The sequence below is a fragment of the Podarcis pityusensis genome, assembly GCF_964106645.2.
Source record: "Podarcis pityusensis genome assembly, chromosome: 1".
Classification (NCBI taxonomy): domain Eukaryota; kingdom Metazoa; phylum Chordata; class Lepidosauria; order Squamata; family Lacertidae; genus Podarcis; species Podarcis pityusensis.
The window spans coordinates 114639243-114783421 of record NC_138028.1 but is presented as its reverse complement, the minus strand read 5'-3'; the positions used below and the strand labels follow the sequence as shown (position 1 = coordinate 114783421).

The window sequence follows — 144179 nt, the reverse complement described above, 5'->3', positions numbered from 1 at the left end:
GGTTGTTGATTCTTTACTTCAGTGTCCCTCACTTCACTTCGGTGTCATTCACACCTGTACGATAGGGATCACATTTCATTCGAAAACTGATTTATGAGGAACATTTTTCAGGAATTTTATTCCAAGGCCTAAGGATTGCTTCAGAGGGGGAAGACTCTTGTTTGCTCAAGTTTCAGTTCTAACCTCCGTGGGATGATGAGACTCAAAGCTGGTGTGGAGAAGGTTTGTTCCTGGGGGTACTGCTTTGCCAGCAAGCTCCCTGTGGGAAATGCAGTGTTGAAACTGACCCCTCCCCCACACCCTCACAAGCCCACTTTGGCTGGAGGACGGGGCTGCCCACCAATCAGTCACCTGATGTCACTGTGATGTCAGATAATTGATGAGCGGTTTGGTCTGCCCACTTGTCAGAGTTGGCCCATGGGTGAGGGGAGATAAAGACCTGCCCAAAACGGTTCCCCACCCCTACGATAGGTTGACAAAGTGTTTTAATTCAATTCAATTGTGCGGGCCTGAATTTCTGGTGTGCACAGGAATCCCTCCCACAAAATAGTGACAGTTTGGAGGTTCCCCATGTCAGTTCCGGATTCCAGGGTCATCACGGAGGTAGCACCTATTTTGTGCGCTGCAAATATGCCTCAGAGAAGTTTCAGTGTTGTTGTTTCTTGGAGAAGACCAATACATACAGTTGCACTCCAACATTAGCAATGCAAATCTCCCTTGTATTCATCTGCTTCATGAGAATTACATGTCCAGCATGCAGATGATCCAGCAGATTAGGCAACCCTGCTTGAAGATTGAAGCCAAACTTTTAATAATCTTATGCAAGAGAAAGCAGTCTGATAAGACAAGTAGGGAAAGTTGCGTAAGGTGAGCAAGCGAAAATCTGAGTAAAACACCTTCAGATGATGTTATCTCTTGTCTATGAATGGACAGATACAGGCTTTCAAAAAGAATGTCTCTCAAGTCTGGGATCCACATCTCTGTCCTGTGAAATCAGTGAAGTGAAGACAGAAGGAAAAATATACTCATCTCTATTTGTCATCTGCCCCGTGTGTTTGTGCATGTGTGCGTGAGAGTGCGAGTGAAAAACTGTTGCCTTCACCCTCCTTCCCTTTCCCAGAAACATCTGCATGCGTTTACTGACCCCAATTTCCATAACTACATTTTGTACCAGAATGATCTGTCCAAAAGCATAAAAATATACAAACACGCAAGTGCAATAGTTATTTAAGACACTGTGTTGCAAACCGCAAAGCATGTTATGAGCAGGAAGCGTAATGGCAATAAGATCTACTTTATTTTCTTTCATTCTCAGTTTAGGAATTAGTTATCAGAACAAAAAGAAATGCTAGATTTGGCCCGGGGTGCCAAAATGTCACCAAACATGAAGTAGGTGAAATATCGAAAGTGGGTGTCATATAGTATATAGGAGATGTGGAGCTCGTGTAAAAAATAAAATAAATCTTGTTACTTGAGATATAGTGGAATTTCCTACAATAGTACTTGGCAAAGCTCCATCACTGCTATACTGGAGGAACTCATTGGACTACAACTCCCATCAGCCCCTGCCAGTGTGGTCAGTGGTCAGGGATGATGGGAGCCGGAGTCTAGCAACGTCTGGAAGGTCAAAGGTTCCCCAACCCTGCTTAAGGGGACGTAATAAAAAGACTGGGCTTTTTGTTGTTAATGTCTACAGCCTGAGAAAATGAGAAGCTGTCACCACAGGAAGACACGGCTGACATACAATGCATGAGGGAATCCCAGAGGGATTTCTCAAGTTTTGGCAGAGAGCTTTATTAAACGGGGGCCATGCCAGGGAACACCAGCTATGTCAGAAAGCAAGCCAGAATTCCATGGGAAAGGGAGCTGACAGGAAACCACAAAGTCTATGCATTTCACTCACTGCCACTGCTAGACTTTGTCAGTCATTGCTGCACTTGCCACCTCTGCCTCTGTTGCCTCAGGTTGACAATGTTTGTTCCTCCCTCCCTCCCTCCCTCCCTCCCTCCCTCCCTCCATCTCTCTCTCTCTCTGTTTCACTTGCTGCTGTAATGGAACATGATCCATAAACACATCAGAGCTCAGTCATCTTCAAGTCAGCTGCCAGTGTTTGTGTGCAGCTAAGGGATTTAGCTATAAAAGTAGGAAGTCCTCAGTTAAAATCTCCCCTCTGCTATAAACTCACCTTAGGCAAGTCCTCTCCTCTCTCTCTCTTTCTCTCTCTCTCTCTCTGTGTCTGTCTCAGTACCCCATCTATAAAACAAGAGGCAATACTCTTGATTTACTTTACAAGGGTGTAGTAAGCAGAGCCTGCCCAAGAGATTTTGGCACCTGAGGCGAGCCACAAAATGGCCAGGGAACAAGGAGTGAGTGAAGGTCAACATCAGGAACCAGGTGGGGAATAAAGACCTACACTGGGAACGAAGGTGGAAGGAGACCAGCAATGCCTCTTATTTGCCAAGAAGCCGCTGTAAAGGTGGAAGTGAGCGGGGGGCCAGGATCCACAGGGGCAGCAGATCAGGCTTCCAAGAAATGCATAGCCCTCTGCTGCTGCTTCAGTGGCAGGAACAACTGAGGCACACTCCTTGGCGGCTGGATCTGCTGCTTCCTTGGATCCTGCCGCCTGAGGCAGTCACCTCACCTTGCTTCACGTTTAGGCTCTGGCAGTAAGGAGGATAGCGTGTGTGAAGTGCTCTGAGCAATTCAAAGTGCTATCCAAGTGGTGATGATGATGATGATGATGATTTGATTTATTAAATTTGTATACCACCCTATAAATGTATATCTCAAGGAGGTTTGCAACATAAAATCACAATATAAAAAACACAAAACAAAAATAAAAACAAATACAACCCAATAGTCCCCCATGCCACAATTCATTTTAAAAGGGCTTTGGATGTTTTCGCCTGGCACTTAAAGATGTACAGTGGTACCTCGGGTTACAGACGCTTCAGGTTACAGACTCCGCTAACCCAGAAATAGTACCTCGGGTTAAGAACTTTGCTTCAGGATGAGAACAGAAATCGTGCTCCGGCGGCAGCGGGAAGCCCCATTAGCTAAAGTGGTGCTTCAGGTTAAGAATAGTTTCAGGTTAAGAACGGAACTCTGGAATGAATTAAGTACTTAACCTGAGGTACCACTGTATAATGAAGGCGCCAGCTGAATCTCCTTGGGGGGAGTGTTCCACAAACAGGGAACCACCTCAGAAAAAGCCCGTTCTCATGTTGCCACCCTTCGGACCTCTCGTGGAGGAGGCACATGAAAAAGGACCTCAGAGGATGATTCTGTAGTGGCCTTTGTTGAGTATTATTATTAATGCCAGTGTTTTAATGCTGCCATATTATCTTTGCCTGATGTTGATATTCTCACTCGTTTCTTGTCTCTGTTGCATGATACGGTGGTCAGGGCCAGACTATGGGAAGTCTCTGTTTACTGAAGACAATTTATGACTTTAGCTGGCCAAACCTTAGCAAACCGAGTCAACACTGAGACAGGTTTAGGGTGCTAGTCTGCAACCTGGGAGACCAGGGTTCAAATCTCCACTCAGCCATAAAGCTGAGCCAACCTCTCAGGGTTGTTATAAGAATAAGAATGTGAAGAAGGGGAATCACATACACAACAGAAAAAGGAAAGGAAGGGTAAAAATTTCACAAAAGAAAAAGCTATTATTATTATTATTATTATTATTATTATTATTATTATTATTATATTAATATATCTGCAGGTTTCAGGGTGGTTTACACTGGTCATCACACTGTTGCTTTGTGGTTCCCTCACCTGACTGACTGAGTGGGCTCCTTTAATTCTTACTTCAGGGTCATCAAAAGTTAGTTTCGTCTGGTAGAAAATTATTTCTCACCCTCAGATAAGGGCATCATTTCAGAGAAATCCACAAAATGCAAAAGCTGACCCTCGTAGGTGTTCATTAGAATACACCTGAAATGAGCCACGCTCCCATCAAACCCTTGTGGGATTTGTTCTTTGGTTGCAGGCAGTTTGCTGGCAGACAGTGATTATTTTTTCCTAAATCGATGGCCTGAGGAATGACTTGTGCATCACGACATAATCAAATATGAATTGGGGAGAAATCTTTTCGAGAGTTTAATGAGATTCTCTCTTATAGATGCGTCATTGACGTCCTTGGCAATAGATAAAGGCAGCCAGCGTTTCAGCTACAGAACACTCCACTCCAAAGTTCTTAACAACACAGATTTACAACTTATTTTGTGCAAAAATGTGTCAGAAACCTTCCTTAATTAAATCTGAGAAACTGAATTCTAGGAAGCAAGCAAGGAAGGAAGGTTAGATCTTGGTTGATGTTTGCACGACGATTAAAATGATTTCATTGTTACCATTAATTAGAGTTGCCATACATCTAGAATTTCCCAGATATATCCAGAATACTGCAGTTGGAAGCAGTGTGCGGGTAGAAAATGTCCGAGAAAATCCAGTCGCATGGCAACCTATGTCAGCCGTGTCGGTTTTGGCGATTTCCCTTAAAAAGCGCTCAAAAACTTCTTCTTCAACAACAACAACTTTGCCAAAAGAAGTTCAACAACTTTTCTGTTTGGATTTTCACTGTTTGAAATATGGCAAGACCCTGCCCATTAATGTTCAAAATCTGAAATGATATTCATGGAAATTATAAATAAAACTGTTGCATGCCTTTAAGACAACAACAACACATCCCCCCCCCCCACATTGATATACTATGAGAGGGGCAGTTCTGGTTTTCCTTGCTTCAATAATCCATAGACTAGAAAAGATTTATACACAAAAACAAGAGGACACCATGGGATTTCTGAAATAATGAGCAACTGCAAAATGATGCTCTGTTCCCACACATATACTTACCTATCAGGGTTGGTCCAACCCCCCCCCCCCCCGCATCACTAAAACATAGTGTTGCGAGTTAGTCTGCGAGGGTTAAAAATCTAATGGAGGATTCCATGGTTGAATTAACCAGTCAAGGGTCCTCATTACTTGTTTGTCAGATAGGATCTAACTGCAGCAGGTACCTGTTCCAGCAGCCTGGATCCTCTAAGCCAGGGGTCAGTAACCTTTTTCAGCAGGGGGCCGGTCCACTGTCCCTCAGACCTCGTGGGGAGCCGGATTATATTTTGAAAACAAACAAACAAGAATGAATTCCTATGCCCCACAAATAACCTAGAGATGCATTTTAAATAAAAGCACACATTCTACTCATGTAAAAACATGCTGATTCCCAGACCATTCGCGGGCTGGATTGAGAAGGCGATTGGGCCGGATCTGGCCCCTGGGCCTTAGTTTGCCTACCCATGCTCTACCAGCCTTTCTCAACCTGTGGGTCCCAGATGTTGTTGAACTACAACTCCCATCACCCCTAGCTAGCAAGGCCAGAGCTCAGGGATGATGGGAGTTGTAGTCCAACAACATCTGGGGACCCACAGGTTGAGAACCACTGCCTGATGTTGGTAAATGCATTTCTGATAGAAATGGGAACTGTGGGAGTTTTGCAACAGAAGTTGAAATGGGAATCTGGACTAAAATGCCTGTCTAGGTCAAGCTGCAACTATCAGCCTTCCCAGCTTAGTCTACTTATTAATGCTGACTCTGCAGTTGCAAAGGTTTGACGTCAGCTTGAAATACGTCTCATTAGCAATCCGAAACAAAGTCAGAGTTTCAGAGTTAGGGTGCCTGACTCATAACAAGGGCCAGTTTTATGAGCTGTGAAAAGTTGTATTCTCTCCAGTCCTCTAATTTGCAAACTTCATCAGCATCACTAGTGAGCTGTGGTGGCTGGAATGACTTATGAGATAGGAAGTCCCTGGGGCAAATCCTCACCATGAATATTCTAAGTGGCCTTAGGCAAACTATAAGACACAGGCTGCAGATGCACCAAACATTTTAAGCACATTCTTCCCACCCGTCCCTGTATCTTGGGAACTGTGGTTTACCCATCACAGAGTTACAATTCCCAGCACCCCTAAAAAAAACCCACAGTTTGTTCCACAGTTCTGAGGATTCTTGGGGGTGCACTTTAAATGTGTGGTGTGTGCACGACTTCTGTCTCAGCTCACAACCAAATGCAAAGCGGTGGGTGATAATAGCTTGCTTTACATTACAGAATTGCTATAAGGTTTGCCGAGATAATGGGAAGTTCTTTGAACATATGAAAGTGCTGTGCAAATGTTAAACATTACTATTATTTAAAAGGTGGCTGTCATCATTTCACAGACCTATGATACTCTGGTAGTTGAGTGTAATGTGTCTGTGGCTTCCACCGGTTTTAAGAGATCGGGATCACTCCTAAAATGGGAATTGGCTGTTGTCAAGAGTATGCTCTTTTATTACTGTCCCTCAAAGGCTGGATAACTCAGTTGGTAGAGCATGAGATTCTTAATCCCAGAATCATGGGTTCAAGCTCCACGTTGGGTGAGAGATTTCTGCACTGCAGGGGGTTGGACTAGATGACCCCTTTCCAACTCTGCTATTTGCCCTTTGGTGGCACAATGGGTCAGTGTGTCTGGCTGTTAAGCAGAAGGCTAGTGGTTCAAGCCCACCCAGAGACGGCTGTGGGCAAGGTTCCTGCAGTACAGGGAGTTGGACTAGATGACCATGGGAGTGTGAGGAGCTCATCCTACACTCGAGTAGGACCCTGGCAGAGACACATGCCTGACTGGCATGTTCTCTCCTTTCTGGTTGATCGTTCGGGAGCTTCAAAAGCTTTCTTCAGCCCAAACATCACAGCGACCAATGCCAACAGACATCGGCACACTTAGGGATCCGCAGAGTGTTCACAGTATGCATGACAGACCTCAGCAACTCAGCATTTTGGCTAATCTACTTTATTTACATATAAACACACACGGAGCATGCAACATGGCTCCATCTCTCTCTAGCATCAGACAGCAAAGAGAAAGAACAAAGGACAATAGTCCCACTTCACGGAACACAGTAACACAAACATCCTGTCTCCGTCCCTTCCCACTCTGTGGAGTCAAAACATATACTGTCATGTGATAGACAATAATCCCATGACTGCAATCAAGGAGCAGGAATTCTAACAGGGAGGTCCCTTCCAGCTTACAATTCTGTGATTCTGTGACTAATTCCAGAGTGGTGACCTTGTTCTCCTGTTGCCGCAAAAACAACAAAGAAGCTTTGAGCACCTTGAAAGACTAGCAAACATACTGTGGCAGAAGCTTTTTGCAAACCACATCATCAGATTCACTGGATATTTTTTTCCTGAATGTGGCTGAGAAATAGTGGATTTTAAAAGGTTGGAGGAAAACAGAATATGGAAGGTATTGACAGTAACAATTTCACAGGGACCATTCAAGAAGAGTGTAGATGACAACACAAACATCCTGGCATTGGTAAGTGAATTAACACATGCGATCAAAACCACCATCCCCACCCTGTATTCAAGCCACAGGTGGTAATTGCCACTCTTCTTGAGGTGCCTATACTTGAACAAAGGAAGTTCAAAGGGAGACTTCATTGTGAAACTGCTGAATTACAACTGATCGGGAGGTTCACTCAGGTTGAGTGGTTTGAATTGGCGTGTGTATATCTCCCATGACACATGTTCATTATCAGTGTCAGGGTGTTTGTGTATTCAATGCCAGCATGTTCTTTCTATGCAAATGGTCCCTCTTAAGAATGCCGTTGTTCGTACTCCCTGTATTCCATTTCCCCCTAATCTTCTGGTATTTATAGCTGCGACTCGGGAAAACACTTAAAGCAACTGACGAAGAGGACTCTCGCCCGTGAACGCTTCTGCCATAATAAATGTATTAGTCTTTCAGGTGCCAAAAGACTCGCTTGTTTTTCCTTGTTGACACTGGGCAGACTTCTGTGGTTCGTTTTGGGCTTGCATTCCCAAGTTCAACAAGAGAGAATGAAATGTCTCTGTGACCACATTACCTCCTCCACAAACACCAGGACCTGTGCACCAGGAAAAAAGTGGGAACTCCTGCATTATTTCAGCAGGCCTCCTGGCCAATGCTGTGTCCACTAAAGCTTTAGCCTGGGAATAGGGTACTTGTGGGTCCCCAAACATTGCTGGACTACAGCTTCCCTAACCTTTGGCCATGCTGGCCATGGCAGATGGGAGCAGGCGTCCAACATCATCTGAGAATTATGGCTGTGGATGTTTGTGTTGTGTTAGGCTTTGAATAATGTGTTATCTGCACTGATGTACACACTGCCCTGTAATATTGATTGGGGGTAGCATAGAGTGTTTTATAATAATGAATAAATGAACAAATCAAGACATTATCACCCCCACCTCAAGGTGGCATGCATGGTTTGCCCCTAATTCTTTTTATCCCCATAACAAGCTTCATAGGTAGTCAAAGCACTCTAGCCACTGGTCTTATATAATAAATAAGTATCTATCTATGGAAAACAGGGCCGGCCCAAGACATTTTGCTGCCTGAAGCAATAGAGACAACAATGCCCCTCTATCCTATTCCACATACAGAACAGTACTGGAATGGCAGTGATGGGTCAAGAGGCTCCACTGCACCTGAAAGCAGCAGCCTAGTTTAGGAAGTACGAAGCAAGCCTCTTGGCAACACTGCTACACAAATAGAGAGAAACACACACACACAAACACACACACACACACACACACACAGAGCCTCATTTTGCCCCATGGTAGGTCCGGTTCTCTTCAAAACCTTCAAAGGAAGACAGCTTTAGAATCTGTTCTGGCAGCTTGTTCTATTGCTGAGTTGCTTTCCAAAGAAGTTTGAAATGTTTCCAAGAAGCTCGTGCTTATATCTCCCCTACGGAAGTCATTCCGGGTTTTAAAAAGTGCTTGATTTTGGGCTGGATCGCATATAATGCTTCTTCCCCTTATTCCCGGTGGGCCTGTTAAAACGAAACGCTTCCCTTCCCTCTCTTGTCCTTTTTAAATATCACAAAGTGTCGACGCAACTCGAGCCATCTTCTTTTGTCTAGACTCAAATGCACAAAGTTGAACGCTAAAACAAAGCAGTCATGCATTTACGTTTCTCCCCCCCCCCCCCAAAGCTTTATCAGCTGAGCTAATGGAGCAATTCACTGCAGCTCGCAGAGCAAAGAAGAGCCTCAATTGTTCTCTGTTCTAAGAGCTGGTGGTGATGTAAAGTCAACATCCAGGGGTTACTTTCTGGAATTGTGCATGGCTGTAGATCCATGAAGGGGGAAACGGGACATGGGGTTGTCTTAAAGCAAGGCAAGCAATTAGGATGAAATGGTTCCACACCTGGGAGAACGATGCCCAAAATCAACCCTCAGAATGCAAAAGGTAAAACTGCTATTAAAAAAAAATGTGTGTCTCAGATTCAATATATGTTGTTGCTAACAGTATTGTGAAACCTTTGGTTCAGTTCATTAGTAATCTGTTTACTAAGCTGTAGCACAGTGTGATCTCACGCATGGGTTGCATTTCCTTATCTAGATGCCTGTGAAACTTTTATTTGTGGTTGCTTAATCAAGAGGCTGTGCTTCTCCAGGAATTGTGCGCTCCAAGCTTCTTCAGCCTAATACACGGGATTGTGTTATTTATTCATTATTTCTTTATTGCATTTTTAGCCCATATTTTTCTCCATGGAGCTCAAGGTGGTTCAGTACTTGGTTCTCCCTCACCTTCCTTTTCTCTTCATAACAAGCTTTCGAGGTAGGTTGGGCTGAGAGTGAGTGACGTACCCTAGGCCATTCTCATGGCCAAGTGGGGATTTTAACCCTGGTCTTCCAGGTCCCAGCGTGACACTCTAACCCAGGGGTAGGCACCCTAAGGCCCGTGGGCCGGATGTAGCCCAACTGCCTTCTCAATCCGGTCCATGGACGGTCCGGGAATCAGCGTGTTTTTACATGAGTAGAATGCGTCCTTTTATTTAAAATGCATCTCTGAGGTTATTTGTGGGGCATAGGAATTCATTCATCCCACCCACCCCCCATATAGTCCAGCCCACCACATGGTCTGAGGGATGGTGGACTGGCCAATGGCTGAAAAAGGTTGCTGACCCCTGCTCTAACCACTGTGCCACACTGGTCTTGCAAGCAAGTTGCTGTGTGCGTCACATATTATTTCTAGTGGCCATATGGACCTGACAGCCACCCGTTGTGGTGATTCCTTGGCTAGAAAATGAAGAGTGCTGTTTGATCAACAATTGGATCCAAAAAAGATCCTCTGGAGTGGACTGTACATGGCCACAGTAGTTTACCCCTTGCAGAGCTTCGATTCACAGCACCCTTACAAACTCTCCTGCTGAAAAAAAGAGAGAGAAAAGGTAATCTTTGATTATTCCTCCTTTCTGTAGACTCATGAAAAGTTGGTCCAGAGAGCTGGACCTTTCACTCACGGAAGCAACATTTGTTTTGCTGTTTGGGTACATCGGACGTATTCTTACTATCTATTGACTCATGTATTCTTACTATTTATTGAGTGATGACATGTATTCATGCATGCTCATCCTCTGTAAGAGGCCTTTAATACCCCACCCCGGTCAAGCTTCTGAGTATGAACTTGGTGGGTTGGATTGTATCCAACAAAGTCATCCTATGAGTGCAAGGATTCCCCCCTGTGTCGTGGCACTACCTCTCTCCACATCCTTGCCCCAATCTGATCCAAGTCCTATACCTCTGGAGCAGATCTGAGGTGGCAGGCGTTGTATAGAGAGAGGAGAAGAAGTCCCGTATTGCAGGCGGAAGTCATGGCACTTGATACGGAAGGGGGGGGCATGTCTTCTTCACCTTCTTCTTCACTACAATATATCCATTTATTTCCAATTGTCAATGTCAAAAGGGACTAAAATCTATAAAATTCATAGAAAATCAACGTGCCAATTTGCTCAATTTCTCTAGGACTCCATGACACCTCCCCTGTCCTCCATAATCCCTCAAGCAAGGTGTCAAGACCCTAATCCTGTCAAATCACTCTGCCAAGCCTTTCCTCCGGGCAATGCCAGGTGGCAGACTATGCATACATGGACCATTGTCTTCGCATCACCGGTAGTCAGGATGTGCTTATCTGCGCATATCTCCAGCTCTGCATATTCCCCCTCTCTCCTCCATATGTTAATCCTGTGTAACCCAACCTCTTCTTAATGTATTCATGATGTAACTGGGATGTATTTTGCACTGTATTCTGGGACATGGAGGGAAGTTTCAAAAGTTCATGTCACCCCTTTCTCGCTGTTCAATCTCGCCTTGAACCTGTTGCGCAATAAACTTGGATCTTCTGCAGCTTGCTCCTGTCTCCGGCTGAGCTCATTTTCCTCCGCAGGGACTTAGTCCGACGAGCAGGGTGGCAGAGCAGCCTCGCACCCAGATTTTACCGTAACACACTGAACAGAATGCCTTATTGGAATGGATGTTTAGCTTTGGAAAGAACACTCTGCTACCAGGAGAGACGCAACAGGCTTTGTCGCAGAGCTTGCTTATTTCAACACCACAAAACAAAGCTAGCCAAAGACACATGCTCAAGCCCAAGATCCCTCATTGCATCGGAGCGACAGCACCCGTCCAACCTAGAAATTAAACACATACCCAGCCTGTGGTGTGACAGGTCTAATGTTCCTCTGACTGTCTGCTGACAGCCTGTGGTCAAGAGAGTAAAGAATGTGAGAGGAGGTTTGAGGAACTGAGATCCCCACCCCCCAGAGCTGGGGCGGGGCAATACAAGAGCTTGGAGAGAAGATAGCATTTTGGGGAAAATGCAGTGGTGGTGAAGAGCTCTGCATCCACATGGAGCAACAGGATGCAGCTGATGCCAACAGGCCCGCTCCTTCCATTGCTCTGTCCTTACTAAATTAGCCATCTACCTATTCAGAACACCTGTTCTCAGTCACTGCATCCCTACAGAGTGTGTGCATGCCTGAGAGCTCTCTGATTTCCTAAACCGTATCCAATAAATATGGTGTTCCCACCATTTCCCCTACAGTGGTACCTTGGGTTACATACTTAATTCGTTCTGGAGGTCCGTTCTTAACCTGAAACTGTTCTTAACCTGAAGCACCACTTTAGCTAATGGGGCCTCCTGCTGCCGCCGCACCGCCGGAGCACGATTTCTGTTCTCATCCTGAAGCAAAGTTCTTAACCCGAGGTACTATTTCTGGGTTAGAAAAGTCTGTAACCTGGGGGCTTCCGGGGGCGGCGCGAACGGCAATGGCGGTCCTCTTCTGAACGGGAGAGGAGGCTCCACAGACAACGGGTCGTCCGCTACGGCGAAGCGGAGACCCACTTCGGAAAACCACAGGCAGCAAGAGCCTGTGGTCTTGAGGCTCGGTGGGCGCCTTAAGTGACCCTCCAAACGCTAAAGGAACCCCGTAAGGGGCTCCGGAGCGTGGAGGGGGGTTGCGGCGCTGAGAGCTGTTTCACAGTCTGCGGAGCGAAGCCGCGCTGCTGCTGCCGGTGAGCGCTGATCCCTTTTCCTGTCAAAATTCGGATTCGGACAAAAAGCAACTTATTCGTGAGTAAAGACTGAATCACTTGAAATTAGAGACTTTAAATCAAAAAATCTGAATTTGCTTGAACTAGGCTGAAAACGGAGAGACGTGGAAACAGGAAGTCCGTCTTCCGCTGCCATTGAACTTGAAAAAAGCAACTAGTTGGAGGAGTGGAGGCTGAAAGAAAGAGATTTTAAACTTTACAGATCTAAGCACCCACTGAACTTGCAACCTAAAGTAAAGATTCTAAGTTAAAGATTTGGAATTATTACTCGCACTTGACTTTCCTCCTTTTATTGGATTACAATTAAAAGGTGAAACCCAGGGTCCGGAGCTGCCTGAGCATTGAGAGATTGAGCTGTCAGTACTGCAGATTTGGATATTGTATATTGGAACTTGCAACAATCTGAGGGTATTGAGACCTTCTAATTTGAAACATTCTTTTTGGAGACAAATAAGCACTGTCTGTAACAAAGTGATTATTTATCAACTCTGCTAAATATTTGTATCTGAAGGTTCTTGGATACTAAACTAGACTCTGAAAGACATTTTAAGCTCCCTCTAGAGGATTGGATTAAAACAGTGACTTTACATTTACATTTACTTTCGATTCCCTTGTTGTTTGCTTGCTCTGGGCCTTTCTATTCCCATGGGAATAACTCAGTGTGACCTTGACTGATAGATAACGTTGGAATGAGTGGCACAAGAAAAAGAGGGAGAGTTAGACAAACAACTTTAACAACTCTAACCTCAGCCTCGCAGACACGCAGATCATCTGTACCTACTTTGCCCTCAGAAGTAGAACTTGAAGAAGTTGCCTCGTCACAGGCAAAAGAGGGAGAGGGTGAAGTAGAGCAGTTACAATTGGAAGATATGGCCTCAGGAGCATCTGTTTCTGTTCTAGACAAAATCTTTGAAAAATTGGAAGCTTTGGACAAGAAAGTAGATGTGCAATCAGCAAAGATTGACAAAAATACAGAATGTCTAAATAAATTAACTATACAAGTGGTACAGAATACACAAGCAATTGGACAGCTAACGGAGGCCTCAGCAGAAAATCGGAAATTGGCTGAGGATACCAGACAAAAATTGGAAAATTTAGAACAAGAGGTAAGACCACTCACCAAACAAGTTGGGGAACATCAGATCTATCTTTCTATGATAGAACTGCAAAATCGTGAGAATAATTTGAGGATTAGATCACTACAAGAGGCAGAAGAAGGAAATCTAACTGAGTTTTTGACCAAAGAATTCTCCAAGTTCTGGAATTTGGAAGAAAAGGACTTTAAAATTGTGTCAGCTTTCAGACTTGGAAGATTCACAAAGAAGGAGAGGCCCAGAGACTGTTTGATAACATTGAGATCAAAGGAGGAAAGGGACAAGATTTTGGGCCTACACTACGGAAAGTCACTGGAGGTTTTGGACAGAAGAATTGAAATTTACAAAGATATTCCAAGACAACTGTTGGATCTTAGAGCCGCCTACTCTGAACTTGCCAAACTACTAAGGAGCAACGCAATTCCATTTAGGTGGGAATTTCCCCAAGGAATATCTTTTACCTTTAGAGGGAGAAAGGTCAAAATTAGAACATTGGAAGAGAGAGACAAATTTTTGGCTACACACGGAGAGGACCTTCAAAAAGGAATTGAACTACCTTCTGGGCCTGGGGCAACGCCAGCATCAACACCAGCACCTGGGGAACCTGAAGATCCAGAGAAGATACCACCCCTGGAGAAATAACCAGATCAATTCAGGATGTCTCTGCAATTGCTGAGTTGGAATATTAATGGTTGTAACATTCTGGAAAAAAGGAAGAAAATATTTCATATATTAAAAAAAGAACAATTGGACATTATCTGTCTACAAGAAACACATGTGACGAGGCTCCACAGAAAAGTGTTAATAAATAAAAGATTGGGCCAGGAATTTGTATCGTCGGATAAAGTCAAGAAGAGAGGCGTGGTGATATATGCAAAAGAGAGCCTGTCACCCAAATTCTTATTTAAAGATGAACATGGAAGAATTTTGGCTATTGAGATACAATATCAAGGAGAGAAACTGTTGATATTAGGAATCTATGCACCTAATGAAGGGAAATCGGAATTTTACAAGAAGCTGCAGGAGACAATGCTGGATTATCTGGACTACAACAACATCATAATGATGGGAGATATGAATGGGGTCGTATCAACTAACATGGACAAGTCACAAAGTCAAAATGTTACAAAAGATGGCAGACTACCTAAAACCTTTTTTGAAATGACAGACAATATGGATTTGATTGATGTTTGGAGGACAAAGAACCCACTAGGAAGAGAGGGAACATTCTTTTCTGAAGCCCAACTGACCTGGACAAGAATCGACCAAATATGGATTTCTAGAGGCCTGGCACCTAAGGTCAGAAAAGTGGAAATCTGCCCAAAGACCTGTTCCGACCATAATGCAGTAAAGATGGATATGACACTACTACCAACTGGATCCTTTAGATGGAAGATGAATGACAATTTGTTCAGAGATCAGGAAATTACTAAGAAGGCCCAAAAAGTTTTGAAAGATTATTTTGAGATAAATATGAATACTACGGTGGAAAAAAGAATCGTCTGGGACGCAAGCAAAGCTGTAATGAGGGGATTCTTGATACAACAGAATGCAGTAAAGAAAAGAACATAAAATGAGAAAAAAGATAAGATCTTGGATAGAATAAAAGAATTAGAGAAGAAATTAAGAGTGAACCCGAAGTCACAGCCAACTCTGAGAGAAATTAAACTTTATCAAACACAATATTCTAAACGGATAAATCAGGAAATCGAATGGAAGGTTAAACTAATGAAACAAAAAACGTTTGAGTCGGCGAATAAATGTGGAAAACTGCTAGCTTGGCAGTTGAAGAGAAGACAAAGATTAAATACGGTTACAAACTTAGAGGTTGAAGGAAAAAACATTCAGAATCCAGTGGACATTAGAAAGTGTTTCCAGAGATACTTCAAAAAACTATACACCCAAGGGCCGCAAGACGAAGTTGAGATTAAACAATTTTTGGCAAAAAATGGACTATCCAAATTGTCACAAGAAAATAGGACAATCCTGAATTCTAAAATAACACGACAGGAGATTGAACAAGCCATTCAGAACATGCAACTCGGCAAATCTCCAGGGCCAGATGGGCTGACCTCCAAGTACTATAAGACATTAAAAGACTATTTGATACAACCTTTGATGGAGGTCAGCAATGAAATTATGGAGGGGAAGAGGGCACCGGAGTCGTGGAAGGAAGCGTTTATCACATTAATACCAAAGTCGGAAGCTGAAAAGACACAACTTAAGAACTACCGTCCCATCTCCCTTCTAAATGTGGATTACAAAATATTTGCAGACATTTTGGCAAGTAGATTTAAAAAAGTTTTAAATGAAGTAATTCATAAGGACCAGGCCGGCTTTCTCCCAGGTAGACATTTGTTTGCTAATACAAGGAACATTATTGACATTTTGGAACTTTTGCAAACAGATATAAATACAAAAGCAGTTTTAATTTTTATAGATGCGGAGAAGGCCTTTGACAATATCTCCTGGAAATTTATGATGGGAAATTTAAAAGAGATGGGAGTGGGACGGGGTTTTGAGAATGGGATTGAGGCGATATATTCAGAACAGAAAGCTAAATTGATAGTTAATAATGTGGTTACAGAAGAGTTCAAAATTGAAAAAGGGACACGACAAGGTTGCCCTATCTCCCCTTTGTTATTCATTTCGGTTCTGGAAGTGCTATTGAACATGATTAGAGGGGATCGGTTGGTGGAAGGAATTCAGGTCGGACAGAAACAATACAAATTAAAAGCTTTTGCAGATGACCTGGTTTTGACCCTGCAGAAGCCAGAGCCTAGTACGAAAAGAGTATTACAACTGATTAATGACTTTGGTCGGGTGGCCGGATTTAAATTAAATAAACAGAAAACTAAGGTCTTGGGAAAAAATTTGACTGATACAGAGTCAGAACGGTTTCAGAATGAGACGGAACTTAATGTGGTTAAAAAAGTTAAATACCTAGGGGTAAACATAACAGCAAAAAATCTAAGTCTATTTAAGGACAACTATGAAAAATGCTGGACAGAAATTAAGAGAGACTTAGATAGTTGGTCAAAATTGAAACTTTCTTTGTTAGGCCGAATTGCTGCTATCAAGATGAATGTATTGCCAAGGATGTTGTTTTTATTTCAAACACTTCAGGTTTTGGACAAAACGGAGTGCTTTCAGAAGTGGCAGAGAGATATTTCTAAGTTTGTCTGGCAGGGCAAAAAGCCCAGAATTAAGTTTAAGATATTAACTGATGCAAAACAAAGAGGGGGCTTTGCCCTGCCAGACTTAAAGTTGTATTATGAAGCCGCAGCGTTCTGCTGGCTAAAAGACTGGCTACTTCTTGAAGACACTGATGTGTTAGATTTGGAAGGGTTTAACAATGCTTTTGGATGGCATGCATATTTATGGTATGACAAGGTTAAAGCAAATAAGGCCTTTAAGAACCATATTGTCAGAAAATCACTGTTTAATGTCTGGACAAAATATAAAGACTTGCTGGAAAATAAAACACCAAGGTGGCTTTCACCTTTGGAAGCTAAGGCCCGAAAAAGACCCAATATGGAGGCTAAATGGCCAAAATATTGGGAAATACTAGAAAAGGATGGAGATAACTGGAAATTGCAGAGTTTGGAGAAAATGAAAGACAAAGTGCGAGACTGGTTACATTACGCTCAGATTAAAGAAGTTTTTAAAAATGACAAGAAACTAGGGTTCCAGGTGGAGAAATCGAAACTAGAAACAGAATTGTTAGAACCAAAGACTAAGGTACTTTCAAGGATGTATAACTTGCTGTTAAAATGGAATACACAAGATGAAACGGTTAAATCGGCTATGATAAGGTGGGCACAGGACATTGGGTATAATATCATGTTTGAGGACTGGGAAAGGTTGTGGAGTAATGGATTGAAATTTACTGCATGTAACGCTTTGAAAGAAAATGTAATGAAAATGATTTATAGATGGTATATGACCCCAGTCAAACTTGCCAAAATTTACCACCTGACTGACAATAAGTGTTGGAAATGTAAAGAGTGTGAGGGAACGTTCTTCCACCTCTGGTGGACTTGCCCTAAAGTGAAGGCGTTCTGGGAAATGATTTATAATGAATTGAAAAAGGTATTTAAATATACCTTCACTAAGAAACCAGAGGCTTTCCTTTTGGGTATTGTCGGCCAAGGGGTGGTAAAGAAGGACCAGACATTTTTTATGTATGCAACAACAGCAGCAAGGATACTTCTCGCAAAACACTGGAAAACTCAAGATCTACCCACACTGGAAGAATGGCAGATGCAACTGATAGACTACATGGAACTGGCTGAGATGACCGGCAGAATTCGTGACCTGGGAGAAGAGAGGATTGAGGAGGACTGGAAGAAATTTAAGAATTATTTACAAAAATATTGTAATTTGAGTGAATGCTAAACAGGATGCTAGATCAAAATAACTGAGCACCACTAAATTTAGAGGATTTTAAGAAAATAAGTAAGATTGTGAAAATTTAACTCCTTTCGAGAACTAGAAGATTATGAAACACAGAAGGGATATAAGAATGTAAATAAGATAATAAATTGCTGACAAAATGTTATAACGATGAAAGTGGGAGCGGGAGATGTGAGGAAGTCCAAAGAAAATGTGAAATTATGTTAAGATAAATGTTATATTGTTTACTATGTTTATTTCTATTGTAAAACCCAATAAATTGTTTAAAAAAAATAAATAGAAAAGTCTGTAACCTGAAGCCTATGTAACCTGAAGCATATGTAACCCGAGGTACCACTGTATTTATGAGTCCCTCTGGTTCTTTGAGGTTGAGTTATTACTGGAACATATGAAAATACAAGCGTTAATAATAATAAAATAAGTGAGAGGTGTATGCTTTCAGATCTGGGACCCCCCAAGATTGGGGAATCAATCATCTATTTGTTCCAGCTCTGCAAGTGATTTTTCACTTCCTATGCAGCGATAGCAAACATCGACTCTAGCTTGCACCAATGTTCTTGGATAGCACTCCTAAAGCAGGACAGTTTTTGTTGCAGGAAGAAGGGGCAGTCAAAATTCCATATCCCTAGCTTGCTTTCCGCATCTAGAATGCAGTTTTGTGACCTATTAGTTGATGCTTTGGCTAGGACTGCCCCTGCATACACACTATACATTTAAAACACATGGCTTCCCCTAAAAGAATCCTGGTAACTGTAGTTTACCCCTTGCAGAGCTTCGATTCTCAGCACTCTTAACAAACTACAGTTGCCAGGATTCAGTAGGGAGAGTCAAAAGCTTGAAATGTGCTTTCAGCGTATGGTGCGCATGTACACAGCCTGGCACATAGGTGACATCACTCGTTATGTCCTTTAAAGAGGATTGCTATTCATGTATTGTTAGACAACAAGGGAAAAACTTTTATCTTCAATTCATCAGTAAAATCTTTCCAGATTTTAATGGAAAAATAAAATGGATAAGTATTAATTGATACAAATAAGCATCTGTTGAATCAGCTGGGCATTTCATAAATGTGTGACATTAAGTATCGGGAAATCACATCAAGGCCGGCCTTTTCAATTGACCTCTGCTCAATAGTCTTTTGAAAGGTGACATCAAAAACGCTAGAATTAAGCTTAGCGTGTATCAGGTTACTTAACAGATACAGAAAGATACCATTGGCTTATCTCTTTAACTACCCCACTTAGCTCTGTTTCATAAACATTTTGGTACACTTAAAGGTTGCATATCTACAGCTGAAATGAATCTTCACAGCAGACTTTGATCTTTCTCGATTTCATGAATCTACAGAAAGAGAATTGGAGTACTTGACGACGGAAACGTATACAGCAAACTCTCTTTTAGGCCTAGGCAGACAACCCATTTATATTCAAACACGCTGATTTTTCCTACCAACCCAGACTGAATTTGCACACGGTAAAGTGGTCCTGAGTGCTTCCTAAAAGATGGGGTAGGATGGCATAAGAAATTGAGACCCAGGCACAACATGGAGGGCTCAGATGATTGCGTTGCCGTGCACAAATTCAGGGCTGTTGCAGAAGAAACAGATACTTGAAACTGCAGAAATTGTCATTAGTCATGATGTGTACTGACTGCACATGGAGCTATTTCAACATGTACAGGAAGCCATGATTGACAGTGGATCCCCACTGCATGTGCAGAAGGTAAAACAAATGCATGGATTTGTGCCACATGTCAGACTACAAACAGAATCTACATAATTCCACACAAGGAAGCAACTCCTGCTTCGGATAAAGCCGCTGTCAGTTTGAACTGCCGAAACAACTCAGCGCAGAACAAATGTAAAGTCACAAATGGGTTGTCTGAACTGGCCTTTCTTTACACCACTAGGAGGCTGTGCATCACGATCAAAACAATCTACTTTTTATAGAATTCCATACTGCCAACATATCTTAGAAAAGATACTTGGTGTGGTTTTTCTGTCCCTGGAGTAAGCCTGATTTTCTTCTGAACTGTGTTTGGAAAGGACAGCAATCCTTGCTACCAATCCGAGCACTAATTCAGGCTTATTCCTCCCGTCTAATGGAAAATAGGTTGCTTACTTTTTGTTAACTGTGAAAGTGTCTTGTTCGTTTACATGTACACTCGCTTCTCCTTTAAACAAACCAAATAAGCTACATAATGTAGGGCCAGAAGAACCATTGGTCCTCCCAGCTCAGAATTCTAGGGATTGAACCTGGCACTTTCTGCATGATTTATAAAGTGTGTGTGTGTGTGTGTGTGTGTGGTGGGATTATTATGGAGAGGGTGGGGGAAATTGGGTTAGTGACATCACTGGTTCCAGCCAGTCCGTGCTGCACACGGTTAGCTTCATTCTGGTGCGATGCAAAATCATGATGATGTTACGACACTGAACTAAGCTCCGTGCTTGTGCTTCCACAGTGGGCTCACTGTTCAAATTATAGACATTTGTATGCACTCTTAGTTACCTCTGCAGAGGTTATTTCTATGATTTGGATAGGTGTGGTGCCATAATGCTGTGCTGCTATATGAATCAAGTCAAGTGTGGGCAGAAAGGAGATCAGAATCTACTGGTAGATTTCCAGGTTGCTTGCAGCAGATCGGCAAGCATGTTTGTCTCCGACAGTTAAAACCAAGGAACAGCGCCTGAGTTTGCTTTCCCCCTCCTTCCTCCCATCCATTCTTTTTCTTCTTCTCCCTTTTGTGTTGTGTCTTTTAGACTGTGAGCCTGAGGACAAGGACTCCCTTATCACTGACATTTGTAAGCCACTCTGGGAGCTGCTTTTTGGCTGAAGAGTGGGATAACTCTTTAAATAACGCTTTAAATAAACAACCAAGCAAATAACTATATATACATTGGCAATGATGGAATGACTCTCTCCCCTGCCAATAAATAAATGAATTAAACTGCTGAAATGAAGAAAACTTTGTGTAACCTGGAATGGATTTTCATGTGGAAGGATTGTGAACTCCGCTCAGCTCTGCTGCACAAGACACAAATCCCTGTCGTCAGCTTCTGCTCAAAGGCACCATGGTCTTTAACTCTATATCTTTTACACCTGGCCCCAGCTGGTGGAGCTCAGGGATCTAGTAAAACACAAAGCAGATCCTGCAAGCCTGAAGTCTGCCCCTGAAGTAAGTACAGTGGTACCTCAGGTTACATACGCTTCAGATTACAAATGCTTCAGGTTACAGACTCCGCTAACCCAGAAATAGTACCTTGGGCTAAGAACTTTGCTTCAGGATGAGAAGGCGCGGTGGCAGCGGGAGGCCCCATTAGCTAAAGTGGTGCTTCAGGTTAAGAACAGTTTCAGGTTAAGAACGGACCTCCGGAACAAATTTAGTACGTAACCAGAGGTACCACTGTACAGTCATACCTCGGATTGAAGTAGCTTCAGGTTGAGTGTTTTCAGGTTACGCTCCATGGCAACCCGGAAGTACTGGAACACGTTACTTCCGGGTTTCGCCGCTCACGCATGCGCAGATACTCAAAATGACATCACACGCATGTGCGGAAGTGGCGAATCACTGCAGTTAAGCTGCAGTAACAGTTTATGGGGAAATTGCCCAATAAGGATCCTCTCTATTCTGGGATCTACATAATAACCCCCCAGTAATTATCTTAATTCATAAATGCTTTTGTGTTTCTCAGCTACCTTTCCCCCCTATTTTGGGCACCCTATAATTACAGATAAATGTCATGTGGGATCCTTCCTAGGGTCTGGTGGGAGAAGGGGCTGCTGCGCCGCGTTTGATTTGCTGCACAGAAAAAGCAGCGCGAGAGTTTTGAGCCTAGCTGCATCATTAATTCTCACCTTTGATCAAATACATTTCCAAATGCTTAATCCTGACATTCAGGGTTTCCTCCTAATCTCCCAAGTCTCATTTGGCACCATCAGCAGCAGGCAGCTGAACGAAAGGCTCTCACACTGCTGACTGATAGACTTCTGATATTGTCCTGCGTCTCGCTTACTAATTATGCCCAAGCTGCTCATCATCCAAGATACTGTTTATGCTAGGAATTCTTCGACTGTGCGTCTCAGGGGCAATTTGCTTGTAGTGGGGAGCTAGGAATTCTCTGAAGCCTACTTTTTAACAAACAAACAAGCAAATATACATACATACAAGCCTTTGCTGTTCTTCCACGCTGCAGTCGAACACCAAATTCTGCCTTATAAACCAGGTCAGCTTGCTTGTTCATTTAGTCCAGGTATGAGGACTTTGACTGGCAGTTGCTCCCTGGGGTCTCTCAGGAAGAGAGTAGGGCTCTTCACATCACCTGCTGCCAGGTTCTTTCTAACTACAGGTACCCGAGACTGAACGTAGGAATCTAGAGTATACAAAGCACAGGCTCTGCTGCATGGTCGTACTGTGTTTACATTAACCCCACCCCCCACCCCATTCTTTGACTGCAACAACTTATGCTCCAAAAAGCCGTCGTAAAGAAAAACCATTAGGGTCACATTCTGAGTGCTCTCACATAACTGTAAACATTCATAAAAGGTAAAGGGACCCCTGACCATTAGGTCTAGTCGTGGCTGACTCTGGGGTTGCGGCGCTCATCTCGCTTTATTGGCTGAGGGAGCCGGCGTACAGCTTCCGGGTCATGTGGCCAGCATGACTAAACTGCTTCTGGCGAACTAGAGCAGTGCAGGGAAACGCCGTTTACCTTCCCGCCAGAGCAGTACCTATTTATCTACTTGCACTTTGACGTGCTTTCGAACTGCTAGGTTGGCAGGAGCAGGGACCAAGCAACGGGAGCTCACCCCGTCGCGGGGATTCAAACCGCCGACCTTCTAATTGGCAATTCCTAGGCTCTGTGGTTTAACCCACAGCGCCACCCGCGTCCCTTTTGTAAACAGTCATGGCTTCCCTCAAAGGATCCTGGGAAATGTGCTTGGTTAAGGGCGCTGATGACCTCGCCTAGCTGCAACTTCCAGCCCCCTGAACAAACCACAGTTCCCAGGATTCCCCATGACTTTGAAAGTGGTATAATAAGAGTGCCTTAAATGTACATCTTGCGGGTGAGCTAAGTCTGGGGAGAAAGGGGGCCTGGGAATTCTGGGATAGCTTCATCGGTAGAGCATGAGACTCTCAATCACAGGGTCTTGGGTTTGAGCCTCATGTTAGGCAAAAGACGACCACCACCCAAAGACCACCGTTTACACGGCAGCACTTTGGAGTGTTTAAGAAGCATCGCACACATTATCACTCAGTAACAGTGGCCACTGTTATTGAAGCATTGGAGGCAAGACACCTGGGTCGGCCGCTGCTTCTCTCTCTATAATGGGGGCACATGCTTAGTTTCATAGGCACAGCTGATGATGGCTCCCGAGCGTCAAGTCCATACTTGAAATGCGCAGCAGAGGAGAAGCCCATTCCCTCTCTCCAGGCTGAATTACTTTTCTTGCTGCAAAGATAAGTGCACTTGCTTGAGACTCTCACGTATATGTGCTGGATTCAGGGCCGGATTAAGACCTTTAGAGGCCCTAAGCACTTAAAAGATTTTGGTGGCGCCTCCCCCCATATATATCTAATTCAAAATGTAAACAATAATAAACCTAAAATAACATAATAAGACTATTATGTCCATGACAGTTACTTTTTACATGGTGCCTTAGAATCGGTCATAAATAGAATGAAACTCTAAGGTGATTCCCTTATCGGTTATCACAAACAACATAGCGTTTGGTATCCAAATGAAAGACGTTACGAGTTCATAGTGATGCACATATGATTTCAACACAAGTTGACACATTGATTGCCTCCAAAATCTATGCGGTCAACATTTCGCTTCCCCTAAATGCCCCCAAAAGAAAAGTTCTCTCCAAAATTCTTGCCAAGGTCTTTTTAAAAAACCCAAATCTGAAGAAACACCCCCCCTCCAGCAACACTGTATGGAGAACTGCTTCACTTTCTCTCAGTGGACAACTGAATGGGATAGCTGATATGATAAATATTAGAACAATCATGTGAGTGGTAACTCAGTGGACCAAGTTACCAGATTCTAACTTGGCTGTATTCACAAGGTTAATGTAGATCATAAATCTCTATTTTACCTATTTCACATTATATTATTATTATTAATTTTGTGTGTGTGTGTGTGTGTGTGTGTAATTTTTTCATTTATTGTAGGAGCCTTTTTTATAGAACCTGGTTCAGCTGCACCATATGGTCCATGGTAAATCCAGCAATGGGAATTTTCTGTGCCACCCCCTTCCCTTGATTCCCTAAGCGTGTGCTCATTTGGCTTAATGGTTAATCCCGCCCCGATTCAGGACTCTCTGTGGTGGAGAGATGTGATATTGCTTTTCTTGGCCCCCACCCAGTGTTTAGTGAGAAGGTTTCTGCCTGCATAGATCAGATAGTCCTGTCTGGCTGAAACTCTAGGAGCACAGGTATATTCATGTGCAAAGGGAAAAGCTTTTGCAATAGCACTTAGAAACGTGGGTACTGCAGCAAAGGGTTGCAGCACTGAGTGTTCCTGTGCTTGCTTTTAGCAGGCCAGCCTCACCTTTCTCCAGGAGGGTCCATCCCATTCCCCAGCCCTCAACAGGCATTCAGGGGTTAGTGTTCAGTCTTTATTAGGTCATTTTTGGGTGCCCACCCCTCAAGGCCTTCTGCAAAAGTGTCTTTTGTACGTCTTTAAAACTTGGGGTTCTCCCAAGCCCGCCTCTTGCGCTATCATTTTGCCTACATAAAAATGGCACTTGGATAATGAGTTTGCTATTAGAACAAGATATTTGCTTTGCACAGATCATGAAAGGAGCCAACCCTTTGTTTAATTCATGAAATGAACAATACGTTGTTAAAACAGCATGCCCCTTTGCGAAGTAGGCATTTAATCACGACTGCAAGTCTCTTTCTTAAATTTAGGCTAGGGTGGTGTTGCCAATTTGATAAACTAGGCAGAGTTTGCCGAAATGCTACAGGTAGAGGCAATTCATGAACCAATGTTCTTGTTTCATGAATAATGTAAAGAATGTATTTAATTCAGACATCAGTGTCTTTAATTCAGACATACGGCAGTTTCTGACATTATGAATTTGATTATGATGTTTTATGCTTGTGTCTTGAAGCTTATTTCCAGGGATGTGTGACAACACTCCCCCCACCCCACCCCAACCCACAGTTCTGCTTGTCTCCTTGAAATATTTTTGGCTGCCCTTAATATTCCTCAGATATTTGAATTCTGCTTTAGGCGAAATCTGACGGCAACCCAGCAATACGCAGAAACCTTCTAAAAAGGTATTTAGTTCTGTTAAGTTATTTTTGGTTTCCCTTGAAAGTCCTCCGAAGTTCTGTCTGAGACCCTCCCTCACTCCCAACCGGCTTCAAAACGCTCTTTAAGTAGAGACTCTATTAATACTCAGCCTCAGGGATGGGAACCAAGCGCAGTGTTTTTTTCATCAGCACTCTTCCGGGGGTCCACATGACAGTACTGGGCAGGGCCACAGGCAAGAGTGGATGGAACAATGGATGTGATTCTGACCTCTGTCCAACAGACTCCATTGCAGGCACGCCGAAGCTAGGACTGGTCCACACCTCTGTTTTCCCTGCTGCCACTTTCCCCCGGGGAAACCCACTCTCTATTGCTGGAATGGCACAAAAAACCATTGGGTTTTCTATGGATTTCCATTGGTTCCGATTCAGCAGTAAAGAACCCTTTGCAAATGCAAAACTGCTCGAACCTATGTCTAGAATTCGTGCAACAAGTGGGTGCTGGCAAACTCAGGAGAATCTGGAGGTTTGCAGGACTACCCCCCAAAAATGTCTTTTTTCATTTTGGGGTGGCGGCGGGGGGAACACACTCACCAATAGTTCAACAGCATGGAATGCTAAGAGACTGAATAAAACCCCCCACTGTTGTGCAAATGGGAGAGGGGGACTAAATAGAGCAGCTGAAAGGAGGAGGACAGAAGCACACACATACAAACCACTGTCTGGATAGGTCACTTCCTGGTTCACACTGAGAAGCTATTTTAAAACGCCCCCAGGGGCAGAAGTGAGAGCTGATGGTAGAAATCAATGGAGGAATGCAAGATTTCCATGTTGCTGAGTCTGGGCACTGTTATATGCACACTTACCAGGCCCCCTAGCCCAACTCCCCCATCTTGAAGTAGCAGCAAAATAAAGAGTTTGCACTCTGTCTAATTCAGATCCTATTCAGTACGAGGTAAAAGGTAAAGGTAAAGGTACCCTCGACCGTTAGGTCCAGTCGCGGATGACTCTGGGGTTGTGGCGCTCATCTCGCTCTATAGGCCGAGGGAGCCGGTGTTTCTCCACATACAGCTTCTGGGTCATGTGGCCAGCATGACTAAGCTGCTTCTGGCCAACCAGAGCAGCGCACGGAAATGCCATTTACCTTCTCGCCGGAGCAGTACCTATTTATCTACTTGCACTGGCATGCTTTCGAACTGCTAGGTTGGCAGGAGCTGGGACCGAGCAACGGCACATTGAATTCAGCAGGTTATACATTGAATGGGTCACAGCAACCCTGCGGTGTTGTAGTTGTTTTTTTTAATTAAAACTTAATTCCCCTCCCCAACAAAAATACTTGGCATAGATATGATGACATCAAATATCGTAAACTCTCACAGCTGAGAAAGACTACACAATGCAATTAAAAACTTAACTCCCCCCCAAAAAATACTTGGCATAGATATAATGATATCCAATTTTGTAAACTCTCAAAGCTGAGACAGACTGCACAATGCAAGGTAAAATAAAGCAACCATAGGTTATGTTATTATCAAACCCGTGATCAGAAATGCTTCGTAACTGGGTCTTGCAAAATCGGGGCAACCCAAAAACTGGGAAGAGGAAAAGCAACAGAGCGGTTGGAAATCTGAAGGTTTAATTCCGAAGGCTGCAGCTAAAGGGTTGGCATCACAGGGGTAGTTTTATATGAAAGTCTACCTCTCTGCAAGGAAACACAGAGTTACAAAGGGATAAAGGCAACGGAGGAACGGGAACAAAGTTGATTCCGAACACTGCCACTTACTTTTTAAGCAGATCTATGGCAGATGTTTATCATTAGGCTACATTGTACATCGACGCCACAATCATCAGAATGCGGAATGCATAGCTGGGAAGGAAGGAAATTATTTCCCATCATGACTAATAGCACAATTCTCCTGGTGACATTTCATGATTCCCAACCCCCCAGCACAAACGGCACATTGCTTTATTGCTCCATAATTGATTAGCCATCCTTTAATCATGATAGTCAAGTTCCCATTACTTCATTATCAAAATTAATATTTCATTCACATTAATTTGCTTTGGGGCACAGTTGTCCTTAGCCTTAGGAGACCTCGGCTAAAAATCGAGGCTTGCTGTATGGAGCCCTGGATTCAAATTCCTACTCATGCAAATGAGAGCTATCAGTGCTGCTTCCAAGCTTTTGGGGGGTGGAGAGGAGATTCTGTAGGTCCCCTTTCTACTTGCTGGTGCTCATTCACTTGCCCTTCAAGGGAAGAAGGCTCAGAGCCAGGGGATTGTTGGTGGGACAATGATGAGTGGTCAGAGGGAGGAGAGGGAGCAGACTGGAAGGAGGAGGTGTCAGAAGCTGAAGAGGGAACAGGGCTTAGTGAGCAGGAAGAGGCTGTGGCAGAGAGCAGTCCAGACTCAGCAGCAGAGGGGGCCAAGAGGCAGAGATCAGGCAGGCTACTGAAGAAGCCAGGGCGTTTCCTGCTCCTGCTGCAACTAGTTCCCCTCCCCACTGACCTTTCAGGACCAGAAGAGGCATGGAGAGGGTGGACCAGAGACAGACACGTTGACAGAGTCTCAAATTGCTTGGGAAAGACTTAGGGGCTTAGGCAACTGTGGGAAGATGGGGACTTTCTGTCCTCACAACTGCCCCATTGGGGCAAGATCTACCAGGAAGAATTGCTGTGTTCACAAGGCCTGGTCTCCTGAGCTGTTTGTTTCTTAGAATAAAGATTTAAATTCACTGATGCCGTGTGAATTACTGCTGACCTCGCTCAGTATTCCATCCTTTCTCAAACTTGGGTCCCAGATGCTGTTGGATTACAACTCCCATCAGGACCAGTGCCAGGGATGATGGGAGTTGAGGTCCAACAACATCTAGGGAACCCAAGTTTGAGAAAGGGTGATACACTAGCTGGCAGTGGCTCTCCAGCCCTACCTGGAGGATTTCTGGGATTGTACCTTCTGCTACCCACTGAGACATGATCCTTCCTCTTCCCTATCCTTTCTACATGGCCAGCAAGGGAGTGGTTGAGTCCCAAAGAGGAGGAGGCTCCTGTACCTTGCTCCTGTCACTGGCTCTGACAAGTTGAGTGAAGAGGCGGTCAAGTGGAGGAGGATCAGGGCCACAGGACTCTGGTGGCCGGAGTGGGCCCCTGAGTCAGGACATTGGCCCAGCAATACCAACCCTTGCAGATGTCAACATGAATAATGGCCTACCTTGCAGGACAGTTGTGCTGAGGCCTGCTATACAACCACTTTCCCCCTGAGAACAACTCCCCGAGTTTGCATCTTCTACCCTCGATCTGAAGTGAACCCAGAGAACCAGCACATGCTGACAAGATAGAAGATCCTGTCTCATATCATTTGGCATATACAATAGAACTGTGGTGGGCAAAGAGATGGCAGGGTCCATGGAGAGATGAGCACAAGCCAACCTATGCGGTTGAAATATCTTTGGAACCATTGACACAGGGCTTGGTTGCACACATGGAACAGGAAGGAAGGGAGAAGGACTCTCAAGCATGTCACACGCAGCACCCCCCCCCAACACATAAGGAATTGTTACTGTGGACTAAGTGGACTATGGCCTGCAAAAAAAGAGGTGGATAGATTGCATGGAGGTCAAGGGCCTCAAGATGCTATCTCATCAGGACGACGTAATAATTGGGGTGGAATTCAATGTTGCATTAATAGGAGCGTTCAGCCAGTGCAGGCATTTTGCATTTTTACCAGACAGAATGATCTCTCTTCCTCTTCTCCCCCTTTCTACCCCACGCACTGTTCTGCAGGTTCTCCTGAAATTCGAGAGCAGGATTGGGGGGGGGAGGCATGGGGGGCATGTGGGAGAGGATGGAAGAAACCCCATTACACTAGCGGGATTCCTTGCGCTAGCTTCCGCTAGCACAGTGGGCGAGTTGAATAGCAGACATGCACTCTGTAGTTCCCTTGGCACCTGTTGCAGATCTTCCCTTTCCAACAAGCCTTTTAAAGTGGCGGTTTTTATCCAGGCATTCAGTTGGGTGGGTAAGGGACTTGCAGCCACTCACTCCTGCATATCACCCACTTTATAGACTGTACATCCTGGGTGGAAGCACAAGTGAACTCACCCTTAGAATTCCTTGCTCACCTAGACACAGGTTGTTGTGTGCAGGTTGCAGCTTTTCAGATAACAGTCTCAGTGGCTTAGCTGTGCATGTAAATCCTTGAGGAATATAGGCTGGGCGCTTAAGGCTTCAACCTCCGTCCCCCACTCCCAAAGCATACATCACCAAAAAAAGGACCCAGAATCCCACAATGCCCAGGAGGAAGGCTTCTGGTTTCTTATTAAAGGTATACCTAAATACCTTTTTCAACTCGTTATAAATCATTTCCCAAAAAGCCTTCACTTTCGGACATGTCCACCAGAGGTGAAAAAATGTTCCTTCAGCCTCTTTACATTTCCAACATTTATTTTCTGACAAATGGTATATCTTTGCGAGTTTGACTGGGGTCATGTACCACCTGTATATCATTTTCATAATGTTTTCTTTTAAGGCACTACATGCCGTAAATTTCATACCGGTGGTCCATAACCTTTCCCAGTCTTCAAACATAATGTTGTATCCAATGTCTTGTGCCCATTTAATCATGGCTGATTTAACCATCTCATCTTGAGTATTCCATTTAAGCAACAAGTTATACATTCTTGAAAGCACTTTCGTCTTAGGTTCAAGTAATTCCAACTCTAATTCTGATTTTTCCACCTGGAAGCCGATTTTTTTGTCTTTTTTAAATATCTCTAAAATTTGGGCATAATGCAACCAGTCTCGCACCTTTCCTTTCAATTTTTCGAAACTCTGCAACCTCCAAGTGTCACCTTCTCTTTCTATTATTTCACAATATTTTGCCCATCCACCCCCCATATTAAGTATTTTTGTGGCCTTAGCCTCCATCGGTGATAACCACCTCGGAGTTTTATTTTCAATTAAGTCCTTGTATTTAGTCCAGACAATGAACAAAGATTTTCTGACAATATGGTTTTTAAACATCTTGTGAGACTTCACCTTGTCGTACCACAAATATGCATGCCATCCAAAAGCATTGTTAAACCCTTCCAGATCTAGGACATCAGTGTTTTCTAGCAAAAACCAATCTTTCATCCAGCAGAAGGATGCAGCTTCATAATACAACCTTAAGTCCGGCAGGGCAAATCCCCCTCTTTCCTTTGCATCTGTTAATATTTTAAATTTTATTCTGGGCTTTTTGCCCTGCCAGACAAACTTCATAATATCCCTCTGCCACTTTCCAAAACACTCCACTCTGTCCACGATCTGCAGGGCCTGAAACAGAAACAGCATTCTTGGCAATACATTCATCTTAACGGCAGCAATTCTTCCCAACAAGGAAAGTTTCAATCTTGACCAAATTTCTAGGTCCTTTTTGATTTCGGTCCAACATTTTACATAATTATCTTTAAATAAATTCAAATTTTTCCCGGTCAAATTAACCCCCAGATATTTCACTTTTTTAACCACATTTAATTCTGTTTCCTTTTGAAACCCATCTATTTCTGAAGGTGTCAATTTTTTTACCAAAACCTTAGTTTTTTGTTTGTTTAATCTAAATCCCGCCACCCGACCAAACTCAGAAATTAGTTCTAAAGCTCTTTTTGTGCTAGATTCTGGCTCCTGTAATGTCAAAACCAAATCGTCTGCAAAAGCCTTCAATTTATATTGTTTTCCTCCGACCTGTATTCCTTCCACCTGCTGATCCTTCCTGATCAAGTTAAGCAGCACCTCCAGGACAGAAATAAATAGCAAGGGTGATAAGGGGCACCCCTGTCGTGTTCCTTTTTCAATTTTAAACTCCTCTGTCACCACATTATTTACTATCAATTTAGCTTTTTGCTCTGAATAGATTGCTTCAATACCATTTTGGAACGCCCTTCCCACTCCCATCCCTTCCAAATTTTTCTTCATAAACTTCCAAGATATATTATCAAAGGCCTTCTCCGCATCTATAAAAATCAAAGCTGCTTTCGTATTCAAATTTGTCTGCAGTAACTCCAAAACATCAACAATATTCCTGGTGTTGTCAGACAAATGCCTGCCGGGGAGAAAGCCTGCTTGGTCTTTATGAATTACTTCTTTTAAAACTTTTTTCAGTCTATTTGCCAAGATATCAGCAAAAATTTTGTAATCCACGTTTAGGAGTGAGATGGGACGGTAATTCTTAAGTTGAGTCTTTTCAGATTCCAATTTTGGTATCAAGGTGATGAATGCCTCTTTCCACGATTCTGGTGCCCCCTTCCCTTCCATAATTTGGTTACATACCTCCATTAATGGTTGAACCAAATATTCCTTCAATGTCTTATAATATTTGGAGGTAAGTCCATCTGGGCCTGGGGATTTGCCCAACTGCATGTTCTGAATGGCACTTTCAATTTCCTGTTGTGATATTTTGTAATTCAGGGCTGTTTGTTTATCTTGTGTAAGTTTTTGCAGGCCATGACTTTTTAAAAATTTATTTATCTCCATCTCCACTTGGGGTCCTTGGGTGAACAATTTTTTAAAGTATCTCTGGAAACACTTTCTAATTTCTTCTGGTTTCTGAATACATTCTCCTTCAACCTCTAGATTGGTAACAAAGTTCAATTTTTGTCTCTTTTTCAGCTGCCATGCCAGCAGCTTCCCACATTTATTAGCCGACTCAAATGATCTTTGTTTCATCTGTTTAATTTTCCATTCAATTTCTTGATTTGTCAATTTCACATATTGTGCTTGATGGAACTTTATTTCTCTTAAAACCTCTTTTGATTTTGGATTAAGTCTCAACTTTTTCTCTCCGTCTCTTATCTTCTCCAAAATCTTGTCCTTTTTACCATTCCAGAGTTTTTTCTTTATGGTATTCTGTTGTATCAGGAACCCTCTCATAACAGCTTTACTCGCGTCCCAGATTGTTTTCTTTTCCACCGAAGTGTTCAAATTTATTTCAAAATAATCTTTCATCGTTTTTTGGGCCTTCTTCACAATCTCCTGATCTCTAAACAGGGAGTCATTCATTCTCCATCTGAAGGATCCAGCTGGTGTAAGTCTTAAATCTATTTTCAAAGCATTATGGTCGGAGCAAGTTTTAGGGCAGATCTCTATTTTTTTAGTCTTAGGAGCCAGTCCTCTAGATATCCAGATTTGGTCGATTCTTGTCCAAGATAGGTGGGCTTCAGAAAAGAATGTTCCCTCTTTACCTAGAGGGTTTTTTGTCCTCCAAATATCAATCAAGTCCATATTGTCTGTAAGTTCAAAAAAAAAAGTCTTAGGTAGTCTGCCAACTTTAGTCAAATTTTGGTTTTGTGACTTATCCATATGCGTGGAGACAACCCCATTCATATCTCCCATCAAAATGATGTTAGTATAGTCAATATATTCCAGCATTATCTCATGCAGCTTTTTATAAACCCAGAATCGACACATGCTAATTTATGTTTGTAGGCACAAATTTAGAAATTCTGTCTTTAGCGGTTTTGCCTGCAGAGCTGGCAGCAGGAGTGAAGACCTTTGCCCTGGCCAAGCCTATGGGTGTCCCCCCTGCTCTTTTGATGCAGGTTTAGAATGTTCTGTATTGTTTGTCTAAAGAGAGACAAATCATGCACATGGCCTTGAGTTTATTGGTGGAGAGTAAGGATATGGATGAATGAATGAAATACAATATGTTATGGGGTGAAATGGATTTTGAACTTGGACAAAAAGTGATGATGATGATGCCATGATATCTTCTCTCCCTGTCCCTCTCCTTTGTTTGAAAGCAAACAGATCAAAAGTTCAGTAGTTAAGACAACCCTTTTCCTCAGCCGTACAATCCAAGGGTTCTTGAATGAAGCTAGGAAAGTTCATTCAAGGTGAGATGCTTCGTATGAGGAGTAGCAGGAAACAAAATACTTTCCTGAGAAGAGAATTGAGACCCAATGTCTGTGGTGGAACAGTAGAAGTGTGACATCTTTAGGTTCAGTTCTGGGGAAGAAGAAGAAGAGGAGGAAGAGGAGGAGGATTGTAGAGTTGGAAGGGGGCCCTGAGGATCATCTGGACCAACCCCCTGCAATGCAGGAATATTCAGGCGTCCCATACGGGGATCAAGCCTGCAACCTTGGCGTTATCAGCACCACGCTCTAGCCAACTGAGCTAAGAAGATCTGTTCTCTGCAGTGCTTTTTTTCTGAGGGACACATAACCCTAAACATTTTGTGACTCTTTGCACTTTTGTCCATTTACTGTATTTATTTTTCCTGATTTGAACTATAAAATGGTGATTTTCTTGAGTCAAAATGAGAGTACCCCTAAACATTTTTTTAATAATAAAAAAGCACTGGTTCTCTGTATCCATAGCAGTGCCCAGACAGGCTGACCCACCAGAAATATTGAGCTGGCAAGATGGACTTGAGCAACTTTTGGTTAGGCGGGCCTCTCTTTTTCCTTTCTGAAGCCCCAAACCTGTGCTTCACCTCCCAATAGTTTGGCTGAGTGTCTTTTTCAGAGCTCACCTTGCATAGCAAAGTGGGCCTCTCCCTTACTCAACCCTAGACTTTCATTTCCCTGAGAACAGATAACTACGATATCTACAGCTACCCCCTTTCCCAGGCTTAGGAGGCACCTCTAGAAAGAGCAGTTGGGGGGCCCACAGGAACATGGATTGTAACAGAGCTTACTCTTCCTCAGCCCATTTCATCACAACTGCAAGGCAGCTGTCAGCTCAAGCCGGCCGATTCACGATTTCACTGCTCACCGCCACCATCCATAGCTGTTATCCCCCTCCACCCAACATACCCTCAATAACTGCCGCCGCTGGCAAAACATGGGAGCGGTGTGTGTGTGTTAAGTGTTCCCCCGTGGGATGTCTAGGGGTGGGGTGGAGGGGCAGTGATGAGGGCCTCCAGAAGCCATTGCTTAAAACAAGAGCCAGGGTTCAAAGTTGTTGTTGGTGGTGGGGGTGTCTCTGCACAGGCACCAACTCTTTGTCCTTGGGCAGCGCCGAGGAAAGCAGGCACCCTGCAAAGGTAAAGAGCGCGCGCGCGCCCCCCGGCCCACAGGGGCGCGCGCGCGCTCTGCCAGCCGAGTAAAGCGAGCGAGCGCCGCCCCCCTCCACCGTTGCTGCCACCTTCTCCCTGTCAACTCCCCCCCCCTTCCCATCAGGACATACACCCCCCCCCCCGCCAACCCGCTCCTTCCTCCGTTTTGGAACTTTGCTGACTGCAACGTTCTGGAGCCGAACGTAGCGACACAAGGGGGCGGAGGCGGTGGAACGTTCGATCCTTGCCTCGTTCCATCCGGCCTTTCCTCCCCCCGGGGAAAGCGGGGGGGGGGGAGAGAGGGAGGGAGCGTGAGAAAGAGGGAGCTCGCGATCCCCGAGCCACGTTACCCCTTACCCCGCCGCGGGAGCTGGCTTGGAGGAAACGGTGCGAGGTGGGGATTGGTGGTGGGGCTGGGGGAGGAGAGGCGGCAAAGGGGAAATAAATAAATAAATTAGGAGGCCTCTGCAGCACCACCCTCCGGCCATCCAGCCGCACTGCACCTCCCCCTTTCTCACTCACTCACTCACTCTCCCCCCCACCCCACCCCCCCGCTCCGACTCTCAATGTTCCACACTGCCCGGCCACAGAGCCTCCTCTGCTGCTTTATTTCAACGCCCCCCCCCCCACCCCACACCCGGGGCTGCTTCCATCCCCTCCAAGGACATTTTCTCTCCCCTGCCCTCCCCCCCTCCCGTCCATCCCTCCCCCCTCCGAGCTAACGTCGGGACAGGACGCCTGCGAAGGTAAAAGGAGAAACGGGTTAGGTGGCTGCAGCAGGAGCCTGGGCGAGCATGGTGGGGGGAGGAGGAGAGAAGAGGAGGAGGAGGAGGAGGAGGGAAAAAGGAGCGCGGCGCCCGAGGTTGAGGGGGGGGGCGCGTTGAAGGAAGAAAGAGAGATTGGTAGAGGGAGCTTTGTTCTTGTTTTCAGCGCTTGCTGCCTGGCGGTGGCCGGCAGAGCCGGAGGAGCCGAGACTTGAGTTCACGCCTCACTTGGTGTGCACACACCACGCTGGTAGTGTGTGTGTGCGGGGGGGGGGGAGGCTCCTGCCATAGCAGCCCCTCCATACCCTCCTGGCTGGGAGCTTGGCTCTCCCTACAAAGCCGAGGCGCGGGGGGGGGGGGGCGAGACGGCGACGACTCTCTCTCTGTGTGTGTGTGTGAGAGAGAGAGGGAGCGCGGGGTGGTGGTGTTGGGGGGGGGGGCAGAGCTGCAATTTTTGCCCTCCTGCAATTCCCGACGAGGATCCTCTTTTTTTTCTTCTTCTTCTAAAAATAGAAAAAAATATAGATATATAATACAAATATTCCAAGCTCTCCGATCTGAGCCTCCCTGGATGTGTCTTTTTTAGAGGGGGCAGGAGAAAAAAAATATGTCGGTCTGTTTTGTAGAAACTGATCAAGACTCGGTGGCGTTGAAAGCTTTGCAGAAGGTGCAGTTTGAATTATGCTTCTTCTTCTTCTTCTTCTTCTTCTTCTCTCTCTCTCTCTCTCTCTCTCTCTCTCTCCCCCCTTCCCTCTCTCCCTCCTCCTCCTTTCCAGGCTGCTCGGTGGTGACCAAATGCAATTCTTGCTGCCGGCCGTGTAAATAGAACCCGAGCTCGCGGGTTTCTCTGGACGGAGAGAAAAGCATTTGAGTCTGAAATAGCAAATCCTCTCCAGCCCTTTAAATACAGGGAAACAAGAGGGAGTGGGTGGTGTTGGTGGGGGGTTTATTTCTCACTCCCCCTCCCAATTTGTATATCAGCTTAAGTCTTGGGGGTGGGGTGGGGGGGGGGGAGGAGGAGATATGTCTGCCTTGACCCCCTCTGCTCCAGTGTAAATATTTAGAAGGTATTACTGACTTAAAGGGGAAAAAATCCTATATTTTTTTGGCAAGCCTCTGCTATTTACAACGTGTCATAAGTTATTAATGCTCATTGCCTGAGTACTCTGCTAAATCTGCCTCATGCCTCCGAACAAAGTAGACAATTGACGTACTGTCTGAAGAATTGGGGAGTGTGTTGTGGGGCGGGGGGGGGGAGGACGCATGATAGGATTTGGAGGTGGGAGGAGAAAATCCATTTTTTTAAAAAAAAATCTTTTGAAAAAATTCATAAACATTGGAACTGTTGCATTGGAACCTCAAACTGAGACGTGATTTTGGTCAACCCTATTTCCCCCCTCTCGTACACCCCCCCATTCCAATCTTCATCATGACCAGTTTAAGGGGCACCAAATAAGTTTGCTTGCAGATGACAGGGGACTGAATGAATAGCCCTTCGCTGGGTGGAACTGATTTTTATTTAATTATTATGTGCAGGAGAGAAAACGTAACATCAGCAATCGACACACAGTCATAATAAAGAGGAATCAAAAGATTTGTTGTTCTTGGGTGAATTACAATAGAGTATAGCTTCAGTAGTCTTGGCCACCAAATGTATAACTAAGTCATATTTATTTTTCCTGGAAATTGACGTGTTTTTTTTTTCTTTTTGTCCCTCCTTTGCTCCTTCCCTGAAAGTTTTCCAAGATGTCCAGTGACAGGCAGAGGTCAGATGACGAAAGTCCAAGTACTAGCAGTGGGAGTTCAGATGCAGATCAGAGGGACCCACCAGCTCCTGAACCTGAGGAGCAAGAAGAGAGAAAGCCTTCGGCCACCCAACAGAAGAAGAACACCAAACTCTCCAGCAAAACGACTGCCAAGCTCTCCACTAGTGCTAAAAGGTAATTTGTCCCAAACAGCGGGTAGGAATTTTTCAGGGAGAAAGCTTTTATTTTTGTTTGTTTGCTTGCTTTGCAAACAAGGGAAGGTCCTTAAGATGAACTAACAAACTTTGAGATGTTGCTGTTCACTGTTGGGATGGCGAGACCCGCATGGAAATAGTCCGTGGATTAAGAGGTCTCTTTCTAACACCACGTCAGCGATGGCGGTTGAATGGATCCAGGCAGAGTTGTGACCAGTGCGCTGTTGGGTTCACCCCCTGATTCTTGGGTGCTGCCCAAAGTGAGTGTGTTTAATGGGGAGTCGAGTTGTGAACTGCTTTGCCCCTGTATATGTGTGTGCTGGGGGCGCTGCTTCGATTCACTTTGCCCACTCGTAGAGCAGCTCCAGTTTCCCCTGGGCGATGTGGCGTCATCATGAGAGGTTCGTTCATGTACATTCATACCTGGATCTGAATGCTTCAGCTCTTTCTTTTGGTGGGGATGGGAGGAAATGGGACGATTCATCATTTGGCTTGGCTTGGATGCTGTATAAGAGTACTTGACGAGAAATGACTCTTTTGCTCTTCTTCTTTTTGGGAACCTCATGCACGCACATCCATAGAAGGGTTTTTTGTTAGTTTGGTTGGTTGGTTGAAATGCAAGCAGCTGTGCTAGCTTGAGTGCTTTTACCTCATTGGAACTACAGATTAATGACTGTCCTTCTATCTTGAAAGTTTCAAAAACTTGAGAGGAACCTGCTAGATGCTACCTCTATGCATCTACGATTTGCAGCGTTCTGAAGATCCTCACTCACGGGTTAATTTTCTTTAACAGCCTTCTGAATTGGGCAAACTTAAAATGCCTTGTTGATCTCTGCCTCTTTGGAGATAACCCAGTAATCATTTCCTCGAAGCTCACTTTTAGCTAGGAATCTGCGTTACATTCTCCAATAGTGTATCTGACAAATGGCATCCAAGATATTTAAGGGTGCAATAATCTCCCACAAAGTCAGTGGGAGTGTTTAACACTTATTTCAGAGTTGGCCTATATGTTTGGAGGGTGCGTGTTGGAATATGCTGATGCCAAACTCCACACATTCATTAGCAGCTCTGAAACTTTGCCTTGCAGGTGGGCAGTCCTGCAAAAATGACTTGAGGGGCGTCTTAGCTTTTACCATCTGCTGCTTTTAAATCGAAAACAGTAGAGTCTGAAAATAAAAGTACATACAGTCGTTGAGGGGAGGAAATGATAAGAAATGGATCCTTTGTGTAACTTCCAATGGATTTAAGATAACTTTTGCTAGCGGCTTACTAGGTATTTATATAGTAACTTTACTGCTGATACATAAATCCAGTGAGTGATTCTTTTAATATCCTGCTTGATCTTGCAAAATCTTAGCCCTGTGTGTTCCTTGACCTGATGTTTTGTGTAAATTCATGTATGGTACAAATCCAGAGCAGTTCTATCTAAATCATTTGTCATCGCCATGGATCTACTACAGGCAAAACATAAATTATCTGAACTTTGTAAAATTAGCAGTAAAATCCCCCTTCCTTCAAAAGAGAGAGAAAGAAAGAGAGAATATTTTGTTCCTTCTTTTGATGACTTCTATCAACTGTAGCAAAAGTGGCGAAACGTTTTCTCTTGGGATCCAGGCATCTTTATAACTGCTGTCCAGAGATACCATCTGGGCTGAAATCACAACTGATAGATCAGTGTTTGTTTTATTTTACGGGGTTTCTGGAAAAGAAAAGAAAAATGTTTCGTGGGTTTGAGGAGAGAAAGCAGCAGAAGGATGTCAAGGCTTAGTTCCAGCAACCTGGATGCATATATACCAAGGTGATTGAAATGCTAAAAGTCACTAGTGGCAGCAGGAGAAGCATTGCGCCCCCCCCCCCAAAAAAAGTGTCCTTGTTTGTCATGCTTCAGCCTTGGCTACAACTCCCAGGCAATGTTGGTAGAAAAGTCATTCTCAAATATGCTTCTGTTTTCCTCCTCTCCCCCTCCTTCCCGGGTCTCATTTGCATATAAGATTAAAAAGAAAAAATGCCTCCTAAAGAGCGGCTGGAAATCCCTGAGACTCACTTTCCTGAGGGCTTGGTGGGAATTCCCACCGGGCTGAGGTGCAAATGCTCTATTTACCGTCACAGCTAAGAAAAGGGAAGCTGCAAAGTTTTCTCTGTTCTGGGATTTGGGTTATGCCTCTGAGAACAAAGAGGAAGCAGCCATGTTAGCATTACTGAAGCAAAACCAATCTTGCATTTAACTGCATGGTGGTAGAGGGCAGTGTAATTCCCCGATATATTCCTCAGGCTCTCGCAAACGCTCTGTGTCTCTTCTCATTTTGCCAACAGGATTCAAAAGGAGCTGGCTGAAATAACCCTGGACCCACCTCCGAACTGCAGGTACGGGGAAAACCGCCCAAACTTATGATTTTTTGGGGGGAGGGGGGTGGCCGCGGGGGGGGGTGAGTGAGTGTGCCAACGAGGGCAGAAACGGGGGGGGGGGGCAGGGAGTTAGTGTGAACAGAGGAATACTTGGCGTTGGACAGATGTGCCGCTCTGCAATGTTTGTAAGTGGATTGAAGATAAATCAGGAGTTGTGTGAGGAACAAGTGTAGCCAGATGCTGGATAGAACGTACCATGAAGCTTTGATTGTTAGCTACACAGAGTAGGTGTCACGCTTGCTGGAAATAGTAGCCCTTGTTGACAAGTGCTATGTTTGCATAAGCTAAATTGTCATTACAGACGGGATTTCTTGTTAGCTTAGGGAGAGCTCAGGCTTATGGAATGGTGTGTTGGAATTGGAAGTGAAAGCAGGTAACCCCCTGGGTCGTTGGGGGTTTTTTGCGACTGCGCTCTGCTTTTTTCCCCTTTCCTTTTTTTTGGAAAGAAAGTTGTAAGTGCAGCATCTTGAAGTTTGGTTTTCTGGGCAGCCGAGAGTCCTGCGATAAAGAGGCATTGTAAACACAACTCGGAGACTCTTGGGAGCGGTGGAAGCTTTTAGCAAAGGAGAAGGGCAAGTTGGTGCGAATGAATGAATGCTTGTCTCTTTTTTTTAAAAAAAATGTGAGAACTCTGGGGGATCTCTACAAAGAGTGAACGCTGGCTCAGCCTTTCATTGAGAAATGGTCAGTTGTCATGCATGTGGAATAAGCAAAACTGTGATGCGTTCCTCGAATATTCAGTGTTGGGGCTGGGAAATAAAAGTTGTTCTGAACTGTGCTGGATACCTCTATTGACTTTTTGCTCTTGATCAATTCTTGTACGCTTCCGTCCTCCGCACCCGCTGTTTGCGTTGCAGTTTACAGTGACCAGTATATTGGAAGCATTCCTCATGTGTGAGAATATTGCACTATTCGGGCGAGGATTGCTCTTTAATTGGATTCTGGGGGAAATAGCTGTCAGAGCCTAAGTGGCTTTTTTAATTTTTTTGCTGCTGCTGCTGTTGTGTTTTGGCGCAAGCGGTCTCTTTTATCACTTTTCTTACCTGCTCCAAAATAAAGAAATACATCTTGACACCAGGAATTGGCGACAAAAGTGTTGACTTCTGCAGGGCAGGTCAAGCGCTATTCTGAGCTTTGTGCCGGCTCTTTGCTGCAACAGGTCGGATAGTCTGTTCTTTGTTGTTGCATTTGTGTGGATTGTTGTTGTGGTGGTTGTTTTGTGTTACTGCTGTGTGGTCACATCACATATCTAGTCTGGCATCCTATAATGGAAACAGCAAAGCGGGATGATGGTAGAATGTTTTAAAGAGGGAAAGCAACCCACATGCATTTGAGGCTGCTGGTAGAGAGACTGAGCTATGAGCTTAGAGGCCCGCAATTTGAATTTCGACTTGGCACTGCCATCATCTAACTCTAAACTGACTATCAGGGTGAATTCCCATCCCTGCCTGGAGGAACTGTGGATTGAACCTCCTTTCTGCATGCAAGGTACATGCTCTCCTTCTAAGTTCTGGCTCTCCCCCCTGCAACCTCTCCACATCAGAATATTGCATTCTTGCAACCTTGCAGTGTTTCTGTAAAGTTCACCCAGGCTGAAGTTGGCAGTCTTCAACCTGCAGATTGATGCTCTGCCTTGTTAAATTCATAGCTGAACTGGAAGATGAGGCAGAGGCTGCCTCTCTGGACCATTTTTCCTCGTCCCACTCCCCTCTGCCCGCCTTCCCTGCTGCGCAGCACAGCTGCAGTCCTGTTTTCCTATAGCAGTGGGGGTGGGTCAGGTAGCATAAACAGTTAATTTAAAGGCAAAACGGCAAGATTTGGGTGGTAGCCTGAAAATTGTTGAGTGCTATAACCTACGTGAAGTGTTTCAAGCACACAGGGGAAACGCTACACAAATACCGGCGGCGAATGATACGTTGCGCCAGGGAAATAAATATTTGCTTCTCCGAAAGTAGATTTTATCGTGCTGGGCAGTGCATGTGGTTCTTCCCATTCTTTCTTTCCGTTTGATGCACTGCATGTGATTGGAGAACTTTGGAATCCAGTAAGACTGCACGCAGTGAGAGGGGTGGGGGGCTTATTGGCCTGTGGGTTTATTTTTGTTCTTGTTTTTATTATTCATTTTGTGTTTTTACCTTGCGTTGTTACGTTCTGAGGTCTACAGATGAAGGGCGGCATGCAACTTGGTTAAATATATAATAAAATGACAACAAACTGCATAGTAATAATAACAATAATAATTTATTATTTATACCCCGCCCATCTGGCTGGGTTTCCCCAGTCACTCTGGGCGGCTTCCAACAAAACACTAAAATACAATAACCTATTAAACATTATTAAACAGGGCTGCCTTCAGATGTCTTCTAAAAGTTTGGTAGTTATTTTTCTCTTTGATATCTGGTGGGAGGGCTTTCCACAGGGCGGGTGCCACTACCGAAAAGGCCCTCTGCCTGGTTCCCTGTAACTTGGCTTCTCGCCGTGAGGGAACCACCATAAGGCCCTCGGCACTGGACCTCAGTGTCCGGGCAGAATGATGGAGGTGGAGACGCTCCTTCAGGTATACTGGACCGAGGCATAGTTGTTCTTCCTTGAAAGCAAAGAGAGTGCAGGAAGGAAATGATAACGTTAAAAAGAGGAATCAGTAGCGGATATTTCTTTTTCTTTGAAAAAGCTCCTGGAGTATGAGAAATCCAGGGGTAAATATCCATGAGGTCCACTGTCTATGCCATGCGTGCCACCTTGCCCCCTCGATTGACAGGGCTCCGCAAAATCAGCATGCCATGCATGTACAGCCACCGTGGAACTTTAAGGGGGCCTGGCCCCTTCACTGAAAATTATTTGGGAGGCCCAGCTCCCCAGCCCTCCTATATGGTGTGTCTGGTCTATGCAGAGAGGTCTAGGAAGAAAGGGTGACACTATGATCTAAACCACTGAGCCTCTTGGGCTTGCCGATCAGAAGGTCGGCGGTTCGAATCCCTGCGACAGGGTCAGCTCCTGTTGCTCTGTCCCAGCTCCTGCCCACCTAGCAGTTCAAGTAGATAAATAGGCACTGCTGCAGCGGGAAGATAAATGGCGTTTCTGGTTTCCGTCACTGTGTTCCGTTGCGCCAGAAGCGGTTTAGTCATGCTGGCCACATGACCCGGAAAGCTGTCTGCGGACAAACGCTGGCTCTCTTGGCCTCAAAGTGAGATGAGCTCCACAACCCCATACAGTGGTACCTTGGGTTACAGACACTTCAGGTTACAGATGCTTCAGGTTACAGACTATGCTAACCCAGAAATATTACCTCGGGTTAAGAACTTTGCTTCAGGATGAGAACAGAAATCGTGCTCTGGCGGTGCGGCAGCAGTGGGAGGCCCCATTAGCTAAAGTAGTGTATCAGGTTAAGAACAGTTTCAGGTTAAGAACGGACCACCAGAACGAATTAAGTTCTTAACCCGAGGTACCACTGTAGTTGCCTTTGACTGGACTTAACCGTCCAGGGGTCCTTTACCTTTGTTGACCTTACATGGCATGTCTGGTCTATGCAGAGAGGTCTCGGAAGAAAGGAACCAGCTGTCTCTTTGCAGGTGCTCAGAAGCAGCAAGAGGCACCACAGGATAAGGGATTCTTTTTCTCCCCACCAGATCTCATTCCAGAGGACTGTAAGGGAAAGATAGTCTCTCTCTCTCCCGGCCCACCCAAACAGGCTTGTACTTCTCATCTTGAGAAGGTTGTTGGTACGGTGAAAGAATTCTTAAGTTTGTGAATGCTGTGCTTTCCAGGGGCAACTTAGGATATCTCCCCACCCCCACTCCCCAAAAACACCTCTGGTGAGAGGCCATTCCTCTCTTTAAGTTCTCGGTGATGTATACAGAACTCAGGTAGGGGCATCTCACAGAGTTCAGGGGATTATCAGTGTATGGTCCCCAATGTGGAACCAATGGCCATATTTTTGGAATTCTGCAAGTCTTTTGACAACAGTGGAGAAATCTGTGGAAATTTCCTATGTTCACTTGTAAAAGTTTGACTGATTTTTTTAATGTGTTTCCGCCCATAATTATTTTACATATATTTGTCTGTCAGTAGTTCTTGTTTTCTCTATACAGTTTTAGCGTGTACACTAAGGGAGGTCTCTGATAAAGCAGCTTGCTTGGAAAGTTTGATAAATAGCTCCTCGTTAAAATAATAAGCGTGGACACTGTGCCCCCTTGCAGGCTCGAAGTGAAGAGAATGTAAATGCTGAAATATTTGGAATTTCCTGCTGTAATTTATGGGATAGAATGCTTCTTCCACCTGATACAAATTTGTTCACAAGGGAAGTGAAGCTTCCCCAGTAAAAAGGTAGCGTTATTGGGGGAGCTGTTTTGTTAGGGAATTGCCAGTAACTTGGAAGCTCAGGGTGTCTTCCAGTCGTGCTCTTAAACGGTTTTAAGGGCCATTTCGTAAACTGCATTTTGTCTTCAGAAACCCCTTTCCAAGTATATAAATATGTGTGCCTTATGAAGGGCCCTTGTGTGCAAATAAACAGCAAATTACTGTTTGCAAATTACTCGCGAGCAATGACTGGAAATCCCTTTTCTGGGGCGTGTTTTGGCGAAAGCTGCAATTTGCACATGTGGGCAGCTTTTAGAAATTGCGCTGCGCTTTGTACCTGGGAATCGGCGCCCAAAATGCACCATAGGAAGATAATAATAATAAAACGCATTTCTATATAGTGCATTTCAGACATGCGGAGCGCGTCATGTAGATTGCGAAATGAAATCGTTATCACAGACATTACCCCATTAAACAACATCCTCACCGTTAAGCGACAGGCTCAGAATGTTTACAATGATAAAGGCAGGGCATTGTTTCTTGTGCAGCCAATGCGAGGCTCAGAATAGTAGTTTTTCTTGGTGAGCTTGTGTTCAAAGTGAGATTTGAACCCAGGACATCCTTGCTTGCGGTTCCTGCTCCTGGCTGTTACACAGCATTGGGTAGGGTTACGGCCTCGTCGCCTTTTGCCCGTTCTGCTTCTGCAAATGGGATGAAAAGCCACAGTTGACTAGCATTTCCATCTGATTTTAAAACGATGCTCTCTCTGCTTTCTGTCTTGCATTAATTATCGTCGCAGGCAATCCATTCCAGATTTAAAAGCCTGCTTAGCGTCACTCGTGCAAATGTCCTGAATTCAGAGCAGCAGGAAGAAACTGTTGTACTTTGTAGGTTGTGTTGGCACAATGCGGAGACACACCAGGTTTCCAGGTGCCCTGCGAACGTTTTGGTTTGGAATTGCCTACGTCATATTTATTTTCTTACGGTGCCAGAACTTGGTTGAGAAGGTTCTCAGTCATTAAAAGTGGAGCTTGATGGCAATATAACTCCGCTCACAACTTTAGCACTGCTAAGCAGGAAAAAAAAGTGAGGAATTGGGGGGAAGGGCGGGGAGAGTGCTCTGCTTTGAATGGAAAACCAGTCTCTCCATTGTTTAAAGCTCCAGCATTTCAGGGTAATCGGGATTCGCAACAAACCCAGTTAGATGCTGCCAAGAGTGATTTCTCGTCGTCCGAGCTAAAAAGTAATCACAAATGGTAAGAGGAAGCTTGGCTTCTTCTCGTGCCAGAACGATACTAATATGCAAAGGAAATGATTGGATTACTTTGGGGGTTGCTGTGTGTTATTTTGTTTATATGTATAATTAGGAAGCCACTGTGGTAAATGTAATTGGGGATAATTTACCGTGCAGCAAACGTTAGCTTTCCTCACTGACTAGCAGTACTGCAAACATCGCGGCTTGCTCCATAATACAATTATGTTTATCACCCTTTATCTGATGAATGTGAATATCCAGTGTGGTTTTTTTGCCGACAATTTGGCTTGCAATTTATTTATTTGCTGTTTATTTGTTTGTCGGAGCTAGAGCTATATTCACACATTACACCCCTCCCCAAATTTGGCAGCGTTGCTGTTAGATTTCAATTTCTGTGTGAATTCTTTTGAGCTTCGTTCTTACTCTTCCCCCACCATCCACTTAACATTCCCATCTAACAGCTTCTTACATTTCACCTGATTTGACCTCTTTGTACTTGACACTTGGAGAGAACAGGCCTTTTCCATCTTGGCCATTTGCTGATGCACATCCAAGACATTTGCAAGCAGTAGTTTAATGTGTCAGTGAGACAAATCCATGCTTTATTTTATTTTTATTTATTAATTAATTTATTGCATTCGTATCCACAGAGCTCAAGGTCCTGCTCCTCTACCTGTTCTTCTTTCACCTTCACAACAACCCCGTGAGGTTGGCTCAAAGGGAACAGTGACTGATCTCAGGTCACCCAGTGAGCTTCATGGCTGAGTGGGGATTTGAACTTGGAGTTTCTCAGTTTGAGTCTTGATGCTCCAGCCTTGGGATGGGAAGCCTGCGGTGCTTCAGACACTGCCAGACTCCCAACTCCCTGCAGCCCCAGCCACCATGACCAATGAAGGGTCAGGGTTAATGGGAGCTGTATTCCACAACATCTGGAGGGCCACAAGTTCCTCACCTCCGCTCTAACCACTATACCACACTGGCTTGGAAACACGAGCCAATAAGGTGTTGACTGTGTGAATGCTCAGAGTGTGGATGGGGAGAGCGATATACATGCAAGCCCCACCCCAGTGTCCTTGAAGCTGTCTTGCCCTCCCTTACTCCTCAACCTTCCTTGTGTTATGTTGGAAACATCTGCAGCGGGCTTCTATTCCTGTTTGCTTGGGTTTTTTTGCTTTATCTTGTCCATGGTTACATGGAGGGTTCTGCTCATGTTCAAGGGAACACGAGTAGAAGCCCCTTACAGACCTCCCTCCTGTAGCATTAAGGGGAGGGGCAATCTTTCTGCGTGATGCCAAAATTACAATGAAGGAGTTGCCAGGCAAGCTTCCTTTGGGAGCACATTCCCCAGTTGAGGAACTACCACTATAAAGGCCTCCTCCCTACACCACAGACGCCTGGAGAAGGCCCTTTGTTGAAGATCCTAGAGCAGTGTTTCCCAAGCTTGGGTTGCCAGCTGTTTTTGGACTACAACTCCCATCATCCCTAGCTAGCAGGACCAATGGTCAGCAATGATGGGAATTGTAGTCCAAAAACAGCTGGAGACCCTCGTTTGGGAAACACTGTCTTAGGAGTATAGAAGAGATAAGTGGTCCATCAGGATTACTGTCCTCAAGCCGTAAAGGCCAAAAACACGACTTCAAATTTAGCCCAGAAACTAATTGGGAGTTGGGATTGGCACAGCAAACTGGCAGAAGAGAGGTGTAATGTGATGACAACCACCTAGCCTCACAGCTGTATTGTGGACCAATTGTGGTTTCTCCGAAATGCCTTCTGCAGAGTGCATTACTAGGGCATGGATCACTGAAGCCAGACATGTTCATTCCAGGTAGAGTCGCAGCTGGAGCATTAAGCTAAGTTGGCAGTCTGTGCTCCAGGGGCAAAGACAGGGCAGTGGATACCACTAACACCCAAACTGCAAGCCCATTCGTACAGGAGGGGTGCAAGCCCATTCGTACAGGAGGGGTGCAGCCATGGGTACCACATATGGCGGCAGGCAAATCACCCACCAGCAGACTCTCCATTTTGTCTGGATTGAGTTATTGGCCCTCATCTCATCTGTTGCCACTGGTTTAGCACTGCCTCACCTGAAGTGAAACAAAAATGAAAGGTCATGAAACTTTGGCATCATTAGATCTGAGATTGTGCATGTATGTATATGGACTCTCTGATCCTGGTATAGGTTTTTGCCCTTGTATTTTTCATGTGCTTTAGTTCTCTGTGCTTCCTTTCCCTTCACTTCCTGGCCTTCAGACCCGTTTCAGTAGCCCACTATTCCACAAACAGGTTTATTTACACCATCATGTCCACTGTAAAATGAACACGGAAGATTTGCTTAACCGAGCAATATCAGATTTTTGCAAGGCAACAATAAAAGATATCAGAATTAATCAGTCCATGATACAATCAAGTGGAAAATGTGGGTGACCCTTAAGGCACAAGTCGGCACTGTGAAAAAAGTGGACTTTCAGTGTTGTGAGTGTGGGGTTTTAAAAATAGAACCTAGACTGCAATCCAGTATCTCTTGCCTGAACTAAAACATATTGAGTTCAACTGGACTTAACTGCCAGAACTGAATCCTCAGGCATGTTTTAGGCACAACCTCTTGGGAAAATCCTGCTCAGTCACAATCTGCATAGTTAAGTGTTGAAGAGTTAGGTTTTAAACAGTTTTCAGTTCAGACCTTTCGGATGCTTTTATGATACCAGTCACTATAAACCCACTGGTAGCCTCATAAAGGTTGACTTGCCACTTCGAATGGAGCTCAACAGGTTGTGGGCTGGCTCTCATCAGAGTGGCCACATAAGATCAGCTGAATTTTGAGAAACAACCAGGAGAGGACAGAAGGCTCAGAATTTCTCTTTTCCTCGGTCAGTTACAATTTGGAAAAGCTGGACTTTGGGAACAGTTGTTCACAGAGCCTGTACCGAGCACCCAATTCTAGCCTTGCCTATTCAGAAGTAAGACCCAAATAGTCTTACTAAGTCCGTGTCTCAGGAATAGCCACCATGGCAACCTCCCAAAATTGCTGGGACTTCATTTCCCACCATCCCCGACCATTGGCTGCCCTGGCTGGGGCTGACAGGAGTTGGAGTCTAGCAATATTTTGACGGCACTCCTAGCTTGGCCTAAAATGACCACCCAGCCTGCTGCAGATTGTTGTAGCGTTTCCCAGTTTGCTGTTTTTCCTGGACGTATATTTTACTCGTCTCTCTGCCCGCGAAACACGTGCACTCAAATTCAACCTTTTGCCTGACATCCAGGGCTTAGCGCATTTTCCTCGACAGCTGGTCATAACATTCAATTGATACACTAAGCCTGTTAAACCAAAGGCTGACAGGAAATCTGTGCCATTCACTTCCCTAGTAATCATAGCCGAGCAAGGAAGTAACCCTGCTTCTCACAAAAACGAAAAGGGTCAGGAGTTTCTCGTCCAGGAGCTGTCCTCAGACTTTGCTTAATGTGGCTTCCTTTGTATCTCAGCTAAACCTGAAGGGCGAATGTGTGGAGGATGTAGAATTGTGAAAAACACACTTCTGCAGCCGTATAAAGGCCTTGGGTTTCCCCAACCCTGATCTCCAATACAAATTAAATGAACACTGGCCAGGTCCCTATCATTTAGATAGATTTCTCTCTCTCTTTTTCACAGCAGTGTAACAACACTTCACTTTCTTTCTTTTTTGCAGTGGGGGGGGGGGGAGTTTCCTCCTAAGCGCCAGCAGCCTGCAGGGGAGAGTGGCATTTAATTTTTAAGGAAACTTTTGGAACCCTCATCTTAGGGGAAATTTGCACTTGGCAAAAAAATGCAAGTTAATTCCTTGAAGGCTGTTGTGGAATTTCCTTCCTTCGGAAATGGGTTTCCACGTGTTTTTGTTTTTGTTGTTCCCTGCTAGGGAAAAAGAGTTCAAAAACAATGCTGCTGTTTGGACAACGCAGTTCAAAAGCAAACTCCGAATTGGCTTTTTGTGTTCTGACGTCTTTGAAGCGCCAGCCTTCCCCCCACCCCCCGCCTTTATTCTCTCCGGCGTATAAAGGAAATTTACTTTCCTTTAGTTTCCTCCCCGTTTTTTTTTTGCAAGTGAGTGCATGCGCATAAACACAACGTGCCACTGAGATGATCTTTGTTTGTGGGAATCTCTGCTGTCGCCGTAATAGTGACTAGAGATAGCAGCTGTGGCATTTGGTCATCTAAGCAGTTGTGACAGGAGTTTGCCGTGCCAGTGGATCATTGCCAGTATTATATAGCTGTCCAAAAAATGGTGATGGATAGGCTCACAAAGGCGATTCTGTTTCGCTGAACGAAAAATCACAAGTTCTGCAAACATAGGAAGCTTGCCTTATAACTGTCAGATTGTTGGTCTACCTAGCTCAGTATTGTCTAAAAGAGCCAGTGTGGTGTAGCGGTCAAGAGTGTTGGACTAGAAACTGGGAGACCAGAGTTCAAATCCTCACTCGGCCATGAAGCTCACTGGGTGACCTTGGGCCAGTTACTGCCTTCTCCGCCTTGGCCTACCTCACAAGGTTGTTGTGGGGATTAAGCAAAGGGGGGAGAACCATTCACACCACCTTGAGCCCCTTGGAGAGAAAGGGGGGATAACACAGCCCCCTTGTGTTAAAATTATTGTTTTTAACAGGGATGGGGTTTTAACTTGGGTGGGTGCTGTTCTTTTTGGAGGGTGGGGTTGTTTTAAATTGTTGTTAAATGTTATGTGTTGTGGGAGCTAGACTAAGGCTACCAAATCTTCCCAGGGACAGTCCTCGGATTTACAAATCAGTCCCCACACAAAATCCACTGAAGTTGAAAAGTGTCCCCGGATTCATTGATAAAAATGACCTTAAGCTAGACTGGTGACTGGGAGTGGCCGCCGAGACTGTATAACACCGGTCCTGAGAGACCTTCATTGGCTCCCAGTACGTTTCCAAGCACAATTCAGAGTGTTGGTGCTGACTTTTAAAGCCCTAAAGGGCCTCGGCCCAGTATACCTGAAGGAACATCTACACCCACATTGTTCTGCCCGGACTCTGAGGTCCAACTCCAAGGGCCTTCTGGCAGTTCCCTCACTGCAAGACGTGAGGTTACAGGGAACCAGACAGAGGGCCTTCTTGGTAGTGGCGCCCGCCCTGTGGAATGCCCTCCCATCAGATGTCAAGGAAATAAACAACTATCTGACTTTTGGAAGGCATCTGAAGGCAGCCCTGTTTAGGGATGTTTTTAATGTTTGATGTTTTATCGTGTTTTTAAGATTCTGTTGGGAGCCGCCCATGGTGGCTGGGGAAACATAGCCAGATGGGCGGGGTATAAATAATAAATTATTATTAGGATTAGGATTGGGATTTCTGTATTTGTAGCCTGAAGTATTATTTAGGGTTTTTTTTGGTTGAGGAGTATATTGTTTATTAGTGTGCATATATTAGTATTGTTAATTGTTTGTGTTATTTTTATGTTTGGGTCATTTTTATTTTCCTTTTTGTTATGTATTTTGTTCTTTGATTATTTTCATTATGTGTTTTGTGCTTTGTATACTGTAACTTTGTGTCGTGAACCGCCCTGAGACCTCTGGGGATAAGGCAGTATACAAATTTAATTGATGATGATGATGATTAATAATGTTCTCCAGGGTTTCAGATTGTGTGTGTGTGTGTGTGTGTGTGTGTCGGGCATTCCCAGTCACACCAACCAAATCAGGAATCTTCTGCATAGAAAGCATATTTTCTGTCACTGAGCCGTGGCTGCTCCCTGGTAGTATAATCCAGACTCCATGTTAAGGAACAGCTGAATGCTGGGGCTTTTATATATTAAGCAAATTAAAAATACTTGGGCATTCTCACTTTTTTGCACACTTCTCCTTTTGCTGGCTGTGGGAATGGAGATATGAAATAATAAAGCAACTTTACCTGGAACTCGCAACATACTTTCATGCCTTGAGTTCTTCTAAGTCCTGTTGATTTTGTTGCATGAGGTCATTACATGCTTAATAAGAGTTCCCCGCTTGAAATTAACGGCATTCAAACGTGCTAAACTTTGGCCGGATCTCCAGAGGGATGCTGGTGTTGTCTGGACCTTGGATTTCGCATCCAATACCAGATTATACGCTTGCGCAGTATTGTGGAATAGTCGCAGTTCAAAGGCTATTCAAGGTGAAGGAATCCCGAGTTACATCTGCAAGTCCACAAATTGCTATGTTTGGTGAGTCCAGAATGGTCTCCATCTCTCTGAGATGACTCTTTGCAAATTTAGTACAGTGGTACCTTGGGTTAAGAACTTAATTCGTTCCGGAAGTCCGTTATTAACCTGAAACTGTTCTTAACCTGAGGTACCACTTTAGCTAATGGGGCCTCCCGCTGCCACTGCGCCGCTGGAGCACGATTTCTGTCCTCATCCTGAAGCAAAGTTCTTAACCCGAGGTAATATTTCTGGCTTAGCGGAGTATGTAACCTGAAGCGTATGTAACCTGAAGCGTATGTAACCCGAGGTACCACTGTACTGGCTATCAAAGTGGCTAAAATATATACAGTGTGTATCTATGTATAAAAGGGGTCATTAACCATTTTTTGACATGCTGTCAGATAATGCTGCTGGCTGCCATTGTGGCCTAGTCTTGCACTTACTGGTTCCCTATTACAGGCGCTGTCTCTAAATGGTGCCGTTTGTGCTTTCTCCGAGGCAAAGGGCTTCCTGTTTATCTGTTATTGGCACTCGTGAAAATACTGCTTGACGGGGTTTTCCTTGCATGCTTGCATTCTGCCCTGGGGAGCGAGGGTGGAGAAAGGAAACTCCGAATAATAGTTGAAGTGGTCTTGCTACTTTGGAGCGTGCGTATGAAAGAGTGTGTGCTTTTCAGTGTTAAAAATGTACTGCTTTCCGGGTCAGTGAACACTTGCTGACAGGTCTGAGCGAAAGCAGGGTTTGCTGATTTCCGGAATAGTGATGGAAGGCGGGAGAACAGGAGAGGAGAGAGGGTTGTGAGCATCCTAAGGGTATCCCAACTGCCCAAGGGTAGAGATGGGCCTTTGGCTTGCTGCTGTAGCAAAGTGTTTCCCGAACGTGGCTCTCTGGAAGTTTTTGGACTACAGTTCCTATCATCCCTGACCACTGGTCCTGCTAGCTAGGGATGATGGGAGTTGTAGTGCAAAAACAGTTTGGAAAACACAGCTATAGCGGAGCCATCCTTTGGAAGATGGATCTGAATGAAGCCCTTAGCTAGCCGATCCCGGTGGCAGGGCTGTCTGTTCAAACTGCGACTTCCTTCATCGTTAATCTTTTCGGAAGGTAAATCAATGCGTCACAGCCGTTTAAAGATGTGTTTAACTAACGATGGCCTTTATTTACCCATAGCTATTATTAGTAAGTGATTTATTGGCGTATTGGGGAGGGACCCGATGATTTAATTTTGGAGCAGCGAACTCGGGGAAAGAAGAAAAAGGGAGCGAGATGCCATTTAGTACAGCAGCAGCTGCGACAATCTATTATTTTATTTTAGTCATTGCACCTCCCTTTCTGCCACCTCTTAGTCCTTCAGGGTAACTAGTACTTAATGCGAGTAGCTATGGTGCTAGATACTAAACACAGTAGAATTCCGAGGCAATTAGATGCCTAATAGAATTTTAAGAGAGTTATTAATTTAGCAGACTTGACAAGGCTTGGAGATCAGGAGGGTCTTTCTCACTTTGCTACGCTTAGGAACGATTAGAGCATATTTTATCCAAGACAGGCTCAGTGTTTTCAAAATAATCATAATACAAAAAAAACCTAATGGATTTTGTTTTGTACAGACAGAGCTCCTCTCTTCCTCTATAGCGAGGTGAAACTGCACTCTTGCCATCTTCATAGGTGGAGGCCTGTGTTTAGTGTTTTGAGTTTAATATCCCTTCATTAGTGTTATTATTATTATTAATCTTCACAGCAACCTTCAAGGTAGGTTACACTGAGCTGCCATGACTGACCAAAGCTCATCCAGTGAGCTAATTCGCTGAGTGGGGATTTGAGGCCTGATCTCAGTCGCAACACTCTCAACACTACATCAGAATAATTTCCAACGAGAGGGATGAATTAAAATAGGAGGCAGAAATACATACATACACATAGGGCCTGAATTCAAATCCTGCCTGGGCCTTTTCAGGACTCAAAACTACCCCAGGGGAATTTCTGATCCTTTCCTCCGTTTCATCAGCAGTTTGTCATACATCCTAAGTACTAGACACAACTTTTAGAAGGCATCTGAAGGCAGCCTTGTATCGGGACGTTTTTAAGGTTTAATGCTTTATTATGTTTTTATATGTGTTGTAAGCCGCCCAGAGTGGCTGGGGCAACCCAGTCAGATGGACGGGGTATAAGCAATAAAAATATTATTATTGAATTGTTATAATGGGCTGGGGTGGGGAAGATGCAGTTTAAGTTCAAAGTGATTGGCTGCTGGTTTATTTCTGGACCCATTTCAAAGTGCTGGCGAAGGCTACAGAAATAAGAAAACCATAGTGCTGTGCCTCTGGTGGGTATGTGGGCTTTCAGGGTTCATACTGGGGAAAAAACCATTTTTAAATGCCGCCCCCCCATGTTGAGAGAAAAACTTCCCATATAAATCAGTAGAGAAGTCCAGAATTTTACCATAGATGTGACTGGGCACTCGCATGTCTGGCCAGAAACAAAAGTTAGCTCTTTCTAACTCAGGGCTTGTTTTGTGTGAAACATCAGATTTTAAAATGATTTTAAATGAAAATAGTTCTGCCTGTGGACATTCCAATGCGGATTCCATCAGTTATCCCCATAATGTCATCCCCTGCCTTGTGTCATCTTCTTCTGTGGTTGTTCTGCTGCCTTGTTTTAAATATCTACCTGGTCCAGATATTGCCCCCCCCCCCCACCCGCCACTCCTGGACCAGAAAGTTTGGAGTTTGAATTCAAAGCCGGCTGCAGATGGAAGACAGCGGCAGGCGGGATGGAGATGAGAGTTGATTTCAGGTCCCCCCTTGCCGTTAGCACAATCTTTCCTTTAATTTTATTTGTGTTGTCACAATCTTTTAATTGAACCCAGCTTTGGGGATCTGACAGAGTTGAAAAGTGAGCTAAAAATAACCCAGATATATAAAATGCTGCAGCTCGAGGGGGCTTGGCCTGAGAGAGCAATCGTCCAGGGGTCCTTTACCTTTGCCTTTACCTAGGGCAGCCTTGCAAAGTAGTCCACTGTTAATATTGCACGCGGGAGAATGATCTGAGTCCAGTTTATAACTGCCCTTCGGTGTAGACCTGGGCAGTGTTAGAAACTCAAGATACTGTAGATCAGGAATGAAAATCCCTTTATCTGTCCTCTGTCTGTGTGATGGTTAGCAACATTTATTTATGGAAATATTTATAGCCATCACTTCCATAAAAATACAGCCAGGCAGTATACAGCAAAGAAAATTGCAGCAACATAAATAAAAACACCAGAAGTGGGCAAAAATGAAATTTGCATTTCTGAATAGCACAGGTTTTAAGAGGTGTCTAAAAGAAAGAAGGGATGATTCTCGCCAAACCTCCAGTGGCAGGGAGTTCCACTGGGCAGGGCCTGCAACAGTAAGGTCTTGGTCTTCATCAATCACATGCAAAGGGCCACATGAAACACATAAGAGGAGTCCTGCAGCTGCCCATCTAGTCCAGCATCCTGTTCTCACATCAGCCAACCAGATGCCCATGGGAAGCCTGTGAGTGGAATGTGGGCAAAAAGATTCCTGCATCGCCAGGGGTTGGGATAGATGACCCTCGGGGTCCCTTCCAATGCTACAATTCTATGGTTCTGTGTAATAACATTCTCCCTACCTGTGATCTGCATCAGCTGGCATTCAGAGGTATACTGCCTTTTGACAGTGGAGGTAGAAACCTAGCCATCTTCATTGACACAAAATTCTTAACTGTTAGGGAGTTTTGTGTGTGTGTGGTCAGAATCAGGTAAGGGTATTTTGTGCCCTAGGCAAACTCTCTTCATGCATAATATAACAGTGCATTTTAGTGGGTTGCCTTGAGCAAGACAATGCGACTACTAACCAGTTTCATTGATAATAATAATAATATTTAGTGTAAATTTCCATTTGTGAAGTTCATGCCATTTCAGCTCAGAATCCTCTAAAATTACGCCAAACGTAACTGTACTATTCTGCAGCTTCTCACAGTAATGGTTTTTTAAAAACCCTGTGTCTCAGCAAATAGCCCTGTATAGAAGAAAAAACTGTGGGGTGGGTTAGCATAGAACAACCCAATAAAACTGAATTAAATTTTTGGCAGTGGACGAGAAAATCCTTAAGGCTGCTATCCTGTGCGCAGTTACCTGAGAGGAAGCTACTCTGTCCACAGCAGTATTTATTACCAAGTATGCATGCGTACAAGGGACGCGGGTGGCACTGTGGGTTAAACCACAGAGCCTAGGACTTGCTGATCAGAAGGTCGGCGGTTACAGGGTGAGCTCCCGTTGCTTGGTCCCTGCTCCTGCCAACCTAGCAGTTTGAAAGCACGTCAAAGTGCAAGTAGATAAATAGGTACCGCTCTGGCGGGAAGGTAAACGGCATTTCCGTGCGCTGCTCTGGTTTGCCAGAAGCAGCTTTGTCATGCTGGCCACATGACCCGGAAGCTATACGCTGGCTCCCTCGGCCAATAAAGCGAGATGAGCGCCGCAACCCCAGATTCGGTCACGACTGGACCTAATGGTCAGGGGTCCCTTTACCTTTACCTTATGCATGGGTATATTGTGCTGTAAATATACTTCTGCAACTTTTCAAGTCTGACATAGGGATGGACAAACCTAATGGCCAGCCTGTAAAGGAGATATCCATCCATCCATCTATATTTTAGAAGGAAGAACTATACATGTACCTCAAAATACTTACAAATATTGTTGGTGACTTTTGCAACAAATTAACAATTTAAAATAAACATGAAATTGGGATGATAACATTTCTTTGATGAAAATACGGATGTCCTATTCCATACCTTCCAACATTTCTCCCATGAAGATAGGGATGACCTAAGGAAAAGCGGGACATTCCGGGATCAAATCAGAAACAGGGGTAGCTTCTGTAAATCCAGGACTGTCCCGGGAAAATAGGGACACTTGGAGGGTCAGGAATGATAAGAGCTTTACAAATCTTGGTGGGATGGGAAAGCGAAATATTCGCCAAGTTAGGAGAGGGGGAATGAGATTGAAAAAGAAGAGCTTCTTTCTGCTGTCTCCTCTCCAAGAAAGAATCAGACGAATGGCTCTTAACCCCCAGTAACGTTTTGGAAAATTGGATGACAATGCTAAAAGTGAAGGGAGGTGGGGAAAGGCAGGAGACTTAAGATTAGCTCTAAAGCAGGGGCACCCAAAGGTCTACTGAAAGCTTCAATTCGCCAGGTACAAGCCAGGGCGGCTGCTATTTATATGCACCAACCTGGAAGATAGCTGAGTGCAAAGAGGCTTTTAAAAAAGACATATGCTGAAATCAGGAGGAGAAGAGAAGAGCCATTTTCAAGAGAATCCTTCTCAGAAATGTCCTCCTCTGCCCCCTGCCCCACTTTCAGCTCCAGATACCCCACCCTGCTTACACAATGGCTAAGGGGATGTGGTTTGTGGTTTTTTGGGTTAAAAAAGAAGATGCAAAAGGAAAATCTGCCCAGAACCCTTAACTAACAACAACAACAATTCTCTGCAAGTTTGATCCATCTCCATGGTCTTAATGATAGTGATCAAACCAAATTTAGGTATTTCCTACGAAATTAAAAATAGTCGGGAGTGTAAAATTTTCTCCCTCCCTTGGCGTTGGGAGAAGGACCTCCAGGGGTAGCAAACTGCCCTTCTGATTTTGCCACCCTTAAAATTTTGCCCACCCCGGGCAGCTAACCTACTTTGCCTAGTGCTGAAACCGGCTTTTGTCAGAGTGTGTGTGAGTGGTTTGGTTAGCAGGTGTTACTCCACATGGGTGAAGCGGAAAGCATGGCCACCCCAAGGACTTCCTCAGTTCTGCCGTTTTGGCTGTGCCAAACCCTCTCCAGAGATGGAGCCTCATCATTTGCCACTCGCCTTTTGGTGAGCGGCTTATAAGTGGCTTTTTTCAGACAGGCTGGAGTCAGTCAAGAATTGTAGAGTCAGAAGCCCATCCCCTGCAGTGCAGGATTCTTTTGCCCAATATGCGGCTTGACTCGAACCCAAGACCCTGAGATTAAGAACCTTATGCTCTGCACCTTTGCAGTTCCTGTTCTGTATTTTGGTTGTTTTTATGCAGTCTGAAATCGGCTGTGTTTGTTCTCTTTTTTTTTTTTATACATTTTTATTAATTTTCATTGATTATACATATATACAGTCTAGATTACATAAGTTGCATATAACATAGCTGTTACAAAAATCATATATATAGTACACAATTATTTATAGGCTCCGGCGAGCCTCGGACTTCCCTTCACTTTATTGATAAGTATCAGATAATTTCTAAAGTTACATGTTTTATCTCCTTTACATATTTGCCAAACACTGTTAGAGTTATTCTAACCCTGCCAGAGTCCTCAAAGTTCTATACTTCGGCTGTGTTTGTTCTCGCTTTTCATTTTCATTTCATCACTGATGGCGTTAGTTGCATTGAGGGTCCTCAGACTGAACGCGAGGTTAAATATCTTTAAATAAATAAAGCACCCCTGAGCTGTTTGCAGTTTTGTTTTGTTTTTTGGATTCTGATATATTTAGAATTTACATGTGTGTGTGTGTGTAGGCCTCAGATCCTGGCTTTAAAGAATCACTCCACTTAATGTTCAGGTAATGGCATGCAGGGATAAATGAGTGGTTGTTTATATAGGATTATGTTGACATGAAGCTGCTGGGGATGGAGATGGGGGATGCCACAATAAATGTGTCTGTGTTGCTCTGCACATCATTTCTATTAAAAGTGTGACCTGAAAATGAGTGGTGGCTTTGTTAAAATACCTTTTTCTGAAAAATGGCTCTCAGGCTGTTTGTTTGTTTGTTTGTTTGTTTCATTTATTCCCAAGGAGCTCACGCTGGCATACATGTGTCTCGCCTTCCCCATTTTAACCTCCCAGCAACCCTGCAGGGTGGTAATAATAATAATAATAAAAATAATAAAATAATAATAATAATAATAATAATAATAATAATAATAATAATAATTATTTTTGTGCCCTGGCCTTCTGACTGGGTTGCCCCAACCACTTGGGGCAGCTTCCACCAGAATATAAAAACATTAATTATGAAAAACTAAGTCTCTCTGATCCTAGTCGAGAACTAGGGAGTAAGCTTCATTTAACATAGTGGGGCTACTCTTGAGTAAATGAAGATGAATTGGATTGCACTTTAGACCAGAACTGTAAGAGGTGCTTTGCGTGTTATTGCACAAACCTATCTTATATGACAGGGACACGGGTGGCGCTGTGGGTTAAACCACAGAGCCTAGGACTTGCTGATCAGAAGGTCGTGGTTCGAATCCCCGTGACGGGGTGAGCTCCTGTTGTTTGGTCCCTGCTCCTGCCAACCTAGCAGTTAGAAAGCACGTCAAAGTGCAAGTAGATAAATAGGTACCACTCCAGTGGGAAGGTAAATGGCTTTTCCGTGCGCTGCTCTGGTTCGCCAGAAGCGGCTTAGTCATGCTGGCCACATGACCCAGAAGCTGTACGCCGGCTCCCTCGGCCAATAAAACGAGATGAGCGCCGCAACCCCAGAGTTGGCCACGACTGGACCTAATGGTCAGGGGTCCCTTTACCTTTACCTTTATCTTATATGACTACTCAGAAGGAAGTCCTGCTGAGTTCAGTGGGACTCACTTCCAGGCACGGGTCTACAGGGTTCTAGCCTCAATCGTTGAGTTTGTAAAGTTTGATGAGATTGTTTTTCGAGAGGGATAAAGAAAGAGCCTAGAGTTGGCCATGCAAGAAGCAAACAACCAAGATACACAATCCAGCAAGTGTTTATTTTTTTTAAATGAGTGGTCTCCAGGCTTGATTGCTCACTTCTCCTCACAGTTGTCTGAGCCTGTGAGCTCAAGGCTGGGCTCCGGATCTGTCACTGAGTACTTTGAGAAAACATCTGATATATTTTGTGAGCAGGCCCAAGGCAAATGATTAAGAGGGAGATTTGGAAGATACACAGAAAGCATTCTGCTCACAAAAGGGAACCCATTCCTCAGTATCCTAATCCCACATTTTTGCTTGAAAGAATGCCAAAGACACATTCTTTCCTAATTTGATCCTCTCTCCATGGGCAGAGCAAATAAAGTCAAACCCTGCTTCTTGTTTACAACAAGCCTGTGAGGTGGGTCACCATTCGCCTCTTTTTTCAGAAGAAGGGCTTGGGGTGAGAGACTCTAACCTTTGGAAATGAACCTTTTAGATAAGTACACTATCTGCTGGGTGATAGTTGGCCAGAAAAATGAGAAAAGCCACACAGTTTAGCATTTTCAAAGCTTGTTTCAAATCCGTGCTTAATACCAGCCTTCCATTTCACTTCAAGATTGATTGACATCTATCTTTCATATGTAAAACCAGACTGTGCAAAAATCCTCCCCATACTGGTTAGCTGTGCACCTTGCAGCTGAAGTCTATAAATGCCTATTTAGAAGCAAATCTCACTGACTTCAGTGGCACTTATTCCTGGGTAAATATGTTTGGGACTGTGCTTTAATAAATAATTGTTGCATAGAATTCAGTACACAGGATGTGTCTTGTACGTGTGTTTCAGTTCTGGTGTGCAGTAATCATTGTCTTAAGTTTTATATTCATTGGTCTATGTCTTTTGCACAAGTTTACCTGCATACAAGATGGTTGAGCTGTGCAGATCAGCAAGTGTATACTTTCCCCACACAAATACTTGTACATGTGTAGAGACAGCTTCAGTGTGAACAAGCCTAAACTGTAAACTCATTGAATGTTACATGTGAATAGCCATATGAGTGTAAAATGGTAAAGGTAAAGGACCCCTGACCGTTAAGTCCAGTCACAGACAACTCTGGGGTTGCGGCGCTGATCTCGGTTTACAGGCTGAGGGAGCCAGCGTTTCGTCTGCAGACAGTTTTTCCAGGTCATGTGGCCAGCATGACTAAGCCGCTTCTGGCAAAGCCAGAGCAGCGCACGGAAACGCTGTTTACCTTTCCGCCAGAGTGGTACCTCTTTATCTACTTGCACTGGCATGCTTTCGAACTGCTAGGTTGGCAGGAGCAGGGACAGAGCAATGGGAGCTCACTCCGTCATGGGGATTCGAACCGCCGACCTTCTGATCGGCAAGCCCAAGAGGCTCAGTGGTTTAGACCACAGTGCCACCCGCGTATCCCACGTATGTGAGTGTACAGCTCAACTATTTGCGTACACAGATTGAACACTTGTTGCATGTAACTTGTGAACTCTCCTGTGGCTTTGGGGCAAACCTGTTTCTGCACGTTTTCTATCTTGGCTGTGGCCTCCGATTAAGCAGATCTGCGTGTTTCTGCAGCACTCTGAACAAAAATGAACATTTGTGCATGTGTATATAGGATGGTAGGGACGCGGGTGGCGCTGTGGGTTAAACCACAGAGCCTAGGACTTGCCGATCAGAAGGTCGGCAGTTCGAATCCTCGCGACGGGGTGAGCTCCCGTTGCTCGGTCCCTGCTCCTGCTCACCTAGCAGTTCAAAAGCACGTCAAAGTGCAAGTAGATAAATAGGTACCGCTCCAGTGGGAAGGTAAACAGTGTTTCCGTGCACTGCTCTGGTTCGCCAGAAGTGGCTTAGTCCTGCTGGCCACATGACCCGGAAGCTGTACGGCAGCTCCCTCAGCCAATAAAGCTGGATGAGCGCCGCAACCCCAGAGTCGGCCACGACTGGACCCAATGGTCAGGGGTCCCTTTATCTTTTTATATAGGATGGTAATTAAATATCTTTGTAGTGCCATCTGTGTAGAAGCCACTTTACAGAGCTCAATGGGTTCCCACCTCAAGGGGTTTAACAGTCTAGAGATGAAGGAAAGGGAATCAGAGGCAGAGTTAAACAGGGGAAGATGTGCTTCAGCTGTATGCATTTAGGCTCAGTTACAGTGCGGTATTGAGCAACGATAGCTCCATACTTACTTCCTGACGTCTGTGAAAAATGGTCATCCTTATCTAGCATAGTTAGTCAGAGTTAGGCTTGCTTGAGTCCCCTCGAAATCACTGAGAATGAAAGAAACAGTTAAACACTTCCTGGGGAATCCGTTGGATTTAAAGGGCATTCCTTGCTGGATTTTCTTTTCCCCAGGCAGATTAATTTACAAGCTGACTAGCTATCCAAATAAAATTATTCTTCCATGCGTTTGCAACGGGCTTTTGACTTCATATCCCGCTGCCCCCAGTGCCTTGATCTCTTCCTTGCAACCCACGGTACATATGATGGAAAATGAGATGTATCTCTTTGTTTGCTGAGTCTGGAGCTAAAATACGTTGGGGCGGTAGATTATTAGAAGCATGAATCCCTGTAACAGCAAGAAAGAAGGGGAAGAATGGATGTCTCTACTGTTGGCTTGGAAGCAAATAGCCTTGTGGATGATGATCAGCTGGTTCTTGTTCTCTCTCTCTCTCTCTATCTCTATCTCTCTCTCTCTCCCTCCCTCTCTCTCTCTCTCTCTCCCCTCCGCCCTTCCCAGCCTCCATCTCATTGGAGACTAACATTCATAGAGCAAAGGCTAGGATAGGTACACCAAAGCTCATGAGCACACCAATGATTTATTTGGAGGGAGGTCCCTGCACCCTGGCCTTGCTTGACTGATTTGCAGCTTTATTTTGCTCCAAAGGGATAGTGGCGACGAGGTCTTTGTTGCTGAAATGAAATCCCCGGGCAAAGAGAAAAGGGTGCTCAATCCCTTGGGTGCGGAATCGGATAGTGGTGTGTCTGTCTTTGTATATAAGTGTGTGTGTGTGTTTGTGTGTGTGTGTATGCATACCCTCTAGCTTGCAGCCGGGCAAATGGAGTGTTTGCAAGACGGCAACAGAACCACTGGCTTGGGAGTCTGGTGTGTCGTGTCTGTTATCAAAGGGTTGGGCAGACCAGGTGGGGAGGGGAAGGCCGTTTTCCTCGGGCCATGAGCTTGACTTGGAATGTTGTAAAGCGTAACAGCAAGCGGTAACTACAGGAAGTGTTTTCTGCCAGAGAGTAGGGCAAGTCTCCTCCACTCTGTTTGTACACGCGCATAGGCACGTGAACATTTCCCCCCACCAACTTTTTTAAATAAACTGAAAACGAAACCACGCAACGGAAGAGACAAAGTAGCAGCAGCTTTTGAGATTTGCTCCTTGCCTGATGAATTTCTGCTACACAATATGCCCAAAGAGTGTTCACTTCATCCTATCTGAATGAATCTCGGGTACAGTGGTACCTCGGGTTACATACGCTTCAGGTTACATACGCTTCAGGTTACACACTCCGCCAACCTAGAAATAGTGCTTCAGGTTAAGAACTTTGCTTCAGGATAAGAACAGAAATTGTGCTCTGGCGGTGCAGCGGCAGCAGGAGGCCCCATTAGCTAAAGTGGTGCTTCAGGTTAAGAACAGTTTCAGGTTAAGTACAGACCTCCGGAACAAATTAAGTACTTAACCCAAGGTACCACTGTAATCTCTCTCTCTCTCTCTCTCTCTCTCACACACACACACACACACACATTCAAGTGATATATATCTGTAGGATCTGAGCATTTAGCATTTTTAAAACTCCCTAGATTTCTTTCTTTCAGTAGATAAAACTGTTTGCTTATATATCTATTTATCACATTTGTCTTCCCATTTTCCCCAAGGTGGTGTACGTGGGTCTCCCCCTCATTTCACCCCCACAAGAACCCTGTGAGGTAGGTTGCCCCGAGATAACAGTGACTGGCCAAAGGTCACCCAGTGAGCTTCATGGCCGGGTGGAGATTTGAACCTTGCTTTCCCAATTTCTACTCCCAAGACTCTCAACAGCACACTAAACAGCACATTAAACTTTACCACACAGGGAACATGAGGCTCTTTGGGAGTTTATTAGGGCAGGAATGGCAGTCCTGCAACCCTGGAATGCAAGTGACTTTTGTCAGGATTCTCCAGAACCAGTGTGACAAACTCTCATATATATAAATCGCCAAATGGCGCCTTAAACCTGGGTTACGGTCGCCACAATGGAATGCCTAGGCACCGTTTTTGTTTTGTTGTTGTTTCTATACCGCTTTGTATTTTAAAGAACAAATCTCAAAGCGTTTTGCTACACATTAAAACATCAAACAAAACAATCCGGAATAAAACAAATTCAAGCTTCAGTGACAATATTTCAGATCCTTCTCTTAAGTGACCCCTTGTTATCCCCAGTCGCCAGCCGGGCATCCAGAGATCTCCACAGTTGGTCGCAATTGGACCCACGCCAGTCACAAAACATGCTTTGCACCCGGCTAATTTCAAACACTGTTGCAGACACAATTGTGTATTCTAGCAACACAACTCATGGGCATCCTATTAGTTCAGTGAGGCTGAATGTTGGATGATTCATTACAGACAAAAGTACTTATTCACAAGGCACATAGTTAAACTATGGGATTCATTCGGATAAGAGGCAGCGGTGACCGCCAACTTGGATGGTTTTAAAGGGGACTCAGGAACATTCCCAGAGGATAACTAGCCATGCTGTGTTCTATCTCCGCTTGTTGGAAGCAGAACGCAGTGGTTGGAAGCTACAGGTGAGGAGAGTGTTGTTGCGCTTAGGTCCTGTTTGCAAGCTTCCCATGGGCATCTGGTTGGCTTCAGCGAGAGCAGTATGCTTAGGGTTGCCATACATCCGGAATTTCCCGGACACAGCTGGGATTCGGCCGTCGGAAACAGTGTCCGGGTGGGAATCGCTTTCATGTCTGGGAAAATCTGGTTGCATGGCAACCCTAGAAATTGGCGAATTTCCTCCAGATTTTCTCTTTTTGAAATATGGCAAGGTCCCTAAGTATTCTTGACTAGATGGGCCGCTGACCCGATTGACAAGGCTCTTCTTATGCTAAATGCTACGAAGGATTCCATGGTAGACACTCAGGAATCCCTGGCCGACGGGTCAATGGAAAGGATTCACTCCAGGTAAAGAGTTTGAACTTGCCTGAGTTGTAAGTCCAGGACTGAACGTTGGTGTAAGGATGCTGCTACCTTGTAAACAAGTCCATTAAAATTATTAATCCACACATTTCTTTTTACTAGTCACTTGCTTGTATATAGCTTTTGATAGTTGGGGAAAGGGATAGAGGGGAAACCTACTCCACACTGGATAGGTAAAGGTAAAGGGACCCCTGACCATTAGGTCCAGTCGTGGCCGACTTTGGGCTTGCGGCGCTCATCTCACTTTATTGGCTGAGGGAGCCGGCGTACAGCTTCTGGGTCATGTGGCCAGCATGACTAAGCCGCTTCTGGCGAACCAGAGCAGCGCACGGAAATGCCATTTACCTTCCCGCCAGAGCAGTACCTATTTATCTACTTGCACTTTGACGTGCTTTCGAACTGCTAGGTTGGCAGGAGCAGGGACCAAGCAACAGGAGCTCACCCCGTCACGGGGATTCGAACCGCCGACCTTCTGATCGGCAAGTCCTAGGCTCTGTGGTTTAACCCACAGCGCCACCCGCGTCCCTCCACACTGGATATCTGGGGGCAATTTTTAATCGCCCCTGGATGGTTTCCAGTTGATGTCATTAGACTTGGAAGACCAAACATCTCCCTTTGCTTTGAGGCTAATGGAGTAGATATGAGCAATGAAGACTCACCTGAGTTACAGACATGTTAACGTCAGGACAGACTTCTCTGTTAGATACCATGAGCTCATTTGTCCCATCATTTATTGAAGTTAGATATTAAAATAATTTATCACCTGCCTTTCCCCTGCTGTCTACGGCAGAGCTTTCCAAACTGTGTGTCGCGACACAGTGTGTCGGTTGCAGTGTGTAGGTGTGTCACGCGAACACTCCCCGCGCTCCTCCCGGGAGCTGGAAAGGGGTTAGCTGAACCTCCGGGTTGCTAGTAAAACTGAATTACTGTGTCGCGAAATGATGCATGTCTAAAAAGCATGTCGCCAACATGGAAAGTTTGGAAAGCTCTGGTCTACAGTGCCAAATAAATATAACTCCATTGAAAAAAGACTAGGGTTTTATGTCAAAAGTAGAGAACGTGGGTATATACCTAACCAAAGAGAGGGGGAGGGAAGACTCCTGCCTTAAATTGTTTATGCTTCATGCTGTTTCAGTCGGCAGAAGGTTGGAAAATGTTTGATATTAAAGCATTAAAGGATTGCAGTTTACTTGTATCACCTTAAGGCAGAATTGTAATGAAGAATTAGGCTGATGCAGTGCCTTGTTTCTCTAGCTGTTAAGTTATATTTAAGCCAAAATAGATGTTGAATTTGCAGTAATAGCAGTAGTCTTACATAATCATTTTTTACGGCAGCGGCTGACAAACGCTTTCGCAGACAGGCTGAGCATTAGGCAAGAGGGAGGCAGATGGACTCAGAAATAATGTTTTATTGTTATAGCGCTTTAGCGCTGGGAAGAGGCCTTCTGCGCAATTAGCGCTATGTACTCTTTACCGCGTTTTTACTCATGCAGTGTGCCAGGACATTGCCTATAGGCCTTGGACCACTTTCAGGTAGGCCTCAGTGCCACAGCCTGCCCTGTGTGCTAGCTATGCCATCGCCGGAGCATTTTGGTTGGGCCAATGCCAACACCAGCAGCTCCTTGCAAAGCTGGTGTTGAGGAAGTCAGAAACAGAGAGGAAAAAGTGGTAAGCGGATGTTATGATATAAATAAGGAAGGAATAGAAAGGGAGGGGATAAGAGAAGAAACTGGTTATAGGAGGAAGAAGTGAATAGAAAAGGACCGGGAATGAAATAAACTGGCAATTTTGCTGCGTGTGTGTGTCTGTAAGTCAGGTACGAAAGAAGAGCGGGAGAAGAAATTACAGGAGAGGGGTAGAAATACGTTGAGACACACGTTGAGGGGAATTGCGCAGCGAAAAGCCTTCTCCACTGAGTAACTCTGAGTCATCGAATTCTGCCTAAAACGGGGAGGCTGAGTCACAAAACCCCCAGAGCCAATATCTGTACTCTGCAAAAGCTGAGCTGTGGAGCGCCTTGCCAAAAGGAAAGTGCCATGGCAAAGAATTTAGCGACTTCCAAAGGCGGGTTAGGTTTCAGTAGAAAACGATGCCAGCCATCAGCATGTGACTGTGCCTTGCACCTGACTACCATCTTTGGACTGGTGCGCCTCAGTAATTTTTGCCTAAGTCAAGTGGGCTCTGAGATAGAAGGTTTGAGAACTCTGTAAGGCGGACCAATTTTATTACCTTATAAAACCGGGGAGGGGAATCTGAGACGGAGAGATATAGTAGCTTGCTTCTCTGGGCAGTCCTAGAGTGGGTGACTGGGGGGCAGTGGAAGGGGGCAGAAACAGCATGGCAGAGCAAAGAATGCACTTGATTATAATATTTTGCTGTTCCACCTGTAGAGCCAGAATTGACTCACTTTGCCTTTGAACTGAAGAATTCTCAGATATTTGATTTGCTAACTGGCTTTGCTCATCTCTGAGCCTCAGTCTTCCCTATCTGTATAATAGGACAACATATATATGAATTTTAGGCCCAGGAGCCTTCCAGGACTATCTGTCTGGTTCTTGGGGACTCTTCCTAGGCCACATTCCGTCTTCAGCCATGTCCCTTTACCTACCTTAACTTCACATCCTCCTTGAGAGTTTTTACTCGACTAGAATGTGCCCTTGAACTTTGATAATGCCTCTTGCTTGCCTGTATGGAGGTTAGAGTGTGTGAGACTCTGTGGAAACCAGCCTAATTTACAATTTTTATTGCTACATTCACTTCCCTGCTCACCTGGCCTTTGGGACGTTGCCCAGAAGGAAATGTGGCCCTTGGCTTTTACTTTTTACTCTTAAGAGAAAGAAATCATTGTTTTTTCGCCAAGTTCTGAACAGGGAAAAAGAAGTCAGCCTATGCAGCCTGCTGAGAGGTCATCTCTTCAAGAGTCCCGCACCTTCATTTGTCCTCAGCCCTGTTAGTTAAGTGCGAATTTACCAATGAAACCCCTTATTTCTTTTCCGCAAGAGTTTGCAAATGAATGGGCAGTCTGTTGTCTACAGATGAAACTGTGTAAGAGATCCCACTTCCTAGCGGTTGCGTTAGCACCAGCGTTTGAAATTTGCCTCCTGCGACCAAGTGAAGATGACTGGGCGCCAGGATGGATAGCAGACTGCTGGATAGCTCAGTTGATTAGCGCAAGGGGCTGATAATACCAAGGTTGCAGGTTCAATCCCCACGTGGGACAGCTGCTTTGCAGGGGGTTGGACTAATTGATCCTCAGGGTCCCTAGCAACTCGTATCTGGAGGTGCGTGCCTCCGGATCCTTGGATCTTGACTGTTTTCACACACTAGCAACACATCCCGTAGAATTCTATCCGTTATATTTTATCTGCACCATCCGAGTGAATTTCAGGAAACAAAAAGTCATACTGAAAAATAAGACATTCGAACCTCAAAACGGTAAGCAGGCGTATCGTTTTGGTGACTGCAACCCTGGTTCAAGAAGCCATTCGGCGTCTAGCTTATACGCCTGAGTTTCTAAAACTGGTTAGCACTCACAACTGTTTCTGGAGAAGGGATGCCGAGCGAAGTGCTTGCCGCTCCCGTTCTGAATGGGCTGAAATATTGACTGGGAGTGCTCCAGCGGCGAAGCGGAAGTGGCACAGCAAGGGCAAGACGCAAATAGGCAATAATGTCAGCAGCCTTTCCCAGCTCTCCGTCCTCTCGCAGCAGCTGCGCAGCTCTTTTGCAGCCATGCTTTCGTTCCTAGTTTTCTGCGGAAAGTGTGCCATTCTCCTGCTGCTCTTTTGGAACGTCCCCTCGCTGCGAGAATGAACACACCCTTCACCAACTTTAGAGTCTCTGTCTGGAGAGGAGAGGAATTCAAATTATTATCATCTGTAAGTCGTATGCTTCCTGGTTCCTATTAAGCCCTTGTTTTCGCTTCCACAAATTCCTAATAAAATCTCGGCCCTTTCCCGCCCTGGATACAGTTGCTTCAGTTTCCACGTCCCGATTTGAAGGTGTCCTCCGCCCTACCTCTTCCCCCAGCTGTTGTTTAAATTCCAGCAGTTCTGAGCTTGCTGTTTCCTTGGGGAGACCAAGGAATGACACGCAGAAATAAAATTTCCCCTCCCCTCTGGGCTGTGCTTTAGCCTGGCCCCAGTGTTTGGATTTGGATACCTTTGTCCTTTGCTGACAGTGGAAGACACTGCTTTGTGTATTTGTGTTTTTAGCAACCTCGTGTGGACTCAGATGCCAAGAAAATAAATAGCTTTGCAATGGTTTCTCTGTGTGCTGCTGCTTTGTGCTTCCATATGTTGTTAGCTGTTCCAGTTTAGTGACGTTAATCTTAGAAAGCATCACAGGCCGATGGCCTCCTTATCAACAGGTGTGCTTTCCTGAACATGCATTTGTGTGTATGTCATAGAATAATAGAATTGCAGGGTTGGAAGGGACCCCGACGATCATGTAGCCCAACCCTTGCAATGCAGGAATATGCAGCCATCCCATTCAGGGATTGAACCTGCAACCTTGGTGTTATGAGCATCAAGCTCTAACCAGCTGAGCTATCCAGTCTTTGTTTAATCCTTGCAGAAAATAATCAGGTTTGTGCAAATGTGGCAGCACCATGTTAGGAACGTGGGGACCCGTCTGATACCTTTGTAACTCAGGGATGCCTACACTAGCCTTTGCCAACCTGGTGCCCTCCCGGTGGTTTGAACTACAACTCCTAGCAGCCCCAGACAGCATGAGGAACAGGACACAAAAGCTAGCATCCTAAAGAATGCAGCCTTTCAACGGAAATGTTCATCCCTGCGCTTATTGTTGGCGGAAGATATACATGGCAGCAGATGAGCAATATGTTTTTGGGACAGTGCTGTTAGACATAGTTTCAAGAGCTAAACTGGTATTTTTATTCTAGCCTTTTAGCAAATTTTAATTGAAGGCCCCCACCTTGTTTGCAGGGTCATGGTCTCAGTGTGGCCACACATGGGGAAAAACGGTCTGTGACTGTTTTGGACGATATGGCGCCCAGGCAGCCTGGCATTTTGAAATGTCATTTGAACGCTGCGACAGATCACAGACACCTTTGGCACCTTTTCTGGAAGAGGGCAGGCTGCGTGAAGAGGCTGTCCTGCATGCCCACAATACATCGGAGCAGTCAGTTGAGCCAGTGTAGTTGCCCCGTGGCTTGGTGGCTTCATGGCATCAGCTTCCCCCTCAATGGCTCTTAGCCACAATAGCCATCTTCTGCCTCTGCTGTCCTAGGCAGTATTGCCTGTCAATGTCAGTTTCTGGGCCATCGCATGTGAGCAGAAGGCTGTTGTTTGCAGGTCCTTCTGGTGGGCATCTGGTTAGCCACTAGAGTGTCGGATCAGATGGACCTTCTGCCTGATGCCTCAGGGCTTTTCTCAGGGCTTTTTTTTTCCTGGACAAAAAGGTGGGGGAACTCACCACAAAGTTTCCTTGTTTGCTTGCTTGCTTATTGTGGGCCCACACCCCTTGCAGTGGCTAAATGTAAGCTGTGATGAATAAACTCAAGCAGACAATGATCTGGATTAGAAATGGCCACAACTTTATTGATTACAGATATAGGTGGATTTTTGGCTCAGGCATTGGGTGTATTCCAGTCCTCCCCGCCCCGGACCTCCCCAAAAAAGAACTTTGAAAAAGGTAAAAGAACTCAGTTCCTGCTCAAAAACCCCCTGGCTTTTCTTATATTCTTACATGGTTGCTTTGCGCCTTCTTGATTCACAGAATTATTCACCCCTCGCACTCACTGTTACTTTCCCATAGCTAACACACTGTCCTTTTATAGCCTATTTTTTTATTAAATTGCCTGTTGGGATGTGAGCGCCAGCCTCTCCCGCACTTCTTATTCCAGAAGGAAACTCATCCATCTCGGCAGACAAATTTGACTAATGGCAACAACACAGAGTCTTTGCGTAACTGTTTGGTGTTAACTCAAAAGCCCTGTGTTTTTCTAGCGCATTTCTTCATTATTGTATCCTTGCATTATTTAATGAAAACCACGCAGGGAGACAGCGGTGCTCTGCCAGGACAGCATACCAAATAAAAGCCAGGTGGTGTTTTGCATCTGTTTTCTCAACGCCGACTTTGGTGATATATGTATTCTCTGTGCAAGCCGCTGTGTTGCTTTAAGGTGAATCCTCAAAATAAATAGAGTGCATGTGGGAATGTGGTTTCCTTATGAGCGCAGCTAAGCCAGCCATGAAGAATCCTAAGCCCTTATTCTGTGAGGAGCTCAGGTGATTCCAGGGCTGGGGAGCCAGGGCCGCTTTCCTTTCTGAGGAACCTTCCATGGTTAGAAACTCAGATATATAAGCTAGGTGCCAAATGGCTCCTTAAAGGTAAAGTTAAAGGGACCCCTGACCATTAGGTCCAGTTGTGGCCGACTCTGGAGTTGCGGCGCTCATCTCGCTTTATTGGCCGAGGGAGCTGGTGTACAGCTTCCGGGTCATGTGGCCAGCATGACTAAGCTGCTTCTGGGCAGCGCACGGAAACACTGTTTACCACCTCCCCCCCAGAGTGCTACCTATTTATCTACTTGCGCTTTGACATGCTTTCGAACTGCTAGGTTGGCAGGAGCAGGGACCGAGCAACGGGAGCTCACCCCATCGTGCGGATTCGAACCGCCGACCTTCTGATCGGCAAGTCCTAGGCTCTGTGGTTTAACCACAGCGTCACCCGGGTCCCAATGGCTCCTTAAGCCAAGCTTACAGTTGCCAAAACTGAATGTCTAGTTGCTATTTGGGGGCAATTCTCATTTTTTAAATGATGGACTGACTGTGATTGATTATCAGTTAAACATCTGACTAGTTCAGAGGACAACCTTGAACTAGGTTTAGAGCTCCTGAGAACTTGAAGAAGAAAAGTCACCTTATCCATGAACAGTCCACAGGCCATTCACAACATAAGAATATGCTTCACAACCGTGAGCAGCGCAGTGGAGGGGGGCAAGCGAAGACAAGCGACAACAGTTAGCTATAACATTTTTCACCGCTCCTTCTCAGACCACACAGAAAAAGGTTTTTGGTTCCTGAAATTCATTCCGATTGTGCAGATGAAATATAACAGATAGAATTCTACAGGACGGGGTATTAGTGTGTGAAAACGGTCAAGATCCAAGGATCCCCAGGCATCCACCTCCAGGTGGTAGAGATGTCAGGTGCCAACCTGGCGCCCACGCATCTTCACTTGGTCGCAAGTGGCCAACAGCCAGCTGCAAAATGTGCCTGGCGCCTGGCTAATTTCGAATACTGTTCCGAGGGCCGCATGGGCCGGGCCAGAAGCAAAGTTGGGAAGAACAAGGAATATACTTGTTACCTTTACACAGCAGGCTAGTTTCTTCCCACACACCTCTCGGTGTCCATTCCAGACAAATGAAAGTAAAATTAAGTACAGTGGTACCTCAGGTTAAGAACTTAATTCGTTCTGGAGGTCCGTTCTTAACCTGAAACTGTTCTTAACCTGAAGCACCACTTTAGCTAATGGGGCCTCCTGCTGCTGCTGTGCTGCTGGAGCACGATTTCTGTTCTCATCCTGAAGCAAAGTTCTTAACCCGAGGTAATATTTCTGGGTTAGCAGAGTCTGTAACCTGAAGCGTATGTAACCTGAAGCGTCTGTAACCCGAGGTACCGCTGTACAGTCATACCTTGGGTTGAATGTGCTTCACGTTGAGCTCATTTGGGTTGCGCTCCGCGGTAACCCGGAAGTAATGGAGTGCGTTACTTCCAAGTTTCGCCGCTCGCGCATGCGCAGACACTCAAAATGACATCACGTGCATGTGCGGAAGCGGCAAAACATGACCCGCACACGCAGATGTTCCATTCAGGATGCGAACGGGGCTCCGGAGTGGATCCTGTTCGCATCCCGAGGTACCACTGTATAGTCAAAAACACTGACGTGTGAATCTGTGCCAGTGAAGGAGGGGGAGTCTTTGTGAGGGGGAGTTGTGAGGGCTCAGATAGAGAGGCAGAAAAGCTGAGGTTTTCCATCTCTGCATCACACACACACCGGCAGCCAAGTCCCAGTTTTTGTTGTTTAGATGAAGAGTAGCTTTGGGAGACTGAAACACGGCCAGCTGAATTGCATCATGATTTCAGCATCCTTTTTCAGTCCCGCCGCGCCTTGGTTTGAAAAGTGCCATCTAGTTTTTGAGAGCTCCAGAACACTTCCCTCTGAAAGCATGTGTCTTTTTAATACGTGTGATGGGACGATGAGCTGCTTGTGTGTAAAATCCTAGTCCCTCAGAGTTTGGTCAAGTTTGCAAACCTCTGTCTGTAACGGAGCCCCTTAAACATGGCTCCGTCAGTCGCTGGCAGATTCCGACAGTGGTTGCTTTCGGAATCGCTTCCAACATAAAAGCTCCTTAACGGAAACACGTCTTCTGGACTCTCTGCGTGACAGTTTCCGGCGAGGAGTGGGTGTCCCTACAGGAGGTCCTGAAACCTCCCCACTGTTTTCGCTGGAAGTGTCTCTGAGCCATCCCTCCAGCTCCCTTTCCCTCAGCCCAGCTCCTCTCCCCCTACTGGTTCCCTCTTCAGCTGCTGAGTCTCTCCCAACCTGTGTGAGCCCTTTCACTTCCCTTCCTTCCGATGGCAGTTCCCTGACATCCACCTCCCCTCCAGGGCCCCCTTCATCCCCTCTCGCCCCCTCCTCTACGGGCGGTGAGGAGGCAAAACCCCGGAATGAACTTCCTTCATCTTCCGATGTCCCGAACACTTCTCTCCACCTGTTGCGGTTCCTGGTCTCGAAGTACTCCTCCTCCTCAGAGTCCATCTCCCCTTCCCCTTCCGATTCCGAGAATCCTTCCAACTCCTCCTCCTCATCGGTGGTCCCAAAGTATTCCCTCCGGAACCTCTCCACAGGCTGAGGTTTCCTTGGGAACCTTTGATGGAACGTTTCTATCAATACCTCGTCATTGATATCTTCTGCCATTACCCAAGTGTTTTCTGACTCCGGTTCTCCTTCCCACGCTACCAAATACTCCACCTGATCCCCCTTCCATCTGGCGTCGAGGATTTCTGCCACATGGCTGCTGCATTCCCTTTCTTCTATGACCGGTCCCCGAGTGGCCATCCCTTCTCGTCCCCCCTCATACGGTGACAGTAACGACCTGTGAAATACTGGGTGCAGTTTCATGTGGTTGGGTAACCGGAGCCTGAAAGCCACTGGGTTGACCTGTTGAATGACCTCAAAGGGACCCAATCTCCTGGGTCTTAATTTCTTACAACCTCCTTTGAACGGCAACCCTTGGGTTGACAGCCACACCCTATCTCCCACCCTTATGGTTTCACCTTCCCTTCGGTTCTTGTCTGCCTGCCTCTTGTATTCTTCCTTCGCCCTTTCTAAGTTGAGTTGGAGCTGACGATGGATTGCTTCCATTTCTTCTACAAAATGCTCGGCTGCCGGGACACCCCATCTCTCCCCTTCTCCCCCTGGGAAAGCCCTGGGATGACACCCATAATTAGCCAAGAAGGGGCTCATCCCTGTGGACACATTCTCGGCATTGTTGTAGGCAAATTCCGCCAGCGCCAACTTTTCTACCCAGTCATTCTCTCTGTCATTGACATAACACCTCAGGTATTGCTGGAGGACCCCGTTTGCTCTTTCCGCCTGCCCGTTGGTTTCAGGGTGCCGGGCAGTCGAAAAGTTGACCTCCACCTGCAGTAAGCTCATGAGCTTCCTCCAGAACCTGGAAGTAAATTGTTTTCCTCGGTCTGAGACCACCCTCAATGGCACCCCGTGCAACCTAAAAATGTGTTCTACAAATAACTTCGCTGTCTCTTCCGCCGTGACTGCATGCGAGCAGGCTACAAAGTGGCACATCTTTGTTAGTAGGTCTACCACCACCATGATGGCTGTTTTCCCCTTGGACTTCGGCAGATCAGTCATAAAATCTATCGACACTGCCTCCCAAGGTCGTTCTGGGGTTGGTAAGGGTTCTAATAGCCCCGCCGGTGCCCGCCTCTCCCCTTTGGCTCGCTGGCATTGCTCACACCCTCTTACATACTCCCGTACATCTTCCCTCACCTTAGGCCACCAAAATTCCCTGGTGACCAACCACATGGTTTTGTGTTGTCCAAAATGCCCCGCCGTGGGGCTGTCGTGCAACTGCTTGAGTACCCTCCCCCTTAAGTCTCCTTCAGGGATATACAGTGCCCCTTTGTAATACAAAGCTCCATTTCTTTCCTCGAAACCCCCTGGTTCCTCTCCCTCACCCCTAAGACCTCTGAGCTTATTCTGGGCGTATTCATCATTCTCTGTTTCCTCTACCAGTTCTCTTTGTCCCACCAATGCCGCCCCACACACCCAGCGGTCCTCTGGAATGACATGTCTCTCTTCGGGTGCTCCCTCCTCCTCCAAATATTCAGGTTTGCGTGAGAGAGCGTCCGCCCTAATGTTCTCTGGGCCTGGCACGTAACAAATCTCAAAGTTAAATTTGGAGAACTCCTGGGCCCATCTCACTTGCCGTTGGTTGAGCACTCGTGCCGTCCTCCAATACTCTAGGTTCTTGTGGTCAGTGCACACTTGCACCTTATGTTGTGCGCCAATTAGCAGGTGCCTCCATCTCCGGAACGCCTCATGAATGGCTAGTAGTTCTCGGTCATACACCGTGTAGTTCCTCTCGGATTTGTTCAGCTTTCGCGAAAAAAAGGCACACGGTCTCCACTCTGACTCCTCCTTCCCTGGCTGCAGAAGCACCGCCCCAATCGCTCTGTCTGATGCGTCAGTTTCCACTCTCATCGGTTTTTGTAAATCCACATGCAGGAGTTGTTGTTCCGAGGCGAAGGCCCTTTTTAGTTCCTCAAATGCTCGCTCCGCCTCCTCAGTCCAAACGAACTTCTTCTTACTGCTGAGACAGTCCGTAATGGGCGCCGTCAGGTGGGCAAAGTTTCGGATGAACTTACGATAGAAGTTCCCAAATCCTAGGAACCTCTGCACATCCTTCCTTGTTTTGGGTGTTTTCCATTCCAGCACCGCCTGGACCTTGCCGGGATCCATGGCCAATCCCTTGTCTGACAGGCGATACCCCAGGAATTCCACCTCCTTGGTATGAAACTGACACTTCTCCAGTTTCACCCACAGCTGGTTGGCTTGCAGCCTGCTCAACACTTCTCTGACGTCTCTCACATGCTGCTCCTCATTCTCAGAATACACCAACACGTCGTCTAAGAAGGCCACACAATTCTTGTAAAGCAAAGGCCCCAGGACGTGGTTCATAAACGATTGAAAGCACGCGGAGCCTCCTTGTAGGCCGAAGGGCATAACTAAATATTCAAATGCCCCCAAAGGGGTGAACATGGTGGTTTTCCATTCATCCCCCTTCCTTATTCGTATCAGGTTGTACGCCCCCCTTAGGTCCAGTTTAGTAAAAATCTTTCCCTTCCTGACCCTTGTCAAAATGTCGTCAATCCTGGGCATAGGGAAAGCCACTGGTTCTGACACTGCATTTAAGGCCCTGAAGTCACACACAAGCCTCGGCTTGTTCGTGTTTTTTTTATCCACAAAAAACACTGGGCTGCCCCCCACCGCCCTGGACTCTCTGATGAACCCTCTCTTCAGGTTCTTGTCAATGAACTCTCTTAGCTCCTGCATCTCTCTGTCTGACATGGCGTACAGCTTGCCTACAGGGAGCTGTGCCCCAGGGAGTAAATTGATTTGACAGTCAAAGGGTCTATGCGGGGGTAATTGGTCAGCTTCCCTTTCGCTGAAGACGTCGCGGAGATCTGCGTATTGTCGTGGTACCTTCACGTTCTCCGTTACTTCAGTCCCTGCTAGGGTGGCTTGGGCCCCTGCCAAACCCTTTCCCTCTTTGCAGTGTTCTAAGCAATGTGCTGAACCAAAAGAAACCACTCTCTGATGCCAGCCCACCAGCGGATCATGTAACGCTAGCCAGCTCATCCCCAATATAATGGGAGCTCCTCCCAAGGTGGCCACATTAAACGCTATCAGTTCGGTGTGCCTTGCCACCTTCATTATCATTGGGACGGTCTGCAAGCTGACTTCTCCTCCCAACAGCTCCCTGCCATCGATCGTGGTCACCTGCAGGGGGTTGCTTAAAGGGATCGTCTGTATCTGGTGTTCAGCTGCAAACTCTTTGCTCATGAAATTGCAGGAGCTGCCTGAGTCCAACAGCGCCTTTATCTTTAGAGGGTGTCCGTTTGGCAGCTCTAGCGCCACTTCTATCACTAGGGCGGGTTTAGGAGGTTCTGGCGTGGGCACTTTCACTGCTCTTTGGCCTGACTGCTGTGCCCCGACGGTGGCAGCCAGGCGTTGGCTTTTACTTGCTTCGGTATTTCTTCCTCTCTTCCCTCCACAGCTCCTACCATCCCTTGCCATTCCTTCCTCTGGGGGCAGACTCTGGCAAAGTGACCTGGCTGTTGGCAGAGATAGCATTTCCGGGCGCCTTTTCCCTCCTTCTTTCCCCCCTCACTGGGCTTTGAAACTGCGCGCGCGCGCGCTGTTCCGATTTCCATCGGCTCTGCCGGCGGGAAAGTTGGCTCTGGAATGTCTGGAATGCGGAACTCCTTCCAACGTTCCCCCTTCCCTTCCCGCCTCTCCAATGCTCTCGCCTCCTGGCGCGCTCCTATGGTCAGCGCTGATTTGGTCAGCTGGTCCATAGACTCCGCCCTGGGCGCCCGGGAAAGTTCGTCTTTCACAGCCGAAGAAAGCCCTTCTTCAAAAAGCATTTGAATGGGTTCCGCCGATAGATCCCACCCCAATTTATGGATCAACATGGTGAATTCAGTCCAGTACTCACGGACAGATCGGCTCCCCTGTTTGCAAGCCATTAACTGTCTGCGGACCACTCCCTGTTCAATATCGCTGGAAAACATCAGATCCATGGCGCGAAAGAACTTCATCGTGTCCTTTAGGACGTCACTATTCGCTGCCATCAGGGGTCTAACCCAGTCTCTCGCCCCCTTTTCAAGATGCCCAATCACGAAAGCCACTCTTGATTCCTCGTCAGGGAATTCATCAAACTGCAGATTGAGGGCATATTGCATCTCTGTCCGAAAGCCATGATAGTCTTTGGGCTCCCCCCCAAACTTCTGCACCAATCCTGGTACCTTTCTGACGAGCTGGGTGTCTTTCCCCTTTTTGTCTGCATCCTGAGCCCTCCTCTCCTCAAGCCTCGCCGTCTGCAGCGCTAGCTGGACCTCCAACACCCGGTACCTTTCTTCCAGGCTTGGACCCGCTCCAGCTCCTGCTTCTCCGGTTCCGGCTGGGTTGCTCATGATGCCTTCTCCTGCACAAGCTGCTCACGAAGACTGTCGGAATGCTGTGATGGGACGATGAGCTGCTTGTGTGTAAAATCCTAGTCCCTCAGAGTTTGGTCAAGTTTGCAAACCTCTGTCTGTAACGGAGCCCCTTAAACATGGCTCCGTCAGTCGCTGGCAGATTCCGACAGTGGTTGCTTTCGGAATCGCTTCCAACATAAAAGCTCCTTAACGGAAACACGTCTTCTGGACTCTCTGCGTGACAGTTTCCGGCGAGGAGTGGGTGTCCCTACAGGAGGTCCTGAAACCTCCCCACTGTTTTCGCTGGAAGTGTCTCTGAGCCATCCCTCCAGCTCCCTTTCCCTCAGCCCAGCTCCTCTCCCCCTACTGGTTCCCTCTTCAGCTGCTGAGTCTCTCCCAACCTGTGTGAGCCCTTTCACTTCCCTTCCTTCCGATGGCAGTTCCCTGACAATACGTCATGGCTCAATTATCACATTCAATTTGGACTGCCAAAATAGCCATATATATTGTCTAGCGAGTGACAGGCTGGGCCTTTTTATCTGTGCCTGGCTGCCTGCCAGCTGCTTAATTGAAGCTCTGTGTTTGCTGTGTGTCAGATCTTACAGTGGTCTATTACGCCCAGCTAAAACAATATTTTGAAAATGTTTCAAATGCAAACCAATCCTGTGCCTAAGAATTTCATGTTGTCTTGCTGAATTGTCTCCTGCTGCAGTTGTAGCACTTGGTCATTTAGTGTAGGTTATTTTGGGGTGTTGTATTTTTTTTTGGGGGGGGAGTTGTTGCCTATGGGGATAAACAGGATCTGGTCCTCTTGCATTCATCTTGGAAAATTACTGCAATTCCACCACCTTACCACCCCTCAAAGCCGAGATGTTTAAAGCGGTTCCCTCTGCCTATAATTTCTCATTTGAAGAATGCATTTTACACTTGTGCTCCACCCAACCGGTCTTGCTTTGCATTGTGGAAAGCAGCGAAAGCCTCTGGAGGGACCCGCCTTCCCATAGACCCTGCTCTGCTGAGTCCCACATGTCGACTTGTGTCATAGTTACACTCCATTAATTGTGGTTCCGTTTGACTGAACTTCACAAGCGTTGGGGAAATGCTACCACTTCTCTTCCAGCCTCTGCATTCTTGGCTGTTTGATAAATGTGGGCATATCGCATTTTGGGGGAGCCCCAGCTTAATAGCCCCCATCCATCTGCAGCCGCACGTGGCGAGGCAATTTGCATGATTTAGGAGTCCCCGGACGAAAAGATGGGGAAGCATGTTGCCCTCCTGTTGCAATGGCAGATGGCCACATCCTACATGCCACAGCTATTCCCTATGATGCATTTGTTACCCTTGAGTGCTGACAAATGAGGGTCTTATACGTTAAACCGCAGGGGGGTCGAAAAGGGGAGGGATAAAGGGTGTTATGTGTGCTGCAAAGGGAAAAAGCAAAATGTTGACACTAATAAGAAAGTGAAGTGCAAAAGGCAGCCACAGATCCTTCTGCCCATCACAGTGCAGTTGGGCATCCAATTTGCCAGCTTCCTATTGCCCAAGGTTTCAAATACAGTAGGAGAAATGTGTATGGGCAACTCAGGGCTGTATTAAGAGGCCCTAAGCACTTAAAAGATTTTGGTGCCCCTCTATATATCTAATTCAAAATATAAACAATAATAAACCGTGGAATAGAACTGTTTTGATTCAATTTCTAGATAGGGAACCAGTGGCCCCACATAAGCTGTTGGACTTTAAGTCCCATCGGTACCATCCAGGGATGGTGGGAATCGTAGTCCAGGAACATCTAGAGCAAGGTTTCCCAAACATGGGTCTCCAGCTGTTTGGGGACTACAACTCCCATCATCCCTAGCTAGCAACACCAGCGGTCAGGGATGATGGGAACTGTAGCCCAAAAGCAGTGCTTGGGAAACATTGAAGAAGGCCACAGGTTAGCCACCCCTGTGGTTTGAATGGTGCAGCGGATGGCAGCTGAATAAAAAACCCATTAGCATGTTCAGTGTTAAACTGGCCCATGGAAAAGCATTAAGTTTTCCCGTTTGCAAATTTGGCTTTGGCTCCTTCTATCTATGTGTCTGGAATGGAAACTCTGAATTCCCAATTTTTTTCACACGGAGGAAGCAGTGCTGGTTGATTTATACTTTGGAGGGGTGTGTGTTTCTGCCTGTTTCCGCTGGCAGTTAATTAAAACTAGCCTGTGGCCCCGGTGTTTGACCAAACAGGCAAGGAGATTAACCTGAACGCCTCTTTCTCTCCCCTCTCCCCTGGCACCCACTTCAGCTCTTTGCAAGATGAGAGTCTATATAAAGCCGTGCAAATTTGCCATGGGCATGTTAACTAACAATTTCTTCACAGACCGTGTATAAATACTTAGAACTTGTCCTTTGGAACCATTTCTGCCAGGAACTTTGTATATTTCTTTCCTTCCCTTTCCCCTCCAAGTGTGTTTTATGTCTGATAGGAATATGTTTGACTGCCTGTTGAGTAGTTAAGGCCATAAAGAAACTTTGTGTTGGATTTTGAAAATGCTGTATTTTATTCCCTTTTTTCCTACTAAGGGGAGAATGAAAATATATATAAACACACATATATGTACACACTTTTATATATCCCATTGAGAGGATATATTTCCTGTTGAAATTCATTTTTCAGATGCATGTATATGTATACGGTGGTACTTCGGGTTAAGTACTTAATTCGTTCCGGAGGTCCATTCTTAACCTGAAACTGTTCTTAACCTCCTCCTGCTGCTGCCGCGCCGCTACTGCACGATTTCTATTCTCATCCTGAAGCAAAGTTCTTAACCTGAGGTACTATTTCTGGGTTAGCGGAGTCTGTAACCTGAAGCGTATGTAACCTGAAGCGTATGTAACCTGAGGTACCACTGTATACACACACACACACACACACACACACACATGCACTGTTTTATAAACATGTACACACTCCACTCAGCAGGGAACAATAACAAATCCCTCAGAAACTATAGAAAGTTAATGTGAGATTATGCCTGCAAACATGCCCCCTTCATCACGAAGAAGAGGATGGAGGGATTTTAAGCATTTTTACGCATAAACTCCACTTCCCATTTAAATGCTCCACACAAGTTGGGGCAGCAGGATGACTTGGGGACTCATTCCTGCATGTAAGCGACCTAACTCTGGGGTCCTGTGAAGCCTAGCTCATTCTAGGGTGGAGAACCTTTTTTGAAAGTGGAATTGAAGCAGGACTTTGAGGGAAAACAATGGAAGCAAACAGACACAAAAATGGTACTTTGAAGATGTGTCTGATATTTAGCCTCTGAATAAGCACTTCTTACGTGCTAAAAAATCAAAAGGGGTGAACCTTTAGCGCCACGGTAATAAAGACATTAATGTATCTATGTTTACAAATTGCATTGTTAATTCTGTCTGCACAAGAAATATTGTAAGGAAGGATGCACTATTTCAGATATTTGGGGACTGAGCCATTTAGGGCTTTTAAACACAAGCTTTTTTTAAAAAAAAAAAACAAACAAACCTGAGTTATATGTGTTCTAAAGGAAACCGTGGCCAGAATTCAGGCAGCTGAATTTTGGAAGTTTCTGAGTCATCTTCAAGGGTAGTCCCATGTAGAGCACATTGCAATAATTCAGTCTGGAAGCTACCAGAGCATGGGATTCTGTGGCCAAGCCATCTTTGTCCCAAAAGTACCATAATAGATGAACCAGCTAGCACTAGAAAAAGACTTCAGGTCTGACAACCTGAATCTCCAGGGACAAAATTGAAACAAGCAGCACTCCCCAAGTTGTGAACCTGCTCTTTCCAGGAAGATGGAGTTCCCAACAGGACACAGGCCATCTTTACACCTTCTGGATATGAGAACTTGGAGCACATAACGCCCCTGTCTTTTTAGGATTCAGATTCAGGGTTTTTTTTTATCTACATCCAGCTTATCACAGCCTGCAGGCACCAAACTATTAACCCCTGAACTACCTCTCCTGTTTCAGATGGAGCTGGGTGGCATCTGCATATTGATGACACTTCACTCCAGATCTCCTGATGACAGTTCCCAGGAGCTTCACATGTTAAATAGGATGGAGGACAAGCTGGAACCCTGTGGGACACCATCAGACAACTCCAATGGTGTTAAGCAGTAGACTTCCATAACTACTTTCTTGAAGTGGCCCTGGAGGGAGGAGTGAAACCGCTGAAGCACAAGGCTGCCTACCTTCACCTCTTTGAGATGCTCCAGGAGGATGCTGTGGTCAACGGTATCAGCAAAAAACATTCATTTCATTGTAGGGAACAAATGGCTGAATTTTCACCTTCACAGTGGACTGACTGCTTTTCAAACTCATTCAGCACTCGATACTAAAGTCCCATGATTTTCTTCTTTTTTGTTTGCAGGTCACCCTTTAATGGAACTGTAAAACTAAAGTGTAGACAGCAGCTTTCTTTTTTGTCGCCTGAAGGGCTTAAAAGTTGAGAAGGGTAGTAACTCAGATGTCAGAAACTCCTGAGGAAAGGAGAAGGAAGAGTGGGCAGCGCTGTTAGCCTTGTGTAAGTAATGCAGCCGTTAGCAGCGAGGGAAGTTGAAAGGCTCAGATTGTGACCCTTTTCATTCATTATCGCTGTAAAAAAAGGAAATAAATGCCTCCCACACATGGTGTATGAATGTAAAAAAAATTCTGTGGTCCATGTGCCTCTGTTGTTAAATGGTCTTCACACTGTGAATAGTGACAGGCATGTATTTTCCATTGTTACGTGGTGCCGGCTTAATGCTGACTCCCTGCAAACGATGGTTTGCAAATGGGTTATTCCAGACTCCCTTTGCTTCCTTCCCTTATCTTGCATGGTCCCACCTCCCTTTCCTTATAATAATTTGTTATTTATACCCCACCCATTTGGCTGGGTTTCCCTAGCCACTCTGGGCGGCTCCCAACAGAATCTTAAAAACGCGATAAAACGTCAAACATTAAAAACTTCCCTAAACAGGACTGCCTTCAGATGTCTTCTGAAAGTCAGATAGTCGTTTATTTCCTTGACATCTGATGGGATGGCGTTCCACAGGGCAGGCGCCACTACCGAGAAGGCCCTCTGCCTGGTTCCCTGTAATTTCACTTCTCGCAATGAGGGAACCACCAGAAGGCCCTCGGAGCTGGACCTCAGTGTCCAAGCTGAACGATGGGGGTGGAGACGCTCCTTCAGGTTTACAGGGCTGAGGCCATTTAGGGTTTAAAGGTCAGCACCAACACTTTGAATTGTGCTTGGAAATGTACTGGGAGCCAATGTAGGTCTTTCAGAACCGGTGTTATATGGTCTCAGTGGCCAGTCTAGCTGCCTCATTCTGGATTAGTTGTAGTTTCCAGGTCACCTTCAAAGGTAACCCCACGTGGAGTGTGTTGCAGTAGTGCTCTATTTTAGCCATGGTTTAGTGTTACACCTGCACCTGTACACCTGTACCTGTTAACACCTGCTCACCAGACACTGCCTTAACAGCGAATGCAGACTCTACCCAAAACCCAGGCAGGTTCGTATGTGAGAATGGTGATACGTCAGTAATTATTAGTCATAGTTGTGCTGCCGCGTGCCTGGGAGAGTTCCCCTCCCCAAACTTTCCTTCTTTGCTGGCTGTCCGGGGGTGGGTGGGTGAGATTCTGTACTGCAGCTGACTTGACTTTGACCTTTCTTACAAGTGACCATTTGCCAAGTGACTACTTAAAGGTTTCCTGCATTCAACGGCTTGTCGTCTTGTGCTGTCTTGTCAAGCAGTGAGGAGATTGGGCAGCTGGCGATGGCAACTTACCTGACCCCTGATATAGGGCAGCTTCCTGTGAACCTGATAGCTATATGGCCCCAACTGCTCCTTTTTCGGTGGGGTTTTGAGTTTTCCTCCTTGAGGTGAAATGAGCATTCCTCTGCTTAAGGTGAAGAAAAGAAAAGGTGCATTTCCAAAAAGGGAGGCGGAAAACCAAAACAAAACAGAGAAGACTAGATTACACAGCTATTATTGTCCTTGTTTCAAAGTGGGTCTTTTAAACTCTTTTTTCTTCTGATAGAAGGGCAGCTCTGTCTCCTCCTCTCTGTTGGAATTGCTTGGCCCAGCCATTATTAGCAGGGTTTGGAAGAAATGAGGCAGCTGGTATCTCTCCTTAGAGACCGAAGGCAACCGAAGGCCACCAGTCCATCTTGGATTACAAGCGGCATAAACACAGCTCTTCCTTCTCTCTCCCCGCTCCCTTGGCTGCCTTGATTCCATTTTTTCTTAAAGAGGAAGGGTAGTTGCACTTGCCACTTCTGTGTCGCAAAAGAAAAGATCTGGAGGCATGATATACAGTGGTACCTCGGGTTACATACGCTATAGGTTACATACGCTTCAGGTTACAGACTCTATTGAAGTTCTCACCCTGGGCCAGCAGGGTGATACTGTAGATAGTTCAGGTCCACATATGCAAATAAGGGATTGAAAGTGACGTTCAGTGATTGGATAGTTACAGAAAGTTGTTACAATTACGTTGTTCTGGAGCTCTATATAAGCAGGCTGGCTGAACCCTTCAGTTCAGTTCTGTTCTGGCCTGTGAATAAACAAGAGCTGTTTGAAGAATCGCTGTGTCGTCTGATATGTTCACCCACAACTTAACAAGACTGAAAGGACTTTTATTGGGGACTGTTACAATGCATTTGGCCAAAACCTGTAACATAACAACAACAACGACAACAACTTCTTCTTCTTCTTCTTCTTCTTCTTCTTCTTCTTCTTCTACTACTACTACTACTACTATAATGAATCACTGTATTGTGCCTTTCCCTCAGCTCTATTTTTGAATCATGGGTGCTAGGAACAACTAGTAAGTGGAAGGGCAAAATTCATTTCGGGCAAATGCCACCTGCTCTTGCTGCAATGACCTTCCTTTGTCCCAAAATCTAAGCATTTTTGGAATGCTCTTCCAAGATGCTTTCTGATAGTACTTTCTGCTTAAATGGACTCAGTACTTTTGGTGCTTCCTTTTTGAAAGTTATGTTCAAAACCAACTGCAAAGTAAAAAGGGGCTTTCTGTGGTTCCTGCTGCCCCCACGCCCCGCAGAGATGCGAAAGAGGCAGCAAGAGAAATTGCTTTTTTTTGCGGGAGGAATGGGAAGGCTATGGATTTGTGAGAGACTGAGGGGAACAAAGCATGATTGCACAGCGCACCTGTTTTAGCGTATGTTTTAAATATTTATTACATGCTTGAAATGCTTAAAGCTTCACACTTAAAGCCGCGGTCTGATTTAATGTTATGTATAGCTGTGAAGGTATAACTGAAAAGAAAAGAAAAATCACTGGGCTGGGGTGGGGGTGGGGGATGAGAGAGAGACAAGGGGAGGGGGAAACAGAGCAAGGCATCAAAGAAGTGAAAAGATTGACAAGTGTGAGAGAAAACGGCGACACTTTGACAGTGCAGTCTGTGCATGTCTGCTCAGAAGTAAGTCCCAATGAGTTCCATGGGGCTTATTTCCAGGTATAAGGTTGCAACTTACTGGTTGTTTTGATCTCTGAAAACAGTTACTTATTTATTGCCCTCTTTTTAGACAAGTATTATCTCCCTAAAGCGGCCCCCCGGTGAGAGAGAGGCCAGACCAACCATGAGGCAGAATGAGGGAATCGCCTCAGGTGCCAAATTCTGAGGGCATCCTCTTGAGTGAGCCCTGTGGCTGTACTCTTCCTTGGGAGGCCAGAGCTGTTAACAACAACAACAACAACAACAACAACAACAACAACAACAACAATTTATAACCCTGCCAACTGACTCCGTTGCTCCAGCCCCTCTGGGAGGCTTCCAACAATTATAAAAGCATAATGAAAAATCAAACATTAAAAACATCACTGAACATGGGCTGCCTTTGGATTTCATCTAAAAGTTGTATAGTTTAACAGTGCAGGCAACAAAATGCTTTGGCCGACTCCTGGTTCTAGGACAAGATAAAACTGAGTTAACAACATAACTCATATACTGTATCCGTCTATAAAATAGATAAAAGGGAGGGTGGCTGACCGGGAGCGATACAGAACATTAGATGAAATGTGGAAATGTGACTAGTTTACATATGTTTAAAGATGAGGGAATTAATGTCTTACGGAATGGGAAGGGAGGAGTATTCTCTGTACATTGTATACAGTTCACTGAGAAGATGGGTTTAAACATTTATTAGGTAGATTTGTTATAGGCTAAGCGAGGAGCGGGCACAGTGGTTTTACGGGGGCATAATTCGTACCCTTTCGCTGCTCAGGAAAGTTAACATGGAACGTTTCAGTGACTGACTATGTGAGGATCTTCAGTGGATGGGAAAAAAAAGGATACATATTGCAGGATTCATAGTCATAGTAGCCATAGTTAATTTATATAGACCACATTTTACACAAATACTTCTGTGCTCATAAAAATGTCTAAATACAGTAGTAGAATAACAGTACAGAATAAAAAGTAGGAAGAGCACTGCAACCTCACACTATACCCACCCCTTCAACAATTAACAGTTCGTTTAACATACATCAAAAACCTAAGGGAGCACAAAACTCACCAATAGGTCAAGTAAAAATATATTCAGGTTCGTAGCTGTTGTGGGTTTCATTACAGGCTTGCCACGTTTATGTCAGTATCTTAGTGGTACTTAACTCTGCGATTGACTGTGACCCTTTGCCGTTACAGTTGTGAACTGGCTTAGTATCCATGTAAGCACGCAGACATTATTAAACAGAAATTTTGCAACTGGCTCCCTTGATACGATTCTGTAGTGCAAAAAGATGTTGGCTGTGTGGTCAGATATTTTGGACGATGCTCCTAGGCAGCATAAAGGCTCTGTTTAGATGCAAACCAATGTGGTTTAATATTTATTACAACCAACTAGCATGTTGCTTGTTTAGGAAACACGTGAATGACAAAATGGGGAAACTGATTTAGGGCAGTAACTTGAGTTAGTCCTTTTTTCCTTTTAACTTGGTGTCTTCAATCATGACGGAATTAAATCACTCCACCCTGCTGGAGAGTTTATTTAGCTGGTACTGAAACGGACAATGAGACTTGCTTCTTTGCTTGAAAGAACAGTAAATTAACCTGATGATATTGCTATATCTACTCAGCCTGAGATATTTTAAAATGTCATTGAGCCTGGAAACACATCTGTTAAACCACACTGAATCTGAACATCAATTGTTGTCTAAGGCTGCAACCCTGAACTCTCTTTTTTCCATGGCAGTAAATCCCACTGATTGAAGTGGGACTTGCTTCTGAATAAATGTACGAGATTACACTGAAAATTGCTTTTAGTTAAGGCTGAGCTGAAAGCTCTCCCCTTTGGCATCAAAATTTGGTGGGTGCAGTAAAAAGGGGTCATTATTGGGAGGGCAATTTTTTTTTAGGGGGGATAACCAACTCCCTGCTTTTACATTTTTGTGCGGAAGAAGGATATCATACTTGTTGACATGGTAGATTTCCACCACAGAAAGAGATGTATTAATTTGGGGGGTGGCGTGGGGAACCTTCATATTTGCAGTTTTCCCACACACACTGAAGTGGTACACTCCTTATGGGATTGTACCATGTATTTCCTCCACATCAGGGGCAGAGAAACATTTTCCAGCCTGTGGGCATCCTTCCAGGGATGTGCGAATTGGAAGGGGAAAGCCTTCATATATGCAGTTTTCCCCCACACTCTGAAGTGGTATGCTCCATATGGGGTTGTACCATGTATTTTCTACACATCAGGGGTGAGGAACACTTTTACAGCCTGGAGGCCAGTGGGTGGGGCCAAAGGCCAAAGTGGGTGGAGCAACAGAGCGTATACCTCTTGCCTTTGAGTAGGCTACCTTCCAGCCACTGGAACCAACTCCAGGGAGCTGTGGGTGCTTTGACACCCACAATTAATTATTTGTGGGGGCTGGGCCACCCACAAAGTCCACGGGCAAAGTTGAAGCCCTTCATTGTGGGCACCCACAATCTTAGGCACGAGATGGCACCTGTGCTTCCAGCCATTCAAAGCTGGAGGCTTCTGTACACAAACATACAGTCACCTCCACCTTGACAAAGAAGAGTTTAGCACAGTTTTAAGACTAGAAGAACACACATAACTGGGATGGTGAGGGTGTGACCTGGGAGGTGGGAGTCATCGCTTGAGGGGGCTTCAGAGGGCCAAACAAAAAGCTGGGAGGGCTGCCTTCAGTCTCTGGCCTGGAGCCTCTCCACCCCTGCGCTACATTTTTATAAAATCTGTCGTTGGTATCCAGGTACAGTGGTACCTCAGGTTAAGAACTTAATTTGTTCTGGAGGTCCGTACTTAACCTGAAACTGTTCTTAACCTGAAGCACCACTTTAGCTAATGGGGCCACCCGCTGCCGCCACGCCGCCGGAGCATGATTTCTGTTCTCATCCTGAAGCAAAGTTCTTAACCTGAAGCACTATTTCTGGGTTAGCGGAGTCTGTAACCTGAAGCGTATGTAACCTGAAGCGTATGTAACCTGAGGTACCACTGTAGTCCAAAACGGGAAATACACATGCTCCAAGTTTCTTGTCCAAGGAATGCTGTAGTTGAAGCCAGGGATGTGCAGGTATTCGCCTCCCCCAACACCTGTTGTGTCACCTTAACTGTTGTCACTCTGCTCTTGCACCTTGTGCAATGGCGCAGCAACCTCAATCGATGTGACAGAGTGGATGACAGAACGGCAGACTTGGTCATGGTCATCTCTTGCCAGAGGCAGAGCTCCATAGTCAGTTCACTCTGAGCTCCAAAGACAAACAGAACAGACACTTCTCATGTGGGAAGCTCCATGGCGTTTGGTAATGTAGAATTATTATTATTATTATTATTATTATTATTATTATTATTATTCTGAGGGACTTCGGATCTGGTGTGTGCACAGATCTGCTCGTCAAGGGAAAGGATACTCTAGGCCTTTGGTAAGGAGCGCAGCCCCACACGTCCCCTCCTTCCAACCTCTCATTCGAAATGAGTTTGAGAGATGGTAAGAATCAACAAGAGGATTTTTGAAACCACAGGGCATTTGAGAGGAGACCTTCTCTCCCCTCCGACGCTGGGGTTTTCTTTCACATGTGCTAAGGTTTAGAGCAGATAAGAAGCAGCAAGTGTATCTGTTTATCTACATCTATATCTGTTTCTTAAATTCTCTTCCAGGCATTCAGCGGAGAGGAAGGAGTTGGTTGCAAATGCAATCAGAAGCTGCCTTTATACTAGGGAATGTCAATATTTGTGAATTCTTGGAAATTTGCTTCCTTTGTTTATTATTTTAGGGTTTTTTTAAAAAATTTGGATTTGTAAAGAGCCATTCATGTGGTCACCTATGGTGTTTAAAAATCACCTGCAGGTGACCAGACTGGAAAGCGTTTGCAATCTGAAAGGTAGTTTGCTTGCTTATCTGTCTGCTTTTCAGTCTCTCATTCATGTAAGCATTATGGAGAACAATAACCACTTCTTTAAAGTGGAGTTTGGTGGTCTTTTGGACATGTGCTCATACACATCCTTGCAGTTTAGTTGTTTATCTGGCAAGCTGCAGTTAGTGCTTTTAGTTTAAGTGTGTTGAAAAGTTTCATTATATTTTCCAAAGGCTTTGGCATCACGTTTGCAGGAAAAAAACCTGTTTTTAAAAGTGATGATTAACATGGCTGTTAGTTAAATCCCATTTATGAAGTGGGTTAGATGGTTAGAATGGTTTATTTCCTGCATGTTGTTTTCATTTCCCTTCTTTATGACATTGCTGAGTAAGGGTAATAAGAGATCTTCAGGGAGGAGCACAACGAAGAGCAAAATTCATTTCTCTCACTTTTTTATTGCCTTGTAATTTAAATCGGTTGGCACACTTTTCCTCAGAGGCAATAAAACATCTCTATTGCTCTTCTAAGGGCGAGTTAGCTGTTCTGCTTCTTCTTTTTCACCTGCTTCCATCCAGCATTATTCTTAAATTCTAATTGTCCTCTTCCCAGAAACTTAGACTCACAGGCTTGTTTATGTAAGGATAACCATTCTGAGTAGGTAAGAGGTGTTGGGGCAGAGACACCTCTTTGTTGAACTACACTTTCTCTGAGCTTTGAAATCAGAATTGCAGAGTTGGAAAGGCCCACAAGCGTTCATCTAGTCCAACCCCCTGCAATGCAGGAATCATTTTGCGCAGTGTAGGTCTCGAACCCACAACCCTGTGATTAAGAGTCTCACGAAACCTCAGAGCTACCGTAGCCTCTTGCGTGTGGCCAGACCCCCAGAACCCTCTTCAAGCTGTAGTGTAACAGAGATGTAAAGAATTACCCTTCCTCAGAAATTATGGTCAGAGAGTGAGCTGGGAGCATAGGTAGTCTTGCTCCAGCATCTGGATGCACAGAGCAAAGTCTGCAGCAGGAAAGGCTTCGTGCATATAGCTGTACACAAGAAGAACACACAGTTTGAGCTGCGTGCATGGACACCAGAGAGCCTGTCTGAGGGGGGCACTGCCATGGGCTGATCAGTGGCCTCCAGACCATCTGCTGCTTCCCCATTCTCATTTTTGTGATATGACCACCGGCACCCACCTCTCCTTCCCTCTGCCCCACTTCCTGCTCTCCCCTGACCCCTTCTCTCTCTCTCTTCATTGCTACCATAGCAGCAGTAGCGTTGATGGGTTCGCCTGCTACTTGGCCAGTGGCGTAGCGTGGTGGGCAGAGGGACGGTGGTCCCGGGGCACAGAATTCTGAGGGGGGCGCAACCAGGAACAACGCCCACTCACCCTGCCCCTGAGACAGCTGAGCCAAGAGGTTTCTAACACGGGCAAGCAGTAGGAAGCCTCTGGACTGACCAAGCATTGCATAAAAACTTGCGAGTCCAGCCCTTGCTTGGGAACAGAGAATACTTATTTGCATTTTGCTATTTCATCCAAATTGTCCCATATCCCGCAGCTATGCTCATAGAGAGGCTGAATATTCCCCTCTAATACTGATCCAAATAATACACCCCTCCTAGAAAAAACATGCATGATTTTTTTAATTAAAAAAATCAAAAGATATGTACAGAAAGACGCTCAGAATTGTCTTGTTGGATTAGACCAATTCCTATCTCACCAGCGATTTTCCTTGCAGCACCATAAGAGCATAGGTATCTCTGCCTTAAAGGTAAAGGGACCCCTGACCATTAGGTCCAGTCGTGGCCGACTCTGGGGTTGCGGCGCTCATCTCGCTTTATTGGCCGAGGGAGCCGGCGTACAACTTCTGGGTCATGTGGCCAGCATGACTAGGCCGCTTCTGGCGAACCAGAGCAGTGCACGGAAACGCCGTTTACCTTCCCACCAGAGTGGTACCTATTTATCTACTTGCTCTTTGACGTGCTTTCGAACTGCTAGGTTGGCAGGAGCAGGGACCAAGCAACAGGAGCTCACCCCGTTACTGGGATTCGAACCGCCGACCTTCTGATCAGCAAGTCCTAGGCTCTGTGGTTTAACCCACAGCGCCACCCGCGTCTCTGCCTTATAAAGGTACAATTAGCTCAGCATTGTTGACATTGACTAGCAGTGGCTCTCTAGGGTTTCAGACCAGAATTCACCACCAGCCCTGCCTGGGGATGCAGCCTTCTGCATGAAAAGCCAGAGCTCTACTGTTCAGCTCTGGCCCTTTCCCCAGATGGCCTTGGAAGCTCACAGCGGTGCACAAAGGCACCACTTTCCTTCCTTCAACTCTGCAATCCTGTCATCCATAGGTGCCAACTCTGTGGGACTGAGAACACCTCAGCCCCGCAAACTATATCTGGACGGGGCTCCCCAATCTGGAGGGACTGGGCCTCGTCAGGCCTTCCCGTAGCTGTGGCAGGGCCCATATGCCCCGGGCCTTGTGGCCCCCTCCCGCCACGTGGCATCACAAGTGTGTGCCGTGTGCGTGACATCACACACGTGCGACGGCCACCTCCAATTTGGGCAGAACCTGGCAGCTATGCTGTCGTCTGCCCCTAGCATCTAGTCCTCGAGAGTCTTGCCACCTCTGGGCACAAAGGTTTTGTTTTTATCTTTTTGCCTAATAGCCATTAAAGACTTTGGGTAGACTTATCTCTTCTGAAGACAAAGGCAGCAGGGGAACCGCGACAGATCTCATTCAGTAGCTTTTCATCTACGCAGTGGTAGCGAGATGTTGTTCATCTTGTACTCGCAGGCCTTAATCAAACGGGGGGGGGGGGGGGGGGAATCCTTTCATTGCCTTATGTGGCCTGTAATTGTCAGGGTCATAATTCCAGGCAAGTTCATTGTATGTTGTTTGGCTGCGAACCGATTGCTATCTGGGCAACAACAAGCACTTCAAACTGCTTGGCTCTGGTCAGTTTTATTACACAGGAGCAGATGTTTCCTGGCACGACTGGGATTCTTTCACAACTGAACGAGTCGTTTGAGTGAGTGTTACTCTGCACAAATGAATATATAACCTCACATTTACACGCAGGATTGCATTTTCGAAAATGTTGTTTTATCTATCCAAAATATTATCCTGTGGCAGTTCTGATGTTTGCAGGTTTCTGGGTCATTTTTTTCTTTTTTCTTTTTGCAAAGCTTTAGAAAGGCAAATGCACCGTCACTTTTAAGTGGTATTCTGCACATGGCATTACTTTGTATTCGGCAATGAAAAGGGCTTTCCTTATATTGATATGCTACAATTGGAGGTTCAGAGAAACAAATAAGAAATTCTTCTTCCTTGTACCTGTTTGTTTTAAAGGCTTATGTAAATGTTTGTTTACTTACATGTGGCATAAATAAATCAGAAGCCTTGGGAGATTAATATCACACACCTTTTTCCATACCGAGGATGTATTCCGTCTACAGCTAGAAAAATGTAAATTATATTTACAGTTAACACACACTGCTTAGATGTGCTACTCAGATATTTGTTATGTTTTGTTTTTAAGCTGCTTGTATTGTTACACCTTTTTTTTTACTTGCAAAGCTGGTCAGATATTTGCAAATTTTCACTAACAATGCCCTTGTGTGTAAGTTGTAGCCCACCCTGTTTGACTGAATCTTGCTGTGATTTGATAGCAGAGGCCATAAGGAGAGAAGTCTGGATTGCCCAACCCTATGTGAGTCAGGAAATTTCTCAAAATGCACACTTCGCTTGGGAGCAGACATGATCAACACCAACCATTCTGCTTTAGAACGCTGACCATGTTTAAAGACTGCTTTGGCCTTTGAGAGTTGCTGCCTGCGTTTTTTAAAAATTTGTTTTAAAGCAATTTTGTAACTGTTTGGGTTTTCCCTATGGTTCCGGGATGAAAGCCAAGAAGGAACCATTCACTCACTTGAATGGGACTTTATGCTTTTCCTCGCGTGTATTTAATATCTGCATGTGAATAATAAGGGATTGCAATTGTTCAGAATGTAATGCCACATGTTTCGTTTTAACAGTTAGTGTGTTTAGTTGGTGTTTTCTTCTAGGTTTGTAATTGGAATCGGCCTCTCATCTCCTTGCAGTCCTTAACACATGAGTCCTTTATACTTTGCCACTGCACAAGTGTGTAGTACTTGCTTTTATTTATTTTTTACTGTTCAAATGGTGAACAGTTGCCAAATTGAAATCTGAGACTTGCAGGTGTAGGAAATTACTGATGCCAGCCAGAGATCAGTCTAAAGGTGTTGAAAAAATAGGTCCTGGGATGATGCAAATGCTGCTAGTTTCAAAATAAAGAAGATCACAGTCAAGATCGAAGGTGATCTTGGATGCCATCTGGCAACATCTCCTGTTTTTCCAGGGAACTGTATGCCGTGCCTGCAGAACCTGACTCCATCCTTGCTAGAGCCACAAAGCACCACCTTGACACCTGGCTGAGTTCCTGGCCTTTAACTGGTAGCAAGAAACCTCAGAGCTTTGACATTTCCATCCTCCCTCCTAAACAGATTTGGGTGCAGGCATGGGGTGAGAGATATGGAGCTGCACAGAAGCCTCACTTCTTTATGTCTGCTGCAAGAAAATCTCCCAGCTTGTGGACAGATTGATGGGCAGATACCCAGCAGCTGAATTTCCTTTTGACTGTGTGCATAAGCCATGAGCTACAAGTCCTATTAACTTCAATATAATGATGGAATTGTCTGGGGCCACCATATATAGTTGGAAATTGTGGTTCATAAAATGTAAACCAAAGCAGCCATCCATTTTGCTTTATTCTCTAGGAGATTAAAAATTGTGCATTCTTTTGCATGTACATCATACTTCATCATAGCTACCAATTGCTAGGGTTGCCATATTTCAAAAAGTTAAATTTATGACACCCGCAAAGTTGTTCAGTGTTTTTTTAGAAAGCTTTTGCTTTTGTTTTTTTAGAAAGCTTTTGAGCTCGCTGCTTTTTCCATTGCCATACACCTGGGTTTTCCATGACATTTTGCCGATTTGGCAACCGCCCCCCCCCGCCGCCATTCCATTTTTACACTCGAAAACCAGGACATGTCAGGAATTTCCTGACATGTGTCAAGCCTAACGATTGCAGCATTGGAGATGTCTCTCACTTGACTTCCTCCACTTGGGTATAGTCCTGGCTATATCGAGACTTCATCCTTCCTGTTGTTATTGTTGTTTAGTCATTTGGTCGTGTCTGACTCTTCGTGACCCCATGGACCAGAGCAGGCCAGGCACTCCTGTCTTCCACTGCCTCCCGCAGTTTGGTCAAACTCATGCTGGTAGCTTCGAGAACACTGTCCAACCATCTCGTCCTCTGTCGTCCCCTTCTCCTTGTGCCCTCCATCTTTCCCAACATCAGGGTCTTTTCCAGGGAGTCTTCTCTTCTCATGAGGTGGCCAAGGTATTGGAGCCTCAGCTTCAGGATCTGTCCTTCCAGTGAGCACTCAGGGCTGATTTCCTTCAGAATGGATAGGTTTGATCTTCTTCCAGTCCGTGGGACTCTCGAGAGTCTCCTCCAGCACCATAATTCAAAAGCATCAATTCTTTGGCGATCAGCCACCTTCAGACATGGTACTGCAGAAAGATTCTAATCCCCGTCTCTCTTCTGGCAAGTCTCTGCTGCATTCTTGATTTAAATTGACAAAATGCTTAGGACACCTGCACACATTACACTGGTCCTCATCTAGCCCTAGGGATTCCTGGCTTTTTAAGGAGAGAGCAAAACAACAACAATTTCTGTGCAGCTGTAGCATTGTATCAACACAGTGCATTTCTTTTGTAATCTGGCTGCTCAGTTGATGATCTGGAGCCAGAGTCATGCATGAGAGATGGATATGGTTTGCTTTGGATTGCTACTTGCCCTGTGACTGTAGCAAATGTTATGTCTGCTTTAAACTATGGCATGCCAATCACCAGAAATACAGATTTAGCTTGTGCTCATATACTCAACAACCCTCTTATTTGGTGGACAAGGGTGTGTACACAACTGCAACCCTGCTGTATGCACATGTATGTCTGGTTGTGTGGAAACTCAATTTGTACAGTGGTACCTCAGGTTACAGACGCTTCAGGTTACAGACGCTTCAGGTTACAGACTCTGCTAACCCAGAAATATTACCTCGGATTAAGAACTTTGCTTCAGGATGAGAACAGAAATTGTGCAGCGGCAGTAGCGGAAGGCCCCATTAGCTAAAGTGGTGCTTCAGGTTAAGAACAGTTTCAGGTTAAGAATGAACCTCCAGAACGAATTAAGTTCTTAACCCGAGGTACCACTATATTACGTTTCTGCCCCTTTCTTTGACCTTCGCACCACACGCTGTATAATTTAGGACTACAACATCTGGGATAGTGGCATTTAAATAATCCTCAAAACAAACGAAAGACAGAGTCAGCCCTCAGGAACAGAACACTATATTTCCTAAAATTCTCCGCATAATTGGTGGGTGGTATTAAGGTAAATTCAACAGTATAACATTTTAAAAGGGATGTAAGATGGAAGAACTGAATCAGATGGATATATAAAAGTATGCAGGAATGGTGGGCAAATTAAAAGAACTCTGGAAGTGGAGGGAGGGGAGTTGTTGAATGGATGGCTATAAAATTGTAAAATTTAATTAAAAAAATTATAATAAAAAGTTATCTATATAATTTTTAGTATTTCTTTTGGGCAATATCCAAAGTTAGTATTACTTGAGAGTAGACTAAAGGAAATTAATTCATTTATTTCAGTGGGCCTACTTTGACTATGACTTAGGTTCATGATTAAACCCTACCTTTTGGCTCACTAGAAACCCTCATGACAACATTAAATTAAACAAGCAAACTACTTTGATAATCTTATTCTGCTATCCTATGCTTTCCTGCTAGTCTATCTGCCTGCAGTATTTGGGAATGTGCAAGATAAGTAGTTTGAATTCTCTTGAGAATTGTCTTGAACGTAAGTTGCTGACAAAGAAATTTTAGGTTGCGGTTCTGTCCTCACTTAACCTGGGAGGAAATCAGAGGGGCTTACAGCGAGTAGATAATCACAGTGAATCACAGTGCTAGGGACCTTTTGTTAACACTATTTGTGGGGGGCTTCCTTAGCATATTTACCGTATCATTTTCACCAGCTCCTTTGCCGTTTCTTCCACCACCCTGTTCAATATCTGTGGGTTGTAAATGATTTTTCCTTTGGTTGGTTTCATAGTCACTGCTTGCCTAAAGGTTTTGTCACATTAGCACCACAGTTTCCATTTGGAACCAATGTAAGCAACAACAACAAAAAAATGATGTTAGTGGGACAGGATATTATAACCCAATTAGCAGGGTGCTGGAACATTTACCACAAATAAATGAATGATGTCACTGGAAAACCACAGGCTGAATTTACCTCTGCTCTGACATATGGCAAGAAGGCACTCTTTAAGAAGCAAACTGTCCTCACATGCCTGTTAGAAATCTGGCAAGAGTCTGTTGCTCTTCAGAAGGCAAGGGCACCATTACCAAATGTAAATACAGATTGGAATATTTACACAGCTTGCTTCTCAATGCAGCATTTTCCTGAAGCCATATAACGTAATGACTTAACAAGGCAGAGCCTAAAGCTTTTGTGGGATTGCAAGTTTGCAAGAAAACACACACAAAACACAGCCATATGACCAGATAGATAGTCCCTCATGGCTTTCCCCATATCTTCTCTAAAAACCACTGTAGCCTTAGGAATAAGCCTCATAGATATACAGTGGTACCTCGGGTTACATATGCTTCAGTTTACATACGCTTCAGGTTACAGACTCCGCTAACCCAGAAATAGTGCTTCAGGTTAAGAACTTTGCTTCAGGATGAGAACAGAAATCATGCTCCAGCGGCACAGCAGCAGCAGGAGGCCCCATTAGCTAAAGTGGTGCTTCAGGTTAAGAACAGTTTCAGGTTAAGAACGGACCTCCAGAACTAATTAAGTTCTTAACCCGAGGTACCACTGTATAGAGTATTGACTATGGTTATTGTCTACAAGCATTCTTCTGGAGCAATTCCAGCACATTACTCAGAAAGTTGCAGGATAGTCCTGAGGCCTAATTTCTTTCTTTCTTTTCTTTTTATCTCCTTTTATTTATTGCATATATACCCCACCTTTTCCTCAGAGGAGCTCATTTACCGTATTTTTCGCTCTATAACACGCACCCGACCATAACACGCACGTAGTTTTTAGAGGAGGAAAATCCGTAGGCATGCCACCCTTAGGCATTCCCTCCATAACACGCACAGACATTTCCCCTTACTTTTTAGGAGGAAAAAAGTGAGTGTTATGGTGCAAAAAATACGGCAATTCCTCCTCATTTAATCCTCACAACAACCCTGCGAGGTCGGGTAGCCTGAGAGGCAGTGACTGGCCCAAGGTCACCCAGTTAGTTTCATGGCCGAGTGGGGATTTGAACCTTGGTCCAAGGACGACACTCTAACCGCTACAGTTCTGACAATCGAAACCCGATTTGGTTGTGGGAAAACCTGAGAGCTCATACACTCAGTCTACTTGCATGGTCGGTGTATGTGAGAACAACCAATTCTTGTAAGAACCCAGGGGAAATCGAAACGTGGAGGTTTCCACTTCCTAGAAGGGCAGGGGTGTTCTTATATGGTTCTGCCACTTCTGCTGCCTCCCTCCCACAGATTATCATATGAGCCATACAGTGGTGCCTCGCAAGACGAAATTAATTCGTTCCGCAAGTCTCTTCGTCTTGCGAGTTTTTCGTCTTGCGATGCACGGTTTCCCATAGGAATGCATTGAAAATCAATTAATGCGTTCCTAGGGAAACCGCCTTCAGGCCAGGTCCGGGGACAGTCTGTCCCCGGACCTCTTCTGAAGTCGGGGGGGGGGGGACAAGGGCTTTTCTTCCCACCCCCAGCATTTTAAAAAACCCCGGGACAGCGGAGGACTTCTCCGCTGTCCGGGCGATCTTAAAATGCTGGCGGGCGGCATTTTAAAATCGCCCCGGGACAGCGGAGGACTTCTCCGCTGTCCGGGGCGATTTAAAAGCCCTCCGGGACAGGCAGGCAGGGGGGAGCAAAGACTTTCGCCCCCCACCCGCCTTCAGAAGGTGTTCCCTCCCCACCGCCCGGCTTCGGAGCACCGTTCCGAAGCCGGGCGGCGGCGGGAGGTGTTCCCTCCCCACCGCCCGGCTTCGGAGCACCGTTCCGAAGCCGGGCGGCGGCGGGAGGTGTTCCCTCCCCACCGCCCGGCTTCGGAGCACCGTTCCGAAGCCGGGCGGCGGCGGGAGGTGTTCCCTCCCCCCCGCCCGGCTTCGGAGCACCGTTCCGAAGCCGGGCGGCGGCGGGAGGTGTTCCCGCCCCGTCGCCCGGCTTCGGAGGAGCCTTCCGAAGCCGGGCGGCGGCGGGAGGTGTTCCCGCCCCGCCGCCCGGCTTCGGAGGAGCCTTCCGAAGCCCGGCGGCGGCGGGAGGAGGTGTCCCCGCCCCGCCGCCAGGCTTCGGAGGAGGTCCGAGGACAGTGGGGAAGACCCGCTGCGCTTCCCCGCTGTCCCTGAGATTTCCCTATGGGCTGTCGTCTTGCGAAGCAAGCCCATAGGGAAATTTGTTTTGCGAAGCACCTCCAAAATGGAAAACTCTTTCGTCTAGCGGGTTTTCCGTCTTGCGAGGCGTTCGTCTTGCGGGGTACCACTGTATTTCTGATCATAGAGATTTGGACAGGGCCACCCCAGACTGCAGGTGATGTGCTTGTATTTTTTCAACGTTCTCCCGTTTTTTAAACATAACCCCCTGCACGTAGTAAGCTAGCCCTGCAGGGAAAGGCGCCAAACATTTCTTTCTGATGTGCTAGCTTGTTATAAGCAATGATGTTGGATTTTTTTTTCCTGGTTCTTTTTCCTTTTGCAGCGAAGACCAGCCAAACATACGACAACTGCTTCTTCCCTTTGCGGTTTGAAGTAGTACAGTCCAGAAGTCTCTCACCTCTTCCTCTCTCTCATTATATAATGTGTAGATTGATCCTCCATAGGAATGTATTAAAGAGTGGCAGTTCATCTCAACTGTATTTGATTCGGCCTTCTGGTTGTCACAGTGCAAACAGCTATTTCTGCCTGGGCTTCCCCGCTTGAAGGAAAATGACAAGTTCTTTTTGAAAAGCCCCCGTGCAGACAAGTTCAATAGTAGGTTATTTAGTGCCCATATATTCCGTTAGGCATTTAAAGTGATTTAAAAGCATTGCTGGCGTTCCTTCCTACGGCTCAGCTCCGTTTGTTATTTCAAACAATACCCACAGCGTATATTAAAAGATTAATAAATTCATACATAAATCTGGATTCGCCAGCAGTTTTAGCTCAAACCCAACAGAAAGCTAAACTTATTCCTGTTCCAAGTGTCGACATCTGGAGTTTGGGTCTTTCCAGCGTTCTTGAAGAACAAGAAAAAGGAATGTAAGGACTGTTTAATTTTTTGAAGAAATGTGTATATCACTGGGTCCCGTCCCCCCCAAATAAGGCTTGGGATTTTAAGTAAGTCAGTTCCACAGCCCAATCCTGTGCTCATTTAGAAATAAGTCCAATTGCCTCTAATGGGGCATTCAAGAAAGCATCTTTCTGTATATAGCCCATGTTTTGCCAGTCGGAGAGGTTGACAAGGTATCTGGTAATTTATTATTCAGTTTCTAGGGAGTACTGTTGTAAAACCAGTTTCTCCAGGCAACTCTAATTTCAGACAGCAGTACAATAGACCAGGCTTGCAAGACATAGAATGCTTCCCAGGGAGGAGCTTGCGACCATTGAATTCCTCCCTGATCTTTCTGATACTTCTGCTCCATGCTGAACACAAGATTAGGTTCAGGCTCACGGTTAAGCTTTCTCCTCACTCATCATGACCTGGAGCCATTGCTTTTTTCAGGAAAAAACCATGAAGCTATTGGTTTGAGTCTTACCCTCCAGAGCAGGAGAAAACAAGCTTGTTCGCTCTTCCATGTGACAGCCCTTGAGATATTTGAAGATGGCTATCGTATCTCCTCCCAGTCTCCTCTTTTCCAGGCTAAATATACCCAGTTCCTTCAACCGTTCCTCATAAGGCTTGGTTTCCAGACCCTTGATCATCGTGGTTGCCCTCCTCTGCACACGTTCCAGCTTGTCAACATCCTTCAAGACCTGCATAGGATTATAGGATCAGAAGGTAGCTTGGCAGGAGATTTAGCTCACAGTCCTGTACCTAAATTTTCCACTGCGGTAGAATAAGCTGGATTCCATGCCAAAGTACCAGCCATCCAGCTTTACATTAGTTGCAGGGCTGGGGTGGGTAACTCAGCCTGCCCCCCCCCCCACCAGATTTCCTTCTCCATCTTTCTGAACAGACTTCCCCATTGTTGGGAAAGAAAAAGAAAAAGAAAACCAACCCATTGCTGGCAGGAAACTGGCAAGTGTCCATTGACTGCAACGCAAGGCTGTGCTAATATTTCAAGGCCAGGCCAGGAAACTAATAATTCATCCTTGCCCGAGATTTATACAGGAACTGATTCCCATCTTTCTGGAAGGTAGGAAGTTTTATTTATTTGTTTTAGCTTTGTTGGCAGCTGTCAAGCGGGCTTCTGTTCTGCGTGGAGCCCAGCATTTGCATTTTCCCTGCCCCTCGGCAAGTTTCATTATCGTGGAGTCAAATTAGAAACAATTCTAGAAAGGTCTAAACTCACAGTTCTGATCCCCATCCCCGGTATGTGTTACCGTAGGGGTGACTTTTTGTGAAATGTCAGAAACCAGGAATGGGAGGGGGATAAGTGTTCCAGTGATTGATTGATTGATTGATTGATTGATTGCACTTATACACCATCTTTCTCTCATGGGGGGTACAGTGGTACCTCTGGATGCGAACGGGATCCATTCCGCATCCTGAAGCGAACGTAACACGTGAGTGCACGGGTCGCGTTTCGCCGCTTCCGCGCATGCGTGTAACATCATTTTGAGCGCATCCGCGAGCGGCGAAACCTAGAAGTAATGCGTTCTGTTACTTCCAGGTCACCACAGAGCGCAACCCAAAAATGCTTAACCTGAAGCGTATTCATCCTGAGGTATGACTGTATATAATTTTAGTGTGGTAAAACAAACAAATGGTATAAATATAGAACAACTGGGGCAAAGAACCCTCACTCCATGAGCTCTAGCCTGGGTGTCCATTCTTCTGTTTTCCCTCAGGTCACACGGGTCTTTCTTAAGGAGCCCCAGGAAGTGGTGGGAGGAGACAGGAAAGGGACTGCCCAAACAGTGTTCCTGGTGTAGAGCGATGAGGTGCCCCAAATACCTCCTTGTGCCTTTCTGCAATGAGCAGAAACAAAACAAGCAAACGATGCACAAATTTGTATATGTTCCACAGGATGAAACCTTGCTTTTGCCCCCAGTTTCTGAAGAAACGTGTATTACTGTGCAAAGGACGCAAAGCTCTGATAACTACCAGCTCACTGAAACCGCTGGCTATGGTCTCCACAGCTCTGAATCCGCAGTGTATGCTGAAATCTGAATGTTGTGTTTTTGCAATAAGCCAGAAGTTGGAACATTTATATCAAGAATATGACTGTATTATTTGTATAGCACTCATAGTGCTTCGTGTGGGTCATTTACAGTAGCTGGAATCCTAACAACAGCCCTGTAAGATGAGTCATTATTATTGCTTCCCATCTTGCAGATGGGGAACTGACACTGAGAGAGAGTGGCTTGCCTAAAGCCACATAGTGAGTTCGTGGCAGAGGTGAGATTTGAACCATGGATTATCTGATTTGCTGCTCAGTCCTTAGCCACTATAGTACACCAGCTGTCTGTATAATGTATACAGATAAGTGTCTCTATGTAGACGGATACAGTGGTACTTTGGTTTTCGAACGTAATCTATTCCGGAAGACCGTTAGAGTTTTGAAAACGTTTGAAAACTGAGGCGCAAAGGGCAGTCTGCAAATTTAATAGAGAAAGTTGAGGAAAATAACATATACACTCAGCGGAAGCCGTTCGACTTCCGAGGCATTTTCGAAAATGGAAGCATTTGCTTCCGGGTTTACGGTGTTCGGAAACCAAAACGTTTGTCAACGGAGATGTTTGAAAACCGAGGTACCACTGTATACATGTTAACTATAAACTACACAGCTTTTACAAAAGTTTTTTAAAAAAATAATAATAATTTTATCAATGTTATGTTATTACAATTGGCAGCCAGGACCATTAGTTTTTGGAACTATTTTTAATCTTCTTGGATTAACAACACCTTGTTTGTTCTCATAGCAAATTAATTTCCCTCCCTGTGTATCGATAGAAACTGCGTAGGTAAATTGTGTGTTGTTTGATAGAGATAGAGCTAGATCTGGAACTTTGGCGCATGCGCGAGCGCACGAAACCAAAAGTCGCTTGTTCGCAAAAACAAAAAACGTGTGGATTTTGGTTTGGCACTCTGGTGTGAATCAACCAGAAGAGACTGCTTTTTCAGTCTAGTGCTCTGGCCCAGCTGATTTGCACCAGAGCACCACCCCTCACTTCCTCCCACCACGGCATGAAACCGGGGCGCTCCAGGATGAAGACAAAACCTGGGGTGTCCTCAGAGAAAGCCGGGCCATCTCACTGAAAAGAGGGTGCTTGGCATGTATGCTAACTGCAAGAGGAAGAGGGAAGGAGTGGAAATCTGCCCTCTCTCAACTCCTCCCTCCCTCCAGATGAAGCCTTTGCTGGAACAGAGTCCTTTCTGTGGACATAAGTTGTAAGTTTAGCCTGAGAACTCTGCGAGAATTATTGTCTGGGAGGAGAATTTAGTGTGCCTGTAAAGGCGTACTTGAGGGACGCGGGTGGTGCTGTGGGTTAAACCACAGAGCCTAGGACTTGCCAATCAGAAGGTTGGTGGTTTGAATCCCCACGACGGGGTGAGCTCCTGTTGCTCAGTCCCTGCTCCTGCCAACCTAGCAGTTCGAAAGCAGGAAGTGCAAGTAGATAAATAATTACCGCTCCGGCGGAAAGGTAAATGGCGTTTCCGTGCGCTGCTCTGGTTCGCCAGAAGCAGCTTAGTCATGCTGGCCACATGACCCAGAAGCTGTACGCCGGCTCCCTCGGCTAATAAAGTGAGATGAGCGCCACAACCCCAGAGTCGTCCGCGACTGGACCTAATGGTCAGGGGTCCCTTTACCTTTTAAAGGCCTACTTAATGCATGTGAGGAGCGATGGGATCTGAAGCTCTGTGTGACTGCTTTGGTGTCAACCACATAAAATGTGAAGGACAGAGAGGCTGGCGGCAGTGTGGAGGTGTTCTCATCTCATAAAAAGGGAGCACTTTTTCATACACTCATTTTGATTGATTGAAGTCAAAGTGGGAACATGAATAGCATCACTGGAGACAGGGCCCTGGTTGCCTGAGCAATTCTTCATAATAGTGATGGGAAGGAACGCATTCTGTTACGTGTGCTATTGGTAAGGAAATCTAGAACAGTAGGTACCACACAATCCTATAGGTGTCCATTCGGAAGAAATGCTCATAGTGAGGCTTACCCCCAGGTAAGCATGTATAGCATTGCAGCTGTAGTCTGCAAACATGTGTTTGCAAACATGTGGAAACACACTGATACATTTGTGTTCATCTGCCCTGAAAGAAATCTTGTTTTGCTGTAGATCAACATCAGACAAGAATTAAAGTCTGGAAACTTTAACATATATATGTAGTATTATTTTAATAGCATATCCAGTTGCCTTGTAATTTTGACTTTCTGCCTCTCTCTCTAAAAAAGCTTTCGAAATAGTTATATGAACGCCACCTTTGACGCATGAGTTCTGTTTGGATTCAAGATGTGTGTGACACTGTTAATTATCCAAAGCTTCCCTCCTAACCTCTCTTCTGTACCTCCTCAAAAAAACAAAACAAAAACAAGGTTTGTGGTTTCTTAAATTGAAAGTTCAGTTAATTGCAGCAGGGTAATTATGCTTAAATGGTTGGCTGACATTTCTGTCCTTTAACAAAAATAAATAGAGCAAGTTTTGCAGTGCCTGCAATACATCATACAGCTTAGCTTAGTAAAACACAGTGTCAGCTGTGGGACATTGGGTATAATATTATGTTTGAGGACTGGGAAAGGTTGTGGAGTACTGGATTGAAATTTACTGCATGCAATGCTTTGAAAGAAAATGTAATGAAAATGATATATAGATGGTATATGACCCCAGTCAAACTTGCAAAAATTTACCACCTGTCTGATAATAAGTGTTGGAAATGTAAAGAGTGTGAAGGAACATTTTTCCACCTCTGGTGGACTTGCCCTAAAGTGAAGGCGTTCTGGGAAATGATTTATAATGAACTGAAAAAGGTATTTAAATATACCTTCACTAAGAAACCAGAGGCCTTTCTTTTGGGTATTGTCGGCCAAGGGGTGGTAAAGAAGGACCGGACATTTTTTATGTATGCAACAACAGCAGCAAGGATACTTCTTGCAAAGCACTGGAAAACTCAAGATCTACCCACACTGGAAGAATGGCAGATGCAACTGATAGACTATATGGAACTAGCTGAGATGACTGGCAGAATTCGCGACCTGGGAGAAGAGAGGATGGAGGAGGATTGGAAGAAATTTAAGAACTATTTACAAAAACATTGCAACTTGAGTGAATGCTAAGCAGGATGCTAGATCATAAATAATTGAGCACCACTAACCTAGACAATCTAAGAAAATAAGTGAGATTGAGAAAATATAACTCTTGTTGAGAACTAGAAGATTATGAAATATAGAAGGGATATAAGAATGTAAATAAGATAACAAATTGCTGGTAAAAAGTTATAACGATGAAAGTGGGAGCGGGAGATGTGAGGAAGTCCAAAAAAAAAAAAAAGTGAAACTATGCTAAGATATTTGTTATATTGTCTGCTACATTTATTCTTATTGTAAACTCCAATAAATATTATATTTAAAAAAAAACAAAACACAGTGTCAGCCCCCAAGAAAGGGACGTGGAGTGGGGGGGTAGCATGGTGACAGGTTAATATTTAGCATTTCTAAAGTCTCAGTCTAAAATGGGTTCAGGGCTGGGAAAGACTTCAGTCTAAAATCTTTGAGGATTCAGCGTAGGCAGCACAGGATACATGTACCATTCACTTTGACCCGGTTTGCTCTTAACATTAAGCCAGACCGTGGCTTGGAACAAGCAAGAATAATGGGCACAGACAGCACTTCTCTCTGGCTTCTGCTGCTGCTACTGTGGTTTGGCTTAGCGCTGTGTCTGATCCTGGGCTCATGATTTCTCTGGGGGATTAATATATTTTGAAAAACAAACACGAAGCATCCCCTCTTTTCCTTATCATTTGGCAGCTGGGGAAAATTTTGAAGCATCCAAAAGTTGCACTGGCAATCTTCTTTTTCTAAAATGAACAAGTGTCTGTTACGATTCTCGTTTATCTGATGACACTGTTTTAACAATAACAAACCCTGTTTCGAAGGAAAAAGATGATAGGAGACAGTCAAGTTGTCTACTCAAACGTCGTTTCCCTTGGCCAAGACAGTGTCGGGGTGAATTTGCTACAGAAACCATCAACATCGAGGTGAACGCTGAGAAATTGCTCTGTTAGAATATCCCTAATTTGTGGCCAGCTAACTTCCTACTTTGAAGTCACTATGTTTCCTAAGGCTCTCGCTGACTCCACCTCAGACTTAGGAGGTAGAAAGCAGCTGTGCAAGGAGGAATCGAAAGCCCTTTACAGTTCTTTCCCCTTCTCCTTTGCACCTCCAGCATTGCAGAGAAAGATGAGGACAATAAAGGGCTTTGCAAACTCTCCCTTCTCATTTGCACCTCAGGCATTCAGAGGTACAAAGGAGAAGTGCTTGCAAGGACTGCAAAACCCTTCCCTGTGCTGCCCCTTTCAACCTCAGATGTTGCAGTTTGGAAAGGGGGAGTGTGTTCCCTATGTAGAAAGTACTTATGTCTGCGAAAGACTCTGCAATCTTTATATAATTCTGTGCACACTGGTTGCACATTTGTACTCCAATGCAATTGTCAGACATGCCAGTTCATAGCAAGTGCATGATCATAGCTGTCAACTTTCCCCTTTTCTTGCGAGGAATCCTATTCGGAATAAGGGAATTTCCCTTAAAAAAATAGGAAAAGTTGAAATGGAGGCAGTGAGAGATTTTACTTTCTTGGGCTCCATGATCACTGCAGATGGTGACAGCAGCCACGAAATTAAAAGACGCCTGGTTCTTGGGAGAAAAGCAATGACAAACCTAGACAGCACCTTAAAAAACAGAGACATCACCTTGCCAACAAAGGTCCATATAGTTAAAGCTGTGGTTTTCCCAGTAGTGATGTATGGAAGTGAGAGCTGGACCATAAAGAAGGCTGATCGCCAAAGAATTGGTGCTTTTGAATTATGGTGCTGGAGGAGACTCTTGAGAGTCCCATGGACTGCAAGAAGATCAAACCTCTCCATTCTGAAGGAAATCAGCCCTGAGTGCTCACTGGAAGGACAGATCCTGAAGCTGAGGCTTTAATACTTTGGCCATGTCATGAGAAGAGAAGACTCCCTGGAAAAGACCCTGATGTTGGGAAAGATTGAGGGCACAAGGAGAAGGGGACGACAGAGGACGAGATGGTTGGACAGTGTTCTCGAAGCTACAAACATGAGTCTGACCAAACTGCGGGAGGCAGTGGAAGACAGGATTGCCTGGCGTGTTCTGGTCCATGGGGTCACGAAGACTCGGACATGACTAAACAACTAAACAACAACAAGAACATGTGCATGATAGGATTGTATGTAGCCCCATAGGATGCCGGTTTCCATGTAGGAAAGTGTGAGTGAAGCAGCCTTAAGAAAGATAGGCTCTGAGCTAACAGACAGTCTTTGGTGTCTCTGGAAAGCAGAAAACCACACGCATTGGCTGTAGAAACTGGAACTCCTTCAATTTGCTGTGATGGCTGTAAGCCATTAGTTTGGAATGGAATTTTAGCTGACGGCGTTGATAGACTACTTGGGTTTTCTTAGCAGCAAGCAAAATAGCTGTGATAAGCTGAATCCCTAACTTATGCAAGTGAGTTTGTTTGTTTGTTTGTTTGTTTGTTTTTTAAAAAGAAAAATATCATGGTAAATAACCTATCTAAATAATGCTAATATTCTCCTGTTTAGTTCTGAGCATCTGTACTTCTGGCCTCATCTTTTAGCGGGACAATAATGTAAAGTCTTAATGAAGCAGATGTGTTAATCACACATCTTCAAGTGCTTTTGTTTGTTTTTAATGGTTTTGAAATGCAGCCCAATGCTGTAATAAATGTTACTTAAGAACAGCTCCAATTTGCCAGAATATCAGTACTGGTACTTCCATGTAGAATCAGGTGTTACCCGCACCTATTTGAACAGATGTATATTTTAATAGTTTTAAGGGGTTTCAGATGGTCCACGTGCAAAGTGTCAATTCCAGATGGAGAAACCTCCCCATGAAGCAGATTGTAAACAGCTGCAACATCTTCCTTCCATCGGCCAGTTTTGTGATCATGGTTTGAAGCAAAACAAACCACCATTCTTGGTTCTGACGTAGCTCTGTGCTAGCAGGGAGTAGCGCATGTGTGTTCAACGCATGCACAGCAAACCATTAACTGCATCTTACCTTTCTGCTTCTATCCATGGGAAGCTTAGAAGCAAGGCATGAAGGCAGCTGTTCCCCCAAGTTGTTTTGAGAAGCAAGGGTTGGTCACAAGTTTCTAACATGCTCAAGAGGCAGCAGCTCGCAGGACATAAATGCCCCTGCATTCGTGGAATAAAGCATGTGGCTTTCAAACAAAGCAAAGCGAAATGTAAGAAGGCAAAAGGACTTCTAAGAGAAGGAGAAATCTAAAAGGCCAGGTCTGTGTTCGAATGCTGGTCAGGTGACTTTAAGTACTTGGCCATGCAGATAGACTTGAAAGAGGGTTTTAGTTAGCAATTTATGCAGGTTTATTAAAAAATTTATTAGCATATTACTAAGCGGCAGAAAAGACCCTGATGTTGGGAATGATGGAAGGCACAAGGAGAAGGGGACGACAGAGGACGAGACGGTTGGATAGTGTCTTTGAAGCTACAAACATGAGTCTGACCAAACTGCGGGAGGCAGTGGAAGACAGAAGTGCCTGGTGTGCTCTGGTCCATGGGGTCACGAAGAGTCGGACACGACTAAACGACTAAACAACAACAACAAGCGGCAGATAGTGGGTGGTATTCAGCCAAGTTTTACTGATAGAGTAGACCCATTGAAATTCATTAAAATAGCCAAGTTCGGTCTATTAATTTCAGTACGTCTACTCTGAGTAAATACTTAGTTGACGACTATCTGTTGTTAAGAGCAAAGTTAAGCATTGTTTAGTTTGTCTCAAAAGTCCTGAGCATCTGGTTGGATTCTGCCCCATGTGCTGCATTGGCTGGAGGCTCGCAAAAGTAGCAACATGAATCCATTGTGGGAATGTGGTGACAAATTGTTTTCCACGTGGGGAATGAACGCTAAACTATATCTTTGCCACACTTTGCTAAAGTGCCTATTTGTGCTCCCTTTAAGTTGTATTAATATTAGTTAGTGAGCCCTTTGTTTATATTATGCCCCGGGGGAGCCATCTAACACAATTATTATTCTAATTATTTACTTTCTTCATATTATTTGGATAGGTTCTACTCATGCTTGATCTTAATGCAGAGCTGAACATGGAGTTGGAGGGCGGCTTTATTAAGGGAGCTCTTGAAAGATCATGTAAGATTGCTTTACATTATGCTGACGCAAGATTCTCTTTATATTGAGAGAGGCAACAAAATGCATTGGGTATCTAGAAATCTCTGGGGCTGTGATTGTACTATGAATTACAGCATCTGGCTTTCTAGCAAAGGCATCTGTGTCGTTGTCAGTGCTGGATATGTCAGCTTTTAATTTCCTTTCCCCCCCTTTTAAACCCTCCCCTGCAAAAAAAGGCATGCTTCCTGGCTGTGTGGTTACAGAAAACTTTACAACCGCTCAAGCAATTTAAGCGAAACTAGAAGAATTCAGCGCAGGATCTGTGTCAGGATTGGGCATGGTTGTGTATTGGAGGGGATTGGTGTGTGTGTGTGTCTGTGCGCACACACTCAAGTGCAGCTTCAAAACTATTTTCATAGCAGGTGGTTTGGCATCATCTGCTGGATCAGTGTTTCCCAATGTCTGTGTGAGAAACCTCTCGCCCGTTCTGTTGACATGTATGCTGTTAATCCTGACTGTATCCAACAGCCGACCTTTAAAACCACTCTTTCCAGCATCCACATTTGAGAGGCATCGACAAAGGGCTACTAAATGCAACATAACCACGGATTTAGCAGGGTGAAAAACATCTCCTAACTGACGCATCTACATCTGTTTTATATTGCTTTGTTTTCTCCCTCTTTCCTTAACCACCATGCATTTTGTAGCATTATGCCATGATTTTGAAATTTTGGGGTTAGTTCTAGGTGCTGGTGCAACTGGCAAGAGGGAGATTTGTTCCTCTTACTAACTCCAGGAAGAGAAGAGGAGAGCATTTGCTTGAAAAAACCTGTCAATCACAGATTCAGATGCAAAACCCCATTAATTGTAAACACCAGGGTAGCTAAACTTTATTGCCCCTATGGCTGTCTCATTCCACAGATCCTTATTGATGAGTGTCCAGAAATAAGCGTAGCAAATGCAGAACACTTCCATGAGCTCCACACTTGATCCACAACAATTGCCACGTAGCCCTACAAGTGATGGGGTGCGCCTCTCCCAACAAACGTGCTGAAGTATAGGCAACTTGCCAGAACTTTTAAACTCTGCTTATGAATGCATCAGGGCACCCAGGTGCAGCCAGGATTGCCAGGGGTTATGCGCCCAGGTGTTTAAAGATGCTGGCATGATATCGCCTGTCCTTTACACACCTTGCAGGAAGGAAACATACCTGTAAACACGAGGCAGGTGCACTTGCAAGAGGACAGCTGTTGGAGTCGTGGCACTTGACGCCAGCACGAGCAACTTAATATCCTGTTCCTAGTCAGCATTTTTAAATGGGTTAAATTACTCATGAGAAGAGAAGACTCCCTGGAAAAGACCCTGATGTTGGGAAAGATGGAGGGCACAAGGAGAAGGGGACGACAGAGGACGAGATGGTTGGACAGTGTTCTCGAAGCTACCAGCATGAGTTTGACCAAACTGCGGGAGGCAGTGGAAGACAGGAGTGCCTGGCGTGCTCTGGTCCATGGGGTCACAAAGAGTCGGACATGACTAAACAACTAAACAACAACAAAGTCAGCATTTTGCACTTTTTGGTGGCCCTAAGGTTTTCAGTTTCGCCCCTCTGTTTAGGGCTCTTCCCTCTGTTGTTTCCTTTGTGATACACGAGCGAACGGATGTCTATGAGTTAAAGGGTGTGGTGATGTGCAGTTGCAATAATGTGCTGAGTGGTTAGTGCATGGCATGTTAACTGGGTCTCAGCTTGCGGCTGTTTGGGGCCTTGACCAATGTCATTTGTGTGTCTTTCAGTTTAAAGACCTATGTTTTGTTGCTCCCGCTGTCCACGATTGCTGGAGATTACTGTAGTAGGGAAGAATGCTGTTGGTGTTGAATGGGGTCTGTTGAGAGCCTCCACACCCTTCTACCTTCCCACCTATAGCTGATTCGTGCTGCGGTTGAATCGTAGCTTCAGTGAAAAATGTTTTCAAATGCCCTGGTATCCCAGGACATTTTGCTGCACTAGTGAAAATGCCACAGCGCATCATCTTGTCCATGCTTTGCCTTATACTGACAGTACTGGCGCTTCTTGAAATTATGGGCTATTTCTAGCAATGAGGGAGAGATTTGATTCAGTTCACATTTTATTGCACATCCCGAAACAGTATGGGAATGGAAACATGGTTAGGAAATGCTTAGAAATTCACACCCCGTGAAATTTTGCAACGTGATTCTCCAACAAACAAATGCATCCATTTGGAGGAAATGCACATAAAAATGGATGCATTTGTGAAAATAATATAAACCTGTATTATATTAGGAAGAGTAGCTTGCTAAAGTGTATTTTTTTTTAAGGGAAATAGAATACAAAAATGTCTATATTAGGATAAAAGTGCAGCAAAATGATTTCTTGTGTGAAGGCTTTTATAAAAAATGCAAACTGACCTTATGACTGGGGAAACAAGAAAATGAAAATAAATCAAAATACTACCTGAAGAACTACAATATTACCAAATGGGTTAAATTACTAGTGTAAAAATTTGGTTTAATGGATAACAGTGAGTGCATTTTATATAATACATTCTTGTCGGTTGCTGTGTAGCTAGCATTAGCTGTGCAGAGCTGAGCTGTCAAATATATTATGGTTTCTTTTTGTGAATGAAGAAAAACTGTAGGGTTGATTGCTTTGTGTGTGCGCATTTCTTTTTAAGAACCAAGGAAGGTCTTCAGGGTTCCTCCAATGTGTTTTGCTGAAACTTATTCTACATTGTTAGAAACAATAACACCTGTGCGGATAACATAAATAAGGAGAAGGAATGGGATTCCCCACTCTCACCCTCCCAGCAACAATTTCTAGACGTTTTAGCTAAATGCCATGTGCAAGCACTGTGGTATTTTGAACAGCACTCCAATATGCCAGCGTCTTTTATGAATGATTTAGAAATGCTAAATAATTGTTCCTGTTCAGCTGCTGTTTGTGTTGCGCCTTTGACTTAAATAGACAGCGCCAGCTGTATAAAGAACTGCTAAATGTTATATTTAAAGAAGCAGCCCTGAGCCGGGAGTTTGTAACACTGGTATTTTGAAATCTTGCTTGCTTAAACATATACTTTAGTGGTCACATTTCTGAAAAGTAATTATTAGATCTGGCATCCAAACAGGCTTGGGATGCTTACAAAATCCTGTCATTTACCTAGCACTAAAATCACTGTTGGGCTCATAACAAGAGACCTGCTGGTGGCATTAAGCTGTTGGAAGGTTTGAGTAGCGTTAGAAACTCAAATAGATAAGCTAATCAGCCAATGGCACCTTAAACCTAGGTTGCAGTCACCACAACAGACTGTCTAGGCACCATATGTTTCCTCAGTGAAATAAATAATAATTATTATTTTCATTACCGCTTTATATTTTAAAGAAAAAAATCTCTAAGCAGTTTACAACACATTAAAACAACAAATGGATATAAATGGGATGAATTTATGTACATTTATGAGACGTTCAGATGACTGCAGTTTCAGCAGTTGTTTCAGGAGTTCTGGTCTTGCACAACTCTCTGCTTCCTTGGCGAGAGTGGGCCTACCTTGCTGGGTCTATTTTGCTCCAAATTTTGCTGCCAACCAGTTTGAAAGCATACCAGCGCTACGTCAGGAAGGTAAACGGCGTTTCTGTGCGCTCTGGCACTCGTCACAGTGTCCTGTTGCGCCAGAAGTGGTTTAGTCATGCTAGCCAAATGACCCAGAAAAACTGTCTGCAGACAAACGCCGGCTCCCTCGGCCTGAAAGCAAGATGAGCGCCACAACCCCAGAGTCGCCTTTGACTGGACTTAACCGTCCAGGGGTCCTTTGCATTAGACTTATCCAAATTTGAGCCCTGAGGGAATTGCTCTGTTGTGGGCTTCCTCAGGCATAGTGGTGGCAGCACTGCACTAAGGGTGGCAAAGAGCTGGTGTTTGGTTTTTCAGAATCCCTTAGAGCTCCCAGCATAGTGCTTCTGGGAAATTTAGACGGTGGTTTGAGGACCTACCTACATGGTTTGGAAGACTCGGGACTGCATACCCTCCAACATTTCTTCGATGGAAATACAGACTTTCTATTCCATCATCATATTTATACCCCACCTATCTGACTGGGTTGCCCCAGCCACTCTGCTTGGCTTCCAACATATATAAAAACATAATAGAACATTAAGGTAAAGGTAAAGGGAACCCTGACCATTAGGTCCAGTCGTGACTGACTCTGGGGTTGCGTGCTCATCTCGCTCTATAGGCCAAGGGAGCCGGCGTTTGTCCGCAGACCACTTCCGGGTCATGTGGCCAGCATGACTAAGCCGCTTCTGGCGAACCAGAGCAGCACACAGAAACGCCGTTTACCTTCCCACCGGAGCGGTCCCTATTTATCTACTTGCACTTTGACGTGCTTTCAAACTGCTAGGTTGGCAGGAGCAGGGTCTGAACAATGGGAGCTCACCCTGTCACGGGGATTCAAACCGCCGACCTTCTGATCGGCAAGTCCTAGGCTCTGTGGTTTAACCCACAGCGCCACCCGCGTCCCGTTTAATAGAACATTAAACATAAATAAAAAACTTCCTTATACAGTGGTACCTCCAGTTGCGGACAGAATTCGTTCTGGAGCTCCAGTCAGATCCCAAGGTTTCCGTAACTGGAGGTGCCTGTTCTGCACATGCATGTCACACGATAGAGCACTACTTCGCATGCGGCGAAACCCAGAAATATACTTCCAGGTTTGTCGCGTGCATATCCCGGAGGATACGTAACAAGAAGGGCACATAAGTAGAGGTACCATTGTACGGTGCTGCCTTCAGATGTCTTCTAAAGGCTTTAGAGTTACTTAACTCCTGGGCTTGGGGGTGTCACGTAACTCCATACCCTCCATCATTTCTCCAATGAAAATAGGGACGTCCTAAGGAAAAGTGGGACATTTCGCAATCAAATCAGAAACCTGTAAATCCAGGACTGTCCCTTGAAAATAGGGACACTTGGAGGATCTGGGGCTGGAGTCAGGCCCTGTTGGGGTCCCAGCAGCTCCCCAAATTTGCCAGGTTGTGATGCTGGGCCTGTCTTGCTCAGCTGTATCCACGCCAATAGCTAACAAACAGAAAGTGTGGGTAGACTAAGCTGAGTCAAGGGGAAATGTTGCGGGACAGCTTTATCCTCTGATTTTCAGAGGCACATCTGAGATAATCATTCTTTTTTCTTTGTAAATCCCCCCCCCCCCCCGGTTTGGCCTTGTGTTCCTCCTGCTATAGAGGCAACTTTGTTTTAAGAAGGTTACTGCCGCTGATAGCACATCCCAAAATACCACATCTTTCCCCCCTCACTTTTGCAACAGCTTTGCTAGCTTAAAGGACTGACACCAGCACTGTTTCCTCCAAGAATTCTTGCTTAACAACGTAACACTCCGTGTAATCTGCGGTTGGGCGAAGGCCCGGAGATAACATCAACTTGGAGCCCTTGTTGAAACACGATTCATCATTCCTTGTGGCTGCTACCATAGATTCTTCGAGTCAGAGCTCCTAGGTCAAGCACACCATGTGTGTGTGAATTGTATATATCCCCCCCCCCCCCCGAAACAATCTTCCGGTCATTAGCAGTCTTATCTCCCCCAAGTGTGCTTTGCCAACACTTGAGGAACTTGCATGAATTTTCTGTCTCATTTCAATGGCAGATCGGAACCCTAACAACACAGAAAACATGGCCGAGTTTATTTGTAAAAACTAGGTCCCAGTTATTAAAGGGAAGATGATTTCTGGGTCAAAACTGGGTTTTTAATCTCTGTGGATTTTTTTATTCCCTCTTAAAAAAACAAAAGACAACATTTATATGCATATATATAACATTTATATATATTGACTCCCATCCTTCCCTTTTGCTATCGGTACCGTGGTACCTCAGGTTACAGACGCTTCAGGTTACAGACTCCGCTAACCCAGAAATAGTACCTCAGGTTAAGAACTTTGCTTCAGGATGAGAACAGAAATCGCACGGCGGCAGCAGAAGGAGGCCCCATTAGCTAAAGTGGTACTTCAGGTTAAGAACAGTTTCAGGTTAAGAACGGACCTCCAGAACGAATTAAGTTCTTAACATGAGGTATCACTGTATACAGTGGTGCCTCGCAAGACGAAATTAATCCGTTCCGCGAGTCTCTTCGTCTTGCGGTTTTTTCGTCTTGCGAAGCACAGCTATTAGCGGCTTAGCGGCTATTAACGGCTTAGTGGCTTTAAGAAAAAGGAAACAAACTCGCAAGAACTCGCAAGACGTTTCGTCTTGCGAAGCAAGCCCATAGGGAAATTCATCTTGCGGAACGACTCAAAAAACGCAAAACCCTTTCGTCTAGCGAGTTTTTCGTCTTGCGAGGCATTCGTCTTGTGGGGCACCACTGTATTGATAATTCCATACTGTATTTGACGTGCAAAAGCAAATAAACAAAACTTGACGATCAGCAGTCATATTGATCTGTTTTCAAGCAGCGCATGCCATTATATTCCCTTTGTCCTCAACAGACAGGGTCCCTTGGTAGATATGACCATGTTTTGGGGGAGGGTGCAAGCTTCTACTGTCAGCAAAATAGAAATGACTTAAAGCAGCTTGAAGTTTGTGCTAGACTTTTTAACCTTTCCTACCTGTTAAGAATCCATAGGAAGATGGACCAGGCCAACAACCTGTCTCGTCCATCATCCTCTTCTCACGATGGCCAGCCTTATGCATGTGGGAATTGCGCAAGAGGGACCCTGAGAGCTCAACTGCACTTTCCCTGTTTGTGAATCCCAACAACTGATATTCAGAGGCATACAGCCTGCAACGCAGTAGCTATAGGTAGCTTCCCTAAGGTGCCTTAGGAAGGGGCTTTATTAAGGTCATGTGAACAATCAGGAATGCAACTTGGAATGCTCTCTCCAGGAAAACTCTCCTGGCTCCATTGTCATATATCTTTAGGTACCAGGCAAAATCGTTCCTGTTTCGCCAGACCTTTGGCTTTTAGTTATCCATGGCCTCTGTAAGTGGGCGGGGATGTTTTAATGTCGTTTAAAAAAATAGGGTTAGCCTTTAGAGTTTATTTTAAAAATGCAGGTTTTCAAGTATGTTTCTGTTTATTTCATGGAATCATAAAACTGTAGAGTTGGAAAGGGACCACAAGGATCCTCTAGTCCAGCCTTTCTCAACTTGTGGGTCCCCAGATGTTGTTTGACTACAGCTCCCATCACCCCTAGCTAGCAAGGCCAGAGCTCAGGGATGATGGGAGTTGTAGTCCAAGAACATCTGGGGACCCACAGGTTGAGAACCGCTGTTTCTAGTCCGACACCCTGCAATGGAGGGTGCAATGGAGCCCAACGTGGGACTCGAACCCGCAACTCTTAAGATTGAGTCTCATGTTCTACCAGACTGAGCCATTTGTTTGAAATAATTGTAAGTTGTTTTGAGTTGTCGTGGCAAAAGAAAAGCGACTAATAAATTTATTGAGTGGTGGTAATAACAACAGCAGCAGCAAGTGACCAGCATGAAACACATGTTTGCCAGTCCACTTAAGGATGGCTGATTAATTTTAGGAAGTGAGACACTGCAAAGACCATCTATGTCGGCTGCTGCAAACATCTTTTGTCCCCTGTGTGGAACAAGTCAGACTGCATGGCAAGTGTAATGCATAAAGGAGAGCTGCTTGTAGTTTTTGATGATAGCATGTGTGTCTTTCTCATTGCCAGCACATGCTCTGGGAAGGCAAGATTGGCATCAGCTTCCCGGCACAAGCTTTATTTATAGGGTGCCATCTGTGTGCCCGGCACTTTGCAAAGAATGAGAGGACGGGTCCCTGCTCTTGAAGCCGCAGCAGCAGATGGCTTTGTAGGGTGGTGGTGGCCTCAGCAACCACACAAACCAGAGGTCAGGTGAGTGGCGCTGCCACATGGCACTGCCCAGTACTGCCAGAGAAGCTTGGAATCCCCACAGGGGTTGCTAACGTGCAGATATTCCTGCACTGCAGCTCCCATCATCTCTGACCGCTTGCCTTCCTGGCTGAAACTGATGGGAGTTGGAAGGCAACAACTTATTTGCAGGAAGGGATGCAGGCTATCCCCGTACCAGTGCTAGAAACTCAGATATATATGTTCCATTGGCCTTCTCTCAATTTCTTAACTACAGCTAAGAAGGAGATCAAATCCTGACCTTTCCACCGGCCTTCAGTGAATGAGGCCTGCACGCAGCCAGCGACGATCTGTGGATGACTTTGGGGCACTTTCAGTCTCTGCGTCTGAGGCAGGAGCTGGTCAGCAGCCTCTTTGTAGCTGCACAGTTGACATCTGCCCGGATTATTCCCCTTCTGTGGGCCCAGGCAGGTTCTTAGAATGGTAATTGCCGTCAAAGCCTCCAACCTCTTGTCAGGTCACAGGCTGAATTATTCTTTCTTTCTTCTCCCTTTTGTTACCCTAATCCAGTTATTATGTGATAATGAAATGTTCTTGGGTTTTAAGTCTAATTATTAAAGATGAAACACAGCTGACAAGCATTTAATGGAGCTATTGCAAGGTAACCTGTCTGTCGTGGCATGCTTTATATTGCTGATCTCTGCCCCAGTCTACTAGTCAACCCCCAAGATAAGCACCTGGCATTAGATGCCCCTGTCATGTATATGCATGTGTGCGTGCGCATAATACTGAATTTGCGCTGGTCTGTCATCACGCAGGCAACCGAGCGCTCATGCCGACGCAGGGGAGAGGAAGTAAGTAAGTGAGACAGTGAGATTGCTACCAAAGTGAACGTGGGAAACTCCGTTTGCGACCCATGCTGCAGCCACCAGCCTCTTTACCCAGTGCTTCATGTCTTTTTCAACACTGCCTTGCCTGCACAACTCTCCACTGGGCCCATGCAGGACTGGTTCTGGCTGGTTCCTTGAGGTGGCTGCAATATGCTACCTTGTTTTATGATAGTACAGTCATACCTCGGGTTATAGACACTTCAGGTTGCGTTTTTTTCAGGTTATGGACCACCGAAACCCGGAAGTACCGGAATGGGTTACTTTCTGGGTTTCGGCAGTCACACATGCGCAGAAGCGCTAAATCGCGCTATGTGCAGAAGCGCCGAATTGCTACCTGTGCATGCGCAGATGAGCTGCTGCGGGTTGCGAATATGCATCCCGCACGGATCACGTTCGCAACCCGAGCGCCCACTCTAGTTTGTTTCAGCGAGCTTTTAAATGCCACAGAACTCTTCCTTGGCATATTCAGTGCAGGTGGAGCTGTGGTCTAAACCACCGAGCCTCTTGGGCTTGCCGATCAGAAGGTCGGCTGGTTCGAATCCGCTCCATGGGAGTGAGCTCTCATCGCTCTGTCTCAGCTCCTGCCAACCTAGCAGTTCAAAAGCATGCCAGTGCAAGTAGATAAATTGGTACTGCCGCGGCGGGAAGGTAAACGGCGTTTCCGTTCACTCTGGTTTCCGTCACGGTGTCCCGTTGCGCCAGAAGCGGTTTAGTCATGCTGGCCACGTGACCCAGAAAGCTGTCTGTGGACAAACGCTGGCTCCCTCGGCCTGAAAAGCGAGATGAGCGCCGCACCCCATTGTGGCCTTGACTGGACTTAACTGCCAGGGGTCCTTTACCTTTTTATATTCAGCAAAACAATGCAAAATAAAAAGAACTGGGATAGATGCTTCAAAGGATGATTGGGGTGGGGGAGACACCGTTTGCAGTTCAATCAGATTGCAACAGGTGGTTCTGACAGCCACCATAATGGGTGGCATTTAAAAAAGGATTAAGCAGGTTTACAGCTAGATCTGCCTGACTGCTAGCCTTGATCGTTATATAGACTCTCTGCGTTCAGAGGAAGTGTAACCAGATCTGATAGCCAGATGCTGCGGGCAAAAACACATGTGTGCTGTCGCAGTCATATTAATTGGATCCCTTGAGTTGGTGTACTGTAGTGGGTAAGAGTGTCGGGTTAAGAGTTGGGAGAGGTTCAGATCCCCACTGGGTGACCTTGGGCCAGGCTCCGTCTCTCAGCTGTGTTTTGGGATGAACTAGGAAAGGGGAGATAAATGTAACAACTAATATGGATTTGCCTGATTTCTGCATTGATTTTCTGAAGCCTGTTGCACGTCTCCCTCCCGCATGACATCTGCGCTGCGGTGGATATGCACAGTGGGCAGAGCCTTTTCTGTGTTGGCAGCCAGATCACAGTATGCCTACAAAAAGAGTGCAAAAGAATGTGGCAAAAGAAGTTTGCCTGTCCCGATTGCTGCTTGCCTTCCAAATACTTTGCCCTTTCTGTCAGCATTTTAGGTCTGGGGACTCAGCTATACAGCTGCAAATATAAAGTTTTAAGTGCGTTCTCAGTGCATTATACAAATGTGACACTAGATGGCGATGGTGAGCTAATGGCAAATTCAATATATATTTTAAGACTTTTTTTTTAAAAAAAAGCATTTTCACAGCGTTTTAAATTTTGTCTAGATTCAGCCTCGGTCTGTGAACCTCATTTCTGACTTCGTTGCTTTGTGAATGTTTTTAATTGTACTTTCAATGTACTGTCTGCTTTGCGTTTGTTTCTAATGTTTCAATTTTTACCCTGCCTTTTGTACAATTTCTTAATAAAGTGAGTTATAATCCCGCCGACCTGGAATAGCTCAGTTGGTAAAGTACGAGGCTCTTGATCTCAGTGTTGTAGGTTTTTGTACACTTTGGACAAAAGAGTCCTGCATTGCAGGGGGTTGGACTAGATGACCCTTGGGGTCTCTTCGAACTCTGCAATTCTAGGATTTTGTAAAAATAAATAGAAACACAGCAAATCGTGCCCTGCTGGCGAGCTTCCCAAGTGAATCTAGCCAACGGCTGTCCGAAATGGAACCAGATTGATTGTTAAGCTAAACCTAGTAAGGTAACACTTAAGCGCTTAAGGAATTCTGGGATCAGGAGTGGTGTTTGAATAAGAACATTTTACAAAGTGGAAAAATCTTAAGAACTTTACAAGCACACATTACAGTCTTTCTAAATGCTTGGGATATATATATTTATATATAAAACCTACAAGTTTCCTTTGGAAAAAGCCCTCTTGTAACAAGAAACTGTTCTTTCCAGCATGTGCCAATAAGCCACTCAAGCTGCAGCTGTCTTAGTTATATTTCAGAGCACCTGAATCACACCAGCTCAATACAGCCCAGAAACTGGGAACAAACCCTCACACTCTTTTCCAGAGAGAGCTTCTGCAGTTCAGAGTATTTCTGAGACAGCAGTTCCCGAATCCACGCTGTGAAGTTTGACTCGGGAATAAGAGAGTGTAGGAAGATTCTTGTGATCAACCGGGAAAAACCTGACACTTCCACCATTCCGTAGGATGTACACATTTGCTTTTTGAATATCCTGGCCATAGAATAGGGCTTAGCTTTGCCACCCCACCCCTTGCAAATTTACAAGAAGGGCCTGCGACTAAATGTTGCAGCGCTTAATGCTTCTGTTTAGACTCGCAGCCTGCCAGTTCCATGCCTCTTTCCAGGACACTCCATTCCATTCCCAGAGCTATTTTTTATTTGTTATTGATACTTTTTTCTTTTTCTTTTGAAATTCTGCGCCCCTAGGGATTTTGTGCTCGGGGCAACCGACCCTGTGGCCCTGCCCAGGCCACACCACTGACAGCAAGGGACAGGAGAGGTACGGAGGCTGCATTGATTGTTATGGTTTTACGGTTGTCTCCCTAAAAGCAAAGATTGTCCGTATTTTTAGGCATGGATTTTAGGCTTAGCTGCACTCTTTCTCAGCAGAGAGAAAGAGATCATGAAAGAGGCCAAAAATTATTTTTAAAAATCTGCAAAGTAAAGATTTAAGCCTCAGAGTGTATTTGGTTTTCTTAGAATGGCAGTGATTTTCTGCGGCACCTCTCAGTATGATTCATCTTATTCTTTGCATTGGATTGGCACACAATGTCTCCGGTTTCCCATCCCAGCAGGTATTTGCAAGAGAATGGTTCTGTGGGAGATAAGCTTAGTTGCGAAAAGGCATCATTGAGCTGCCTTGAATTAGGAAGCATTTCTATGAACCTGTAAAGGCCTCCCGAAATGGAGAGCAAAAGCAGGGTATAAGTTACACCAATAAAAATCAAATAGGATCCACATGGAGCAGGCCGAGGGACCACATGGGCTTTGCTCACAGAAGCTCCCGGGTTCAGTCCCTGGCATCTCCTGTGGTTGGTCTGGATGTGGCAGCAGGTGATGGAAAAGACCTTTGCATGTGACCCTGAAAAGTCACTGTAGTCAAGGTAGTTGTGATGGCCTGGGATTCGGACTCAGAAGCTGAACCTGAGGAATCCCAACCTGCACAGGAGTCCCCACCTCCAGAACCAGCTGAGCCGGGGCTGGGGCCTGAGCCTGAAGGGTCCTCACCTGTGCTGGATCCTCAGGTGCAGGCACCACCTGAGTCTGCTCTGGCCCCTGAGGGGATGGAGGACCCATTGCCTGCAGGTGCTCCACTCTCAGCCCCGTCAGAGGAAGCTGAGGTTGCCTCTGGGTCCAGTAACCCTTCAGCCTCTCCTGAGCTGCAGAGGCTCAGGGCAGAGAGGCGGAGGGAACTAAGTTCCTGCAGGAGGAGTGTTCTCCTCCAGGCCAGGAGAGTCAAGTAACCTGTGGACCGGGGCCACCCTATGCCTCGGGGCAGATAAAAGCCAACCAGCCCCAGTCCCAGGTTGTGGGAGCAATGTTGTTGCTAGCCTTGTTCCTGCCTGCATCCTGTCCTGCTCTTCTGCCAGAGTTCCTGACCCCACCCGACTTCATGCCTTAGACCCAGCTACAGCTTTGACGGACAGCCTCTATACTGCACCATCGACCTCGGACTGGACTCAGACCTCGCCTCTTGGTTAGCCCCCAAGACCAGCACAGTAGGCAACGCAGGTCTTAGATGGGCAAAGAGCCCAGCCTGACCAGCTCACTGTGTGATGGAATCTGGTGCCGTTTCATTGTTTTTTAAAGGGTTGCAGTTTTCAGACGTTTTGTCTCAAGGGAGCCTTGTCCACATTTGCTTGTCTGTGCTTTGCAGAGGGTTCTGGGGGTACACACCCAGTTCACACAAGGCGCTGACGCGGCCTGCATGCTGTCAGGGAGCCAACAAGGTCGTTCACAGAACAGAGAAAGACAGCGACACGCCGGTCAATTTACAGTTAAGGAAGCAGAACAGAGAACACATGGAGACGCCTAAGGGTTGCTCCTGTCTAGATGAAGCAGTTGCTTGGATGTCCGCCTCCCCCCCCCCCCACTCTCCAACCCTGTGTGTCAGGCCCCTCCCTCTGTCTACAGCGAGCCCCAAGGGACCCTCTCTGTTTCCGTCTGGCTCTCTGCTCTGTGACATGTGGCTTAGGGCCCTCCTATTTACAGGACCACCTCTCCTGGTGTGCCCCGCAGAGGACCTTAAGGTCCATGAATAATCATAGTTTAGAGGTCCCAGGCCCTAAGGAAGTCAGATTATCCTCCACCAGGGCCAGGGCCTTCTCAATGATGGCTCTGACCTGGTGGAATGCTCTGTCCCATGAGACCAGGGCCCTGCAGGATTTAAGCTATTCCGCCTGGCTTTAAATTTGAACATAGCCTGATCTTTTATTCCCCTTCCTTCCCTCCCTCTCCCCTTTTTATGAAGATTACCCGCTCTGGGATCCCACAGCTAATTCTCCCCTGGTCTCCTCGCTGGCCCAAATAGGACTAATTTAGCCAGGTAGCCCTGGTGATCATCTAATGTTTATTGGATGGATTTCCCCCCAAATTGATTTTTGAATTCTGAATTTATTGTTATTCACGTTTTATACTGTATTTTATGCTGTTTTTGTTGTTGCACCAATTAAGTGTTTTACACTTGTTGTTAACTGCCCTGAGCCGGTTTTTTGAACCAGGAAGGGCGGGGTATAAATAAAATTTTGTTGTTGTTGTTGTTGTTGTTGTTGTTGTCTGGGAAGGGAAGGGGTGTTTGCAGGCTTTCAGCAGAGAAGCTGTCAGGGTGGCTCTGTTTTGGAGCTGCCAAGTCTGATTCCTGTGGGCAGGGGCACCTGCCCGTTTCCTCCTCCTCTTCCTCCTCCTCCAAGCTGCCAGCCTACAGCCCTTCCCAGCTTTCCCCCCTCCTCTGGCCGGTTTCCCACCACCAGGAGGCAGGGTCTGAATCTTCTTCCTCTGTGCTTTCCCGGGGGGGGGGGGGGGGTAGGGATGGGCTCTTGTTCAGGCAGCTTCCACCACTCCTCCTCATCCAGCCAGTCCCTGACACATGCATTTTGAGAGTTCACCCCCAGGGCACAAGTCCTACAGCTGTGTATTACTGTGGGAGGTTAAGAATAGTGGGCAGCTGCTCTTTCTAAGGAGGTTTTCCCTTGTTCCCCTTGAAGGACCCATAATAAGCTTTGAGAACCCAAGGGTGCCTCAGACTACAGTTGGGAAGGGCGAGGGGAAACCCTACTTTTGGGGATCAGGAGCTATTTCAGTTTGGATATTTAAATACCTCAATTTTTCCCTGGTTTCCACTACCACAGAAATCACAGTGCAGGTGAAGCAAAAGGTAAAGGACCCCTGGAAGGTTAAGTCCAGTCAAAGGTGACTATGGGGTTGTGGCACTCATCTCGCTTTCAGGCTGAGGGAGCCGGCGTTTGTCCACAGACAGCTTTCCGGGTCATGTGGCCAGCAGGACTAAACCGCTTCTGGTGCAACGGAACACCGTGACGGAAGCCAGAGCTCACGAAAATGCCGTTTACCTTCCCACCGCAGTGGTACCTATTTATCTACTTGCAGTGGAATGCTTTCGAATTGCTAGGTTGGCAGGAGCTGGGGCAGAACAACGGGAGCTCACCCCATTGCAGGGATTCAAACCGCCGACCTTCTGATCGGCAAGCCCAAGAAACTCAGTGGTTTAGACCACAGTGCCACCCACATCCTTTTTCACAGTGCAGTGCAGTGCACTATCACCCTGATCCATCTGAAGACAGGTCTTGTATTAGACAGACGTGTCAGGCTTCTGAAAAATGCCTTCTGCACCTGCCAGGTTAGAATACATGGATTTATTTTTCCCCCCAGTAGACTTTCCCCCTCTAGGAACAACCCTTGTAATTTTAAGTGGCACTAATGGTAATGCAGTAGATGACTGTAAATAGTAACTTAGGAATTATTGCTCTTAGATGTTTGACTATTTAATTGATAGATGCCCTTGTTCTGACTCTTTGAGTGATTACCAGGTAGTCTGGCACACGGCTAGAGGCTGTAACCTTAATTGTGACTGATTAATTTGGTGAAATATGTTGCAAAGTCAATTCAGCTGTTTCGTTAAACTGATTGAATTGCATCCAGCTATTAGAGGTGTTTGAAGGAAAGGTAGCTGACAGATGATATAGGAGCATGAACCTCTGCATTAAGCTATAAAATAGCCATTAAGGAAACCTGTGCCAAAATTGAATTGTTCCACTGAAATTTGACTTCCAAGCTTAATGCTAGTTAAACGATATATGCTTAATGGATGTCAAAGAGTTAATTAGCACACCGGATGGCCTGTGCATGGGTTTTAAATATTTCTACATTTCACCAGCCCCTTTTTTTTTTTTTTTTGGCATTATTGCTTCTGCTGTTTTGTTCTGTTAGCAAACTTAAGAAACGCAGGCAGAATAATTTAACCAAGCGACTTTGGAAATGCATGTGAATTACTTAGGCATTGTGGCCTGTTGTCCCTTCTTCGTCTTAATTCTCCTTGAGTATATTTGAATCACCTCTGTTGTCACGGAGCACAGTTTAAACAACAACTGTTGATTGCTCTGAAATACTACCAGATGTTGTGGTCTTAATATCGTTCGGGTCACAAAAGGATCACCCACTGCTGAACGTACGTGGGATAACAGGGTACAGTGTCCCAGAAGTCATTTTGCAGGAGTTTTGTACCCCAATCTCTTTCCAGATTTAAAGCCTAGATTTCGAGCCGTGGTTCCCAACACGCCCCACAGGGGCCGATTTGAGAATCAGTTATTAACAGTGATATATTTTTTAAATTTTTTTGCAAATGTCCTTTCATTCTTTTATTTTCCTCTTTCATGGATGCCATGTTCTTTGGAAGCTTGTTTAGACCAAGTTAATGGCTTTATAGGCTTCCTCCATGTGAATAGGAGTTCACTTTTTGAATAATAAGAATTATATGTGATGGGGGGCGGAATCAGGATTTTAGAGATGCTTAGATGGGGCATGGCACTGATCTAGAGGTTGGGATGGCAAATCCATGAAAAGGCGTCCAGTTGTCTCTTGCCCTGCCTCCAATAAACATTGTTATGCCGTTCCAACTCCTTTTGTTCCAATCTCACGATCAGCTTAGTTCTTTTCCCAGATAGGTTTCTCTAAATGACTCCTGGAAATAAAACATGTGGGCCTCTTCCTCCAGACATCTTTTTCATGACACCTTCATGGTGATTTATGCTCATGATCCTGCCTTCAATACTATTTTTTTGAGACAGTTGGACTGCTTCATTTCCCTTCAAAACATATCTTGTAACTTGGTGCAGAAATCCCATAACTTTGCTTACCACAAATGTCCATTTTTTGTCCTGCTTTCATTGTGCTATAACCCCTCTGATCAGCAACAGAGTGGGGGGCATTGGGGAAGCTCAGTTGGTTAGAGCATGGTCCTGAATATGCCAAGGTTGCAGGTTCAATCCCCACAAGGGACAGCTGCCTATTCCTGCATTGCAAGGGGCTGGACTAGATGATCCTCAGGGTGCCTTCCAATTCTATGATTCTATGAAATCCGTCACTAATGCATCAGGGCCAGAAAACCTCTGTCCTGGAGGGCCAGTCAGATTTCATACCAGCAGAAGAGTTTATTTGGGAAGGAGGGACTGGTGTAAAAAATCTTGAACAGGGAGCTTCGTAAGACCACCTTGATGCTTCCATATAAAATTTGTGATAAACATTACTTTAGAGGCCTTTTTCTAAAAAAAATGGTTACTTGCTGAAGTCTTTCGGAAACTGTTTTTGAATCAGTGTGAAAAAGAAAGGAAGCAGAACGGACATTTGGCTCTCATAGTATAACTGTACGAATGTAGATGTTCTTACAACGTTAACCTCAAAGTGTATTTGTTGCTTTTTCAGTAACTTTGCAGCCTCCTTTATAAAAATAGTGGTTCCTCTGTCAAAATAGGCTTTTCAGGGGGGTGGGGGAGTTTAGCTTAACAGTGGTATCGTTGCTGCTACATTATTGTAATGCGCTGAGCACTTAAGCCTTAAAATAAGTATTGGGCGGATCCTTTAATAGCTGTCCATATCTATAAAACTGATCAACTATATAATACAGGCACTTGGGAACTAAAATGGCCTTCAAAACTATATTAGATTGTATAATATCCCCCCCCCCGGTGCTTTCACTGTCAGATAATGTGATAGTCTGAGGAATGGCAGTTCCTGACCACCACTCTTCCAGATCTTCGTTCTGGAGGTCAAGGGAGGCTTTTCAGGAAGCGAGTGAACAAATTCAAGAAGCATTTGTAGTATTTTAGGACCCGAGGGAAACTACTTGGAACTGACTGTATGGCAAAACTGCAAGAACAGTGTGGGATCAAGCAAAAAAAAAACCCATTCTTTTAATTCTTTTAAGCTGTGGCTGGATGGTTTCGTAGGAGCCGATTGAAACTAAATCCTTCAAAGATAGAGGTCCTATGGCTGGGTCGGGATGGCATGGGGATGAGGGACCAACTCCCTTCTCTTGCGGGGGCCCAATTAGTGCCATTGCCTTCCGTTAAGAGTTTGGGTGTAATCCTTGATGCCTCCCTTTCCATGGAGGCGCAAGTTACAGCAACAGCCAAGGCGACATTTTTCCACCTTCGCCGCTTCAAGCAGTTGGTCCCTTACCTTTCCCGCCCCGACCTGGCCACAGTGATCCATGCGACGATCACCTCCAGGCTTGACTACTGTAATTCGCTCTACACGGGGCTGTCCTTGAAGCTGTCCCAGAAACTCCAGCGGGTGCAGAATGCTGCAGCGAGGCTCCTCACGGGGTCTCTGCCATGGGAGCATATTCACCCAGTGCTTTTCAAGCTGCACTGGCTCCCGGTGGAGTACGGGGTCAGATTTAAGGTGCTGCTTTTGACCTTTAAAGCCCTTCACGGCCTAGGACCCTCGTACCTACGGGACCGCCTCTCCCGGTATGCCCCACGGAGAGCCTCAAGATCCATAAATAGCAACACCCTAGTGGTCCCAGGCCCTAAGGAAGTTAGATTGGCTTCAACCAGAGCCAGGGCCTTTTCAACACTGGCTCCGGCCTGGTGGAACGCTCTGCCTCAAGAGACCAGGGCCCTGCCGGATCTGATTTCTTTCAGCAGGGCCTGCAAGACAGAGTTGTTCCGCCTGGCCTTTGGCTTGGAGCCAATTTGACTCCCTCCCTCTCTTTCTTTTTTCTTTTCCTTCTCCTCCTGCGATGAGGCTACATTTTAATATTTTAATGTTTCAATATTTTAATGTTGTATTTTTAATTTTGTTTTTAAGTTGTAATAATTTAACTTGTTTTTATTATTGCTTGTAAGCCGCTCTGAGCCCGGCCTTGGCTGGGGAGGGCGGGGTATAAATAAAAATTATTATTATTATTATTATTATTATTATTATTATTTTTATTAATGTCTGCATTGGTTACCTCGGAGCAGGACTGGGGAACCCTTGGTCTGTTAGATCTGGTTGGACTCAGAACTCCCAGGGATGATGTTGAGTTGGAGTCCAGTATCAATTGGAGGGCCACTGGCTCCCCATCGCTGCCTTGGAGCCCTAATTTACAGCCGAGAGCCATTCAAAGGGAGGTTTTTTGCCGTTCAGTTGTGTCTGGTTTGCACCTTTTGGCACAGGTTTAGGCAAGTTGACTTAAAAGCAAGTACTGCTGTGTTTCGTGGAGTTTGCTCTCAGGCAGATGGTTATAGGATTGTAGTCTTACTGGACCAGAGCAGATGGGTAGCCGTGTTGGTCTGCCATAGTCGAAATAAAAAAATTCCTTCCTGTAGCACCTTAAAGACCAACTAAGTTAGTTCTTGGTATAAGCTTTCGTGTGCATGCACACTTCTTCAGATACACTGAAACAGAAGTTGCCAGATCCTTCTATATATTGAGAAGGTGGGGAGGGGTATTACTTAGAAGGGTGGTGGGAATCGGAGATTGGCAGATAGCTGAGATGAGCCTGTTGACGACTCTTAACGACTGTAATAGGTCTTACAGGAAAAGGCAAGGGGTGAGAAGGTGAGAAATGGCTTAGTCATGTATAATGAGATAAGAATCCGATGTCTCTGTTCAGACCAGGTCTCTCCATTGTTTTAAGTTTGGTAATGAGTTGTAATTCAGCAGCTTCTCTTTCCAGTCTATTTCTGAAATTCCTTTGTAGTAAAACAGCTACTTTGAGATCTTGTATAGAATGTCCTGGGAGATTGAAGTGTTCTCCTACTGGTTTCTCTGTTTTGTGATTCTTGATGTCAGATTTATGTCCGTTTATTCTTTGGCGTAAGGTTTGGCCTGTTTGTCCAATATAGAGAGCTGAAGGACACTGTTGGCATTTGATGGCATACACAATGTTAGACGATGAGCAATTAAATAGTCCCGAGATGGTATGTGTGATGTTGTTGGGGCCAGTAATGGTGTTGTCCGGGTGTATGTTGCTGCCACATACAAGTGACTCTCTCTCTTAGCCGAACAGGCTTTGTAGGATTGTGCAAATAAGTTGGGATAAGCCCATGCACGCTGCCGCGAGCTCCTTGAAGAAAAGGTTGGATATAAATGGTGAGGGGTGGATGAATGGGTTTAAGCAGGCCTAACCCCTCCCTGTGTTGGATTGTAGTCCTTTGTGTTTTAAGGCATTCCCTCTTCCTCCCAGCTTTCTTTCATGAATGCCCCACGCACCGGAAAGAGCAGCAGACCAAAAGGCTACAGAGCTAAATATCATAAAAGACAAAGATGGGTTTTGTGTTTGAAAACATTGACAGAAGCACAGTTGACGCGTCGTTCCTTCGTTCATGGCACACTCATACAAAAGCTCCACACCAATGACAACAGATGTCATTGACGAGGATTTAAGGATGAAATGAGTAATGACTGTCAATGCCCAGGAACTCTCCAGATCACTTTCTGTTTATCTCCCTCTCTCTTTTATTTCAACAGTGCTGGGCCTAAAGGCGATAACATTTACGAGTGGAGATCTACTATCCTCGGTCCCCCGGGTTCTGTGTATGAAGGTGGTGTCTTCTTTCTGGATATCACGTTTTCATCCGATTATCCATTTAAACCACCAAAGGTAAGCATTTGTGGCTCTCTGTATTTTTATATGCGGCTTCTCCATCCTTGAATGTATCTGTATCTCCATTCTTCACATTTGTACCAGTGCTCATGAGACACTTGCACATTTGACTATCGAGGAAAGAGAAGACTCCGCAGCTCTGAAGTTTCAAGTGTAGCCCAAGATCTCAAATAAACCGGTGACCGTGCCAAGCTGTACAATATGCAGCCCAAGAATCCACATTTAACTTGCACTTGATGTGTTGCAGAACTTACAACTCAGGGTTGGAAATTTCCTGAGGTGGGGGGAAATGAATTTTGTTAGTGTGCCAGTAGCTATTAATCTCCCTCCATCCCCCTTAGATAGTTTAGGGAATATTTATGGTTGTGATTCCATTCCCTCTCACACATGCAGGAAAACATTCCTAAATGGCCAATAATATCCTCTTAGTTTCCCCTTTCCTACCAGCCTTTGATCAGGTGAGTGTACTGCCTAGTGTTCTAGAGTCGCTGGGAAACTTGGGTCTCCGGCTGTTTTTTTGTTTTGTTTTGTTTTTTAAAATTTATTTTTATTCAATTTCCAATACAAGATTTAAACATACATTTTCAATCTTATCACAAATACATAATTTTGACTTCCTTCAGCTCATCCGCGAATCTTCCGTTTTCTAATCTTCTATCCGCAATTCTAAATTTAACATTGCCTTTTATTTTAAATAAACCTATTCCCTTATTCCCTTTTTTACAGTGTTTCTAGTATTATTTCTTCACAAAGCTTCCTGTAAACCCACAAACGTTATTTGCGTATCACAAATGCTTTTCATATAGTCCACAAATTTGCTCCAGTCCTTGGTAAACTTGTGATCTCGTCGGTTTCGGATCCTTCCTGTTAGTTTATCTAATTCTGTGTAGTCCATTAATTTCATTCTCCATTCTTCTATCGATGGTAATTCTTCCTGCTTCCATTTTTGGGCCAGTAGTATTCTTGCTGCTGATACTGCATATAAAAATAATTTATGGTCCTTTCTATTTATTTCATTTCCAACCATTCCTAACAAAAAAGCTTCTGGTTTTTTAGGGTCTCCGGCTGTTTTGGACTACAATTCCCATCATCCCTGACCACTGGTCTTGCCAGCTAGGGATGATGGGAGCTGTCGTCCAGAAACAGCCGGAGACCCAAGTTTGAGAAACACCGGTCTAAACCTCCGTGTTTCGGCTGCCTCAAACTGAAACAGAAAATTAACCATTGCAAGGAAACACTTGCTTTATTAGAGCGATGTGAGTTAAGTACACAAAGCAGGGAAATTCTGAGATGAAATGAAGTGTAACAGTCAGCTTGAACTAAACTAACTTTGTGCTCCTGTCCGGTCTCTGTGGCCATCATACGTAATGGCAAGGTAAGTTTATTAGCATAATAAACCATGCTGTGCACATAGTCCAATTGCGTCTACTTCATTCTTTTCCTGACGCAGGCAGGTAAGTAAAGCAGGAAGGGGACAGCTTAGTGTTAGGTCTGAACCCTGGGATCATAGTTTGCTCCACTCCAAGATATGATCAGTAAGTCAACACCAGGCCATGGCTTAGGGCAGGCAAGCAATAGTGGTTTGTTAAGGCAAAACAAACTGCAATGCTGGGTTCGGCTGTAGCATTAAGTTATATGCTTTCTGGTTTGTTTCCCCACTCTCTCCAGGGGAGGAGCGATCAGGCTTCACGTGCAAGTATGGTTTATTAAACCAAGAGCCTCGGCCTCATGTGAGAATGGAGTCAAACTCTTGGTTTAGCAAGCTAAAGGGCAGCTTCAGCAACTGAAGTTAGTGACCATACCTCTCAACTGAACTGATTCAGTCGGGACATCCCGTTTTGGGGGGCCGTGCTCTTGAGAGGACAGTGCCCAAAAACACATGTTTTGCCACAGCCCCAAAACATGCGGGGTGCAATCTTGCGCCTGTGACGCACATCCTGGTTTTCTGCAGTGACCCGTTGGAGGGCATTCAGTGACTTGTGTCAGTCATTATCGTTTTCTGCATAAGCAACATTGTAAGACCACTTGACCCGATTACAGAGATTTTGATAAGTGCCCTTAAACGTATAAGGAGGGTGTTGAAAGCCAGTTCTTACCTTTAGGCAGTTTAACTTAAAACTGAAAGTAACTCTAACATGCTTCAATCTTGACCACAATTCGTTGGCACTTAGCTGGCATTCATGTGACCTGAACAGAAAAGTACCAGTGTGAATAGACTCGAAAGTACCCATGAATTAGGAAAACCCAAACGAAGCAATTCGCAAACTGACAGGTTGAGGACAATATGATATTTCCTGAAATCTTGTATAGTCCCTTATGTCCCACTGATTCCAGTAGTATTTAAGGGTTTATGACATGTACGCTGAATTGTAAAGTTGTTTATTAATCTCAAATAATGTACTTTTGATTATGGAGAACTGCTTGACTTCCACCCATATTTCTGGTAACTGTTGTCAAAATCTGTCATAATTGTTTCGCTTCTGCAATAAGGCGGGTTAAATCACTTGGAAGAGCAAGGTCTAACGAATGGAACCTTCTATTTCAAGAACTACATCTTGATATTAATTATCTGAAATAATTTTTTTTGAAAAGGAATACTGGTCTTAATGCTCTTCTGCCAAATGAAAATTAGGGCCAAACTACATATAATTAATGGGGCGCGGGTGGCGCTGTGGGTTAAACCACAGAGGCTAGGACTTGCCAATCAGAAGGTCGGCGGTTTGAATCCCCGCGATGGGGTGAGCTCCCGTTGCTCGGTCCCTGCTCCTGCCAACCTAGCAGTTCGAAAGCATGTCAAAGTACAAGTAGATAAATAGGTACCGCTCCAGTGGGAAGGTAAATGACGTTTCCGTGCGCTGCTCTGGTTCTCCAGAAGCAGCTTAGTCATGCTGGCCACATGACCCGGAAGCTGTACGCCGGCTCCCTTGGTCAATAAAGGGAGATGAGCGCCGCAACCCCAGAGTCTGTCATGACTGGACCTAATGGTCAGGCGTCCTTTTACCTTTACCTTTACATATAATAATGCTTGAATAGCTCTACACTCTCTACTTTTTGAGAAATGGCTATTGCCTGTTCCAAGTTGGAAACCCAGCTTAGGTGCAAGGAGGGGGGGCAGGGGACCCAATATGGATTATGCCCCCCCCAGAAGATGCTTGTCCCCTCCTCCAACCCTGTGCATAAGGACAGAGCTACAAGACTAAAGTTGTGTGTATTTGAGTCTTCAGTGTTGGAATCAATTACCATTTGCAAAACAATGTTTATGCTAGTGATTTGTTTGTCTAACCCTGTTTCTTTAGGGGGGGCTGGGAATATGGAAAACACGGCACACAAAATTGTCCCAAGTGTAATTTCATGTGCTCACTCATATCGTATAGATATTTATGCCAGCATAAATGTTTGTTTAAAAAATTGCAGCTGCGTAGCAGATGTTTGATGAAGAAGATTCAGAAATCTGCTGTTGTACAAATAAGACAAAATGTTAGGTTTGTGAAGCTGGTTAATCTGCTGAAGACATGCTGCAAAAATCAAGGGACCTAGATCCCAACTCCTCACCTCTGCTCCCCCTGCCATTTCGTGCCTCATCTAACAAGTTGTATATTCTGGCTGAGATCCAAAGAGCTATTTTTGACATACCCAAGAGACTGGGTATCCCCAGTGGGCTGTTGGATTTAAAAACCAAGCAAAAAACCCTCCCCACACAAGCTTGCTTTTGAAAGTTCCCAGATAGTTTGCCATGCAGCATGGAGTGCTACTGGGGTTTTTTTGGAGGGGGGGGATGGGATCCCAAACCCAAAGGCCCCTTTTGATGTGATTCTGCCATCATTTCTTGCTTGTGAACTTCCAAAAAAATGAGGAAACAGGATGGTAAATTAGAGAGGTCTTTGGTCTGATCCTGCAGAGGGTAGCCTGTGTGTGGAACAAATTGTGCATTTATCCGGATCGTGTATGGTAGATCTTTTCTCTGACCATCTGTCCCCACGTGGCCTAGCAAAGGGAGGAAATGAAATCTGTCCTCACAGTTCTGCAAAAGCCAAAGAGCCTGGTCTTGAATTTGGAACAGAACAAAGTTGCTCAGAGTTATGCATTTTTATTTATTTTTTACAAAGCACCGCCCTCTGCAAAAAGAAAAAGGAAAAAAGCATTGAAAGGACTGCTGTTTTGGTTTGTTTGTTTCCTCTAGCATGCGGTGCCATTAAGAGTTTGGATTACCCTTTGCGCCATAAAGTATTCCTTCTGTAACTAATGCATTTCAACTCTGCGCGGGGTTTGTACAGAATGTTAAAGTCAATTAAAGCAGAATGATGACACAAATTAGAGCGTGGTGTGCCTCACACATAATGATGCCGTCTAATGGGGAAACGTAAGTGTTTTTCAAGTCCTTTGATGGCGAGCAGCTCCCTGTTCCATCCGTGAAAATCTCCCATGGGAATGTTAATGCTGGACAGATCATGTGATAGTTTTAGACTATCCAAGTTCAATAGAATAGTCCCCATGCACATGCAAACCTGTGTGTTAGTGTGTGTGTGAGAGAGATCTCCTGTTCCAAAGTATTGTGTTCATTTCATTTCTAGATCACTCTAGGGAAATTTGGAAATATCTAGTTGTCCTTCAGAGCCCACGACAAGCCCCTATGTTGGCCTGATTCATAGACTATGGTTGGGGGCCGTGTATTCCTTCCTCGCTCCTCTGCTCTCCATCCAAGTTGGTGCCCATCACTGCATACTGTGGTTGTGAATCCCAAAGTTTAACCATGTGCTGCACGAAGCTCAGTCGGTAGAGCATGCGTAGGCAAACTAAGGCCCGGGGGCCAGATCCGGCCCAATTGCCTTCTAAGTCCAACCCGTGAGCAGTCCGGGAATCAGTGTGTTTTTACATGAGTAGAATGTGTCCTTATATTTAAAATACATCTCCGGGTTATTTGTGGGGCCTGCCTGGTGTTTTCACATGAGGAGAATGTGTGCTTTTATTTAAAATGCATCTCTGGGTTATTTGTGGGGCCTGCCTGGTGTTTTTACATGAGTAGAATGTGTCCTTTTATTTAAAATGCATCTCTGGGTTATTTGTGGGGCATAGGAATCCGTTCATTTTCCCCCTTCAAAATACAGTCCGGCCCCCCACAAGGTCTGAGGGACAGTGGACCGGACCCCTGCTGAAAAAGTTTGCTGATCCCTGCAGTAGAGCATGAGACTCTCAGGGTAATCTCAGGGTAGTTGGTTTGAGCCCCATATTGGGCAAAATATTCCTGAATTTCAGGGGGTTGGACTAGATGACTCTTGGGAACCCTTCCAACACTACAGTCCTATGATTCTACCTTTTGTCCGCCCTGAATCTTCCAATGTTCTTGCCCCCTGGCAGGCACACCTAAGCTTAGTTGGCCCTTTCAGCCCTGATGGTCCTAGCCTTCTGGAGAGCTTGACACTGGACACTGATGTCCAGCTCTGAGGACCTTCTGGTGGTTCCCTCACTGCAAGAGAGCCTTCTCAGTAGTGGTGCCCTCCCATCAGATTTCAAGGAAATAAACAACTGAAAATCTGACTTTTAGAAGACACCCGAAGGCAGCCCTGTATCAGGAATTTTTTTAAGTCTGACGTTTTACAATTTCTTTATATATGCTGTAAGCTGCCCAGAGTGGCTGGGGAAACCAAGCTAGATGGGTGGGATACAAATAATAAAATATTATTATTATTACAGTGGTAACCTTGGAAGTTGAACGTTCTGGCTTCTGGGATATCTGCGCAGCCTGCATTCACTCCATAAGACGCACACACATTTCCCCTTACTTTTTAGAAGGGAAAAAGTGAGTCTTATAGAGCAAAAAATACGGTACTTAAATTTCCCCTAACAAATTAAATGGACTGGCTTAGTTGCACACAGGCTCCTCAACCCATTTCTCCCCAAACCCCAGACTCCTCTGCAGCAATCAAACAGCAAATTTATATAACTTTATATCTCTCTCTGATGTTTTGGCCTTAACATGCACTAAAATGGAACGGAGCTAGTCATCTGAGCACTAGTTTTGTCTATCTCCCAGGCACAGAAGGACAATACAAAATAAATTTCCCTATGTTGTTGTGGTTGTGGTTTCAAAGTGGGATTTCAAAATGCTGTGTGCATGCCTGCCGGGGAGGGGAGGGTGAACCGCAATAAAGCTTTTAACATTGAGATCTACATGGCAAACATGAGTCAAGACAGCTGCTTGAAAAGTGGCAGTGGCGGGGAACCACTTTTCAGATGAGCCTTACAGAATGAGCAGCAGCAACAAAAAGTAAAATGAAATGAAAGGTGTCTATAGAAAAAAATTCTCCCACAGAGGGTGAATAATTCAAGGCTGGTTTCAAAAAGCTGGCAACAAGCTGTGCATGAAGAGGGTGTAATGATTCTCTCCCCCCCCCCCCCGCAATCTCCCCCCCCCCCACTTCTACCTCTAGGTTACGTTTCGCACTAGGATCTATCACTGCAACATCAACAGTCAAGGAGTCATCTGTCTGGATATTCTGAAAGACAACTGGAGCCCTGCTTTAACTATTTCAAAGGTCTTGCTGTCTATTTGTTCTCTCTTGACAGACTGCAATCCTGGTAAGGCAATGGTTTGTTTTGTTTTGTTTATTTTTTTGAAAGGACAGGAATTACTAATTGGGTAGTAAGCAGAGTCAAAACAATTCCTACCCTCAGCTGTAAAAAAAAAAAAGGGGGGGGGAGATTGTTCAAAGTACATTGACTGTGTAAACAATTACATAAATGTGGGATCAGACCGGGATGAGATAAATTCAGGTTGAAAAGATGGGTTGTTTTCCTTTTACACAGGGTGGCCTGGAAACGGATCCTCTTTGTTCAGGTTGTGTTTAAACCTCTGAATACCTGGACTTTGAAGTAGAATTGGCCACGGATTCAGACTTTGCATTCAGTTTAATGGCAGAATGCACTGTCAGCGCTCCCAGTTTGCTCAAGATTAAATCACAAAATCTGCTAAGCCCTTGAGATACCTTCCCATGTACAAAGTTCTAGGCTTGTCCAGCTCTAACATACTTTAAAAAGGTGGAATAAGAAAGACTGCTATGGATTATTGCCATGTGTTGCCAACCATTTTGGACCAGAGGGCACATTTTGAATGTTGAGAGAGTGCTGGGGGCACCATTCACAAAATCGCAGTTTGAAATGTTCAGGGGAAGGGGAGAGTTTTGAGAGAGAAAAGGAAGACATTGTTGGAGAACCAAACCACCAAAAAAAAAAAAATTGCTTCGTGTCCACAAGTGTCCGCATTCTCTTTCCGGCTGACGTTTAGGTCAAGCACCTTGTCTTTTGAACAATGCTTCCTTGAGGAGGTTCTGCCACGCAGCTTAGGTTGGAAACAAGTGTGGCGAAATGAACTATTGTGATGCTGATGTGTCTCTGATCTTGACACGCCGTCTCCCTCCCTCTCCTCCCATTTCTTCCCTTGTCGTCCCCCCCCCCTTTCCCCATGCACCCAACTCTTGCAGCTGATCCTCTGGTAGGAAGCATAGCTACTCAGTACCTGACCAACAGAGCCGAGCATGACAGGATAGCCAGGCAGTGGACCAAGAGATACGCAACATAAGCCACGCCCCGACGGCTTGGTGTGCGGCGCCAAGGTGCACGGAGGCAGCCCCTGCAGTGTGCAACCGATCTTTATAGCCTTTACAATACGGACTTCTGTGTATATGTTATACTGATTCTACTCTCTGCTTTTATCCTTTCAAAGACGGAGATATCGCTTTCCCTTGACCCTTAACCCCTCCCCTCCCCAACCACGAGAAACAGAAAGGAAAAGGTAAACGCTATCCAGAGTAGAACTTTGTAGCTGTAGATTAGTTATGTTTAAAACGCCTACTTGCAAGTCTTGCTTCTTTGGGATATCAAAATGTATTTTGTGATGTAACTAAGGATACCGTTCCTGAAGTCAACCAAATATTATAGTGCATTTTAGCCTAATTCATTATCTGTATGAAGTTATTAAAGGTAGCTGTAGATTACTAGGAAATTACGTCATTTGTATTAAGCCCAGATCTATTTCCGATATGTGGTACATGCTGTTGTGAAAACTGTTTTAAACTTCTACCTTCGTCGGTTTGTAATGAAAGGGTTTCCCCTCCCCTCTTTTTTTTTCTTTTTTCTTTTCCTTTCACCCCCCTTTCCCTCCCATCGCCACCACCTTGTAGCTCAGAAGAGAGCATCCACTGTATCATCTCAAACACAAATAAACATGTTCCCCCCAAGGAATAGTTTCTTTGTTTTCATATTTGAAGCTAAAAATCTAAAGCATACTGAAGCAGGCTAGAATGTAGGGCTGTTTAGAGACGGACGCCCACAGTGCCCCCACCCACAGGCAGAAAGCCAGCATGAGGGGAAAAGGAAAAACCTGAGCATAAGATCTATTGCTCTTGTCTAGACTTGTAGTTTGCCTCTGACTGGTGCTCCTGAGGGACAAACTTCATGCTGAACCTTCTGCTATTCTAGTTCTCTGCATGCTAAGTCTTAAGCACCAGCAATATCTTAGGCCTGGGAGAATGGATAGATCCCATCATCATCATCATCCCACAACCACCTGGAGCCATCATAAGTCACTCCCCACCCCCCAGGATCTTACATTTATTTATTTTGTATTGTTCTTTTTTTTTACTTGTCAGTAGCCATGAAAGGTAAATGCATCCAAAATCAGAGATGCAAGTATTTGAAAGAAATGAATGGTAAGCAGCAAGAGGGGCAAAGTGGGGTGGGGTCAGAATTAGGGCATGTTAAAAGGTGGGATAACCCTTTCCTCTCCTGCCACAGTCCTGATGAAAATCCATGTATGTGCTCATACACACACACACACACACACACCTGTAAACTGCTATCAGCCCTGGGATAGAAGTTCCCCACAGACTTGGAGCTTTGACGGCGCCATTGCTGGGACCACAGCAAGGGAGGAAAAGGTTAAACCACCTCTCTCCATGGTCCTGATTGAAATCCTCCCCCTCCTATTGTGCCTGCTTTTCACCATTTTAATAACTTGCATGCAAGTGCAAATCACACGCCTACTGTTTTGGTTTGGCCCTCCATTGTATTTAAAGGACGGACAGACCTGCTGAGGAGCAATTGATGCTTAATATATGGCGATGCCCGTGCAAATGGGTTTGCTGCGTTGGATGGATGCAGACCGCTACCGTGTGCTCACGTAAGCACCTGGTATCGCCTGGGCAAATGTCTAGGGGACTCTTAGCCACAGTTCTTCCACGGATCAGAAGTTAGAGAGCAATACGATTCTTCTCTCCCCTTGGCCAAACAAATATACACAACAAGTTTATCAAGCGGCTACATGCATTCCATATTATGAATGGGTTATATTGGTAAATAATCATCTGCAGTCTTCCTTTATTGATAGGGCCAATAGCAGGGTACAAATGTTGGTTGGGGCAGGGCAGTTGTGTGCCTTGCTACTTCATAGCAAATCCTCGAGCAACCCACCTAATAATGTGGTTTCCTCATGGATATTTTTTTACAGTTTGTTCTCTTCCTCCCCTCCCTCTAATTTACCATAAACGAGCTAGCTTTTGCAAGTCAAAATGGAAAGGTTTTCAAATTGGTGGGCTTAATTCCCTGCCCCGCCCCCAATAAATGGCGCTGTGGATTTTGCTGAGATTATAACTTGTATCAGATTGCAGGCAGTTCTGTGGTTTAGACAGAGGTGTAAAATTGCAGTTTATCTAATCATGTTAAACTCTCTTCCAAAGCAGCTTGGCTGCATGCTGTGTATACCCGCTTTTCTCAAAGTGGAATGAACAGTGAGCTGTTAAATCAGAAACTAGAACATTAATATTAATAATGACAATAGTGGAGGCAAATGCACTTTTATAAGGGAAACATAGGTTCTAATTAACTAGTCGTTCTGAGTACAACCCGAAAGGACGGTCTCCTGCACAAGCCCCAGTGAAATTAATGGAATCTCTCCAAAGTCGTGTTTTTGCACAATTTCCACTCAGGAGATTGCTCAGGAGAATCTCCCGGTAGAAGGTACCCTTTGCAACTAAGGCCTGATTCATACATGACTTTGCAGCTTAATTTTCTACCCCCAATCTGCTCTGTTCCTTCCATGTTAAGTAGTATATGCTGTGGATGTTTAGATCAGCTTCCTGTGTCACGTTCCACCATCTTTGTTAGGGTGACTGGCACTCATAGAATCGTAGAACTGTCGAGCTGGAAGGGACCCTGAGGATCATCTAGTCCAACCCCCTGCAATGCAGGAATATGCAGCTGTCCCATATGGGGTTCGAACCTGCAACCTTGACGTTATCAGTATCATGCACTAACCAACTGAGCTGTCCAGCTGGAAATGATGCATGCAATAAAAATATCTACATTTCACCCAATGCAAGCCGTAAACTCATCAGAACAATGTATGAATCGAGTCTTAGACACAGGCATGAAATTCTTGCAACTTGTTCGGTGGCGATTACTTTCTCTTTTTATGTTCTCTGTGGTGGTGACGAAGGGTTGCTTCCAGTTGATATCCCTCTGCGGGTAGAAAGACTCATTGATCCAGCAGGGCCTTCTGTCAGCTGAGCAGATATCAAAGAGCTCTTGGGCAATGGCCAGCCTCCCCTATAGTCCAGCCTCCCAAAATCCACCCTGGAGGCTTGGAGTACCCTTTGGAACATCAAGTGAGAGTGGAAATCCCTGAAGACCAACTCAATCCCGGAAGGCTCCACTAGATCAAAGGGCCCTCTGTCAGCAGAGGGGTGCCAACTGGATGCAGCCCATAGCTTAGAGACAGAAAGACCTTAACTGCTTTCTTATGACTAATTTGCTATCTGTAATCCTCGCCCACCAGATCTGCTGTGCATTTTTGGAAGTTTCGGAGCGCCTCCTCCATTTAAAAGTTCTGTGCTTTGCATTTATTGGAAATTGCATTTCAGTATTTGCAATTATCTAAGTATTGTCAGAATGCAGAGGCTTAAACATGTTGCAGGTTCATGCCTGTAAAACTTTTGATCTCCGTGTCTGACATCACCAGACCCATGTTCCTTAATTCTCTATATTTACATATTCTGAAACAAGTTTACCTCTCAACCGAAGGCCGTTTTCACTTGCCGTTTGAGAGGGGTTTGTTAACAGCTCAGGTTCGATTTCAGAACCTGATGCAAGAGTCATTGTAAAATTTGGGTTCTGTCTGGTCTGGCAGAGGCGAACAGACTGTTCTGTACTACGTTTCTCACTATATTCTAGTCCTCACTGAGGTGGCCAGGCTGTTTCTGGGATGTGCCACCTCGGAACTGCAGATAGAGAAGAGACTCATGATTTGAACGATACACAAAAGTTCCCTCTACATAGAAAACTAAATGTTGGAGGGCAGGATTTTAGCCTAGCTATATCCCTGGCATGCTAGATTTCTGTGTACATGGAAGTATTCAGTCTCCATTGCTTCTCCATATTGTAGAGTTGGACTGGACCCCAAGGATCATCTAGTCGAGGGTTTCTCAAATTTGGATCTCCAGCTGTTTTTAGACTACAGTTCCCATCATCCCTCACCACTGGTCCTGCTAGCTAGGGATGATGGGAGTTGTTGTCCAAAAACAGCTGGGGACTTAAGTTTGGGGAACCCTGATCTAGTCCAACCCTCTACCTATTGTGCAGGAATCTTTTGCCCAACATGGGGCTCGAACCCACGAGCCTGAGATTCAGAGTCTCGTGCTCTACCGAATGAGCTATCCCAGCAGTTCTGGTCATATAAGCCGCAGACTTCAGTCTGCAGCACTAAAAACCTCAGCGAGATCTAGGCCTACATCTCATTTTGTAAGGGGAGCACATTATATAGGGTGTGATCTGTAGGGTGCTTCTGCTAGGCAACCTTCATCCATTTCAGTGGATCACAGAAGGTCCCACTAAAATGAGTGGAGTTTATACTGCATGCACGCTTTGTAGGTTTGCACTATAACCTAAGAGAACTAAGGCCCTACAACTACCAGGCATCGTAAGAGTGTGGGGAAAGACTCAAAAGATTTTGCTGGTTCCCGTATGCCCGAAAAAAATGCACCCATACTTTGCATGTACAACACTCCCATGGATTTACAATGAGCTGCAAATTGTATATTTCACATATTAAATATGTGACCTACAAAGCTTTCAAATATTTATGTCGCAAAATATAGAGTATAATTAAAAATCTTGTTCTTGTTTTTAATGTGCTTTGTTTCATTTTGCACCTCAGATTTCAGAAACCTTCAAAGGGAGATGCTTCCTCACTATTGCCCGTTGTCCTCTTTACCAAACATTTGATTATTGAGTCTGAATTCTCTTTCTGTCATCGGTTTGTCACAACCCTGTTCTTTTTCATGTAGGTTTTTTTTTTTTTGTCTGTAAATTTTATATTTACTGAAGTAAGAGGTTGGGGTTTTTTTGTGTAAACATTTAAACTTTAAAAAAATAAGAATAATTTTGTTTCTGAACTTTTCTCTGCTTACACCAAGTGGTAGAAAGAAATTTGTATTGTTAAATAAATCAATTAGTTGTTAAACGAGAATGCGTGTCTGCTATTTGGTGGGGGGGGGGGGCCGTGTCTCTGACTTCGCTGTGGGAGGAACCCGCAGCTGGTTGTTCTAAAGCAAAGTTCAGACATTAGCTGTTCTGTCATCAGGGTGACAGGAAGTGAGGTAACAGCCATGACTCTCCTTGGCCTGGAAAACACATAGCTTTCTGATAATGGGATAATGCAAGGAGAGTCACAATAGCGCTACTCTGGTGTTCAGCTAAACGTATGAGGACACAAACCGAATGTGACTGTAGATGGTCACAGCGTTCCTGCTCTCTCCTGAATGCACAAAGATCTGAAAGGATATTTTACACATGTTTAGCCGTACATAAATCATACCCCTGGCATGCCCCCCCCGAACCCCCTGGAGCAGGTTGGGGGTATGGGATGCAACGCATTGGCCAGAAAATAGAAATATATGGGGGAAATGCAAGGGAAATTATTTAACTCTCTCTCTGTGTGTATCATATTTCTCCCCAATGAGACTTCATGAAGTGGAAGCTGCTGCTTCTTTTTAATGAAAATTGAAGTTTCCTTGAGGGGGACATGCCCCACTTCACAGCCCTATGCCTGAAGCTCTAAACATCAGGACAAGAGATTTTCACCAAACCCTTTAGCCGACGAGGAGGAGGATGGCAATTCGGCAGGTCATTTTCACAAAGAGGAGTGTGCAAAATGAATTCTCCTGGCTGCACTTCCGGCTGCTGACTGTTCTACCATTGTACTCTGCTTGCAAGTGTAGGCCAAAACTAAGCTGAGCTCTAAGGCCCCAGTCACTCATTTCAGCTTTTGTATGCAATAAAGCCTGGTGTTCCTGCCTGTCACTGTGTTTCATGCACCTCTGTGAACCACATACAGTGGTACCTCGGGTTACAGATGCTTCAGGTTACAGACGCTTCAGGTTACAGACTCCGCTTACCCAGAAATAGTACCTCGGGTTAAGAACTTTGCTTCAGGATGAGAACAGAAATCACGACGGCGGCAGCAGGAGGCCCCATTAGCTAAAGTGGTACCTCATGTTAAGAACAGTTTCAGGTTAAGAACAGACCTCCAGAATGATTAAGTTCTTAACCCGAGGTACCACTGTACAAAGTATTGTGTCTGCCTGTACACACTCACTTCCTCCTCTCATCATCATCATAACAACAAGTCATTGCACTCTGTGGTCGGGCATTTTGCTATTTTTTGCTTCCCCCCACAATAGCAATAATTTTGTATGCCAAAGACAGCTTGTGCAGAGACTGCCCTCCCTCATTTTAAGGCCTGCTAAAGACAAAGAAATAAATGCTGGCGGATTTACTTCAGCTTGTACAAAACCTAGACACTGTCTCCCAGGAGCTCTCAGGAATGGCATTACTATGGGGAGCCACAGCCAAGGATCTCGCTTAACAAGGGCCGGGAAGAGAACAAGAGTCGCTGGCAGGCAGACCAAACAGCACTGGGCTAAATGAACCAATCGTCTGACTTCTTTTAAGGGTACCTCATATGTTCAATTGCTAAAATAATTTATTGGCTAATTCCTCATCAGCCCTGGTTCAAAGCCATAAAAGGGCAAGTTCTCTAGAGAACGCCCAGCAAACCAAACTGCTTCCAAATTTGTGGTGATTTAAGATCTATTGAAATCAATCGGAGGGCATTCTCGGCAGTGGCGCCCTCCCCACAGAACGCCCTCCCATCAGATGTCATGGATATAAAGAACTACACAACTTTTAGAAGATCTCTGAAGGCAATTCAGAGGTTTAAGGTTTGATGTTTGATGTTTTATTATGTTTTTATTTGTGTTGGAAGTTGCCCAGAGTGGCTGGGGCAGCCCAGCCAGATGGGCAGGGTATAATTATTTTATTAGTAATAATAATAATCTCACTTGAGTTCACACTTAAATGTTTAACATTTGTTTGAAGACTTGGATTCAAACGTGCATTAGCCGGCATGCAACAGTCTTCTGAAATAACAGTACCAACTCAAGATTTCATGTGAGATTACTTGTTTGACGGTACTCCCCTTCTCACATTCAGTGGTGGCATAAAATAGGGTCTGCTTCGGGAGTTGTGCCCTCTCTGCAGTGATGGCACTGCAATCTTTGGAGCTGAGTGGTGGAGGGACAGCAATGGGGCTGGGGGAGTTCTGGTTTCACAGCCCCACAAACATTAGCATATCTAGGGGGCTGACACCACCATTCTGGAGCTCACTCCAGCACCCCACTGGGAGGACGTCGCTGCCTCTGCCTCCCTCGTGAGCTACCGCTGGTTGAAAACTAACCCACCAGGAAACACTCCCGAGGTTAGTGAGAAATCATCATTCTGAAGCACACAAAATGGACATAAAGAAAATAAGTGAATAAGACATGAACAATTCATTATTTACCAGAGGAGCCTCTCAACATTCAGGGGAAAGGGAAATTAGGTCAATAAACAATGGTTTGACAGAACAGTTCCGCTGCAGCTTTGGAGCAGGGAAAAATTATCTACTTGCAATAGACCATTCTTCTTATATCTGATAGACTTGTTCTGCATGCAAATTAATTAGGCTACAGTCCTAGGCCCAAGCAGATGTCGACTGAACTGAGTTCAATCATTCTGAGTAGAAACACATAGGATTGCATTGTCCGGTGTTGGGATTCCAAAGTATCGGGTGCAGACCTTAGGACAGAAGAAGGGCACCTGTTGTCCTCCAGAGAGTGGGTTGGACTACAGCTCCCATCAGTCCCAAACAGCATGGCCAATGGGCATGGATGATGGGAGTTGTGTACTTGACAAGTTACTTGGCTTTATAAACTCTAACAAACCTCTACTTCCCTGGGTTGCACCCTGTGTATCTAGAAACAGCAACCTCATTTTTAAGTGGCCCCGTTTAATTTCCAAACAGGAATGCCCAGCTTCAGTATTATAGGGGACAATTGGGGACCCACGTTGAATGATGCAGTGTACCCCCTCCAGTCCCAACAGGAGTTCAGGGCTCCAACCCACCTGGAAGAGGAAGCTTGTAGCATGATTCAAATTTCCTGAAAGTGGGTGAGGTAAAGGAAAAGGAAACCTATTGTTCACACCCTCCCCACCTTCCTGGATTATTTACTGCTAAAGATTTAGGATTCAGGATTGGTAGCTTTATTGATATATACGGGGTGTGTTTGTGTGTGGAAGGAGTGTACTTACTTCCTCCCAAACATCCCCAAATAGCATGGGGATGATTATCCTT

At 45.1% G+C, this 144179-nt stretch overlaps 1 protein-coding gene across 4 annotated transcripts; it reads left to right on the top strand.

Annotated features, from left to right (window-relative positions):
* Positions 1–34460: 34460 nt before the first annotated feature.
* On the top strand, positions 34461–136696 carry UBE2E3 (ubiquitin conjugating enzyme E2 E3). 4 transcript variants are annotated; one of them, XM_080973053.1, is made up of 7 exons: positions 34592–34610; positions 35574–35654; positions 36725–36927; positions 39261–39311; positions 128323–128455; positions 134887–135034; positions 135937–136696. In XM_080973053.1, the coding sequence occupies exons 2-7, from the start codon at positions 35595–35597 to the stop codon at positions 136032–136034; spliced, it is 693 nt and encodes a 230-aa protein (XP_080829179.1). In that variant the 5' UTR covers positions 34592–34610; positions 35574–35594; the 3' UTR covers positions 136035–136696. The 4 variants fall into 4 exon arrangements, with proteins under 4 accessions (XP_080829181.1, XP_080829180.1, XP_080829179.1 ...); XM_080973055.1 differs by lacking the exon at positions 35574–35654 and having other exon boundaries at positions 34461–34610; XM_080973054.1 differs by lacking the exon at positions 35574–35654 and having other exon boundaries at positions 34463–34617.
* Positions 136697–144179: the final 7483 nt, after the last annotated feature.

Bases quoted from the DNA above. Each gene is read 5' to 3' on its own strand.
- UBE2E3 (XM_080973053.1), top strand. From the start codon at position 35,595: ATGTCGGTCTGTTTTGTAGAAACTGATCAAGACTCGGTGGCGTTGAAA. The intron at 128,456-134,886 runs GTAAGCATTTGT...TTCTACCTCTAG, and splicing joins ATCCATTTAAACCACCAAAG to GTTACGTTTCGCACTAGGAT. The intron at 135,035-135,936 runs GTAAGGCAATGG...CAACTCTTGCAG, and splicing joins CTTGACAGACTGCAATCCTG to CTGATCCTCTGGTAGGAAGC.